The 120508-nt window shown below is 45.0% G+C and overlaps 4 protein-coding genes and 1 pseudogene across 8 annotated transcripts; 1 reads left to right on the forward strand and 4 right to left on the reverse strand.

Moving 5' to 3' along the window:
* Positions 1 to 1174: 1174 nt before the first annotated feature.
* Positions 1175 to 29155, reverse strand: ITGB1BP2 (integrin subunit beta 1 binding protein 2). Its single transcript, XM_089904402.1, has 11 exons — positions 28568 to 29155; positions 28269 to 28318; positions 28122 to 28178; positions 27899 to 28044; positions 26946 to 27040; positions 26781 to 26839; positions 26570 to 26640; positions 26351 to 26450; positions 25967 to 26080; positions 25656 to 25718; positions 1175 to 25288 (listed from the first exon to the last, which is right to left on the reverse strand). The coding sequence occupies exons 1-11, from the start codon at positions 28629 to 28631 to the stop codon at positions 25061 to 25063; spliced, it is 1047 nt and encodes a 348-aa protein (XP_089760528.1). The 5' UTR covers positions 28632 to 29155; the 3' UTR covers positions 1175 to 25060.
* Positions 29156 to 29265: 110 nt separating this feature from the next.
* NONO (non-POU domain containing octamer binding) lies at positions 29266 to 43034 on the reverse strand. Of its 4 annotated transcripts, XM_022561015.3 has the most exons (12): positions 42780 to 42899; positions 42042 to 42098; positions 37216 to 37375; positions 35886 to 36079; positions 34348 to 34649; positions 33359 to 33454; positions 32967 to 33163; positions 32539 to 32623; positions 32007 to 32109; positions 31385 to 31424; positions 31047 to 31156; positions 29266 to 30312 (listed from the first exon to the last, which is right to left on the reverse strand). In XM_022561015.3, exons 3-12 carry the CDS (start codon positions 37364 to 37366, stop codon positions 30178 to 30180), a joined length of 1413 nt encoding a protein of 470 aa, XP_022416723.1. In that variant the 5' UTR covers positions 37367 to 37375; positions 42042 to 42098; positions 42780 to 42899; the 3' UTR covers positions 29266 to 30177. The 4 variants fall into 4 exon arrangements, with proteins under 4 accessions (XP_022416723.1, XP_022416726.1, XP_022416725.1 ...); XM_022561018.3 differs by lacking the exons at positions 42042 to 42098; positions 42780 to 42899 and adding an exon at positions 42930 to 43034; XM_022561017.3 differs by lacking the exon at positions 42042 to 42098 and having other exon boundaries at positions 42780 to 42900.
* Positions 43035 to 54542: 11508 nt separating this feature from the next.
* ZMYM3 (zinc finger MYM-type containing 3) lies at positions 54543 to 69332 on the forward strand. 2 transcript variants are annotated; one of them, XM_022561012.3, is made up of 25 exons: positions 54543 to 55069; positions 55826 to 56511; positions 57494 to 57537; positions 57860 to 57932; positions 58361 to 58655; positions 58889 to 59066; positions 59420 to 59638; positions 59931 to 60081; positions 60321 to 60436; positions 60604 to 60690; positions 60818 to 60968; positions 61221 to 61393; positions 61596 to 61761; positions 62411 to 62508; positions 62591 to 62753; positions 63030 to 63142; positions 63283 to 63457; positions 63642 to 63788; positions 64237 to 64340; positions 64670 to 64838; positions 65124 to 65275; positions 65870 to 65984; positions 66572 to 66826; positions 67617 to 67734; positions 67848 to 69332. In XM_022561012.3, the coding sequence occupies exons 2-25, from the start codon at positions 55845 to 55847 to the stop codon at positions 68038 to 68040; spliced, it is 4122 nt and encodes a 1373-aa protein (XP_022416720.1). In that variant the 5' UTR covers positions 54543 to 55069; positions 55826 to 55844; the 3' UTR covers positions 68041 to 69332. The 2 variants fall into 2 exon arrangements, with proteins under 2 accessions (XP_022416720.1, XP_022416722.1); XM_022561014.3 differs by having other exon boundaries at positions 57866 to 57932.
* Positions 69333 to 70194: 862 nt separating this feature from the next.
* Positions 70195 to 70761, reverse strand: LOC111167813 (large ribosomal subunit protein eL33 pseudogene; annotated as a pseudogene).
* An 8587-nt stretch (positions 70762 to 79348) lies between these two features.
* GJB1 (gap junction protein beta 1) lies at positions 79349 to 80576 on the reverse strand. Its single transcript, XM_022561070.2, has one exon. The coding sequence runs from the start codon at positions 80265 to 80267 to the stop codon at positions 79413 to 79415; it is 855 nt and encodes a 284-aa protein (XP_022416778.1). The 5' UTR covers positions 80268 to 80576; the 3' UTR covers positions 79349 to 79412.
* Between the last annotated feature and the right edge of the window lie 39932 nt (positions 80577 to 120508).

Genomic DNA, 120508 nt, shown 5'->3' on the forward strand with positions numbered 1-120508 from the left:
AAGGAACAATATAAAACCCCAGAAGAAAAACTAAGTGAAATGGAGACAGGCAATCTACCCAATAAGGAGTTCAAGGTATTGATCGTAAAGATGATCAAAGAACTCAGGATAAGAATAGATGAAGAGAGTGAGAAGTTAGAAGTTTTTAACAAAGGGTTAGAAAATATAAAGAAGAACCAAACAGATGAAGAATACAATAAGTGAAATGAAAAATACACTAAAAGGAATTAACAGTAGACTAAATGATACAGATGAATGGATCAGCAAGCTGGAAGACAGAGTAGGGGAAATCACTGAAGCAGAACAGAAAAAAGAATAAAAAGAAATGAGGACAGTTTAAGAGACCTCTGAAACAACATCAAGCATACTAACATTCACATCACAGGGGTCCCAGGAGGAGAAGAGAGCGAGAAAGGGACACAGAACATATCTAGAAGACATAATAGCTGAAAACGTCCCTATCCAGGGAAAGGAAACAGATAGCCAGGTCCAGGAAGCACAGGGTCCTAAACAGGATCAACCCAAGGAGGACCACACCAAGACACATTGTAATTAAGATGGCAAAAATTAAAGATAAAGATAGAATATTAAAAGCAGCAAGGGAAAAGTAACAAACACCATACAAAGGAATTTCCATAAATCTATCAGCTAACTTTTCAGCAGAAACCTTTCAGGCAAGAAGGGAGCAGCACAATACATTTAAAGTGAAGAAAAGGAAAAACCTACAACCAAGACTACTCTACCCAGCAAGGCTTTCATTCAGATTTGATGGAGAGAGCAAAAGTTTTACATATAGGCAAAAGCTAAATGAATTCATCACTACCAAGCCAGCTTTACAAGAAATGTTAAAGGGACTTCTCTAAGTGAAAAAGAAAAGGCCACAGCTAGAAACATGAAAATTACTAAAGGGAAAAACTCACTGATAAAGACAAATATAGTAAAGGTAGTAAATCATCCATGTACAAAGCTGTAGGAAAGTTTTAAAATAAAAGTACTAAAGTAATCTATATCCACAGTAAGTCATTAAAGACTACACAAGACAAAAAGATGTAAAATACAATGTCAAAAAAGCAATAATAGGGAGAAGGGAGTAAAAATGCAGGGCTGTTAAAATGCATTTGAAATTAAGAGATAAGCAGCTTAAAGTAATCACATATATGTGTATGTACATGGATTTTATATATATATATATATATATATATATATATATATATACCTGATGGTAACCACAAACTGAAAATCTGTAATAGAGACACACACAAAAAGAGAAAGGAATCATCCAAACTAACACTAAAGATAGTCATCAAATTACAAGGGAAGAGAACCAAAGAAGAAGAAAGGATAAAAAAAATTACGAAAACAACGCCCAAATAATTAACAAAATAGAAATAGGTACATACCTATCAATAATTACTTTAAATGGAAATGGACTAAATGCTCCAATCAAAAGACACAGAGTGGGGACTTCCCTGGTGGTCCAGTGGTTAAGACTCTGCACACTCCCAATGCAAGGGGCTGGGTTTGGTTCCTGGTAAGGGAACTAGATCCTGCGTGCCACAACTAAGACCCAGCACAGCCAAATAAATAAATAAATATTTTTAAAAAATGACATAGCATGGCTGAATGGATACAAAGACAAGACCCATATATACACTGCCTATAAGAGACACACTTCAGATCTAAAGACACACACAGACTGAAAGTGAGGGGATGGAAAAAGGTATTCATGCAAATGGAAATCAAAAGAAAGCTGGGGTAGCAATACTTATGTCAGACAAAATAGACTTTAAAACAAAGACTGTACAAGAGACAAAGAAGGATGTTACATCATGATTAAGGGATCATTCCAAGAAGATACAACAACTGTAAATATATATGCACCAAACATAGGAGAACCTAAATACCTAAAGCAAATATTAACAGACATAAAGGGAGAGATTGACAGCAACACAGTACTAGGTGATTTTAACATTCCACTTACATCAATGGACAGATCATCTAGACAGAAAATCTGTAAGAAAATTCTGGCCTTAAATGAAACATTAGTCTAAATGGATTTAATAGATACATATAGTACATTCCATCCAAAAACAGCGGAATATACATTCTTTTCTAGTGCACATGGAACGTTCTCCAGAAGAGATCATATGCTAGGCCACAAAACAAGTTTCAATACATTTAAGAAAACTGAAATCATATCAAGTATCTTTTCCAACCACAACACTATGAGTCTAGAAATCAACTACAAGAAAAAAAAATTGCAAAAAAACACAAACACATGGAAACTAAACAATATGCTACTAAACAAACCAATGGATCACTGAAAAAATCAAGGAAGAAATTTTTAAAATATCAATACCTGGAGACAAATGAAAATGAAAACACAATGATCCAAAATCTATGGGACACAGCAAAAGTAGTTCTAAGAGGGAAGTTTATAGTGATACAAGCTTACCTCAGGAAATGAGAAAAATCTCAAATAAACAACCAAATCTTACACCTAAATGAACTAGAAAAATACGAACAAACAAAACCCAAATTTAGTAGAAGGAAAGAAATCATAAAGATTAGAGAGAAATAAATGAAATAGTGACTAAAAAAAACAATGGAAAAGATCAATGAAACTAAGAGTTAGTTCTTTGAATAAAAACAAAAATAAACAAACAGGACCTAATGAAACTTAAAAGCTTTTGCACAGCAAAGGAAACTATAAACAAGACAAAAAGACAACCCTCAGAATGGGAGAAAATATTTGCAAATGAATCAACGGACAAAGGATTAATCTCCAAAATATATAAACAGCTCATGCAGCTCAATATTTTAAAAAAACAAAAAACCTAATCAAAAAATGGGCATAAGACCTAAATAGACATCTCTCCAAAGAAGACACACAGATGGCCAAGAGGCACATGAAAAGATGCTCAACATCACTAATTATTAGAGAAATGCAAATCAAAACTACAATGAGGGACTTCCCTGGTGGCGCAGTGGTTAAGACTCCATGCTCACAATGCAGGGGGCCTGGCTTCGATCCCTGGTCAGGGAACTAGATCCCACATGCATGCTGCAACTAAGAGTTTGCATGCCACAACTAAAGGAGCACACGTGCCACAACTAAGGAGATGGTGCACCAAATAATAAATAAATAAATAAAAAACTACAATGAGGTATCACCTCACACCAGTTAGAATGCGCATTATCAGAAAATCTACAAACAACAGATGCTGGAGAGGGTGTGGAGAAAAGGGAACCCTCTTGCACTGTTGCTGGGAATGTAAATTGATACAGCCACTATGGAAAACAGTATGGAGGTTCCTTAAAAAACTAAAAATAGAATTACCATATAACCCAGCAATCCCACTCCTGGGCATATACCCAGAGAAAACCATAATTCAAAAAGACACATGCACTTCAATATTCATTGTAGCACTATTTACAATAGCCAGGTCATGGAAGCAACCTAAATGCCTGTCAACAGAAGAATGGATAAAGAAAATGTGGTACATATATATACAATGGAATATTACTCAGCCATAAAAAAGAACGAAATTGGGTAATTTGTAGAGATGTGGATGGACCTAGAGACTGTCATACAGAGTGAAGTAAGTCAGAAAGAGAAAAACAAATATCATATATTAATGCATATACATGGAACCTAGAAAAATGGTACAGATGAACCAGTTTGCAAGGCAGAAATAGAGACACAGATGTAGAGAACAAACATATGAACACAAAGGGAGGAAAGTGGGGGTGGGGTGGGATGAACTGGGAGATTGGGATTGAAATATATACACTAATATGTATAAAATAGATAACTAATAAGAACCTGCTGTATAAAAAAATAAAATTAAATTTAAAAAAAATTTTTAATTAAAAAAATAAAATTGTACCCTACAAACTTGCCATAAAAAAAGTTAGTTCTTTGAAAAGATAAATGAAATTGATAAACCTTTAGCCAGACTCATCAAGAAAAAAAAGGGTCCTGGGCATCCCTGATGGTGCAGTGGTTAAGAATCTGCCTGCCAATGTGAGGGACACCAGTTCAAGCCCTGGCCTGGGAAGATCCCACATGCCGTGGAACAGCTAAGCCCGTGTACCACAGCTACTGAGCCTGTGCTTAAGAGCCCGCAAGCCACAATGACTGAGCCCACGTGCCACAACTACTGAAGCCTACAGGCCTAGAGCCCATTCTCCGCAACAAGAGAAGCCACCACAATGAGAAGCCCGCGCACCACAACGAAGAGTAACCCCCGCTCACCGCAACTAGAGAAAGCCCGCGCACAGCAATGACGACCCAACATAGCCAAAAAAAACCAAAAAAACAACACCACAGGAACGAATAGTATCATAAGAGATTACTACAAACAACTATATGCCAATAAAATGGACAACCTAGAAGAAATGGACACATTCCTAGAAATGTACACTCTCCCAAAACTGAACCACGAAGAAATAGAAAATATGAACAGACCAATTGCCAGTAATGAAACTGAATCAGTAATAATAATTTAAAAATCTCCCAAAAAACAAAAGTCCAGGACCAGATGGCTTCACAGGTGAATTCTACCAAATATTTAAAGAAGAGTTAATACCTATCCTTCTCAAACTAGTCCAAAAAATTGCAGTGGAAGGAACACTTCTGAATTCATTCTACAAGGCCAGCATCACCCTGATACAAAAACAAGACAAGGATATCACAAAAAAAGAGAATTATAGGCCAATATCATTGATGAACTTAGATGTAAATATCCTCAACAAAATATTAGCCAACCAAATCCAACAATACATTAGAGGATCATACATCATGATCAAGTGGGATTTATTCCAGGTGTGTGAGGATGGTTCAATATCCACAAATCAACCAGTGTGATACACCACATTAACAAACTGAAGAATAAAAATCTTATAATCATCTCAAAAGATGCAGAAAAAGCTTTTGATAAAATTCCACATCCATTTATGATAAAAATAAACTCTCCACAAAAAGTGGGTATATAAAAAAAAGGGAAATTCCATGGCAATCCAGTGGTCAGGACTCTGCACTTTCACTGCCGAGGGCACAGGTTCAATCCCTGGTCGGGGAACTAAGATCCCACGAGCCATGCAGCACAGCCAAAAAAAAAAAAAATGTAGGTGTAGAGGGAACATACCTCAACATAATAAAGGCCATAAGCCCACAGCTAACATCGTACTGAATGGTGAAATGCAGAAAGCATTTCCTCTAAAATCAGGAATAAGACAAGGATTCCCACTCTTGCCACTTTTATCAGCACAGTATTAGAAGTCCTATCCACAGCAATCCGACAAGAAAAAGAAATAAAAGGCATCCAAATTGAAAAGGAAGGAAAATTGTCATTTTTTACAGATTGCATGATACAATACATAGAAAATCCTAAAGACACCACCAGAAAACTACTAGAGCTCATAAATGAATTTGGTAAAGTTGCAGGATACCAAATTAATATACAGAAATCTGTTGCATTTCTATACACTAACAACAAACTATCAGAAAGAGAAATTAAGGAAACAATACAATTTACAATTGCATCAAAAAGAAGAAAATACCTAGGAATAAATCTAACTAAGGAGGTAAAAGACCTGCACTCAGAAAACTATAAGACACTGATGAAATAAATTGAAGATGACATAAACAGATGGAAAGACATACTGTGTCAATGGATTGGAAGAATTAATAGTTAAAATGACCATACTACCCAAGATTATGTACAGATTCAGTGCAATCCCTAACAAAATACCCATGACATTTTTCACAGAACTAGAACACATAATTTTAAAATTTGTATGGAAAAACAAAACATCCCAAATAGCCAAAACAATTTTGAGAAAGAAGAAAAGAACTGGAAGAATCATGCTCCCTGACTTCAGACTACAAAGCTATAATAATCAAAACAGCATGGTAATGGCATGAAAAAGACAAATAAATCAATGGAACAGAATAGAGAGCCCATAAATAAACCCACGCACCTATGGTCAATTAATCTATGACAAAAGAGGCAAGAATATACAATGGAGAAAAGACAGTCCCTTCAATAAGTGGTGCTGGGAAAATTGGACAGCTACAAGTAAAAGAATGAAAGTAGAACATTCTCTAATACCATATACAAAAATAAACTCAAAATGGATTAAAGACTTAAATATAAGACCAGAAACCATAAAACTCCTGGAAGAGAGCATAGGCAGAACTCTCTTTGACATAAATTGTAGCAATATTCCTTTGGATCTGTCAACTAAGGCAAAGGAAACAAAAGCAAAAATAAATGGGACCTCATTAGACTTAAAAGCTTTTGCACAACAAAGAAACCATCGAGAAAACAAAAAGGCAGCCAACTGAATGGGAAAAAATATTTGCAAATGATATGACTGATTAGGCGTTAGTATCCCCAATATATAAATACCTCATACAGCTCAATACAAAAAAAACAAACAACATGATTAAAAAGTGGGCAGAAGACCTGAACAGATATTTTTCCAAAGAAGACATACAGAGGTTCAACAGATACTCAACACTGCTCGTCATCAAAGAAATGCAAAATCAAAACCACAATGAGATACCACCTGTCAGAATGGCTATCATCATAGAGACAACAAATAACAAGTGTTGGCGAGGATATGGAGAAAAGAGAACCCTAGTACACTGTTGGTGGGAATGTAAATTGGTGCAGCCACTGTGGAAAACAGTATGGAGATTCCTCAAAAAACTGAAAATAGAACTGCCATACAATCCAGCAATTCCACCCCTGGGCATATATCCAAAGAAAACGAAAACACTAATTTGAAAAGATACATGCACCCCAATGTTCATAGCAACATTATTTACAATAGCCATAATATAGAAGCAAGCTACGTGTCCATCAACAAATGAATGGATAAGGAAGATGTGTTAAACAATGAAATTTTGCCACTTCCAACAACATGGATGAACCTGGCGGGTATTATGCCTAATGAAATAAGTCAGACAGAGAAAGGTAAATACTGTATGTTATCACTTATATGTGGAATCTAAAACATCAAATAAATGAATGAATATGAGAAAACAGAAACAGACTCACAGATACAGAGACAAAACTAGTGGTTACTAGTGGGAAGAGGGAGGAGAAAGGGCAAAATAGGGGTAGGGGATTAAGAGGCACAAATTAATAAGTATAAAATAAATAAGCTACAGGGATATACTGTACAGCACAGGGAATACATCCAATATTTTATAATTTAAATGTGACAATCTATAAAAATTTTGAATCACTATTATATACCTGAAACTAATATAATATTATAAATCGACTATACCTCAATAAAAAAAAATTGTTAATAGTTGGCAAGGATGTTGGGAAACACATCCTTAAATATACTGTTGGTGGATTTATAAATTAGTACATCCTCTTTGGAAGGCAATTTGGCAAAATCTATTAAAATTAATAACGCACATAATATTTCACTTAGCACTTACACATCTAGGATTTTATCCTACTGATATACATATTGGCAAAGATGCATGAATAAACACATGCAGTGCAGTAGTATTTATAGTAACAAAAGACTGAAAACCATTTATATATCCATCAATAGAGGATTTGTTAACTACATTATGATATATCCATAAAATGGAAGTTCATTTTAAGAAAGCAGACTTCTACACAGCAATGAAAAAGAACATATATATATATATATATATATATATTTTTTTTTTTTTTTTTTTGGCCACGCTGCGTGGCTTGCAGGGATCTGAGTTCCCTGACCAGGAATTGAACCCAGGCCCCCGGCAGTGAAAGCCTGGAATCCTAACCGCTCGGCCGCCAGGGAATTCCTAAGAACAAACTACTGATATATTCAAAATAGATGAAGCTCACAGACGATGCTGAATGAAAGAAGCCAGATGCAAAAGAGTGCACACTCTGTATGATTCCACTTATATGGAACTCAAATACAAGCAAAACTAATCTATGACTATAGAAGCCAGAAAGTGGTTAATCTTGGGACTGAATAATGACTGAGAGAGTTCACAAGGAGCTAGTCTCTGTAGTGCTGGAAATGTTCTGCATTTTGACTTGGGGGAGGTTTCATAGATGTATACATACACAAAAACATATACTTCAGATTTGTACATTTTTCTATATGCAAGTTATACTTCAATCAATAAAAAGAAAGAAATGAGGGGACTTCCCTGGTGGTCTAGTGGTTAAGACTTCACCTTCCAATACAGGGGGTGTGGGTTCAGTCCCTGATCAGGGAGCTAAGATCCCACATGCCTCGTGGCCAAAAAACTAAAACAGAAGCAATATTGTAACAAATTCAATAAAGACTTTAAAAATGGTCCACATCAAAAAAAAATCTTAAAAAAAAATAAAGAAATGAGGTAAATTATATACTGATATGGAATGAATTTCAAGACATATTTTAAGTGTGTATGGAGATATATATCTCTGTCCATATACACATATATGGTGCACTGGCAGTAAAGCAGAGGAAACAATGAATAACTACAACTCTACTGGGTAATTGCTAGAGCAGACTTTTGCTCTGAAGTCATCTGATCCCTCGTGGCCTACGGCCTTAGTTTTAAAAACCCCATACTTACAGCTGATGTCTAATTGGAGTTCAGGCAAAGAAAGAGAAAACAGTGGAGCAGCAGTATTTGAAAAGAAATAGCTGAGAATTGATGAAAAATGCCAATCTTAAAACTCAGGAATCCCAAACAGGAAAAAGAAAACAAAGAAAGAAATCCCCACCCAGACACATTTTAATGAGACTTAAGAACATCAAAGAAATCTTAAAAGAAACAAGGGACTTTTAGAAGTATACTACGTATAGAAGTATACAATACTACCTAGGACATATTCTTGCCCCTCAATAGAGGAAAAAATAGAACCTAAATCTAAATCTAATCAAGCCTCTAGTTCTAATCAATATTCAGGAAATATAAGGAACAGGGAAACGTTACCACAGGGATGCAATTACTAAAATCCATTTTATGCAAAATGCTATAGGACAAACCACCCAGTTTCTTGAACTAATAAATCCCATGGGAGAAAAAAAAAGGGGGGGGGGAGAAGGAAGGGGCACCTATAGATTAAGAGATTTGAGAAACATATCAACCAATTGCAGTGTATAGCCTGTATTTGGATCCTGATTCAAACAAACTAAAAATAAACACACAAACATTTATAAGATAATCAGGAAAATTTGAACAATGACTGTACATTTGATGTCATTAAAGAATTGTTAAGTTTTTAGAGGTGGTGGTTTTGTTGTAATGTTTAAGAAAAGTCCTTATATTTTAGAGATACATACCAAAATATTTATGGATGAGATGAAATAATATGATGTGGGATATTTGCTTCAGAATAATCTTGTGTGGGTGGAGGAGCAGGGGTTAGTGAAATATAGATGAAACGAGATTGGCCATGAGTTAATAATTACTGAAGCTAGGTGACAGGTACATGGGAATTCAGTATACTATTTTCTTTACTCTTGTATGTTTGAAATTTTCTATAATGAAAGTAGGGAAAAAGAGCCAAAAAGAAAAGACAGATTGATTACCTACAAATAAATGACTGACAGCTGATTTATCAACAAAAAAAAAATCAGGGTTTAGAATAGTGTTTATAGTATGCCACTATTTGTGTAAAAAATAACATATTCACATATATGCTTATATTTGCATCAATTTATCTCTGGTAGTTCACCTAAAACTTGTTAATAGGAATTGCTTCTCGGTAAGGGAACTGGGAAACTAGGGAATACAAATGGGTAACTCTTCACATACCATTTTGTACCGTTTGAATTTTTTACCTTATGCTTGTAGTACCTTAAAAATATTTTCTCAGTAGGCTAGGGACAGGAGAATTTTATAACTTGATAAAGAATATAGAAAACAACTGCAATCATCATACTTAATAGTGAAATACTAGTGGCATTCACCTTAAAGTCAGAACAAAACCAAGAATATTCACCTGCTTTCACAACTATTACTGAACGTTGCTCTGCAGGTTCTAGTCAAAGCATTAAGACAAGAGAAGATAAGTTATAAATGTTGGGCTTCCCTGGTGGCGCAGTGGTTGAGAGTCTGCCTGCCGATGCAGGGGACACGGGTTCGTGTCCCGGTCCGGGAAGATCCCACATGCCGCGGAGCGGCTGGGCCCGTGAGCCATGGCCGCTGAGCCTGCGCGTCTGGAGCCTGTGCTCCGCAACGGGAGAGGCCGCAACAGTGAGAGGCCCCCGCACCGCGATGAAGAGTGGCCCCCGCTCGCCGCAACTGGAGAAAGCCCTCGCACAGAAGCGAAGACCCAACACGGCCCAAAATAAATAAAAAAAAAAAAGAATCCGCCTGCCTACTGAATAATATTCCACTGTCTAGATATATCACAGTTTATCCATTCACCTACTGAGGGACATCATAGTTGCTTCCAAGCTTTGTCAATTATGAATAAAGTTGCTATAAACATTTGCATGGAGGTTTTTGGGTCGCTGTAAGTTTTCAATTCATTTGGGTAAATACCAAAGGGTATGACTGCTGGACTGTATGGTAAGAATACGTTTAAAGTTGTAAAAAAGCCACCAAACTGTCTTCCAAACTGGCTGTGTTATTTTGTATTCCCACCAGCAATAAATGAGAGTTCCTGTTTCTCTTAAAAAAAACAGAAAAGAAAAGAATCCGTCTGCCAATGCAGGAGACATGGGTTTGATCCCTGGTCTGGGAAGATCCCACATGCTGTGGAGTAACTAAGCCTGTGTGCCACAACTACTGAGCCTGCGCTCTACAGCCTGCAAGCCATAACTACTGAGCTTGCGTGCCACAACTACTGAAGCCCACACGCCTAGAGCCTGTGCTCCGCAACAAGAGAAGCCACTGCAATGAGAAGCCCACGCACCGCAACAAAGAGTAGCCCCTGCTCACCACAAGTAAAGAAAGCCTGCGCACAGCAACGAAGACCCAACGCAGCCAAAAATAAATAAATAAATAAATTTAAAAAATGTTGTAAAGTAAGCGTCATAAAATGTCCTTGTTTATATATGATATATCGATAATCTAAGAGAATGAACTGATATACTATTAAAATTAAACAGAAATAGAGTTTAAGTTTTAAATCAATAACTTTTCTCTATAAGAACAATATCCAATTAGAAAATATAATGGGGGGAAAAAGATCCCATTCACAGCAGTGAAAAAAAAAATGATAGGAATAAACCTAACAAGAAACGTACAAAATAATGACATGAATAAAATTACAAAATATTACCGAAGGCTCTAAGTATGAATATTTGACAAATGGATAGATGTATAATATTCCTGAATGAGAAGTTTCATAATTTAAATTTTTTTTCAAAGAAGTATAAATTCCTATAACAATCTCTTTGGGATTTGAGAGGATAGGGTGGGAGTACTGAACAAGTTGGTTCTGAAGTTCATCTGGAAGAACACATAAAAAGAGCCAAGAAACTTTTAAAAGATAGAAATGAGGGAAGACTTACCTACTAGATATCAAATTATTATATAAAGCTGTGATATGGTTCAAGAATAGACAAATATATGAATGGAACTGAATAGAGAGGCGGTTACGTGTGAGAATTTAGTATACAACAAATATAGCATTCCAAATCCTGTCTGAGGCACCACTAAAAGTGTACCAAAATAATATATAAAATATGTACAAACCCAAAAGGACAAAAAGTTCTTGGGGTTTTCTAGATGCAAGAGAAATGGTAGCTGAAATAGTAGCTGGGAAGAAATTTTGGTCTAGTACAAAGGATACAGATAAGAAGAGGCCATTTTACCAGTAAAACTATGGAAAGATACAAGACACCAGGTACACCAGAGGATGGACATGACATATGGGGCTGAAAACAGAGTTTAATTGAAATTCTGTACATTAATACAGTAAACCCCCCTTATTTGCAGGGGATACTTTCCAAGACCCCCAGTTGATGCCTGAAACCACCACGGATAGTACCAAAACCTATATATACTATGTTTTTCCCCCTATACATACCTATGATAAAGTTTAATTTATAAATTAGGTACAGTAAGAGAATATCCGAATTGCCAGCATCTACTCTTGCACTTTGGGGCCATTATTAAGTAAAATAAGGGTTTATTGAATACAAGCACTGTGATACTGAGACCTCTGATAACCTCCAGGAGGTTACTAAGTGATTGATAAGAGGGTAGTGTATATAGCATGGATATGCTGGACAAAGGGATGATTTACATCTGGAGTGGGATGTCACAAGATTTCATCTTGCTATTCATAACTGTGTTCAATTTAAAACGTATAACCCAATCAAAAAATGGGTGGAAGACCTAAATAGACATTTCTCCAAAGAAGACATACAGATGGCCAATAGGCACATGAAAAGATGCTCATCATTGCTAATTATTAGAGAAATGCAAATCAAAACTACAATGAGGTACCACCTCACACCAGTCAGAATGGCCATCATTAAAAGTTCTACAGGGCTTCCCTGGTGGCGCAGTGGTTGAGAGTCCGCCTGCCGATGCAGGGGACGCGGGTTCGTGCCCCGGTCCGGGAAGATCCCACATGCCACGGAGCAGCTGGGCCTGTGAGCCACGGCCGCTGAGACTGCGCGTCCGGAGCCTGTGCTCCGCAATGGGAGAGGCCACAACAGTGAGAGGCCCGCATACCGCAAAAAAAAAAAAAAAGTTCTACAAACAATGAATGCTGGAGGGTGTGGAGAAAAGGCAACCCTCCTACAATGTTGGTGGGAATGTAAATTGGTACAGCCACTATGGAGAACTGTAGGGAGGTTCCTTAAAAAACTAAAAATAGACCTACCATATGGCCCTGCAATCCCAATCATGGGCATATACCCAAACAAAACTATAATTTGAAAAGATACATGCACCTTTATGTTCATAGCAGCACTATTTATAATAGCCAAGGCATGGAAACGACCTCAATGTCTATCGACAGATGAATGGATAAAGAAGTAACATGGATGGACCTAGAGATTATCATACTAAGCAAAGTAAGTCAGAAAGAGAAAGACCAATACCATATGATAAAACTTATATGTGGAATCTAAAATACTACACAAATGAACCTACCTACAAAATAAAAACGGACTTACAGATATTGAGAACAGACTTGTGGTTGCCAAGGGGGAGGGGGGTGGGGGAGGAAAGAACTGGGAGTTTGGGATTAGCAGATGTACACTATTATATATAGGATGGATAAACAATAAGGTCCTACTGTATAGCACAGAGAACTGTATTTAATATCCTGTGATAAACCATAATGGAAAAGAATATATATATATATATATGTATATATGTATAACTGAGTCACTTTGTTATACAGCGGAAATTAAACACAACATTGTAAATCAACTATACTTCAATAAAATTTTTTAAAAACTTATGAATTGCTTATTTCTGGAATTGTCCATTTAATATTTTCAGACAACATTTGACTGAGGGTAACTGAAACTGTGGAAAGTGAAACCATGGATAAGGGGGACTACTGTATTCAGTAAAAAATGCTTACCCTTTCCTGTAACCAGAGGAAGTGCAAAATAAAAATGAGATACCATTATTTGCATATCTGGTTGGTAAAAATATTTTTTAATGATAACATAAAGTATTGATGAGGGTATTAGGGAAAATGGTACCTCATACACTGTTGGGTGACCATATAAATTGAAACAGCCTTTGTGGAGGGAAATTGAGCAGTATCTATTAACACTTTAGATGTGTAAAGATGTATATACTTTCCTTCCAGCAATCCCACTTCTAGGAATCTATCCTCAAAAAATAGTAGCACAAATATTCAAAGATACATGCATAACGATTTTCATTGCTGCATAATTTGTAACAATAAAAAATTATAAACAACTTGTGTTCACCAATAGGGGAATAGTTAAATAAATCATGGCATATCCATACGATAAAGTACTATGCAACACAAAAAAGCATGTCAGAGATCTATATATATTGACATGGAAATATCTTAAAGTACAATAAAGTGATATGCTTAATGATTAAGTAAGTTACAGAAAAGTATTATAGAATGATTCCAAATTGGCCAAAAAGAAAAAACAAATTTCTCCATATAAATGCAGGTATCTGCTCAGATTTTTACTATGTCTGTACATGTTATATGCCAACATCTGTTTGTAAATATATAGAAAATATTTGTAATGATACACACCAAACTCCTAACAGTGACTTTCCCTGAGAACAATTTAAGTGTTCAAATATTGTATTTTCCATTTTTTTCACATCTGCGAGTTTTTTTGTTTTTTTAAAGATGAAGGCAGCTCATACAAAGTAAGTTGAATGTTAACGTGTCACATTGAGGCAGATGATACTCAAATCTATCTTCAGCGCTGACTTTTCTCATGAACTCTAATTTTGCATTTACAATTCACTGCCTGCTAGCATTTCCACTCTTATGCTTTGCCATCATTTCAAACTCGTACCTAAAATAAAATTCATTAGCGGATTATTCAAATAATATTAGTTCTAGTTCTCGGTTTTCCTGTTTCTGTTAAAAGTACTAGCCTTCTACCGTTACTTAAGTTTGAAGCCTTGGAGTAATTATTTTATACCCTTCCCTCCCGTATCAGAAAAAAAAATCAAGTCCAAGTTTTTTTCTTCCTCTTAAATAATAACTTTTGGGGAAAAACAAAAGACCCCAAATAGCCAAAGCAATCTTGAGAAAGAAAAATGGAGTTGGAGGAATCAGGCTCCCTGACTTCAAACTATACCACAAAGCTACAGTAATCAAGACAGTATGGTACTGGCACAAAAACAGAAATATAGACCAATGGTACAGGATAGAATGCCCAGAGATAAAAAACCCACACACATATGGTCACCTAATTTACGACAAAGGAGGCAAGAACATACAATGGAGAAAAGACAGCTTCTTCAATAAGTGGTGCTGGGAAAACTGGACAGCTGCATGTAAAAGAATGAAATTAGAACACTACCTAACACCATACACAAAAATAAACTCCAAATGGATTAAAGGCCTAAATGTAAGACCAGACATTATAAAACTCTTAGAGGAAAACATAGGAAAAACACTCTTTGACATAAACCACAGCAAGACCTTTTTTGACCCACCTTCTAGAGTAATGGAAATAAAAACAAAAATAAACAAATGGGGGGACTTCCCTGGTGGCACAGTGGTTAAGAATCCACCTGCCAGTGCAGGGGACATGGGTTCGAGCACTGGTCTGGGAAGATCCCACATGCCACGGAGCAACAATCCCGTGCACCACAACTACTGAGCCTGTGCTCTAGAGCCCATGAGCCACAACTATGGATCCTGCATGCCTAGAGTCTGTGCTCCACAACAAGAGAAGCCACTGCAATAAGAAGCCTGAGCACCACAATGAAGAGTAGCCCCCGCTCGCCACAACTAGAGAAAGCCCGTGCGCAGCAACGAAGACCCAATGCAGCCAAAAGTAAACACATAAAATAAATAAATTTATTTAAAAAAAACAAAAAAACAAATGGGACTTAATTAAACTTAAAAGCTTATGCACAGCAAAGGAAACCATAAACAAGACAAAAAGACAACCCTCAGAATGAGAGAAAATATTTGCAAATGAAACAACAAAGGATTAATCTCCAAAATATACAAACAGCTCATGGAGCTCAATATCAAAAAAAACAAATAATCCAATTAAAAAATGGGCAGAAGACCTAAATAAACATTTCTCCAAGGAAGACATACAGATGGCTAAGAGGCACATGAAAAGATGCTCAACATCACAAATTATTAGAGAAATGCAAATCAAAACGACAATGAGGTATCACCTCACGCCGGTCAGAATGGCCATTATCAAAAAATCTAGAAACAATAAATGCTGGAAAGGGTGTGGTGAAAAGGGAACCCTCCTGCACTGTTGGTGGGAATGTAAATTGATACAACCACTCTGGAAAACAGTATGGAGGTTCCTTAGAAAACTAAAAATAGAATAGAACTACTTTTTTTTTTTTAAATGATGTCTTTCTTGGTCAGGACATTTCAGCTGGCTGCTTTTTTTTTTTTTTAAGATGTTGGGGGTAGGAGTTTATTAATTAATTTATTTATTTTTGCTGTGTTGCATCTTCGTTTCTGTGCGAGGGCTTTCTCTAGTTGTGGCAAGCGGGGGCCACTCTTCATCGCGGTGCACGGGCCTCTCACTATCGCAGCCTCTCTTGTTGCGAAGCACAGGCTCCAGACGCGCAGGCTCAGTAATTGTGGCTCACAGGCCTAGTTGCTCCGTGGCATGTGGGATCCTCCCAGACCAGGGCTCGAAGCCGTGTCCCCTGCATTAGCAGGCAGATTCTCAACCACTGCGCCACCAGCAATCCTACTCCTGGGCATATACCCTGAGAAAACCATAATTCCAAAAGAGACATGTACCACAATGTTCATTGCAGCACTATTTACAATAGCCAGGACATGGAACCAACCTAAATGTCCATCGACAGATGAATGGATAAAGAAGATGTGGCACATATATACAATGGAATATTACTCAGCCATAAAAAGAAATGAAACTGAGTTATTTGTAGTGAGGTGGATGGACCTAGAGTTTGTCATACAGAGTGAAATTACTCAGAAAAACAAATACCAAATGCTAATGCGTATATATGGAATCCAAAAAAACGGCACTGATGAACCTAGTGGCAGGGCAGGACTAAAGATGTAGATATAGAGAATGGACTTGAGGACACGGGGTGGGAGGGGGAAGCTGGGGCGAAGTGAGAGTAGCATCGACATACATACACTACCGAATGTAAAATAGTTAGCTAGTGGGAAGCAGCAGCATAGCACAGGGAGATCAGCTCGGTGCTTTGCGATGACCCAGAGGAGTGGGATAGGGAGGATGGGAGGGAGGCTCAAGAGGGAGGGGATATGGGGACATATGTATGCATATGGCTGATTCACTTTAGTGTACAACAGAAACTAACACAGTATTGTGAAGCAATTATACTCCAATAAAGATCTATTAAAAAAATAATACCTTATATGTTTCCTTCATATCTTTCTTTGCCACCATAATTCAGGCCCTTCATTCAACAAACATTTATTAAGCACATATTATATATGTGCTGGGCAGTTTTAGGTGCTGGGTATAGTGAAGAAAGACATATGCTAGTCAAAGAGAGAAATAATGTATAAGCAAAAAAATAATTATGCAATAATATTGTTAGCATTTATAATGCTTATCCTGTACTAGGCACTGTGATAAGCTATGAGATAGATATGTTATCTCATTTAATATTCCTAATGACCCTATGATATAGGCACTGTTATTAATCCCATTTTATAGTTGGGGAAGCTGAGGTCCATAGCTCTTAAGTAGTTTAAGGTCACATAGCCAGTAAGTAGTCAAGATTTGAAACCAGGCAGCGTGATGTTATAGTTTGTCCTCTTAACTGTTATGCTATATTGCTTCTCATGTAAGGAAACCTCAGTTGATGATAAGGGATATGGGGAAAATAAAATAGGGTAGTGTGAGAGTAACTTGGAGAGTGGGTGCTTATTTAGAGAAGATGGTCAAGAAAGGCTCTACCTTTTTTTATGGAAGAACTCAAGTTTGACCTGTGAAACTTCTCACTCAGCAGTTTGCCAATTGCGTAGGCATCATGCAGTTACTATGTCTGTATTTCCTGCAAATTGGCAGCTGGATCCAAAGACTAGATCAAACTGAGGTTCCATCCCTTTCGTATGACTACAGGATAGACATAATGTCTGATGTCTTTTTATAATCTTAGAAGCTGCTGATGCTCACTATCTCTATTTATCAAGGATTGCAAAATGGTGATATTCTAAGTTCATTTCTTTTTATTAATTGGAATCGTTTTGGAAAACATGTCCTTTCATCTACTATTTTGTTACCCAGTTCATCTAGGAAAGGAAGGATAAATGCTTGATTCTCTCCCTTTATTGATTAAATTTTGAAATAATGAATTGTTTCTCTATCATGAGTGGTGATATTTGAGCTGAGACTTGTGAGTGACAAGAAAGAGCCAGCTATTCAAAGACCTGGAGGAAGATTATTCCAGGTAGGGGGAACAGATAGTACAGGGGCACTGAGGAAGGAGTGAGTTGCATAAGTTCAAGGAACACAGAAGACCAGCAATGGCCACATTACTTTCACTCCTACCTGTGTTATGGACTGAATGTTTGTGTCCCTCTAAAATTCATACATTGAAATCCTATCGCCCATTGTGATGGTACTAGGAGATGGGGCTTTGGGGAGGTAGTTAGGATTAGATGAGGTCATGAATGGGATTAGTGCCTTTGTAAGAGTCATGAGAGAGCTTGCTTCGTGTCTTTGCTCTCCACCTGGTAGATGTCCCTCACCAGAACTTGACCATACTGGCACCCTAATCTCAGACTTCCAGCCTCCAGAACTGTGATGAATAAATTTATGTTGTTTATAAGCCACCAAGTCTATGGTACTTTGTTATAGCAGCCTGAACTAAGACATATCTCTTAAATCCATTATTCTCTCCTCCATTCTTACTACCACACCCACTTAGTCTGAGGTCTCATCTTTCTCCCCTGCACCACTGTGATTATCTTCAACTGGTTTCACTGCCTCCAAGTATCTATCTCTTCCACCCTAGTCAATTAACTTCTTACCTACCAAAAGCTTTCAATTCAGTGTATAATTCTTTTTGGTGTGAACACATCTATAATTTTATTAACGGATGTCACTGGCAAAATAACAGTGATTTAATGGAAGGAGGTGTTTGCTGGAAAGTATGCTGGACACCAAAGAGCACAGGCTTTCTACTCAAACCTGGATTTGTGTCCCAGCTCTGACACTTGATAGCTATGTGACCTAGAGAAAATTACGTAACCCCCCTGAAGCTCAGTTTCCTCATCTATTAAAAAAATAATAATGCTTTTAATACATTGTTGTGAGAATTAAATGAGAATATAAAATCTCATTTGATATATATAATATAGAGAGATAACAGAAAAAATATGTATATATATACATATTTTATTACAGTGCTTAGATCATAGTAAAGAGTAGTGTTTTTTTTGTAATTACTCCTCCCACCATGTGTCTTGCAGAATTTCCAGCTTTAGTGATGAATTCCACCTGTTTAAACTTCAGTCATTGCTAAGAGCTGTCTGACAGCCATCTGAGAATATCCAAAAGCTAAGGACCCAACGGGGATCTTAGAAGAGGAGCTTGATATCCCATCCCTGTAGCCTAGCAGAGTCCCTTCGACAAGCCTATCTGGGAACCAGCGAGGCCCTTAGTTGATCAGTGATATCTCACACCGATATAACGCTTTCCCAACCACTTTTTGTCTCTGATCACCTCATCCCTAACCTAAGTGGGACCCCTGGGTACTTTACCTCTCACTTCATCCAGATCAGTAATTATCTCCCAGTTACATCAGATTTAGTGTTACTGACTCTGGGACCCCTGCTTCCACTGTCCTCTTTTTCCCTTTCTGCTCCCAAAGTCCAAAAACACTGCTAGAGGGAGAACCAAGCAGACCAATAGGAATTCATGCTGTCCAATTTCAACTTGGCCCTTGCAGCTGCTCAGCAACCCTTTTATTTGTCTCATACATTCCCTGGCACTCTCCCCACAGAGGCTGTTCCAGACCTTCCTCTTCTCATATTCCAGCTCCTCCTGTTCCACTCCTTCAGACTAGTACACAAACCTTCATCAGATGTTTGACAATTCAGTAACATTTTAAAAAGCTTTTTAATGGAGAATTTAAAATATGTAAAAAAGTAGACTGGATAGTATAATGAATCCCCATTTACCAAACACTCAGCTTCAACTAGTATCAACTCTTGGGCACTCTTGTTTCATCTATTTCTCTGTCCTGTAATATTTTGGAGCAGATCCCAGACATGACATCATTCCATACCTAAATATTTCAGTATGTATCTTTAAAAGTTAAGGATCCTTTTAAAAAAAATCATAATGGTAATATCATTAGCACACATAAAAAAAGCAATATTTCCTTAATATCATCAAATACCAAGTCAGCATTTAAATTTCCAATAGTTTCATAAATGTCAAAAGAATTTTTTATAGCTTTTTTGGTTTCAATTAGTATCCATATAAAGTCCACACATTGTGATTGGTGGATATGTATTATATGTCACTTTTAAACTGAAGGTTCCCCTTCATCTCTTTTTTTCCTTGCAATATTTTTGTTGAGGAAGTTGGACTGTTTTTCAGTAGTTTCACAGTCTGGGTTTTGCCAATTCCATCTCTGTTGTATAAATTAACATGTTTCCTTGACCTCCATTTGTTGTATATATTGGTAAGATCAGTAATGTCTGTACAATGCATATTCTATATTCATTGTCCTGCTTTCAATGGTGTGAGGAAATTGTCCATGTGACCAAAGAAATGGAAGGTGTCTGGCCCGGAGACTTACTTAGGAAGGAGCTAGGACCTCTTTAGCAGGACTGAAACAGATGGCTCGATAAATAGTAACGGAGGTCCAGGCAAGATAGAATGGGTGAGGGGCCATGTAGTGTCAGATTTCTACTCTGCTGGTATGTAGAGCAGGACAGTCAGGGAAGCAGATCATGCTGAAGTCAGAACTAGAAAAGGAGAGGTAGCACTTGAGGCAGCAGGTGGGATTATTTCTCAGGGGATTACTCTACTTGCTATACCCTGTTTTCTAAATATATTGTACTCATTTCCACCTCTGAGCCTTTGCCCCGGATGTTTCCTCTGCTTGGAATATCATCTCCTGTCTCTCCACCTATCCAAATCCTACTTATCTTTAACAACCAGTGCAAGTTCCCTCCTTTCCATATTTTTGCTTGTAGAGTCATAAAGTATCTCTGAAAGGATAAATAAGAGATCAAGAACATTGATTGCTTTCCCGGGAAGGAAACTGGATGGCTAGAGGACAGGGCTGGAAGGGAGAAAGATATTATTGATTTGCTGCAGGAGGGACAGTTAATCAGATGAAAGTATCTAATATGAAATCTGTGTAAGTAGAAGCAGGGAGATTGGAATTTGTAGTCTGAGGAGAAAGAAGAAGTTCTGGAACAGCCTCTGTGGGGAGAGTGCCAGGGAATGTATGAGACAAATAAAAGGGTTGCTGAGCAGCTGCAAGGGCCAAGTTGAAATTGGACAGCATGAATTCATATTGGTCTGCTTGGTTCTCCCTCTAGCAGTGTTCTTGGACTTTGGGAGCAGAAAGGGAAAAAGAGGACAGTGGAAGCAGGGGTCCCAGAGTCAGTAACACTAAATCTGGTGTAACTGGGAGATAATTACTGATCTGGATGAAGTGAGAGGTAAAGTACCCAGGGGTCCCACTTAGGTTAGGGATGAGGTGATCAGAGACAAAAAGTGGTTGGGAAAGCGTTATATCGGTGTGAGATATCACTGATCAACTAAGGGCCTCGCTGGTTCCCAGATAGGCTTGTCGAAGGGACTCTGCTAGGCTACAGGGATGCGATATCAAGCTCCTCTTCTAAGATCCCCGTTGGGTCCTTAGCTTTTGGACATTCTCAGATGGCTCTAGAACAATGACTGAGGTTTTAATCAGTAGCCATGTGACCTCAGGCTAGCTATGTCCTTCTCTGAGCTTTGGTTTCCTCATCTATAAAAATTGAGGATAATAATACCTACCCCACAGAGCAGATGTGAGGATTAAATAAAATAATGTGGGTAGAAGTGCCCCACACAGTGGCATTCTATACATGATACTTCCTCAGCAGGTGAATACAATCTTCCTTAATCCTAAAGTTGATGCAATGGTATGGTAAATATGTTATCACTTTATAGACTAGCAAAACCTGACTGTCAAGAAAAATCCTATTTTCAGGGAATTCCCTGGCGATCCAATGGTTAGGGCTCGGTGCTCTCTGCTGGGACCCAGCTTCGATCCCTAATAGGGAAATTAAGATCCCACAAGCCACGAGGCAGCTGAGGGAGTAAATTTGACTCAAGCGAGACTCAAAAAAGAGATATCAGTCCCCTAATTAAGAATCTACATTTAAGGGGATTCCCTGGTGGTTCCGTGATTAGAACTCGGCGCTTTCACTACCACGGGCCTGGGTTCAATCCCTGGTTGGGGATCTAAGATCCTCCAAGCCACGTGGCGCAGCCAAAAAGAAAAAAATCTACTTTTAAAAAGAAAAGGCCGGGCTTCCCTGGTCGCGCAGTGGTTAAGAATCCGCCTGCCAGGGCAGGGGAAACGGGTTCGAGCCCTGATCCGGGAAGATCCCACATGCCATGGAGCAACTAAGCCCGTGCGCCACATCTACTGAGCCTGTGCTCTAGAGCCCGCGAGCCACAACTACTGAGCCCGCATGCCTAGAGCCTGTGCTCCGCAACAAGAGAAGCCACCACAGTGAGAAGCCTGCACTGCAACGAAGAGTAGCGGCCACTCGCCGCAACTAGAGAAAGCCCGTGCACAGCAATAAAGACCCAACGCAGCCAAAAATCAATTAAAAGAAAAAAAGGGCCTATAATGCCTTTTTTTTTTTTTTTTTTGCGGTACGCAGGCCTCTCACTCTTGTGGCCTCTCCCGTTGCAGAGCACAGGCTCCGGACACACAGGCTCAGTGGCCGTGGCTCACGGGCCCAGCCGCTCCGCAGCATGTGGGATCTTCCCGGACCGGGGCACGAACCCGTGTCCCCTGCATCGGCAGGTGGACTCTCAACCACTGCGCCACCAGGGAAGCCCTATAATGCCTTTTTAACTCTCTTTTAAATCATGTTCAAAATCCTTGATCTAGCATTTTAGGCTCTTGCCAATCTAGCGACACTTCACTTGACTTTTTTGTTCCCTTGCTTAAACATACCCTTCTGAGGGAATTCCCTGGTGGCCCAGTGGTTAGGGCTCTGCGCTTCCACTGCAGGGGGTATGGGTTCAATCCCTGGTCCCGGGGACCAATACCCTCTGATATGTTAGCAGTGATTACAAACAGCGAAAGGACTAAGCTTGGAGAGAATCTGAAGAGGAGCATTTACTTCTTACTCCATATACTTCTGCATTGAGTCTTTTACAGTGACAATATGTATTGCTTTGGAATTTATAATAAAACACAAAAAGTAAAATAGAACAACTTCCTACCCAAGACTGGCTCTCCCTACTCTTCCATATCTATCCAAATTTCTCATTCTTCAAATTTCCATTCAAAATATATTTCTTAACCCTCACATTTATGGTTAAGTGGTTTTCAACTAGGGTGCTAGGACAATTCAATGGGGACAGAATAGTCTCTTCCACAAATGGTCCTGGGACAACTGGATATCCATATGCAAAAATGTAAAGTTGGACCCCTACCTCGTACCACATACAAAAACTAACTCGATAGATCAAAGACCTAAATGTAAGAGCTAAAACTATAAAACTCTCAGAAAACATAGGAGTAAATTTTCATGACCTTGGATTAGGCAATGGTTTCTAGGATATGACATCAAAAGCATAAGCAGCCAAAGGAAAAATGGATAAATTAGACTTCATAAAAATTAAAAACTTTTGTGTATCAAAGGACACCATCAAGGAAGTGTAAAGACAACACAGAGAATGGGAGAAAATATTTATAAGTCATATATCTGACAAGAGACTTGTCTCCAGAATATATTTTTAAAATACAACTCAATAAAAAGACAAACAACCCTATTAACAAATGGGCAAAGGATTTGTGTAGACATTTCTCCAAATAAGATACAAAAATGGCCAATAAGTACATGTAAAGATGCTCAGCATCATTAGCCATCAGGGAAAGTCAAAGTAAAACCACAATGAGATTCTACTTCACACCCACTAGGATGGCTGTAATAAAAAAAGACAAGTAACAAGAGTGTTATTGAGGATGTGGAGAAATTGGAACCCTCATACACTGCTGGTGGGAATGTAAAATGGTGCAGCCTCTTTGGAAAACAGTCTGGCAGTTCCTCAAAAGGTTAAAAGTTACCATTTGACCCAGAAATTACATTCCAATTACACTTGGTATATATGCAAGAGAAATGAAAACATATGTCCACATAAAAACTTGAACATGAATGCATGGGAGCATTATTATAGGAGCGTTATTCATAATAACCAAAAAGTGGGAACAACCCAAATATACCTCAACTGATGAAGAGATAAACACAAATGGTATATCCACACAGTGAAATATTATTTGGCCATTAAAAGGAATGAAGTACTGATACATGCTATAACATGGATGAACCTTGAAAACATTATCCTAAGTGAAAGAAGCCTGTCACAAACAACCACATATTGTATGATTCCATTCATATGAAATATCCAGCATAGGTAAATCCACAGAGGCAGAAAGTAGATAAGTGGTTGCCTAGGGCTATGAGTTTGGGGGGGACACTGGGAGTGACTGCTAATGGGTACAGAGTTTATTTTTGGAGTGATGAAAACATTGTAAAATTGATTGTGGTTGTACAACTCTGAGTACACTAAAAAAAAAACCCCTGAATTTTACACTTTGAACCGCCAAATTGTATGGGATGTGTATTGTATCTAATTAAAGCTGTAAAAAATGTACTTCTTCCATGGAGCTTTCCCTTTCTACTACAGTCCACATTAATCACTCCATTCTCTCAACTCCTACAGCTTTTCAAAACTGTACTGCACAATTTAGCACTCAGTTAAACTACCTGATAATGTTTATTATTATCTTATGTAGAGCCTTGACTTGTCAGCCTGACTACAATTTTCCTGAGAGGAATGAATGAGTCTTCTGTTTCTCAGATACCTCTAAACCACCTAACATATAACTGGGCACATAGTAAGTACTCAGTAAATACTTGGTGGTTGTGAAGAATTGATTACATGTGCTTTTTTTCACACACGTGTGTTGCACACACATGGAAGTTGGAGGGAACGAATACAATCTTAGATAGTGAGGTGAGAGAACGACACTATGTGAAACTGCAGAATACAAGATTTATTCAAGGGAAAAAAACAGAATGGTTGGGACACTTTTGTTCTCCCCTCCTTCTGCCTCCTGCTGCTCAATGACACCACATGGCCAACCATATCCTGGTCTCTGAGATCCTAAGGGAGTCACTGAGGTCCGATCTAGACACGTGACTGTCTGGTGTCACTACTCCCCCATCACTTCCTCCTCTTCCTCCTCCTCTGTCCAGCTCAGGTCATCATCTGAATCCTCAGATTCTTCCTCATCCATCTCTAACCCAACCCCTGCCTTAGCCTTCTCAGCCAGTGCATCGGGGTGCTCCAGCTGGGCCCAGGATCCTGGGTCAGCCTTGACCAGGGAGATTTCAACCCGAGATGGCATCAAGGAGACAGAGCTCTGCTCCACGTTTATGACCTGAGGAGGAGGGAAAGATAGTGGAACACAGAAGAGAAAATGAGGAAATCAAAGGGATTGGAGTCAGGGTAGGATGGTGATGAATGACAGGGAGAAAAATAAAAAATGCAAGGTGGGGAAAAACATAGGGAAGAAATAAGTAAGGGAGAGAGAGAAAGAGGAAAGAAAGGGGAGTTGGCGGGGGGGGGGGAGAGGGAGAAAAAGAGGGAGGAAGAGGGAGAGAGAGAGAATATCAAAGCAAATGAAGAGAAAACCTCCACTTTCCCACTACAACTCCTTCCCTCAAGACACCCTCTATTCATTCCAGCCTGGCCCTTCTTTTTACCCTATCTGCCTCCCCCTCCTGTGCCCCCTTATCTTCACTTACCCCCCAGAGCTTCATCTGTGCTTGGAACACACGGTTACCATCAAAGACAATGTGGACATGAAGCTGAGAGAAAAGAATTACAGGGGTAGTAACAATCCCAGAAGGTCAGAACAAGTAATTACGACAGAGAAGCAGGCCAGTGGTGTAATCCCTACATCCACGGGTCAGCCAGATAACCCTGACCTAACAGCTCTACCTTCCTCTCAGAGGACTATGGAGCCTACATGTTTACTGCCTACGACGACTCTGCCTGTAAGATTATAATATCACCCAATTCACTGGCTTCCCATCCAGCATCAGACATTCCTCACCTCAGTTTGACTGGCCTTCACCCAGTTGAACGCAGGAAGTGGAATCTGGCCGTACACAGTCACCACTACTAAGGAATCTGTCTGGTGCCAATCATGACGGCAAGACGCTGGCAGCTAAAAAGAAGACGTGAAAAGTGGGTGGTAAGAATGAACTCTTAACCCAAGGGGCGTTCTCATGGTATATGTGGAGAAGAGACAGAGAGTGTCAGAAAGATTAACACTACCTCATATTGCAAAACCACTGGGCTGGTAAAGGATAAGGAGCAGAATCTTATTTGGTCCATGCAAAAGGGAGAAGATACAGAGCTTGGCCATGAGGTACAGGGAGAAGAAATTATTTTGGAATTGGGTTCTAATCAAGAGTTCAGGAAAGTCGGGACTTACCTGCTTCCCCCAGTCATGTCTACCAACTCTGCACCCTGGCTGTGCCAGGAATGCCCCAAAATCCAGGGTCTGGATACCACAACAACTCCAAGATTTCATCCTGAGGTAGGAATAGAATTCAACTGACTCTCCTTTCCCCTCCCCACAAGCCCCCACTTCCATCTTAAGGTCAACATTGGGAGAAACCTGTCTCACAGCCCACCCAGTCCCCTCCATCACCCCTCATGGAATCGAGGTGCTCCTGGGTGGTAGGTACATGGAGTAGCATCACTCTCCGGGCCTTGGTAAACCTAAGACAGATAAAGGAGAATCAGGAAAAGAATTGGGTCACTTAAAAATGTACCCTATGCAGCCTCACATCTATACCCAGTCATCCCTCAGGCATGGCATCTCTCAACCACATGCTTGAGTCCTCCACAAACTCACTCACAGCATCACATCCTGGGTTCTGGCAGCTGGCACCAGTCTGGATCAGACTACTGTCAAGTCCTGGGCAAAGGAAACAGAGTCAGGAACCCTATTCATTTCCTCCACCCAACTGCCACTTTCACTAAATTCCTGCCTGTGAAGCCTGTCCTACTAAAGACCCACTTACCTGCTCCAGGTTCTTGGTCTAATTCCTTCTGTTCCAGTGCCATTCCCAGGGCTTGAGATATATTTAGCGGAAGCAGCTTTGGAGGCAACTCTGACCTAGGGAGTATGGGTGGGGTGATTTAGTCCTGACCCACTAACCGTGATCAACAGCGCCAACCTTCCCACCAGTAGTAATGGAATTAAAGAAGTCTGGTGAAAGTGGAGCAGAGTTAGAGAAGATGGGTAGCAACCCCATTGCCAATTTTCTTCTCTGTGGACATGCCAAATCCTTGAACCCTGGGGAATTCCCCAGGGCTCCTCTTGCCCATCTATTCAGTTGCTCTAAATCCAACCATATTTCTCTGCAGAACTGCATCATTCCCTCTTCTTCATCTAATTAGTCGTAGACCTAATATGACTTTCTTCTGTTGCTCATACTATTTCCACAAAATTAACTTATTCTTCTCTGCAGTCTCCTGGCTGCCAATACTACTACATCCTTTTCTTGATGCAAAACTTATTTTAAAGCTCTTTTCCAAAAAGAAAAAGTAATTCTCAACAATCCCCCTTGTATTATAACTAAGTATGTATTCACGAGAGGCTATTTACTCTATTGATTCAAAATACCTATCCCAGGACTTCCCTGGCGGTCCAGTGGTTAACTGTGCTTCCACTGCATGGGCACGGGTTCAATCCCTGGTCAGGGAACTAAGATCCCACATGCCAGACGGAGCGGCCAAAAAAACCCAAAAAAAACCCCCACAGAATACCTATCCCATCACCCCGTACCACTTTAGCACAAAGGACATTATTTCCGGACACAAATTTCACCTAAGGCACCAAAGATACACCAAGCCTTGACCCTTGGGTCTCCTCACATCTCTAGTGACTAGTCCCCAAACCTCAATGACCCATTAATCATCCCTAGTAAGCTCCGTTAATATAGGAAAAACCCAGGGACCTCCTCCTCTTTACTTGGGCCTCTCCCGGCGCAAAGTCTCTGCTGACTTTGGAATCGTATTCGGAGGTTTTTGCTCCTGAAGTGAACTGCTTGTGGCAGGGCCCTCAGGTTGAGGGGTCTCAGGGAGCTTCTCAGCACAGTGTGGTCCCACAGTACAGCCCTAGTACAGATAAGGAGAGAGGATTAGGGATAGAATCCTTCTGTTAGGGGCAGAATCCCAGGAAGTAAAGAATTTACCTTGATGTTTAAGAACTCAGAGAAATCTACAGTTCGCTTCCGGCAGCAGGACCAACCCTGATAACAAGAGATCCAGCTCAGCTTAGATTCCTGGCTATATTTCTTTTGCGAAATGCTCTTGCTATCCCCCCCTTGCCTATTCCTCACCTTAAGTGCATCATGGAAGATTGGGACCCCAGGGTGATGGCAACAGGAATCTGTGGATACCGGTAGAAGGATCAAAGGAAAGATACTATACCAAACATCACTTCTTACCTTTTTTCCAGGTTTATATGCTTACAGTCTTTCCATATGATGTAAAAAAAATCAGTAAAGACTGAAAATCACTCAGACCAATTAACTATGGCAGGTACACTACATTTTTCTTTTCTTTCTTCAACAGACTGCCCACAGCTGACAACTCCCCCAGCACTCACAGAGCTCCTGACAAGGTCAGGATTACTCACCAGGAAGGTTGGTTTGGGGGTCAAAGTGCTGCCCACAGCCTTTGTTACGGCAGAGTAGAGACATGGAGGCGTTGGTAGAATTATTGAAAGGGTGTTTCAAGGAGTCTGGCTGCCGAGTGGGGAACACCTCTTAGTCTGGAGGCTTTTAGCTGCCTGGAAGGGCCAGCTGTTTCTATCTTTAGTTCAGGAGGCGTACACCTCCTAACATGGGCAAGGGAACTTCAATTGGTCTGCCCAGCCAATAGGAAAGAGCTCAGGAACATTTTAGCTCTGAGGCTCAAGAAAAAAGGATCAAGCAGAGTAGGGCTTGGAACTTGGGTGAGGTCAGCTAACCACTGCTGAGACGGTTTTAGATTTACCATGCCAATTCCAAGCCTCTGACATACCAGCAGCTGCTCAGAAATGAATACCAATTTTGAGCCCCCTCCCAGCTTGAAGGTATCCCAATTCCTCCAGCCCATTTTCTCCCTTTCAGAGCAGCAGCTTTCCTCCCATCCTCATTACTTCTGTGTACCACCAATAGCCCCGGATCTTTGTCAACCACTTCAGTCATAGCATGCATCCAACCTCCCCATGTTTGCCTAGATGGGTGATTAATACTTTAAGCAAAAGGTCATAAAGGATTATTCTTATAGCCTTGTGCTCATCTGAGGCAGAACTCCCCTCCCTCCTTGCCCCTTCAAAAACAGCACAGAAAATTAAAAGGCTTAAAATGTATTTTAATAAGTTGATGTTGCATTACTGCATTTCTCAGAAAAACTCCAAAGGTATCAGGGACAAATCAATCATGGTACACCAATAAAAAATGCACAGCATAACTACCTAAGATAGGCAAAGCTAAGAGCTACTGCCTGACCTTCAGCATACAGCAACCCTATTCTCAAGATTGTACTAGGCCTATCAAGAAAAGCTGTGAACAGCAATATCATAGACACAAAAGGGCCATTTCTGAGTTGTCCTTACCCAAGAAAAAGATGGAGGCAAGTTTAACACAACAGTTTTTTTAAAGATAAACTAAATGAAAATCTCTAAGAGAAAATGTCTTCCTTAGGACACAAAGGCATAATATATGGGATATAACAGAACCGTATGTATGTTGCCTGTGACCTCTGTGGACATCTGCCTGAATTCCCACCTGGGAGTGAATGGAGCAATGGGGCCAAGGTCATTGGGGGATGTTTGGTTTTTGTGGTATATGTGGCAGTGTCTCTGGGATGGGGGGTGTAAGGACAAGAAAGCAAATAGAACAGGGTGGACAAAGAGTGGAATGATTAAGATTAATGGCCCTAACTGGATCCATTTTGTCATGGCTCCCCGCCCCTCAGGCTCTCAACAATCACATGAAACTTTAGGAATGCACCACACAGAACTGGTTAGTTAAAGGATATACCACACAGAACTGATTTGTTAAATATCGCCCCTCCCTTACCCTCTGCCTCCAGCATACTCCCTAGAGTACTACAGGCAGGGAAGACCTAACTATCGGGAGGAATCCCTAACACTTTTCCAGGGTAGAATTCACCTAGTACACTTTTCCAGGGTAGAATTCAACTAGTCCAAAAAGGGTCCTTCTTTTAAGGGTTTTGGGAAACTAGACACTGCAATTTTTATTAGTATCGGCGACGTTTGTTTGGAGCAAATTCAGCTCCAGGAGCTGCACGGTTGAATGCAGGAGGGGTTCCACCAATTGCCCCAATTCCTTCCATTGTAGCAGCTTGGCCAAAGCGTTCAGTTGTTGGTGGAGTCTTAAAGAGAAAGAGAGCAATGTTATAATAGAACCTATGCCCTAGCTTCCCACCCATCTGTAGTCCCTCCCCGGAGGCCATTTCCACCCAACTATTCAAGGCTCCTGATGGTAGGGTTGACCAAGCCTGTTTAGAACTCTAGTGGCTATCCCTAAAAGGAAAGTAGCCTGAAATACAGTCCTACCCAACCATCCTACCTTTAACTTTTTATTCGTATTTCTACATGCTAAGCAATATTACTTACTAAATTCCTAGGCTGGATAAGTGCTAGCCAAGTCCTTTTTCCTGAACCAGGTATATGGACGAGGGCAGGCCATCACTCTTCAGCAACCTTAAGCCTATCTAACTGAAACATTTTGACAGTAGAACTAAAACCACCTCAGGATTGTATGAGCCATAAAGCTTTTGGACTCACATCTATTTTATGTGATAATGCCTAGCCTTCGTTGCCTTCCCTCCAAAGAAGAACCTGTTCACCCAGGGTAGCAACTGAACAGTCAATCAAGACTACCCAGTCAGACAGTTATTTGCTTAACTCCTGGGTAAAATATAGTTTGAGACTGGGTTTGCACAAGACTCCAAACAAAGATCTTGAGGTAATATTTTATGGGTAACAGTGATCCTAAAAACTGTTATCTGTAGCAAAATTGTGGCAGGCCCAGGGATCACGAAGGCAAAGTCTTTCCTCCTCCTATTACCATTTAGAGTTACTATAAGGCCCTGCAGTTTATTACCAATCCCAAGGTTCCATCTGGCATCATAGTGGCAGGTCCTGGAGGAGCTGGGGTACCAGCTGGCACAGGAGCAGGGGGCATAGCGCCTCTGTTGTTTATGCCCATAGCACCTAAAGCAGAGCAGTGTGATCAGTATAGGAGACAGAGATTGCCAGTCTTTTTCTATGCCAAAGGAAATAATTCAAGATCTCTGGGCTAAGACATGTTACCCTCCCACCAAAATGATGCTCCCAGAAATGTCAAGCCTCTTAAATTTGGGCTAGGTAGGAGAAGCTACCTAGTTTACCAGAGACGAGACAAAAAAGGAAATCAGAGCCATTAACCCCTTAAGTCCTTACCTCCCATAGCCATCTGGCCCATTCGTATCTCCTGCTCTCTCTGAAAAACAAAAAATACTCAAGACAGTCCACGACAGCACTGCATTCATTCTACCACAATCCACTGAGGCCCACATACTAAGGGAAGTAGACAGTGATAACACATCCTAAGTGCACTGAGACCAAGCTGAGGAAGAACATCAACAACAGCTCCTTGAACTCATTACAGCTGTACAATGAATTCAAGATTAGAGCTACTAGGACACAAGTCAGGGTTTCCTATTAGGAACAGAAGGAAAGATGAAAGAAAAGGAGAGACATAGCTGATTTCTTCTAGGGCTCCAACCTGTACAACTGCCAAGGACATCAGAAGACCAGTCAAGGCTGCTACAGGACTGGGTCTATCTGATCCTGCAGTCACTGAGTTTAAACAGCATACAATGGCCTCCCAGCTTTTCATCCTAAATTGCCTGTGAGGCAAGAAGAGCTCCTCTTCAAACCTTACCTTTCCTTCCTATGAATGCTTCTTTCTATAAGGAGTGTCATAGAATGGAAAAATTGGTCATAGCCTAGTGTGTTTTAATAATCCTAATGGACAATTCATGATGAGTTTTTCATATCATGGGCACATGGGAGATAATACCGCATCAGGGAATGTTCCCTTGAATCCTTCCTGCTGTCGTCGCATCATTTCTTCTTGTTGCCGCCGCATCTCTTCCTCACGGCGCCTGCGCTCCTCTTCCTGCCTACAGAGAAGTCACCAAGATATTTAAGCAGAGGCATTCCAAAACTCGAACAGATTATATTAATAGGGGACTCAGCCAAGGAGATCAAGAACCAACTGAAAACTATCATAGCTCTCCAGGAAACTCACTGTTAAATGTGCCCAGCCCTAAAACAACCCAGATGTGTCCTTCAGGGAAAAAAGTTCTTTCCCAAAGGAGCCAGTCTCATAAGACCAGCACTCAGCTGCTTTCCTCTTTAGCGCAGTCCCAGGAACTCCTAGAACCATGGGTACCTGAAACATCTCCCATCTAAAGGGAGAACTTGAGAAGCAGCCAGGAAATATTTGCCAACATATTTACAAATGCATGAGGTAGCATGGTGGTAGGAAACAGGAGAGAGACATTACATTTTAAAGTTGTCAGATAAAAAGGGTTGGAGAAAAGAGTTACCTGAGCTCCAGCTGCTTTCGTTTTTGCACTTCTTGATTGTGCAGCTCTTCCATCCTCCTAAGTTCTTCTTGACGCCTCATCAAATCTATGAAAACAACAGACTGATTGAGAGTATTCTTCATGATCCTCATATAGGGCCAGTAATTTTCCATAAAGGTAGATCCAGAAAGCAAAGGGGATATTTAATCCCTGAGTGGCCATCCGAGGTATCCAGATTCCAAAAATGAAGTCAAACCTATTATTTCCTTCTCCACAGAATCCAGTATCCTCTGCCACATCTCCAAGCTCATTTGCCTACCAAGATCAACAAAATATTTCAGAGAATAAAAGTTGAAGTTTAGGCCTTTCTCTACTGATTGATAAAGAAACTCCTGAAAAAAGTTACTCTGTCCTCCTTCTAGTTATAAGACTTACAGGCCGATACTCACCCTGCCTCATTAGCATGACCTGGTGCTCATGGCGAGCAGCCTCCATCTCCATCTCCAGCTTCTCACGAGCTTCCTTAATGTTTCGGTCCACTTGGTCCTGCTGCTGCTTCTCCATCTCAATAAGTGCCTTCCAGCGCATGGCATACTCATACTCAAAGGAGCCAGGCTGTGCAAATCTGGGTGGCTGCTCTCGCTCCCTATGCACAAGGTTCCTAGGTTACTAAAACTTTTGTCCAAGATTTTCCCAACGAAACACTACATTCCTCCCGAGGGCCAAGACGATGGCTGCCAGTGAACACATACAGCAAAGATGTGCCTCTTTTACACATCTCTTTACAAGCTTCCTTAAGAACAGGCAAACACCTAACAGGGAATCTATCAGGACCACATACTTGTGAAATTGCTGGTTCTTTATAACCAGCTTCTCTGGGAGTCCCTCTTCATCATCTAACTGGTCCATGGGCTCCACAGTCACAGGTCGAGGAAATCTGGGAGAGAGACGCTCAGTGTTAATCAAATTATACCGGCACAGTGAACTAGTTAGGGGTCAGGACTGGACAATTAAACATACTTCTGAAGGGGTTTTTATACCCAGTCCTAAGTAACCATGCCCTTTTAATGGCATTATGTGGAATCTGGGGTTGACAGGATAGAGTCACGTTTCAGATCTCTGAATACAGTCTTTAAGTAGGTGGAGGACTTAAGTGCAGCCTTTATTTATTTATTTTTAAATTTTATTTATTTTTTTGGCTGCATTGGGTCTTTGCTGCTGCGCATAGGCTTTCTCTAGTTGCGGTGAGCAGGAGCTACTCTTCGTTGTGGTGTGGGGGCTTCTCATCATGGTGGCTTCTCTTGTTGAAGAGCACTGGCTCTAGGCACACGGGCTTCAGTCGTTGTGGTGTGTGGGCTCAGTATTGTGGCGCATGGGCTTAGTTGCTCCGTGGCACGTGGGATCTTCCCGGACCAGGGATCAAACCCACGTCCCCTGTATTGCCAGGCAGATTCTTAACCACTGGGCCATCAGGGACGTTCCAAGTGCAGCCTTTATATATGGTATCTACAGAACTCAAGGTAACGACTTGGGGTAAATACTAAGAGAGATGCTACATGCACAAAACAACTTTTTAGAGTTCTAAAACTTCACCATAAGGGGAGACTTAACACTGATTAAATGACAACCTACTGAAAGACTGCAAAGGTTTATTTTTTAATCCTCATACTATTTCCATTAATTTAAGAGTACACTGAAAACTCTACTAGAGCTGAATTATATCAAAAGTCTTTAAATGAACACAGGAACATGGTTCTTAAAGGCTAGCTCCCCAGACCACAGAAGGAAGTAGCATTTAAGGTATGTTTCTGAAAATGACCCTTCACTCACGTGGTTAGCAGGAAGGAGCCTTCACTGCATCTGTCCAGAGCTTTCCGAGCCGCTGGCTTCCCTGAGAATTCAACAATGCCTTTTCCTGAGGGCCTTCCTCGATCATCCACAATGACTACAGCCCTCTCCACCTGGCCGAACACAGAAAAGGCTTCCTCCAGCAGTTCATTGGACACATACTGAGGAAGGTTTCGGACTGTAAGGGATGCACTATGGCAGGCAAAGCGCACACGCAGCTGCTTTCCACGGAGCGGCATGTTGTCCAGTTCCACTTTGGCAATCTCTGCTAGGGTTCGTGTTTCCTAGGAAGCAGAGGAAAGTCAGAATAACTCAGTTGGACGAAGATCACCTACACAGCCATCAAGAGCCTCAAGAAGAATAGCTCAATGTCTCCAAAAAAACCCAAAAAACCCTTGGCAACAAGCATACAAAGAAACATGGATAGAACTGGAAGAATGGAGTCAGGTGTTTCAGATAACTCTTTGGTTAGCCTAATTTCTCTGATGGTCTTGCAATATATCAACTGGAAATTCTAGAGTTAATACCACTTACATGGTCACTGGTATCATAGGCTATTCTCTGAAGTGTTAACAGATCATCTGGACAAGAATGACCATCATAAAGCCTACCCTTAAAATACAGCAGCCAGAATTATTTTAATTTTTGCTAGCTACATACAAGTTTAACCAGAATCACTACGCCCTACAAGAGGCCTCTTTAGAACCACAGACCTTGATGGGACCCTCCACATTACTGAAGAGGAAGCTGAGCCCTAGAAAAAATGACTTGCCTATATAGTTAGTGGTAGATCTGGAATGAAGACTAGTTCTGACCGTAACATCCAGTGATCTTGCTAGCACATTATGTCCCTCATTTATGGAGCTAGATAATGCCCAGAAAGGTTTCCCCCATGCACTTAAACAAATTTCCTAAATCAAATCAGATTTTTTAAAAGATCTACACTTAAAATTTTTTAAAAAATAGATACAAATAAAACTGTTCCCTCAACGTTTTGACGAATCTTAAGTGAGATAACATATGTGTGTAAGGGCTTTGGAAATAAATTATATAAACCTTGATCATTACTAAAATAAAAACCTTTTTTCATTTTTTTTGGGATAAAGTCTAATTTATTAAAATATTTGTGGGGAGCAGTAAATAGAAGGGTAGAGATAAAACAAAATTAACTATGAGTTGATAGTTACTGAAGCTGGGTAACGAGTACATGCAGGTTCATTATACTATTCGCTCCACTTCTGTATGTTTAAAATTTCTGAATTAAAACAAAAAAAGTTCCAAAGGGCATACTTTATCCCCAGAGTCCTAGGCAAGTAAACCTATGTTGTCCTTGAAACAAAACAAAAACCTATGAGGAAAAATTAAAATAAAATCTGCATTTTTGTCCTGTTCCACCAACTATAACTATAAGCTTTTAATATCATCTGAGAATTATTTCTACTGCCTAACTTTCCATATCCATCATTGCCCAGCTTCCCCACCTTTTAGAGCACATGCTCTAAAAGCCCACAGTTGCTCACCAAGCGGATAAAGCCAAAGCCCTTGTCCTTATGAATGAAGACTTCGCCTGCCTTCCCATATTTCTCAAATAGTTTCCTCATTTCCTCCTCAGTGATGTCAGGAGGAAGATTGCCCACAAAGAGCCGGCTACGCTGGGTGAAGGTCTTCTCTCCTGGTTTCCTAAAATTCTTCAGGTCAATAGTCAAGCCTTCATCTGAGAGAAGACACACAGTCACATTCTCAAAGAGTTACAACTGCCGCTAGATGGGCAATATAATTGCTGTAGAGAAGTCAAACACCATTTCCCAATGGAATCTATCCACTAACCACTTATCGGTAAATTGCACCTTAGAATGTGAAAGCAGTAGGCAGAGATCTGGGGAGACTTCTCAACAACTCTACTATGGGCCAGGAGCCACCCCGGACTAACTCAGAGAGAGAAAGAGAAAATTAAGCAAGTCAAGGAGCCCTAGATCAGAAGGGATCAGATTTTTACATTTAAAACATAATTGTTCCATTTCCCAATCCCTCACTAATCTTCATAACCTTAACAGTTCCCATTCTTTCAGGCTTGGGGTAATAGAATGAAAAGAATGAGTTAGGGAAGAGTATTCTTTGTAGGAATCTCTGGAAATAAAAGAGGGTTGAGGTTGGTTGTAGTCTTAGAGGCACACAACAGGTGCTCAAAATTTGCTGAATGGATGGAAACATACCTTTAAAGACCTTTTACTCTGATTAAAAATGGGGTGGCACAGAGACTTCCCTGGTGGCACAGTGTACAGGACTCCGGGCTCCCAATGCAGGGGGCTCGGGTTTGATCCCTAGTCAGGGAACTAGATCCCACATGCATGCCAAGGCTGGGAGTTCGCATGCCACAACTGGGAAGCTTGCCTGCTGCAACTAAGACCCGGTGCAATCAAATAAATAAATAAATATTTTTTAAAAAAATGGGGTGGCACAGGCCCCAAGATAAAAATATAATACTTAATACCAGATTTCTTCTCCATTAAGTCTTAAAGACCTTTTCTATATTTTCTCTATGTACTAGTCATCTGATGATTACCTCTAAGAACCAAGCTCTGAGGTAAAGCATGCAGCCATCTGTTTATCAACAGAATGTGCCAATGCAGCAAAGCAACCTGTACTCAACTGCTATCCTACATGTCTGCTCCTTATTTCAGAGAATCAGCCTTTTTCTATCCTAAGTATTAAGAGGTAAATAGAGAAAAGAACAACAAAGGTGTGCTACAAAGGCCCATTACTTTATAATCCCAAGAATCTAATCTAAAAATCAAGAAACTATTCCCAAGAAGGGACCTATTTCTACCCCACTACCTAGCATGTACTCACTTTGGCTGCTGGCTTGTTGCCCATTTGCAGGTATTGGTGGAGGTGGTGGCTGCTGCTGTTGCTGCTGGTGGTGCTGCTGATGGTGATGCTGATGATGTTTCCTTGGAGTGTGGTTTTGTTTCTCCAAGTTAAAAGTTTTATTGCTCTGCATTTTTGCACCCTAAAAAGAAACGGTAGAAGGTCAAATACATTCAGTGCTAAGAGCACAATCAGCCATCTTCCTGATGACTTGTATGTCATTAATCACCTTTGGTATTATTTTTAACAAGTATGGCAAAGGAGTACAATTCAAAAATCTAAAAACCACCAGCACTAGCAGTTATGTTGTACATAGAAACTAGACAAGTACTAGATAAGAACAGCTTGCACTAGAATGACTTGAGGAAACTTCCAGTTCAGTAACTATATGGATTAATAGGAAACTACTTTCCCAAAAGAATCTACTCCCTAAAAATTGGCCTTATCATAATATTAAAGCACACTTTAAAACACAATGACTAAAACAGATTCTAGTTATCACAAGGACTAATAATAAGTCTTGTTCTTCTCTGGTACCTTGCAGTCCTAGCTTACAGTAGATACTGTGGAATGAACAGCAGGAAAAGTATGGGCTGTGGAGTTAGATATACTTAGATTTGAAGCATGGTCCTAATACTTACTTACTAGCCATGTACTACTTAGTAAATTACTTCTGCACCAGTTTCTTAAGTTGTTATAAAGGGAATAATAAAAATACCTACCTCTCAAAGTAGCTATAAAGATTAATGAGTATGTGAAAACACTAGTTCTGTACTGGCATATACTAAACACTTGGTAAATACTGCTATTAATCACAATGGAAAAATAAACGACTACCAAAGCAATAAAAGCAGCAAATACAAAATTATACAATCATAAAATCTTAAATTCTGTCATTTAAAAATCAACATAAGGGAGTTCCCTGGTGGCCTAGTGGTTAGGATTCTGGGCTTTCACTGCTGTGGCCTGAGTTAAATCCCTGGCTGGAGAACTGAGATCCCATAAGCCACACAGGTGTGGCCCAAAAAAAAAAAAAAAAAAAAGCAGCATAAGATTAAATGAAAACTCCTGGTATAATCCAGACTGAATACACAAGTTGATGGTTTTAAAATGGAAATTTCCTAATGGATCAGGTTAACAAAGTGAGGACCATCCTCCTCATCCAAAGGCAGTTCTCCAGTAAATTAAAGGGCAAAATCAATCCTGAATCTTTTCCCCTCAACACAGGACCCTCCAGTCAGATTTAACTGAAGGAAAGATGCAGAAAAGGACCTTTTCCCTGAATACTCTATTATTAACATCATGATTCCTTTAAAATAAATTATATTCCTCAGACAAAAAAAATGTGACAAAGGCTTAGTAACTGTTGATTTTGGATTATGGGTATATAAGAATACTTCTATGTGTATAAAAACTTTCTAATACATTTTATATCATATCCCACCAAAACTGAAAACATCAATGCAATTAAGTTCTGTATCCAAAAGTTGTTTCATAAGACAATAGATAACAAGAGCTATCAAGATGTTCCTATTCTTTTAACTCAGGAATTCTACTTCCAGTAATTTATCCTAAGAATATCATTTTAAAATTTAAAACTACATCCAAGAAATACTCACTGTTATGGGCTTTCTGGTAACAAAAATGATAAAAATGACTTAGGTACCCAAAATTAGGGGCAGTGTTTTTAATAAATTGTGGTACATCTATACAACGGAATGTTACATGGCATTAAAAATTATAAAGACCACGTAAACATTAAAAATGTTTGATGCTTTAAGAGGGGAAGTGTTTTTTTAAATGCATGAATGTAGATAAGAAACAGAAGGTGGGCAAAAATGAAATCTGTCCTGCTTGTAAATTGATAATTTTTTTTACTAATTTTTTAAACTAATTCATTCAACAAATATTCACTGAATGCTTACTATTTGCTAGGCACTATTCTAGGTGCTTGGGATGCCTCAATGAACAAAGCAGATTCTTGCCTTCAGCAGTGATAGCCTTCCAGTGAGAGAAAACAATATATATAATAATTAAATTACACAGTACTTAAGAAGAGGTTAAGTGTAGGGGAAAATAAAGAAAAGGGGGTGGAGGGGGGGAAAAAATGGACAGGGAGCAGAAGGGGGAAGATTGCAATTTTAAATAGGCCTGTGAGGTTAGCCTCACTAGAAACCTGACATTCAAGCCAAGACTTGAATTCTCATTTGTATCATTTCATCAATCTTTTGTTTCTCATTAATAAGGTACAAAATACATCTTTAACATAGAAAACGTAGAAATAAAAATAAAGAAAACCCCAAAGACCCACCACTACAAAAGTCACTGTTAACATTTTGGTATACCCTTTCAGTCACTGATTTATACATTTGTATGTATTCTAAATGGTATATTCCATGTCACTAAATCTTCTACATTTACTGTTAGCAGACAAAGTATTCAGCTGTCAACCAAGCCCCTATTGTGTTGGGACACTTGGGCTGTTTCTAACTTTTCACCATTATAAACAATGCTCACAGCTAAATCTTGGGGTACCTCCATGACTAAATATTCCTCCCACAATTTCCATTTTTGCTTATTTACATTCAAAACATACACTATCATTTCAAAACTGCAATCATAAATGCACTGTTGTATATTCACCCTTTCCCCATTTCTATAGTGTCAATTATACTTGTTAATGGCTACATAAAGTCCAATTGGATGTACACTAATTTACTAAACTACTCCCTATGAGACATTTAGGCTGTTTTCAGCTTTTTCCTATTACAATGCTGAAATAAATACCTTCTTGCTTATAGCTTTCTGTTTATTTCCTTAGGATAAATTCTTAAAAATAGAATAATTAAATGCCTTTGTGACTCTTGCCACATAGTGTAACAACTTTAAGCACCATGAATAAGTGTACCAGTTTCACAGCAAATGGGATACCTTAAAAAATGTTTTTAAAAACAAGATATAAAAGTAGGAAATTAAAACACAAAATTTAAAGTCTACTCCAGCTACAGGTGAGGATAGGTAAGTGGGCATTAGAACCAGATCTTTTCCTATTTGAATCCCATGAATCAAACACCTCCATTCCCCTGACCCCAAAGTGACCTACAGCAGAAACTTGAATTATCCACAGCCATTTCTCCAACTAGTTCTTACCTCTGGCTAGAATCCAAGGAGCCTCTTTTTTTTTCCTCCAGCCTTTAATATAAGAGTCAGTGGCCCCAGCCTCAATACCCTGCATCCCATTCAGGAACCCACAATGTATATGTTAACAGAAATCCTTATAGCGATCCACTCAAAACTGAAATATTAAAAACTCTATATTTACATCCTAACCACACCTCACCACTCCATTTCAAAAAAAGCCATTTTACAACTTAGTAGAAATGATCTTGAGCACTGGGATGTCCTAAACCATTTAGAATTACTTCAAGGGAGGTTATTTTTGGTTTTAGAAAGTGTAGCCTGGTAGTTAAGATGATAATACCAGATATTTATTGACCACTATATGTCAGGCACTGTGCTAAGTCCGTATTATCTCATTTAATGCTCATAACTATCATTCTTCTGAATAAGAAAACTGATGCACATCCAAGGTCACACAAAAATGTGATGGAGCATGGAGTAGAACTCAGGTCTGTTGAACTCTAAAGCTCATACTCATCCCTATGCTACAAACTGTGTAATCAAGCTCACCTTGATTTTAGAGTTCAGAATCCAAAAAACTTACTAAAATGTCACTTAACTTCTGAGCCTCAGTTTCCTCACCTGTAACATCTATCTCACAGGGCTGGTTATTTTGACTAAATGAGGTCACTTGTTCCTGCTGGCAACCACTACCCTTATTTCTACATATGGTGGGTGCTCCAGTTAGACAAATGTCATCAATTACATTCTTCCCCTGCTCTTCTGCATTCTAGCAAAAATATTTTTACAACCAAACTGCCTACCTTTTTGTGTTGAATAAATGTCTCCATACTGCCAATCTTTATAATCTTTCCTTTCAGTTTTTTATTTCCCAAGCAGGCATTCAACGGTGAACACTAAATATTGTATAAATCACCTAAAACAGTGCCCACAAAGTAGCAAGTAGTCAGTAAGTGTTGTCCCTATAATGTACTTCTGATGATGACCACCAATATAATTTGTAAGTATGTGCAGGTATCTTGGTAATAAATTCACTGCCCCCTAACCATGGGCCTCTGAGAAAAGAACAAAGCATAAAGATCATTACTAAGGATTTCTGTCTACTTATCTGCCCTTAAGTCTAACCCTGATGGACTTTCTTGAGAGAAAACACATATTTATGTTAGAAAAACTGGTGCTATTTGCAACACAACTGCACAAATGTTGTTCAGGTACAGACCAAACACTACATCACATATATCTGAAATCTAAATAAATGTCCCCTTAATTTTCAGGAAAAGGATCAACTTTTTAAGTGGAAACTGTGGGGGTATATCTAGTAAAAGTCTACCAGACGGAGATGGCTGCCTGGATGTGCACCAGCCTGAAAGCTGTAGGAGACACTGGCATGGTAAGGTCCTTTCCTAAGAGTCTCTTAACACCTTTAGTAATAAGAAGTCGGACAAAGAAACAATGTAAGTGCAACCAGCACCCTCCCATTAGAGTTGCCAGACGTATCAAATAAAAACACACTACAGTTAAATTTGAATTTCAAGTGTTAAAAAATGAATGATTTTTAGTATAAGTCCCATGCAACGTATACTAAAAAATAATCTGTTGCCTACATGAAATTCAAATCTAACGGGGTGTCCTGTATTTCATCTGGCAACTCTACCCCCTACACCTACCTCAACTTCCACCGAAGATAGCAAAGTGCCTCCCAGTCCTCTCTAACCTCGACTTCTCTGTTAAGAACACAAAGAAAAGCATCAACTTACGACAATAATTTTTCCAAATGTAAAATACCCGATAGAAAATCCATAACATTCATTTTCATTTTAAAAAGTGATGTCATAGATGGGTCGAGTAGCTAGGCAACAAGACCCAAAAAAAAAAAAAAGCCTCCAGGAACCTGCCTAGGAAAGCGGCGAGGTCTGGACTAGCAGATGAACTTCCCAGCTAAGAGTCTCTACAAAAAAATATCGCTGGGAGGGGGGGCGCTTTCTCCTCCGGAATTAATGGCCTCAAGAGGTCGAGAGGAGGAGCACCCGACAAAGCGCCTCCTCCTGCAGCCGCGACTTCAGGGCTCTCGGATAATAGACCCCACACCCTCAGGCCCAGGTCGGCTCAAGGGCCGGGGAACTTACTGACAGGGCTCAGATTCCAAGATGTGTCGCACAAAGAAAAGAGGCGGGAAGGGAAACGGGAACCAGGTTAAAGCCGAAGGCGAGGCGAGGGGAGAGCGATGGGCCTCCGCGGGTGGGCTGAGGAGGCCGTGTGGCGGCGGGGACAAGGCCTCAAGAGGCCTCGGAACGAACGGCCCAACTCCCTCCAAACCCAGCCTCGCTCTCGCCTCTATCTTCACCGACTGTCGCGAAAAATCCTACTCCCCTCTCGAACAAGAACTAAGTCGTCCCCAAACTCACCCTCTACCGACTGTTTTCTCTTCAGAGTAAAGGCGACGCTACACGGCCTCCACCGTCCCGAGAAAAGAGCGCGCGACCGCCGGAAACCAGACGACGGAGCTCTGTGGCTCCCAAGGGCTACAAAGTGGCGTTCTCTATTGGTTATCTTACCTGCCAATCAACGTTTATCTCCAGAGGCGGAATCGGTTTTCCACGATTTCTTCGATCTTATTGGCTACCGAATGCGAAAGACTTGAGTTCGTGTGAACGACAGTTGGGGACAAAGAGCGAGGCTTTGTACCGAGTGCGCATGCGCAAGTGCGTCCGCTAGAGGCGGAAAAGGAAGGGGGGAGGGGGATAAAGGGTTGGAAGGAGAGACATCAACGGACTGACTGAAAGACCGAAAGACCAAGTGATGGGAGGGGGAAAGGAGAGGGGAAAAAAGGGGGAGAGGAAAGTGGAGAGTGAAACAGAAGGGGAGAAAATGTGCGCGTAGGCGTGCTCTGAGAATTCCTGCACTGCGCCTGTACAAGAAGCTAGAGTAACAATGTCATTGTATTCAGTGTAGTAGATCTAGACTTTTCCTACTGAAAAAATGCCCCGCCATGTTTCTTTTTTCACACTTCCTCATTAGGGCTTGCACTCTGACACTCCTTACTTAATCTGATTTTCTAGTTGCTTCTCCTGCTGCCGGGTTTACTCCTAAAGCCCAGCTGAAATAGTCATCACTATGGCTATGGTTATAGAAAGGGATGGGGGAGGGGGGATCGATACTTTAGTCTCTGTGTGATTACAAAGAACTGTAACCAGTACCCTCATTTCCATGGTAACCAGGGAACCCAGCAGTCCAAACATCACTATTCTCATGATTTACAGAGAGACTCAACAGGTGTCATCATTGCCATGGATACATTGTAGGCCTCCAGATCAGACTGATTCTATATTCCAAAGGATGCCAATTAGGTAATCACCTTCATTTTTCAGTAACGCCTAACTAGCCCTGTGGTTAATCAAGGGCTACAACACTCAAGTGATAGGTGTTTGTAGTTAATTCCCACTAATTAACTAATTCACACTCAAGGTTTCAGGGTGTTCCGACTGTCTCCACCTTACGTGGGGACACAGTGATCTAGAGCCTGTCTAGAACCTTCTGCAATGACAGAAATGCTCTATATCTTCTCTGTTCAGTACAGTAGCTACCGGCCATACGTGGCCATTGAGGGCTTGAAATATGATGAGTGCAAGTGAGGAACTGAATTGTTAATTCCATTTCATTTTAATTAGCTAAAATTAAGTAGTCACATATGGCTAGTGGCTACCATATTGGACATATCTAGACCAATGGAATTGTTATTTTTGAGAATAAATAACACCTCTATTATGAAAAAAGAATTCCTCTATTCTGAAAAAGCCATTTTTTTCTTGCTTACAGAAAAAAAAATCAAACAATACCCAAGAGTAAAAAGAGAAAAGTCTCTCCCTCTATTCATCCCAGTGATTACAATTATGACATTATTGCTTTTCTATTTTCTATGTTTGTACTGTCCTGGTCAAAGGGAAAACTTCATACCTTTTTATACAGGTAGGATTAAGCTATACATATTTTTCTGAGCCATGACTTTCTCACTTAAAATACTTTAGCTATCTTTCCATATAAATGCATAAACATCTATGAGGACTTTTCATATCTAATATTTTAGAGACTCCAGCATGATGGTTTCTAGTATCTGTTAAGTGAAAAAATACATAGTTACAAAGAAGCTACTATGGGACTTCCCTGGTGGCACAGTGGTTAAGAATCTGCCTGCCAATGCAGGGGACACGGGTTTGTGCCCTGGTCCAGGAAGATCCCACATGCTGTGGAGCAACTAAGCCTGTATGCCACAACTACTGAGCCTGCATGCCACAACTACTGAAGCCCACACGCTACAACTACTGAAGCCTGCACGCATAGAGCCCATGCTCAGCAACAAGAGAAGCCACTGCAATGAGAAGCCTGCACACCACAACAAAGAGTAGACCCCGCTCGCTGCAACTAGAGAAAGCCCACGTGCAGCAACGGAGACCCAATGCAGCCATAAATAAATAAATAAATAAATAAAGCTACTATGGATTCAATACCATTTTAATGAACTTATACTTTGTTAATCACGACAGCTGTTTACACCATTGAAAAACTAAAATAACAAATGAAAAGAAAAATTGTTGTACTTTTGTGTAGCTCCTCAAGGCAATCACAACATAAGCAGAGAAATGTTAATGTAAACAAATAACTTCAATACTGTAGGCAAATAAAATAATAGTATCATATTAGAGGTAAAGGTAGCTCTGCTTGAGTGGATCAAGAATGCCTTCACAGAAAAGAGCACCTTTGAATTGGGTCTTAACTAAGAAGTTGAAGTCAGAGAGATCAGTGTGCAAAGGGTCAGAGACAGAATGACCTATGTTTTAGGTAATTTGTCATGGCTGAAGAGAAGTGGGGAGGCTGAGTGACAGGAAATTAGCCTAGAGAGATAGACATAGGCCAAACAATTAAGAGCCTGTGCCATGCTTAGAATTTTTTACTTTAATCTGTAGGTGATGGAGAGATATTGAAGGGTTTTGTAAAAATAATGGGTTTTTTTTCTGATTTTAAAAGTAATATATACTTATTGAAGGAAACATTCAAAAATACACAGAAGTATATTGGGCTTCCCTGGTGGCACAGTGGTTAAGAAAAAGAGATTAACTTCCGGGTTAAATTCCCTGAGAGCCTTGTCAACAAGGTGTTGAATTTTTTTTTAAACTAGTCCCTTATCAGCTCTGTAGATGTGGTCCATGAGTTTTGGTGGACGTGTTTTCATGCCTTCTTTTAAAAGCAAAATAAAGTTAGTCCCTTCTGGCCACTGTTAACTTCCACTGAGAGGCTATAAAAGTGCTAGCAACTACAGATACTTTTTTAATGTGCACTGACTGAAATCCCAAAGAATAGCAAGCCCTTATTTTATGAGGCTTTCACTGATGCTGGGTGTGCCCCCACCAAATGCACACTTTATGTTATGAACAAGATCCTTTGCCTGGTGTGGGTTCATTGCTAATCTATGCTAGGAAAAAAAGATACCACTGGAAAATGCATTGAGGAAGTCAGCTGAGAATAATATACTCATACTTATGGTTTTTCTTTTCATTACTACTCAGTACACTGAAGCATATTGTTCATGTTGAGGACGAGTAGATTGGTAAAGAGAATGAATTAAAAGACATTTATAGGTCTCATATTTTATCACTGGTAAATTATCTCCGTTTAAAATCATATGCTTTGTGGCCACCTTGAGGGGTGGGATAGGGAGGGTAGGAGGGAGACGCAAGAGGGAGGAGATATGGGGATATATGTATATGTATAGCCGATTCACTTTGTTATACAGCAGAAACTAACATACCATTATAAAGCAATTATACTCCAACAGAGATGTTAAAAAAAATCATATGATTTCATGAAACAGATTGCTTTTTTTTTTTTTTTTTTTGCTGTACGTGGGCCTCTCGCTGTTGTGGCCTCTCCTGTTGCGGAGCACAGGCTCCGGACACGCAGGCTCAGCGGCCATGGCTCACGGGCCTAGCCGCTCCGCGGCATGTGGGATCTTCCCGGACCAGGGCATCAACCCGTGTCCCCTGCATCAGCAGGCGGACTCTCAACCACTGTGCCACCAGGGAAGCCCCACAGATTGTTTTTTTTTGTCTTCTTTTTTAAGTTTTATTTTTTTATTTTTTAAAATAAATTTATTTATTTATTTTTGGCTGCCTTGGGTCTTCGTTGCTGCCTGTCGATTTTCTCTAGTTGTGGTGAGCGGAGGCTACTCTTCGTTGAGGAGCGGGGGCTTCTCATTGCGGTGGCTTCTCTTGTTGTGGAGCACGGGCTCTAGGCGCACAGGCTTCAGTAGTTGTGGCACATGGGCTCAGTAGTTGTGGCTCGTGGGCTCTAGAGCACAGGCACTGTAGTTGTGGCGCATGGGCTTAGTCGCTCCATGGCACGTGGGATCTTCCCGGACCAGGGATCGAATCCGTGTCCCCTGCATTGGCAGGCAGATTCTTAACCACTGTGCCACCAGGGAAGTCCTGCCTCTCTCTTATAACAACACTTGTCATTATATTTAGGGACCACCTGGAAAATCTCCGCATCTTAAGATCCTTAACCTGGGATTGCCCTGGTGGTCCACCAGTTAAGACTCCATGCTCAGTGCAGGGGACCCGAGTTCGATCCCTGGTCAGGGAAGTAGATCCTGCATGCCACAACTAACGATCCCGCACGTGGCAATGAAGAGCCCACATGCCACAACTAAGACCCGGTGTGGCCAAAAGATAAATATTAAAAAAAAAAGATCCTTAACTTAATCACATCTGCAAAGTCCTACTTTTTTTTGCCATATAAGGTAACATTCACAGGCTCTAGGAATTAGGACATGGATATCTTTTCTTTTTTTGGGGGGGGGCGAGTATTACTCAGCTTACCACAATCACCCTGGCAACAGTATGTAGAAAAGATTGGAGGAGATAAGCTAGAAGATAAGGACACCGGCTAGAATACAATCATAATAATTTCAGGTGAGGGACTTCCCTGGTGGCGCAGTGGTTAAGAATCAGCCTGCCAATGCAGGGGACATGGGTTCGAGCTGTGGTCCGGGAAGATCCCACATGCCACAGAGCAACTAAGCCCGTGTGCCACAACTACTGAGCCTGTGCTCTAGGGCCTGCGAGCCACAACTACTGAGCCCACGCGCCTAGAGCCCGTGCTCCGCAACCAGAGAAGCCACCACATTGAGAAGCCCATGCACCACAACAAAGAGTAGCCCCCACTCACCACAACTAGAGAAAGCCCGCGCACAGCAACGAAGGCCCAACGCAACCAAAACTAAAAACTAAATAAATTTATAATAAATAAATAAAATAAAATAATAATAATTTCAGGTGAAAGGTGGGGAAGGCCTGAACTAAGACAGTGGTTGTAGGGATAGAGAAGAGGAAACCAAATCTAAATAATTAGAAGGTAGGATCAAGGGGACTTAATCAATTAAATGTAGGAGGTAAGGAGCAGAAGACTAGAATGATTTGAAGGTTTCTGGTTTGGGTGCCTGGTTGTCTGGTTATAACCAGGATAGGAAATAGAGGCAGAGGGTAAGTCAATTAGTGCATTTTGGTTTAAGGTGAGAGGAGCCAGCCAAGCAACAGACGAAAAGGGTCAAAGCAAGGCTCTGAGAGGTCAATTTTTTTTCTAATTATCATTATCAATCACATAATACTTATTGAATATTTTCAAGATACTGAACATAATAATATGGGGTTTTTCAGTACTAAGGATGACTTCTGTCCTCAGTAAATTACCAAGTAACTAGATAAACAGGTAACATCAATCAAAAAAAAAACAAAACAAAAAGGGAATGGCCTAGTGTACAAGAACTATAAGTGGATACCACCTGTATTCAACATTGTACTAGAGGTTCTAGCCAGGGTAATTGGCAAGAGAAAGCAATAAAAGGTATCCAAAATGGAAAGGAAGAAGTAAAACTATCTCTACTTGTAGATGACATGATCTTGTATACAGAAAATCCTAAGGAATCCACTAAAAAAAGATTAGAACTAATAAATGAGTTCAGCAGGGTTTCAGGCTACAAGATCAATATACAAATGTCAATTGAATTCCTATTTACTTGCAATGAACAATTTGAAAATGAAATTAAGAAACAATTCTATTTACAATAACATGAAAAAGAATAAAATGCTTAGGGACAAACTTAACAAAAGAATGCAAAAATATACTCTGAAAACTATAAAACATTGTTGGAAGAAATTAAAGAAGAGCTAAATAAATGGACTTTGATTAATCAAATAAGTGTTAGCAAGGATGTGGAGAAACTGGAACTCTGCTGGTGGGAATATAAAATAGTGCAGCTACTTTGGAAGACAATTTGGCAGTTCCTCAAACAATTAAACATAAAGTTACCATTTGATCCAGAAATGCCACTCCCAGTTATCTTTTTTTTTTTTTTTTGGCTGCATTGGGTCTTCGTTGCTGCACGCGGGCCTTCTCTAGTTGCGATGAGTGGAGGCTACTCTTCGTTGAGGTGCGTGGGCTTCTCATTGCAGTGGCTTCTCTTGTTGCGGAGCATGGGCTCTAGGTGCGTGGGCTCCGTAGTCGCAGCGCGCAGGGCTCTAGGGTGCACGGGCTTAGTTGCGCCACGGCACGTAGGATCTTCCCAGACCAGGGCTCGAACCCATGTCCCCTGCATTGGCAGGCGGATTCTTAACCACTGCACCACCAGGGAAGTCCCAACTCCCAGTTACCTACCCAAGAGAACTGAAAATGTGTTCACATAAAAGCTTGTAAAAGTGAATGTTTATAGCAGCGTTATTCATAATAGCCAAAAGGTACATCAACTGATGAATGGTTAAGCAAATACGGTATATCTGTACAATGGGATATTATTCAGTCATAAAAAAGTAATGAAGTTCTGATACATGCTACAACATGGATGAATCTTGAAAACATGCTAAGTGGAAAAAGCCAGTCACAAAAGACCACATATTATATGATTCTATTTATATGAAATGTTCAGAATAGGGGAATCTATGGAGAAAAGAAGTAGAACAGTGCTTGCATAAGGCTTTGGGAGATGGAGAGATGGGGGAAGATAGCTAAAGGGTACAAGGTTTCTTTTTAAAATGATGAAAATGTAAAATCGACTGTGGTCATTAATGGTTGCACATATCTGTGAATATACTAAAATCCATTAAGTTGTATACTTTAAATGGGCAAATTGTATAGTATATGAACTCTATCTCAGTAAAGCTCTTATTAAAAAAAAAAGAAAGTATAAGTGGGACCTAAAGAAGTAATAATAACCTAAGTTGATTTCCCAAGGGACAGCACCATAGCAGAAAGTCCTGTAGAGATCCTGGAACCCATATAGACCCTAGGGTGTGTGTCTCATAAAGTCAGTTGACCTCCTGTGGAGTGAATTAGGATATGTTGCCTCCCAAATTGGGAGAGATGTTTGGACAGGAGAGAGTGAATGTTAAAGAGTGGCGTGTAGTCAGAATCACACTAAATCAGACTGCCACTGTTGGACTTGCTGATAAGGAGGAATAGGCGCGCTTTTACTACATTTCACTCACTTTTCTTCTTTTTTTTTAAAGTTTCAAATAATATTGTGTTTTAAAACTTTCTTAGCAATACAAAAAGAATTTTGCTCTCAATAGAATATTCGTTTGATAATTTTCACTGAAGCAGTGTTATTGACTCTCTGCTTAATTTTTTATTGAAGTATAGTTGATTTACAATGTTGTGTTGATTTCTGCTGTACAGCAAAGTGATGCAGTTATACATATATACACACTCTTTTTTATATTCTTTTTAAAATTATTTTTATTTATTTTTGGCTGCGTTGGGTCTTTGTTGCTGTGCGCGGGCTTTCTCTAGTTGCGGTGAGCGGGGGCTACTCTTTGCTGCGGTGCACAGGCTTCTCATTGCGGTGGCTTTTCTTGTTGTGGAGCATGGGCTCTAGGCACGCAGGCTTCAGTAATTGCAGCACACGGGCTCAGTAGTTGTGGCACGCAGGCCCTAGAGCACGTAGGTTTCAGTAGTTGTGGCTCGCGGGCTTAGTTGCTCCTAGGCATGGGGGATCTTCCCAGACCAGGGATGGAACCCATGTCCCCAGCATTGGCAGGTGGATTCTTAACCACTGTGCCACCAGAGAAGTCCCTATATTCTTTTCCATGATGGTTTATCACAAGATATTGAATACAATTCCCTGTGCTGTACAGTCAGGAGGGCCTTCTTTTTTATCTATTCTATATATAATAGTTTGCATCCACTGACCCCAAACTCCCACTCCTTCCCTCCCCCAACCCCCTCCCCCTTGGCAACCACAAGTCTGTTCTTTATGTCTGTGAGTCTGTTTCTGTTTCATAGATAGGTTTGTTTGCATTATATTTTAGATTCCACATATAAGTGATATCATGTGGTATTTGTCTTTCTCTTTCTGACTTACTTCACTTAGTATTATCATCTCTAGGTCCACCCATGTTGCTGCAAATGGCATTATTTCATTCTTTTTTATGGCTGAGTAGTAGTATTCTTTTTAAAGATAAAGATGAAGATTCCTTATCTTTGCCTGCCTGCCTTTGCTCCCCTCTTGCTTCACTCTTACCTCTTTCCTTATATTATAGAAATATTACTACAATTTGAGTTCATTGAGGCTTTTTTCCCCCTCTCTCTCCCTTATTCATTCATCCACCAATTCATCCAACAAACATATCAAGGACTATGCTAGATGCTGGAGACAGAGATGAGTAAGAACTGGTCCCTATTGTTGAGGAGCTCACAGTCTAGCATTTCCCCAAAGTCTCTCTAAATGGATATTTCCTTTTCTTCATTCCATGGTACTTTAGAATGGTATAAGACATTAAATAAGAATCCATATGTTTCCAGAGTCGGTTCTAAAGAGTGAACTTCACTCTAATCAAATGGCTGCCAAATAGAATAGATCCAATTGTTTGATCAAGTTACATGTAGCCTTGCCTGTCATAAAAAAATAATAAAAGTTTGACACCCAGCGTAGTTAAGTAAAGCATGGCACATGCAAATGATGGAATAATATACAGCCATTACAATTATGTTGTAGAACATATTGTACAAGATAATTCCAATTTTGCAAAAAAAAAAGTATGCAAAAAGAAAACAAAGGACTGGAAGGATATACATCAAAAAGAGTAGTGGTTATCTCCAGGTATGATGGATAGGATAAAAGTGATCATTGCTTTCTTCTTCAGACCTTCTATGCTTTCCAAAACTTTTACAGTGAACATTTATATTTTTGTAATCAGAAAAGTATATATATAATTAAAATGAAAGAACTCTCATGAAGACAGGGACTGAGTTTTTACCTGTCTTATAGTATTTACAGAGCTTTAGGAGTGCTTTATAAATGGTGAATAACAAGTAACAGAATTGAGTACTATGCCATAAATGTAACAAGGCTGAAAATGAGAGTGTTGAATTGCAGGCCATACTCTTACTCAACACCTTCCCTGTCATCCCCCATCAGCCCATTTATGTTAGAGCTTTTCATCTGTGGCTGATACATACTCAAACCTATCAACTATGGGCACTCTTGGCTTACTCAAAGAGAAAAAGTAGATATTTATTTTAAGGACATGAAGGTTCCTGGGTGTGAAGTCCCAAACCTTTCATAAGTCAGCTCTATTTCTCTTATAATAGTAACAAGTATCTATTAAACACCTGCTATATGTCAGGCAAGTGCACACCTCAATCTTAGTAGCATTGCTATGCGGTATCATTATCCCCAGTATTTCTTTCCAGTCTTTTTCTAAGTATACATGTATATAGAATTTCTCTACAAAGTTGGTATCATATTTTAACTCCTGTAAAAAATGTAACATTATATCTGGAGCGTTTTCATGTCTCATTTGCTTTTTTTTTTTTTTTTCTTGTTTTTTTTGCGGTACACGGGCCTCTCACTGCTGTGGCCTCTCCCGTTGCGGAGCACAGGCTCTGGACGCGCAGGCTCAGCGGCCATATAGCGCACGGGCCCAGCTGCTCTGCGGCATGTGGGATCTTCCCGGACCGGGGCACGAACCGGTGTCCCCTGCATCGGCAGGCGGACTCTCAACCACTGCGCCACCAGGGAAGCCCTCATTTGCTTTTTTAATAGACTTTATTTTTTGTTTTTTTTTTTTTAAAGAAGATGTTGGGGGGTAGGAGTTTATTAATTAATTAATTTATTTTTGCTGTGTTGGGTTTTCGTTTCTGTGCAAGGGCTTTCTCTAGTTGTGGCAAGCAGGGGCCACTCTTCATTGTGGTGCTCTCGCCTCTCACTATCACGGCCTCTCTTGTTGCAGAGCACAGGCTACAGGCGCGCAGGCTCAGTAGTTGTGGCTTACGGGCCTAGTTGCTCCATGGCATGTGGGATCCTCCCAGACCAGGGCTCGAACCCGTGTCCCCTGCGTTAGCAGGCAGATTCTCAACCACTGCGCCACCAGGGAAGCCCCTGCAGACTTTATCTTTTAGAGTAGTTTTATGTTTGCAGCAAAATAGTAATTTGTAGTAATGGTTGTTAATTACTACATCCATTGTATGAATATAACCAAAATTGGTTTGACCAGTTTTCTATTGTACATTTAGATGGTTTTCTTATCTCTGTTTTAAAGATGAGAAAAATAAGACCTGGTGACTTGACAAGAGACAAATCCAAAGTCAACTGGTTAAAAAGCAGGCAGAGTTGAGATTAGAATTCTGGTCTATCTGTCTCCAGAACTCACACACATTGCCTCTGAATACACCATCAGTCCCCTTTAGATTGTCTCCCCTCAGTTTGAAACCAGGCATTCTCCACAACCAGAGCAGTCAAGGATCCAAGCATGTGTTGAGAAGGGCAGGCAATACAAAAGAACGACGTGACCCAACTGAGATGGAACAAATTGAAAATGCAAAAGGAGGTACAGGGACACAGAAATAAGCAGAAGGTGTGAGATGGGTGCACAGTATACTGGTTAAGATAAAGAGAAAGCTGCGTTTGGGAAACCTAAAGGGGAAAACTCTTGCTTTTATCTCTGTATATAGGAGAGAGCAAAGATAACCTCAAGGCCATGAGGGGAGCCAGGAAGGATAAGGTTTCTGAGAAAGTGAATGAGATAAGGGAGGGTAAAACTCCGGAGGACTACAAGGCTAGCAGAGGCTTAGTGTGGGAAGGAAGAAAGGCCCAGGTCAAAGAGGCAGGCCAGAGCAGGCACTGGACACCAAACCTAAAAATGTGATGGGACTCCCTTCCAGCCTGAGCCTCTTCTAGTATCTCAGATACTAAATACCCTCCAGCATTTAGGGGTCGGAGTGGGAAAGTGGAGAGAGCGGGGATTGTAAAGTGCTCTAACTCTAATGGGGACTGAGAATGGATCCTGGCACACATTTTTTAAAGCCAGTAGGCCTAATGCTAATGCCTCCTCCCCCTACCCCACTTCCCTAGCTTCAACCCCAGCCACACCCACACGCTAAGGACCATCCAGGAGGGGGAGTGTGTGTGTGCGCGCGCGCGTGCGTGCTCTTGCCTAAGAGAGCCTGAGAGACAGAGACGAGACAAAAAGAGACCGGGAGAGAGAGAGAGTGCGCGCCAGAGTGGGGGGGGGGGGGAGAGAGGGACAAGGACAGAAAGAGGGAGGGAGGGAGACAGAGACAGAGAGACAGAGAAAGGAGGAAGGAGAGCTGTCGGCATCGGTGAGGAAAACTACTGAAGAGATAACGCTGGGGGCTCCTGCGCGAAGACTCAGGGAGAAGATCTCAGAACTTACCCTAAGACCGTGGAAGGAGTGGGGGAATGTCTTTGCAGGACCTGGTTTTGGGGTCATCAGGCAGTAACGGTTACTGCATAGGCGTTGTCACTGAGCCAGAGCCATTTAACTCGCCCTGGGTGGCTGGAGACCAGGCTTAAGACACCCCACAACTCTGAGTCTCAGAATGGTTAGGGGGGCCCGAGGCTGCAGACAAGGGGAGGAGGGGCACGTGAGGGTTGGGTCACTGCCTCCCCCCACCCTTCGCTGTCACTCATTACCCCAACAGTCGCCCAGGGGGCGGGCCCCGGAGAGGTGGGGTTGGGGGGGAGGGTAATCTTGGCAGGCGCCTGCGGCATGGCGTAGGTAGGGACTGTTGAGGGGGGCGGACGCCGGGGGGTTGAACACGAGTGGGAAGCGGAGAGAGACACGGGGAGGGGGAGGGGACCGGGAACCATTTGAATGAGAGGAGGGGATCACGGGTAGAGTGGGCTCCAGGAGGTAGGGCGGGCACGGGTGTTGACGGGGGCCAGACTCTCAAGCCAGGTAAGGGAAGCAGGTGCGTAGATCTGTTTTTTGTGGGTTAGTGTACTCGGCCCTTTGGTGGAGAGGGGGTGCCGCCTTCCCCGGGGGCGGGCTTCCAAGCTCCGGAGGCTAGCTTTTCCTCCTCAACTAACGGGGCCCCGGGCGGGGGCTCAAGCTCCATCTCCAGTGCCGACGTTCCACTCCACAATTTCCAGGCATCCACTGGGCTGGGAGTCTCGCGCCGGGGGCCGGCGCTGTCTCGCGAGCCCCCTCCTCGAGCCAGCCAATGGGGTTGGTTGCTGGCGCCGCCCGCCCGCCTGGTGCAGAGCGCTGGGCGCTGTGAGCGGCGCTGCCATTTAAAGGGGCCGCGACCCCTGTCCCGGCTGCTAGGGAGGGAGGTGGAGAAGGAGCGCGGGGCCGTCGCTGTCTGCAGTTCTAGGCTTGTAGCCTTTACACTAACCCTGCCGCAGGTAGGGGTCGAGCCTGATAAAGCCGAACCGAACCTGCAGGCGGGTTCTCGCAGTAGCCGGGAGGGGGGTCTAAGGAGAGATCGTAGCTTCAAAATGTCTTCCTGTAAATGCCTGAGGTGGGGGGTGGGCAACAGGAGAAGGAGGACTGGGGGAGCAATAGGAAAGGGGGACTGGGCTGAGGAAGTGGGCGACCCTGAAAGGTAACTGGGGGGGGAGGGGTTAGGAAGGGCAGTTTGTGGGGGCGAGGGAAGGGCTGAGGGAGGACCATGCAACGCGGGGAGGGGGGGTGGGGCCAGACAGGGTGGGTAAAGACTGGGGAACTGGGGGGCTCTAGGAGAGAGGGGAGGGGATAGAAACTGAGAACGCGGGGGCGGGAAAGGCTCCTGTTGGCAGCGGCCCTGGGAGACTCTAAGGGGGCGTTCAGCCCGCGTTGTGGGGGGGAGTGAAAGGTGAGGGGGGAGGGGAACTGGGAGTTGCAGTGGGGTGGCGGGGGCTAGGCGGGCGGGTGGAACGACGGACTGCCTGGCGAGTGGGGCACAGGGCCAGGGCGGGGAACGCCTCTCCCCACAGGGGGCGCTGTATGTTGGTGGGGGGAGTGGTCATTTGCACTAAAGCCTGTGGAAATGCTTGTCGGTTGTGGTGGGGGCGATTCAAGAGAAATCCAAGTGGATGATGGGGTGTGTCCCAGAGCCTATATAAGAAGGAATTCTGGCGAAGACCACCTCTTCTGTCCTCTTTTCTACCCCTAACCTACAGCCTATATCCAATCATCCTCATGGACCCCAGTGATTTCCCCAGTCCGTTTGACCCGTTGACCCTGCCAGAGAAGCCCCTGGCTGGAGACCTTCCAGTTGACATGGAATTTGGAGAGGATCTACTGGAATCCCAGACTGCCCCAACTCGAGGATGGGCCCCCCCTGGCCCTTCTCCATCCTCAGGAACCCTGGACCTGCTTGATACCCCTGCTGGCCTGGAAAAAGACCCTGGAGTCCTGGATGGAGCCACTGAGCTGCTGGGGCTGGGAGGGCTGCTCTATAAAGCCCCCTCCCCCCCAGAGGTGGACCATGGTCCTGAGGGGACCCTTGCATGGGATGCAGGAGATCAGACCCTAGAGCCTGGACCAGGGGGCCAGACCCCTGAGGTGGTGCCACCTGACCCAGGGGCTGGGGCAAATCCCTCTTCACCTGAGGGGCTACTAGAGCCTTTGGCTCCAGATTCTCCAATAACCTTGCAGTCCCCACATATTGAAGAGGAGGAGACCACTTCCATAGCTACAGGGCGAAGGGGCTCCCCTGGGCAGGAGGAGGAGCTTCCCCAAGGGCAGCCACAGAGCCCAAATGGCCCCCCCAGCCCTTCAGTGGGAGAGACTCTGGGGGATGGAATCAACAGTTCTCAGACTAAACCTGGGGGCCCTAGCCCCCCTGCACACCCTTCCTTGCCAGGTAGGTTGCCTGATCAGCTGGAAAATCAAGGATGGGGAGAGGGTGGGGGTAAGGAGGGTGGCTGTGTGTTTGGGGAAGAAGTTGTGGGAGGAGGGTGGAGAGATAAGCGTAGGGATGTGTATGGAGGAGTTGGGAGTTTGGAAGGAGGAGTGGGGGTGTGGTGAAGAAGGTTAAGGAAAGTAGGGGTAGGGGGAGCTCAGTGGCTGTGGAGGAGAAATAGGGGTGAGTTTCAGGGGGTGAGTTGAGAAGACTGGGTTCGGTGGCAGAGGTTCCCTTTTTCTTCCCCCAGTGGGCTTTTGGTACCAGGGTCCTCCTTCCTTCGGGATTTGGGGAGGACACCAGGCTTCTTGGTTCTAAGATCTTTCTAGCTGTTTTGTTCTAGATGAGACTGGGGTTTCTGGGTTTGATGAATGATAACTAGGCTCTGGAGCCACCAAGTGCATAGTGATTTCAGAGGAATGGTAGACATGCAGGGCCTAGGATTGTGTCTCTGATAGGGGAGGGCCAGCCTAGACTTGAGAGGCTCGCATTTCTCCCCAATTCTGCCTAGTGTTGTGCCTCTCCCAGGCTGTGACCAGGGTCTTAGGGCTTACATAACCACCTGAGTCCAGGGGAACCTCCCCATACATTAATGCTTCCTTTTTCCCTTGCTACCTTTGGGTGGTTGCATTTGTTTTTGTTGATAAACTATAAATGCTTGATGAAAGGTGTGTTACTTGTGTTTCCTTAACTCCCAATGATTGGGACAGAAAGCTGGTGGGAAGGTAGGATTTTTTTCATGGAGAATAGCTGCGCGCCACCCCCCCTCCTTAGTGCAGAGCTCAAGGTAACCCTGAGAGGGGCCCCAAGAAGCCACAGGCACTCGAGTTTTCCCTTTCAGTTTTGAGTAAGTTCTTCCCCAGGAATGGAGGTGGGGGTTGGGCCAGGGAGGGGGTGGTGAAGGCAGGCTCAAGATTTAGGTTGCTTTCTGCTTCCTTTGCAGGAGATGGCCTGACTGGGAAGGCAAGTGAGAAGCCGCCTGAGAGGGTGAGGGGGGGAGGGGATTGGAAGGAGTCTGGTTCCCCCTGTAGCTCTGGGAAGGACAGACCCTTCATTTTCCCTCCCAGATGTTGCTCTGTGGAGGGTGTGTGTGAGGAGAGTTAGGAGGAGGGAGGGAGTGCTTGTATCTATTGCTTCTTAAGGAGAAGGTCCAGCCTCCTTTTCTCCCCTCCTCCTAAGGGCAGGGCCAAGGGTCCCTACTCTCCCTTCCCCCTCCTATTTCTGTACCCCCCCCAAACCCTGTACTAGTGCAGCTGGCCCTTTAGCCTGCCCCTGGTGTCAGCTTTCCTCCCCTCCCCATGTTTCCAAGGTGCAGAAGAGAAGCGAACGCGTTAGAAGAGTAGAGCCTCCAAAACCTGAGGTTGTGGATTCCACTGAGAGCAGTGAGTAGGCCTTGAGGAAGTGTGACCCAGTGGGATGTGGCGGCCACGGATCTCAGGGCTCCTGTAGTGCCGCACTCTGCAGAGTGCAAAGCGCCTGTCTCTGCTCTGGGTTGGCATGGGAACCAGGGGCAGTGGGGGAAATTGAAAACAAGAGCAGTGAGAATGGAGTTTCCTGTTTCAGCTCTGCCATCCCTGTCCCTGAATCTTCTCACTTGGATCCCTTCCTTCCCCTCCCTGGGAGGTTACAGAGTAACTAAGGGAGAGTGACACCGGGTGGCTTGAGATTCCAATGTAATGGGGCGGGGTATAAAGCCAAGAACTGCAGGGATTGGGGATCCCAGGATCAGCTGAGCTACCTGTTGGTCAGGTGATGGCTGGAGGCCTGGTCCCTCAGCCTTTTCTCCCCGCCCCTCCCCCCTCTTCCTCAGTTCCAGTGTCAGATGAGGATTCTGATGCCATGGTAGATGACCCCAACGATGAGGACTTTGTGCCATTCCGGCCCCGGCGCTCTCCTCGCATGTCCCTACGCTCGAGCGTGGCACAGAGGACTGGGCGCTCAGCGGTAGGCACCAAGATGACTTGTGCCCACTGCCGGACACCACTGCAGAAGGGCCAGACGGCCTACCAGCGCAAGGGGCTGCCACAGCTCTTCTGCTCTTCATCCTGTCTCACCACCTTCTCCAAGAAGCCCTCCGGCAAAAAGACCTGTACCTTCTGCAAGAAGTACGTGAGGGTCCCGGGCTGTGGGGAGGGCAGGGATCGGGCTGGGAGTAAAGGGTGAGACAGAGACTATGTTAGCAAGAACCTAGCAAAGTGGAACTGGGAGAGAGGTGATTTAGGGAGGGGATCCGAGAGTATTTTGGTTCTGTGGTCATTGATCCCAGAGGAGGGGGGTGGAGGCTGATGAAATGAGAGGGTGGTACTGAGTGAATGTGCAAACCTGTCCCCACCTCCAGGGAGATCTGGAACACCAAGGACTCAGTTGTGGCGCAGACTGGTTCAGGAGGCTCCTTCCATGAGTTCTGCACGTCTGTCTGTCTCTCTCTGTATGAGGCCCAGCAGCAGCGCCCAATCCCCCAGTCTGGGGATCCCGCCGATGCCACTCGCTGCAGCATATGCCAGAAGACTGGAGAGGTGAGGAAGCTCGATGGGGGCTAATTTACAGAGCCTGGCCAGCCCTGAGCTGCCCCTGCAATCCTGGGGCTGCAGGGGCCAGGCCCTGTGGAAGAGGGGAGTGGGGAGGGGTAGCAGCCATCGTGAGGGAGCGTATTCAAGGATAGAGCTTCTCCAGGATGTGTGCAGCTGGCCTTCCTTGCCTCCCAGGACCTCACCATCAAGTCGGCAGCCCGATGTGCAGGTTGGGGGGTCCCTGGGCCCACTGTCTGCTGTGAAGGTCTAGGGTGAGGCGGGGCGGGCCGTCCTTGCACTAGGGTGGGTGGTGGTGGCCAGGCCCTAGCTCAGGGTATGTGTGTGTGTGTATGTGGCAGGTCCTGCACGAGGTCAGCAATGGCAGCGTGGTGCACCGGCTCTGCAGCGACTCTTGCTTCTCCAAATTCCGGGCCAACAAGGGACTGAAAACCAACTGTTGTGACCAGTGTGGGGCTTACATCTACACCAAGACCGGGAGCCCTGGCCCCGAGCTCCTCTTCCACGAGGGCCAACAAAAGCGGTTCTGCAACACAACCTGCTTGGGGGCGTACAAGAAGGTGGGGCCGAGGGAGTAGTGCATTAGAGGGCTGTGGAAGGGGGTGCGGTCCTTGGGTGAGAAATAAAGGTGCCTGATGGGTCGAGGGCTGGGAGAAATAAAACAAATAAAGGGGGTTTCAATTGTATCTGTTATGTTTTATTTTTGAAGCTGGCTGGTGGATACACAGGTCTTTGTTATCTCATCATCTATACTTTTTTTGTATGCCTGAAATATTTCATGTTTTAAAAATTTAAAAAAATAAAAGTGAAGGGACAAATCCAGCCTCAGCCTCTCCTTCCCCATCCTCACAGAAAAACACACGGGTGTACCCATGTGTCTGGTGCAAGACCCTGTGTAAGAACTTTGAGATGCTATCCCATGTGGACCGTAATGGCAAGACCAGCTTGTTCTGTTCCCTGTGCTGTACCACCTCTTACAAAGTGAAGCAGGCAGGGCTCACTGGTAGGTGCAAAGCCCTCTTCTCTGAGACCCCTGCTGGCCTTCCTTCCACCTCCCATACTCCCTTCTTCTAAAGTAACCCCTGCTGCCCGACTTCAGCCCCAACCACATCTTCCCGTGGATTTCCTGTTCCATCTCTGCACTGCCTTACACCTTCTGTGTGCTCTCTCTCTCTCTTTCTCTCTCTCTCTCTCTCTTTCTCTCTCTCTCTTTCTCTCTCTCCTTTTCTCTCTATGCCCCAGGCCCTCCCCGACCCTGCAGCTTCTGCCGCCGCAGCCTCTCTGACCCCTGTTACTACAACAAGGTTGATCGCACAGTCTACCAGTTCTGCAGCCCCAGCTGCTGGACCAAGTTCCAGGTACTCCAAACCCTGGACCAGGGATAAAGGGTGTGGCGACGTAGAGAGGGTATGAGATTTGGGGTAGGTAGGCCTGGGCAGAGCAAAGAACAAGCCTGACTTCCCCTACCCCTACCCGCCCGCCACACACATCTTGCCCCTCCCTTACTTGTCTTCCTTCCCTCCAGCGCACAAGCCCCGAGGGGGGCATTCACCTGAGCTGTCACTACTGCCACAGCCTCTTCAGTGGCAAGCCTGAGGTCTTGGACTGGCAGGTAAGATCCCCACCCCCACCCACATCTCGCTACACAGAGACATCTGTCTGAAGGGGTCCTTCCACTTGGCTCTCGCCAGGTCCAGATGTCATAGCCCTGTCCTCCCCGCCCTGTGCCCCTGTCCCAGGACCAGGTGTTCCAGTTCTGCTGTCGTGATTGCTGTGAGGACTTCAAGCGTCTTCGGGGTGTGGTGTCCCAGTGTGAGCACTGCCGGCAGGAGAAACTCCTGCATGAGAAGCTCCGATTCAGTGGGGTGGAGAAGAGCTTCTGCAGCGAAGGTAAGGAGATGGGGAAGGGGCAGAGGGCTCTGTACCTCACAGCTGGGGAGAATGGCAGATTAAGTAAGGAGGGCTTGCAGTGTGGTCCGCGGGGCCAGGGCCTTCTGCTCAGGATGCTCTACCCCGTCTGTCCCCAGGCTTTGGGCACGGGAGGTTGTTAGAGGTTTCAGGTGCACCGCCTTGAAAAGGTTGGGTCTCACAGCCATGGAGATTTCTGCGTCTCTGGACTCTTCCCTCTCGCCCCCTTTCCAGGCTGTGTGCTGCTGTACAAACAGGACTTCACTAAGAAGCTGGGATTGTGTTGTATCACTTGTACTTACTGCTCCCAGACCTGCCAGCGCGGAGTCACCGAGCAACTGGACGGCAGCACCTGGGACTTCTGCAGCGAGGACTGTAAGAGCAAGTACCTGCTGTGGTACTGCAAGGTAAGGGGGGCAGCACGTTACAAAGGAGGGAAAAGGTGGCAGGGAACATGGGCTCTTGTGCTGCCATCAGGGTGTGGGCTGATCTCCAGGGAGGGGGCTCCGGCTTACCCAGCCTCCAAGGGAAGCAGCACGGCTTATCCCAGGGCAGAGGGCCCAGCACATTTTAGGGAGGCAGGTCTGACCATCCTGTTGACACCCTCAGGCTGCCCGGTGCCATGCCTGTAAGCGCCAGGGGAAGCTGCTGGAGACCATCCACTGGCGTGGGCAGATCCGTCATTTCTGCAACCAACAATGTCTGCTGCGTTTCTACAGCCAGCAGAACCAACCCAACCTGGATACCCAGAGTGGGCCCGAGAGCCTCCTGAACAGTGAGTCCTGGGCAGGGGGCACAGTCTGTTAGAACTGGCCTGGACTCTTCTGGTCCTGGGCCTGGCCCCTTTCTTCTTCCTCTCCCGCTTTCACCTCATCCCTGGCCAGAGGTCCTAGTACTGCATTCTCTTTCAGCTTCCAGACTGTAGAGGTACTAGAGGAGTCTCGTTTCAAGGTTCTGAGAGTTAGATCCTACTGATTTTCTATAAGGGATTTATTGTAGGGAATGAGTACCTGCCCAGGTAGGGTGGGGCATATGGGGACTGTGGTTAGTTTTAAGAGAGAAGGAAGTGTTGGCATAAGCTCTGCCTTTAGTGAGAGTGAAGGCTGTTGTTTCTAGAATGTTACCCTGGCCCCTCCGCACTCCAGGGGTACTAAACTCCTGAGGGCCATCTAAATGGAAGGCCTTAAATTATGGGTCATTGGGGGGACACTATTTTTCATCCTTGGCATCCAGGAGCAAAGAATCTTTTTGGCCACTATTGCTGGGACCTAGAGAAGACTAGACCTGGGGGCGGGGGTGGAGGGAAAATTTGAGACTTCCCATTCGTATTTGGTGTTCTCTTAATGAAGCTCTCCTGGAGCAGGGGTGAGAAAAATGGAGAGCTAGTGCCTCAGATGAGAGCTTTCGTTTGCTTTGATCTACAGGTCAGTCTTCTGAGGCGAAGCCCCAGACACCCTCTCAGACCAAAGTGGAGAACAGCAACACTGTAAAGACCTCAGAGGAAAATGGGAATCTGGGCAAGGTCAGGGCAAAAGCCAGGGGGTAGGATGGTCTCAGAGGAGGGTACCGTAGTCAGCAGCACTAAAATTCCTTTGTCTTTGCAGATCCCTGTGAAGATCCGAACAGCCCCCGCTGCTCCCACCCCTCCTCCACCCCCACCGCCCCCAGCAACACCCCGCAAAAACAAAGCTGCCATGTGTAAACCACTGATGCAGAATCGGGGGGTCTCCTGCAAGGTGGAAATGAAGTCCAAAGGGAGTCAGACAGGTGAGTGAGGGTGCCGAGACGCCACAGGCTGTATTCCATGGTCTTGGGCCTCCAGCCCTGTGCCTGGGAGCTGGACAAGGGGGTTTCTTAGGTGGCCGAAGTGTCCTGCATATTGTCGTCCTAGAATCCCAGAGTTGTCTCTCAACATTTGGTTCAAGGGCAGTTTTGTGACACTGAGCACGTGTTAGAGCTTTGCGGGGGTAACAAGCACCAGGTCCTGGGTCAGATGTGACCCATCTGGCAGGCGCTCTGAGAAGACCCCTTTTTTGTCAGCAGAAGAGTGGAAGCCACAGGTGATCGTGCTGCCCATCCCAGTGCCCATCTTTGTGCCAGTGCCTATGCATCTGTACTGCCAGAAAGTCCCGGTGCCTTTCTCAATGCCTATCCCGGTAAGTTTTCCTGCCCTTCCTGGTGGGGGCCTCCTTTACCCTCCCAGGCTTGAGACCCACCCTGCCCCCTCCCTCTCACCAGCCGTTCCTCTCATCTGCTGGTATGGTTCTTGGCGTTTAGTTGGGATTCGTGCCTCCAGGTGCCTGTGCCCATGTTCCTGCCCACTACCTTGGAGAGCACAGACAAGATTGTGGAGACCATCGAGGAGCTGAAGGTGAAGATCCCTTCTAACCCCTTGGAGGCCGACATCCTGGCTATGGCAGAAATGATTGCAGAGGCCGAGGAGTTAGACAAGGCCTCATCTGACCTTTGTGGTATGCCATGGACAGCGGCGGTGAGGGAGACAGGGTGCTGCCAGTCTGTCTCTGCCTAAGGGGGCGGAGAGTGGTGATCTCGGTGCCTGGCGGGATGGGGGAATAGTTGGGATCAGCCCCTGAAAGCCAGTTGAGGGCGCCAAGTAGGAGCTGCAGGGACTAAGCCAACCTCTCTGCCTCCCAGATCTCGTGAGCAACCAGAGTGCAGAGGGACTTCTGGAAGACTGCGACCTGTTTGGGCCAGCTCGGGATGATGTCCTGGCCATGGCCGTCAAGATGGCCAATGTGTTGGATGAGCCTGGGCAAGACTTGGAGGCGGACTTCCCCAAGAGTGAGTAGGATTCGGGGCGTGCCCGCCGTGTACAGTAGCATTTGCGCTATCAGGAAAGGAGTGTTCCTTGTTACCCCGAGCATGACCCTAAACAGAAGACTGTCACAGGGAGTGGTGCCAGAGATACCGGGACAGGCAGACTATTCTATGCTTGAATCTTGTTGTTGTTGTTTTTTTAATTGTGGTAAAACACATAACATAAAATTTACCATCTTAACCATGTTTAAAAGTTTACAGTTCAGTAGTGCTAGGAACATTCCCATTGTTGTGAGTTTTTGTGTGTATGTGCCTCTGAGCACGTTCTCAGTATATAGCTTTGTCCTGGTGACCACGATGAAGCTGTCTGGGAGGCTCATCTCTAGTCAGGTGAACAAGTAGCAGGGGTGGGGTGGGAGGACTACAGGGTTGAGGTCTTAGAAAATTGATTTCTTCTTCCTTTCCCCTCTAGATCCTTTAGATATTAACCCCAGCGTAGATTTCCTGTTTGATTGTGGCCTGGTAGGGCCTGAGGACGTGTCTACTGAACAAGACCTTCCCCGAACCATGAGGAAGGTGAGGGCTGGGGCTGCTGTATCCACAAAAGAGGGATGGAGGCTCAAAGGGCGGGGTGGGGGGTGGCTTTCGTAGCCACGTCAGCAGCCTTAGTTTCGCCTTCCCTAGCCTCCTTTCTCCACCACTGTGAGTGCTAAGGTACAGCCAAACTCTGCTCTCTCCCCAGTTCATCAGAGGTTATAAGAGCTGTTCCTGGGGTTCTGCGCCGTGGAAGCTTGCTGTGTTCTTTCATCAGTCCCCACCTCCCCTGGTGGTGAACACTGTCCTGACTAGCTTCCATGGTGCCCTGGCCTTACCTCCACCACTCCCTCCTTTCTCTTCCCCTCCAGGGTCAAAAGCGGCTGGTGCTTTCAGAGAGCTGTTCCCGGGACTCCATGAGCAGCCAGCCTAGCTGTACTGGACTCAACTATTCATATGGTGTCAATGCTTGGAAGTGCTGGGTGCAGTCAAAATACGCCAATGGAGAAACCAGCAAGGGTGATGAGCTGCGCTTTGGCCGTAAGTACCCAGGCGGGGAGCAGGGGCAGAGCTGTGATTCAGCTGTAGATGTCTACAAGTGATAAGGCTGTGATCACTTAAGGGTATCCTGTGAAGATGGGGAGCAGTTGCAGAATAAGGGGAGATGCCATCTAGGTTTCAAGGCTGAGGGCTCTTTGTGTAATTGGTGGGTTTGTTCTGGAGCTGGACGTGACTAAGGGGTGAAGAGGTTAATGGTGGAGCTAAAGGAAATTCTTAATGTGCAGTTGTCTTAATGCCAGCCACCTCCACTGTGTATCACTGCAGCCAAACCTATGCGTATCAAAGAGGATATTCTGGCCTGCTCAGCTGCTGAGCTCAACTACGGTCTGGCCCAGTTTGTGAGAGAAATCACTCGACCCAACGGTGAACGATATGAACCTGACAGTATCTACTATCTGTGTCTTGGCATCCAACAGGTACCCCTTGCGCCCTGCCTCACTTGCTGTCACTTAACACAGCAGGCAGGGTCCCACCAGAAATGATCCTGTCCCACTCCCTGTTCCTCACCTTGTTTCCTGCCTTGAACAGGCAGCTTGCCTTTCATCTCCTACTCTAGACACGACAAGAAATGAGAATACTCTTCTAAAATCAAAGCTGTGTTCCAGGACTTTTGACCAAGGAGCAGTCTTCATTGCTCTGCGGGTCCCTTTGTCATCCTGAAACTCACTTTAGGAGGGGAGGGATGGGCAGAGCTGGGTTCCCTGAGTGGTGGGGTAATGTTTGGTTCCCACTGGGAGACGTCAGCCATGCCTCAGCTGACAAGGGGGTCTGGGCTTGTGAAGAAGCGGCTGTGACACATCTCTTCCAGACTTCCTCCTCTTCCAGCAAGGCCTCAGCTCCTCAGAGCTGTAGGTATACCTGGGGAAAACCACTCTGGATCGCTAAATCCAGCAGCTGTTTCCCATGGGCTCCTAACGGTCAAGGTCGCCACGCGTGGGGCCTTCGGTCTCATCGTCTTTCCTCTAGGGCCTAGAGTCTAGCTCTATGTGTGTCTGTTTTTCTTTTTCCAGTACTTGTTGGAAAATAACCGAATGGTGAACATTTTCACGGACCTTTACTACCTGACTTTTGTTCAAGAACTCAACAAGTCTCTGAGTACCTGGCAGCCCACACTCCTCCCCAACAGTAAGGGACAGGGACTTAGCAACCCCTCCGCCCTTTCCTCCTTTCTTCCAGTGCACCATTCTGAGTCCAGGGCTCTTGGGTCTGCCACTCTTCACAGAAGGGTCTGAGCACAGACGTGTGTAGTGGGGTCCCTCAGGGTTAAGAGCTAGAGGAGCCAGAGCCCCTGTCCTTGAACATAAGGAGGGGATCAAGACTTAGGTCTGAAGAGCTATCTCTGGGACCCAAAATGGTGACCAGGGTTTGAGTGGTAAGTGAAGGAAAAAAAGGAAGAAGTTGTGGGGCTCCTCAAGGTTTACGTCGACCTGCCTGTAACCTGAGGATGGTGAGCGAAGCTCTGAATGCAGGTGGAAACTGTTAAAAAATAATATCCCCCCCCAAAAACCCCCACCCAATACCGAACCAAAACAAACCCCAAAATCCAGCCCTCCTGTGCAGTATAGCGAGGCGTCAGGGTTTTACGTGCAATGGTCCCTCACCGAATGAGTCTGGCGTGCCCAGTGCTTGTGAGCCGGACATGTGGGAGCAGAAGTGGTTGGGTTTGTGTAGTCAATCCCTCCTGACCAGCCTCTCCCCCTTGCCCGTTGCAGATACGGTGTTCTCCCGAGTGGAGGAAGAGCACCTCTGGGAGTGTAAGCAGCTGGGGGTCTACTCGCCCTTTGTCCTTCTCAACACCCTCATGTTCTTCAACACTAAGTTTTTTGGGCTGCAGACGGCTGAGGAACACATGCAGCTCTCCTTCACCAACGTGGTGCGGCAGTCCCGCAAGTGTACCACCCCTCGGGGCACCACCAAGGTGGTGAGCATCCGCTACTACGCCCCTGTCCGCCAGAGGAAAGGGCGAGGTACGAAGCTGCCCCCTCCTTTGCTTTTCCCCCCTCTCTACTTTCCCCTTCCACGCCCCACCGTGCCACCGGGTGGGCCCTCTCCATTGCCCCCAGTTTCTCTATCCTTCCGTTCCTGGGTTTGCAGAAAAGATGAAAACAGCCAGTACTTCAATCCGATGGGCAGTGGCTATTGCATAAATAGGAGGTCACCAAGCTGTTTGTTTCCCACTTTTCCTCATTTCAGGGCAGTTTACTTTTGGGGCTGGGGGGGTGGGTGTTGGACAGGTGGGAAACTGTTAGGGGTGTTTGGCTGAGGGGAAGAGTTGACAAGAGTGAATGACAGCCTTTCCATCGCTCTTTGCTAGTGGGCATAACTGCCACAGCACCTTGGTTTCCATTCTGGCCCTGGAATCAGTTCCCAAGGTCCCTTCTGAACCTGAGCCTCTACCAGGACTAATGTGCCAGGGGCTGGCGCCATCACTGTTTATCCCAGAAGGCAACCCCAATCTTGCAGTAGGGTCTGTTTTGTCAGTTTTTCCGTGTAACTTCTGAGATCACCTCTTCAGGAAATCAACTTGGGGAAGATGATGGAGACTTTAGCAATGAAAACCAGGGTACACTGCAGAGCAACACCCTGCAGAGCGTTGGGTTGGTACAGAGAGACTGACAGACTCGTCTTCTGCCTTTATTTCTCCATGAGACTGTTTTGTGTCCTGAGGCCTTCCCCCTGTGCCCTAGACTGTGCTCTTGGAGGTGCCTCGTTGAGACTGCACTTTTAAGGAGTCTGGTTCATTCGTCTCCTCCACAGACACCGGTCCTGGGAAACGGAAGAGAGAAGACGAAGCCCCCATCTTAGAGCAGCGTGAGAACCGCATGAATCCCCTCCGCTGCCCTGTCAAGTTCTATGAATTCTATCTCTCAAAATGGTGAGTTGGCAGGTTCGCAGGAATGGCATTAGCGGGGGGGGGGGGGACCCACAGGCTCTACTTCGCCCAGGAACTGATCTCTGTCCTTCCGCCCCCCCCCCCCACCATTGCAGTCCCGAAAGCCTCCGGACTCGCAACGATGTGTTCTACCTGCAACCTGAGCGGTCCTGCATCGCCGAGTCACCTCTCTGGTATTCTGTGATCCCCATGGACCGCAGCATGTTGGAGAGCATGCTCAATCGTATTCTGGCTGTGCGTGAGATTTATGAGGAGCTGGGTCGTCCCGGGGAGGAAGACCTGGACTAAGTCCACGTGCTTCCCGGATCCATCTTTCACACCAATGTCTGTCCCGTGGCCACGTCCCACAGGGCGATTGGCCCAGGAACCAATGCTACTCATTCTGAAGGGCCCTGACTGCCCTTTTCTACTCATCCATTCCCTGCCTTCCCTAGGAGTCCCTGGCTTTTGTCTTCTCCCAAACCACTTGACAACCGCAGGGCCCCAGTTCTCTGTACTGAGGGACTGGTCTCCCAGTGATGGGCAAAAACCAGCTAGGCCATTTTCTTTATGTTTCAGAGTAAACCCCTTCTCCTGGGGCGAGACTCTGGGTGGAGTGTTAATGGCTCTGGTGATCCTGTTGGCTTTGGGTTTCCTGACCCATCCCACATAGGTAAAGGCCCTTGTTCCTAGGTTTGGCCAAGGGAAGAACCCAGCTGCCTTCTCTGCCCTGTGCCCACTCCCTTCTCTACTCTTCCCCGGTACCAAGCTAAAGGGTCTTGTATGAAAGATACGAGAGAAACCATGAAAGTAACGAGGGGACCATTTACCTAAAACACAGAGCTTAGGCACTCTTCCCCTCCCATGAGATAACTGGTGGTTGGAACCTCCTCGCCACCTTGTTGCCCCTCTCCACCCCTGCAAGCATCAACCCTTGGTGCTGCGATTAAAAAAAAATCTTCCAAATGCTTTCTTTCCCTCAAAGGCAGAGAATGACTCTTTAAGTATGGGGAGCAGACTCCTGTCCCCTTGGTTTATGTGTTTGTCTCTCTCTGCCATCTTAGGTTGGCATGAGCCATGGTGTCAACATGCTTAGCCCCCTTCTGTAACTGCTTCCCTTTAGTTCAGTGGACAGAGTTCCCAAGGCAAAAACTACCTTGTGACTTGGGTTGGGGCTGGGTTCCCCACTCTTGTTCTTCCCCCATCGTGAGAGCCAGGCCAAGCCTGTGGGGGCCCTGGGTCATGCAGGATGGGATCTGTAGTCAAAGGATAGGTGAGGAGCTGTGGGCGTGGGTCCTGCCCCCACTGCCTCCATCTCCTCTCTTCCCCATCTTGCCTCTGTAGTTCCAGAAAACTCTTAGCACCTGGCAAAGGGGGTACCCAGTTCTTTCCCTGTTGGCTTTGCTGTTCCCCCACCTCCTTTTTGTGTTTTTATAACTGTCACCAGTTTAGCCACTGTTTAAATTGTATATATTGTTCTGAGGCGCCTGGCCTGTCCCTTCAGTGAGCCATGCCCGCCCTTGTGTTGTAGTGAGAAGCTGTTGTCACGACTAACCTTCTGTCTCTGGAATTGTTTGTTTCAAATAAAGAGTTAAAATTGTCTTCTGCCTTCACTGGGGGAGGGAGAGCAGTGTATGGAGAGGTGAGGGATATAGAGGAGCCATGCTGGACCACTTCAGATCTCTCAAGGTATAAAGAAGTGAGGTGTCCCACCACAGGTTGAGAATCATTTTTACCCAGCTCACTGAACAGACCCACTAGGAGTATGGGCCTTGTTATAACAAATTTCCAAACACTTAAGGGAAAAATTTATTCAGCAGCTGTCTATTAAGGACCTACTATGTTTAAGGACCTAGATTCCATGTTTCAGAGAAGACAGAGATTAACTAGACCGGGATCCTATCCCCAGCAGGCTCCCGGGCTAGAGGGGAGACAGAACGGTGCACAGTTAGTTGCAAGACCGGCAGAATGAAATAAATACCTAGTGCTATGGGAGAGCAGAGGAATAAGGAACTCATTTCAAGTTTACGGGGGGGTTGCGTGCAAGTTCACGAAGGGAGGTGGCATTTGACCTGGGCCTCCAAGGGTAGGTAGGAGGGGTTGGGGGACCAGCACAATCAAAGGCTGCGATTTTCTAACCCGGGAGGGACAGGATCAGATCTGTTGCTTTAGGGAGGAGATCCCTAGGACAATATGAAGGATCGGAGGTGGGGCAGATCTGAGAGCCAGGACAGCAGTGAAAGGAGTGTAGCTAAGAGGTTCTGTGAGCCTCGCTGGGGATAGAGAAGCAAAAGAGAGGATGAATTCAAAATGAGTTTCAGACATTGTGAAGGTCAAGTCTGCAGGCTATGGAGGAGTGGGAGGAATCGAGCATGAAACCAAGGTTTCTAGCCTTGATGATTGGGAAAGTTAGATACTTTTTTTTTTTTTAACAAGAAAACAAATCCACACTTTATTTACTTTTCAATAAGTTAAAATCCTCGAAGGGTACAGCGTCACAAGGATTCTGTGTCCGATGGCCTTAGCACGAAGGTTCCTTCGGAATTTGGCACGAACCATGCCACTGATTCCATGAGTGCAAGTTACCTTTCCCCAGATTACTCTGGTTTTGTTAGGTTTTCCACCAGGAGTTACTGTGTTGTTCTTTGCTTTGTACACCTAAGCACATCTCTTGCCTAGATAGAATTCAGTTTCATCTCGAGCATAAACACCTTCAATTTTAAGAAGAGCTGTAGGCTCCCTCTGGTTCTGGAGACACCGCTTATAGTCAGCAAAAGTGGCCTTGGGCCACAACCTTCGAGACGTATTTGTCGTTTTAGAAGTCCTTTTCCCAGCAGGCCCCCACAGGCTCCAAGATGCCTGAAACAGCGAAGGTGAGACACCTTTAACCGAGTTGGGAAACAGAGGCAGGGTTTTGTTGTTTTGTTTTTTGGGTCTGTTTGTTTTTTCAGGGGAGTAGGGGTAGGAGGAGGTTGGTAACAAGTTGAGGTTTTGATCACGTTGGGTTTGAGACTCCATTGAAACATCCATGTGGTGGGCTGTGCCACATGGCATAACAGAAAGAACACCCAAACTTGAGTTTTTAATCATAGCTCTGCCACTAAAACTTGGGCAAGCCTACCTTTCTGTGTCTCCCCTAAAAAATACATTCATATTCTGCCCTGACTTTCTCACAGAACTGTTGCAAGGGTCAGATGAGAAAATGGATATGAAAGCAATATTGATGCTAGATATTACCATATAAACTAGGCAGTTGGAAATGTGGGTCTGAGGCTTAAAGGAGAGATGAGTTGTCTGTTTTTTTCCAGCTTTATTGAGATGTAATTGGCATATAGCATTGTATAAGTTTGAGGTGTACAGTGTGTTGATTTGATGCACTTATATATTGCAAAATGATTACCACCATAGTGTTAGCCAACACCTCCATCCTGTCATATAATTACTGTTTCTTTTTTGCGATAAGAACTTTTAAGATCTCTCATAGCATCTTTCAAGTATATGATACAGTGTTGTTAACTATAGTTACCATGCTGTACCTTAGATCCCCAGAACTTATTCATATTAGAACTGGAAGTGTATACCCTTTGACCAACATCTCCCCATTTCCCCCACCCCCTGGCCCCTGCAAACCACCGTTTTACTCTCTGTTTCTATGAGTTCGGCTTTTTTGGATTCCACATATAAGTGATATCACACAGTATTTATCTTCCTCTATCTCAACTTGTTTCGCTCAGCATAATGCATGAGGTGTCAATTTAGAAGTCATCTACAAAGGGCTCCTAGCTGAAGCTCTGGGAGTGGACAGGATCATTCAGAGGAAAATAAGGAGAGAAAAGGACAAAAAAAAATGGTACCTTGGAGAATATCTCCGGTTAACCAGCGAAAGGAACTGAGAGGGAGAGACCAGAGAAGTAGGAAGAGCCACAGATCTGCCAGGTGCCAAGGGTAAAAGCACCTGATGAAAAGCTATCCTCATACCCCAGGCCAGGATGGAGTCTGTTAATTTGCTTTCACCTTCTTCCATCCTCAGCAGGGCCCAAAGCCATCTGGCTCTCCTACCTCCTTCCCCTACTGGAACGGAGAAGGGTTTGATGTCATTTGTGCAGCTAGATTGCCGCTCTGTGCCCACCCTTGTGCTAATCACTAGGGATACGAAGATGAGTAAGAACTTGGAGTCTGTTCTTGAGGACTCCCCAGTCTGATAGGACCAAGGCTGGGACTAAGGTGAGGCAATTAAGGTACTTAGGGTGCAAAGTTTAAGGAGGCACTCACTGCTGGGGTCAGGCGAGTATAGGGTTGGCATTTGAGCAACCCCGAGAGCGAATGCCTCTTTAGATCTTGCACCCCAGGTGCCTTGATTGCCTCACCCTAGTGTGACCCTGGGGAAGACTCACATGTCAATAAAATGGTCAAGGTAGAAGGTAATTGTTATTCATTCCGTCCCAGGGAATCAAGAAAGACCACAGAGGTGCTGTGGGAGCTGGGTTCTCATGAAGAGTGGATAGTTTATCAGGCAGCATAGAGGTACAGTGTGCACAAAGGCATGGAGGTAAAAAAGATCTCGGAGTGTCTTCAGGGAAGGATGGTTGGGCTGCAGAGGACGTGGAGAGGGCACAGTAAAAGGGGTGAGGAATGGTGGGAGCTGTTGCTGGGGAAGAAGGGATCGGGTTGTGAAAGGCATCCAATGCCACGCCCTGCTAGGGTGACCAACCATCTCAGTTTGCCCAGGACCTTCCCAGTTTTAGCCATGAAAGCCCAGCAACCCGGGAACTCCCCCGGTCCTGGCAAACTGAAACAGTCATACCTTATCCTCAAAACAGTGGAAAGCCATTAAAGGACTTTCACAAAGAACTGGCAGGGTAGGCTTCATGTTTTAAGGTAACTCTAGCATGTCTGGGTGGGTGGAGGAGAACTGGGTGCTGAAGAAACCTGGGAGGCCAGATATAGGGAGCCAGTGGCACAGAAATGGGTACGTGCTTTGCCTATGGCCTCTGGCAGACATGAGTTCCAGATCCCCGGCTCAGCCCTTTCTTTCCTAGCTGTTTGGTCTGACCAAGTTACTACGTGGCCTGTTTCCTCATCTGTAAATCGGGGCAGTAATGGTGCTTACCTCCATGAATAGTGAGGATTAAGGGAGATACGGTTTAGCACAGTGCCCAGCACACAGCAAGCACTTAATAAACATTAGGTTTTTTTAAATTAATTAATTTATTGATTGATTTTGGTTGCGTTGGGTCTTCGTTGCTGCCCGCGGGCTTTCTCTAGTTGTGGCGAGCGGGTGCTACTCTTCATTGTGGAGCATGGGCTTCTCATTGTGGTGGCCTCTCTTGTTGCGGAGCACAGGCTCTAGGCGTGCGGGCTTCAGTAGTTGTGGCACACGGGCTCAGTAGTTGTGGCTCATGGGCTCTAGAGCGCAGGCTCAGTAGTTGTGGTGCACGGGCTTAGTTGCTCCGTGGCATGTGGGATCTTCCCGGACCAGGGCTCAAACCCGTGTCCCCTGCATTGGCAGGTGGATTCTTAACCACTGGGCCACTAGGGGAGCCCCCTAAACGTTAGTTTTTATTGTCCACATTATCAGTCAGGAGATAATTTCAAGGCCTGAAGGAAGGCAGCAGCACGATGGGACTGCTGAGGAGGAAAGGGACTTGAGAAAGATTTGGGAGGCTGACTTACCAGACTTTCTTCGTTGGTGAATTGATTATATTTTAGCATGAATGATTTTTTGTTGGCATTAATCCCCCAAAGTATCTGCTTTTTAAGACTTTTATCTCTAATTGTGGAATGAAAGGCTTTGTCACCTTGAAGGGAAGGCGGAGGGGAAAGAGAAAGGGGCAAGGGAACTGCTGGAAAACCAAGCATGTGTTTGAGATCCCTAAGGTTAAGGGAAAGAAATGGTGGAATTTTCAAAAGCTTATCTTGATTTAGGGGGTTGAAAGGTAGGGGTTCTGAATAACTCTCTTGCCCCATCTTGCCTATACTCCCCACATTGCCTTGCTTCCCAGGGATGGACAGTTTCTGCATCCTGCTCCAGGCAGAGATCTCAGAAGACGTCCTCTCCCTCCAGACTGCCCTTCCCTGTCTGAGCACAGGACAGCCCCTTCCTCAGCTTTCACCGTTTCTCTCTCTTAACCTTAGGGCCCCCACAGAGCACATCTTGTTTTCCAGCAGTTTAATATTTTCATATCGTACTGAGCTTCCCCCACCTCACCCCTCCATCATGAAACCCTTCCTGAGGGGGCGTAGAGTGGTTACCTTGGTGTAGAGGAGATAGCACAGATTTTGGGTTAGAATAGGCCTAAGTGTTCATTCTAGCGCTGCAGTTTTCAGCTGGACATATTACTTAACCTCTCTGACCCTCCATTTCCTCACCTACAAGCATGGGTATAGTAATAGCTATGTTGCCATTACTGAGATGATGTATGTAAGTGCTTAATTTGGCACCAAATCTGGTCCATACTGGGTGCTCCATAAGGAGCCTCCTTTCCTTTCATCCGCCTAAGTTGTTTGTAAGTCTGGGAATAAAGTTTCAGACTTTATTATGATTGAGACACATGCTTTTCATTAAAACTACATTAAGAATTAAGACCGCCACCCCCTGACAGCCATCCTTCCACTTATATCTGAATGTGGCCATATGTACCGCTACGTGTGTGCAAACATGCTGACTTGCGTACTTCGGCACACACACGGCAATTGACAACTAGACAGTCAAGAAAGCACCGTCAGGTGAGACAAAGAGTTTAGTTCAGTGTTTCAAAGAGCTGGTGAATTGTTGGAGGGTGGCAAAGATGGTGAGAGGAAATAGAAATACACACCTGTATAGAGCTTACTATCAACTAGGCACTATTCTAAGTGCTTTTTATGTAATGAATGCATTTGATCCTCACTACAGCCCTGTGACATATGTACTATTATTATCTCTATTTTACAGAAGAGGAAACCAGGCATAGAGTGGCCAAGCGACTTGGCGAAGGTCACTATGCCGTACCAACTTTTCACAGGGGCTTTAGTTGACATGGAAGACATCCGGTCACCGTCCTGAGTAAATTACCCTTTCTCTCTGAAGTCCATTGAAGTCCACTGTCAAATCGCTCTGCCATTTCTTCCACAGTTCACCGTCAACCTTAATGCATCGATCTTGGATCTCCTCAAGATCTCCACAGTCTGCCTACCATGATGAGTACAGAATTGCCTACAAGTCTAGTAGGGGCCTAACTTTTAAAAAAAAGAAGGGTCCTGCCTGCGACAGCTGAGAATTCAAATTCCTGTGTAAGTGTCTCCACACAGCTTATGAGACCCTTCATGACCTGGCCCCAACCTACTTTGCCAGTCTCACCTCCTACGACGCCCCCCACCCCCCATCCCCGGCATTCTTTGCTCTAGAACACACTCTACTCCTTCAAGACTCTGAGCCTTTGCACATGCCTCTATCCTCTTCCCTGCTGCCCTTAATTCAACAGGCTAAGCACCTACTGTGTGCTAAGGTTGTGAAAGTAATTACCACACAGCTTGACAAGCACTCTAATCAACCGCACTGCTACAACGTCCTGTGGGGATTCAGAATGGGGGGAGGACTCCTTCTCCCTGAGGGACTTGGGGGGAGGGGGCGAGGAGAAGAGAGTTGAGGGCTTCACATAGGAAATGACTTTTGAGCTGAGCCTTGAATGATTAGGAGTCTGCCAGTCAAGGAAGGGGAAGGAAACCGCTAAATTATCTCTGGCTCCTCCATCTCCCCACACTCAGACATCAAGTCCTGCTGTCAATTCTACATCCGAAGTGTCTCTTACGTTGGTCTCCTCTTACTCCTCCTGCCACTGTATGAGTCCCACAGGCCCCACTTGGGCTATTGCCCCAGTTCCATAGCTGGTCATTCTGCCTCTCGTTTTTCCAACCCCCAATCCACTGTCTGTAGCTGCCAGAGTGAGCTCCCCAACCGCAAATCTGAAGGTGGCACTCCCCTACTCAAAACCCTTAATGGTTTCCGCCAGCCATAGGACAGTCTTAACCCCTTATAGTGACGTACAAGGCCCATCATACGATGGTCATAGTTTATCTGTCCTACCTCCCCTCTAGCCATTCCCCTCCTCAAATCCCGCGCAGCAGATTATTTGTCTAAGTCTGAAGACAATACCATACACTTTCAGACATCTGTGTGGTTTCTGCCTGCTTTATTCCCCCTCCCTAGAGTGCCCCAATCCTTTCCCCACCTGACAGGTTCAGACTGGCCTAGTCCAGGGATCAAAGAGAGCCCAGCTTGGTGGGCTTTTATAGCACCTTCTCTCCCACAGGTCAGGTCTGGCATTTAAGTACTGTGGAATCAGTAAATGGAGCAAGCAGTCCCTTCTAGCCACCACTGTGTGCACCCAGGCTGTCTGATTGGGCATCTGAATCAGTTCATGGTTGCCATGCCAATTCTCTATGGAGACTGCAGCCTGCTTTGAAATCCCAACTCAGTTGGCTGGGGCCTTGACTACTCTCCTAGTTCGGCCAGTCCCTTCATCCAGGAGCTGACTCTGTTCCTTTGTCCTCAGCTCCTGGTATCTCTGCACACAGATGCCTTTAAAAGACCATAAATGTCCCTAGAAGCACCAGTGCCATGAGAGAGAGTGCAAGAAGCTCCTATTACCAGGCCTTTTCTACCTCCAGATCAGACCCCTTGAATAGTGACCCTTAAATGGATCATGCTCAAGAGAAGTTTGCGACATCTCCTGGACTTTGCTGTTTGGACTGCTGTCCATTCCCTCGGGGAGCCAACCCTACTGTTGCCAAGTTCCTTCCACTATCTCCAGCCTAGCTGAACCGGCCTCACTCCTTTCTGGCTCTTTGTGAGTTCTAGCATGCCCTAAGGCTGTGGCCTCAGTGCTTGTGATACTATCATTCCTTACTTTACAGTGTGTAACCGGCTTTTGAACACATCTTGTTTGATTCTCACAAAAGCTCTGTGAAAGAGGTAGAGAGGTTATCATCAATCCTATATTGCAGGTGAGGAAGCTGAGACTCAGAAAGGGTAAGTATGATGTGTCCAAGGGGCTAGAGCTAATAAATGGAGCGCCAGGTTTCCGAATTCCATCGCCGTCTTCACTACCCTGGTCACTCTTCCAAGTGTCTACTGTGTGGCAAGTACTAAGCCCCGCTTGCCTCCTGTTTCTCCCTTACACGATTGTGACAGAACAAATACAAAAGTCAGTCCTGGGGTTAGCCCGCCACACCCTCCTTGCTATCTTGTGTACACCAGCTCCCCTCAAGCTTCCTTTGGCCTGCTCCCACCTGCTTCACAGCAAACAAGAGTGAGAGTCCTCCTTTTGGCTGGAACACCCAGCCCGGTAGCTTTATTGTCCCACCACTGCCCCCTGGAGAGGAAAGCCTGGATCTGGAGATGGAACCTCTTTCCAAGGGGGATTCGTAGAATCTTCTGAAGAGAAACTAGATGTCTGAGGTGAGGGATTTAACATTTCTCAATGTGAGAAGGGCATGAAGTTCCTTTGTTGAACCAGGATGGATTTTTAAAAAGAAAAGCTTTCTCTCAATGGCCTTTTGGACAGAGAGGAGATGCTGTTGTTTGTGTTGTGTTGTGGGTGGGTGGATTTCAATAAGAAAAGAAATCTCCCTACCATGAGGGGGTGGGGACCTCTCCTCTGACAGAGTATGCTGTCTGTTTCTAAGGAGGAAGGAAATTTCTTGCAGGAAAGGAATGTCTCTCTTTTAAGAGAGCGGGAAGCTCTCTCTCAGGATTGCTGAGTGTGTGGGAAAGGAATACTTACTCTCCTTTCTTTTCTAAAGGAGAAACCTCCTTGAATGAGGAGCCCTTCCAGGCTTTCTGTCTGAAGGGAAAAGACTGTTTCTGGAGAACAATTCTGATAAGATTATGCCTGATTTTCTCTTCCTTTCTGATATACTTCCCGCAGGGAGTCAGCATTCTCTGAGAGGGAGTGTCAAATTTTTTCTATTAAGAGGTAGGGAAGCTGAGGGGAGAAACTTACTGTGGGGAAAACTCTTACTCCGAGGGGCCATTGGTGAGGGCAGTGACTCTGTGATGGGGAACCCTCATGAAACTGGGGGAGTCCTTTGGGAATCCGAGGAACCCAGAGTGTTAACGGGAGCTTAGAGAGGTGCTAGGCCAGCCCTTGTCTGCTCACAAGGAAGCTGAAGCTTGGGGAAGGGAATGCCTTGCTACTAAGTGACAGAACCAGGAGTTGAACCCAGCTTTATCAAGGGCCAGCCTGGACCTCTTCCTACCACAGCTGACCGAGGGAGAGGGAGCTACCTGCTTCTTGGGCGAGTGATGCTGGCGAGGAAACTGCTGCTGCTGCTGTGAAATCTTTGACCTGTGTTAGAGGCATCTCTGGGGTGGGAGGCATTGATTCCTGAGGGAAGGGAACTGGGGAGGAGGGTAGAATCTGGGGCTATGTCGGAGGAAAGGGGTCAAAGTCACTGTGCAATCCAATGGGTGGCTTGGGGGCATCAGTCAGCAGTGAACGCTGAGTTTCGAGGAAGAACAGGGTATATTTCTCCCAGGAGGGCAGGGGACGTGTGGATGGAGCCACGGGGATGCCGGCTACCCTCTCCGACTTGCGAACTTTCTCTATCATTTCCTGTCTCTCCAGGAGGAGTTGTCGTTTTAATCTTTTTAAAATCAGAGGAAGGGGCCCAAGGAAACTTTCTGAGGGAATGTAGATGTTTTATAATAGATCGTGGTCATGTTTACGAAACTGCCCACAATTACCAAAACTCAATAAACTGTATACTTAAAATGGATGAAAAAAATCACATCAGAGGAAGGGGTAAGTGAATTAAAGCCCAATAAAGCTGTTATTAAAAAATGGGAGGGGGGGGAACCCCAAACCAAAACAACAAAAAACAGGAGAGAATGGCCCTGGTTTTGCCCGGCCTGGGGGATGGCGATCCCTCCTTGGCAGTCTCAGCTACTCAAGTCACTAACTCTTTTGCCCATTCCTTTCTTGATCAGCAAAAAGCCAAGGCCAGCTCATCCAGGGGGAGGTCAGAGGTTGCAGGAGAAAGAACTTCACAAACACACAAGCCACCTCTTCGTTTACTGTAAAATCCTGTTTAATGTGTAACATTTCAGGCAGAGAGAGGCCTTAGGGACTAGAGGCAAAGGCAGTCCTGACCAACCCCCACTCCAGCTTATCTGCCTGCTTCTCGCCCCCTACCTCCTCCACCCCAGACATGTCCTCCTTTTCCTCGGGCCCGGCAAGCACTCTTCCTCCTTTTCTTGTGTTTGCTACCCTCCCTTCTCCACCCACACGTCCACAGCACCCTCCCTCCACTCCACTTGCCCACATCCCTCCCTACTGATGTGACTCCAGAAATAGGGTATCTGACAGCACGGGGTTAAGATTAGTTTCATAATTGGAGACGTTGTCAGAGCATCCTACCTCTGGTCCCCAGTGGTCCCAGGGAGAGAGTGAAGTGGAAGGGGTGCGGGCAACGAGCGCGGCCCACACGCCCAGTAGCCTTGAGTGCTGGCGTGGGTGGCCTCCAGCTCCCCACCCCTTCAGCCCCTGAGGCAGAAGGCCCTGGGAGGAAGGGAAGTTGGGAGGGAAGGAAGGTTTTGATGGAGCAATCCCTAGCAGTCCGAGGCCTGTGCACCGGCAGGGGAGAAGGAGGGGCAGGCCGGTGCAGGGTGGGGGACGGGATGGGAGGTTGCCTGGTCTGTGGCATCAGCAGGCTGAGCAGCGGTCGCTCTTCTCGGCCAGCCCGGCCCCGGTGCCGGGGCTGCGGCGCAGTATGTCTTTCAGGGAGCCGTCCTGCTCGCTGAGCAGCTTGTTGATCTCGTTCTGCTTGTACTCAGGTGAGAGGCGGTGGCCGAAGCCCCCGGAGCCCTTGCGGGAGGGCGGATTGGAGCGGCGCTGGGCTCGGCGGGCGCAGGCCCGGAAGATGAGGTACACCACCTCGGCCACGTTGAGGATGATACAGATGCCGGAGGCGGCCAGCATGAAGACAGTGAAGACGGTTTTCTCCGTGGGGCGGGACACGAAGCAGTCCACTGTGTTGGGGCAGGGGTAGGCCTCACATTTGACCAGCCTCACCATGGCATAGCCAGGGTAGAGCAGATAAAAGACGTACATGAAGGCGGCCTCGAACAGCAGCCGGAAGACCACGCTGATGACATAGGTCCACCACAGTGTCCCTGAGATGTGGACCTTGTGCCTCTTCACCTCCTCCAGGTGTAGGGGGTCCCCGTGGCCCTCAAGTCGCAGCATTTTCTTTTCTATGTGCTGCTGGTGAGCCACGTGCATGGCCACGAGGAGAGCTGGGGTGGAAACCAAGATGAGCTGCAGAGACCACAGACGCACATGGGAAATGGGGAAAAAGTGGTCGTAGCAGACGCTGTTGCAGCCAGGCTGGAGGGTGTTACAGATGAAGGAAGACTTCTCGTCACCCCACACGCTCTCGGCAGCCACCACCAGCACCATGATTCTGAAGATAAAGATGACCGAGAGCCACACTCGGCCAATGGCAGTAGAATGCCGGTTCACACCACTGAGCAAGGTGTACAAACCCGTCCAATTCATCCTGCCTCATTCACACCTGCAAAACATGAGCCACAGAGCAAGCTGTCAGGAAGCTGGGGCCGAAAGCCAGGCACCATAACACTGCCTGACGCTCCCTTACCCCTTCCAAGAGCCAGTGACAAGGAAGGAAGAAGGAGAGTCATAGCTTTCCTCACCACCCCCTCTCCCGTGCTAGCCTCTCCTTCTCTTTCTCTTCCTCCTCCTTCTCCTCCCTCATTCACTTGATGACTTGACCTCCCTGAGCCCCATCTCCCTTCTTCGCCTTCATCCAACATTCTTTCCTCTCCTGCCCTTTGTTGCCAGGCCCATCTTGTTCTGCTGTCGGCCCATCCTCTTTAGCTCCCCCTCCCCCAGCTCCTTAAGTCTGGACCTGGGGCAAACCCAACAAAGCCTCATTACCTTGGGGAGCGCCTATCCCTGAGGCCACCCAGACAGGTCCCCTATGGTCTCATGTCTGTGCAGGGGGAGTGGTCCCTGGGTCCGCGCCTGCGTCCCAATTCATCGCCGCCCGGTGCTGGGGAGTCATATGCTGCTTTATACCCAGTGTCTGCACAATGGGACCTTTGTGGGGCTCTGAACAACGCCCTTTAGAATTCAGATCAAACGCCCTGACTTCCGCCCACCCTACACACAGAGCACTTGTGTCCCAGCGCCGGACACCCAGCCTGCACCCACCTGTTCTGTGCCCGCCCGGTCCATCGCCGCACCCGCCCCATAGCCCCACCAGAAGAATGGCCACAGCGGGGCGGGCGGGGGGAAGATGGAACAAAGACAGGTGCATGTAAGAGGGGACCCGGGGGAACCAGGAGGCTCTGGGCTGAGGCCCTCTCCGGTGACTCTACTAGAAACTTAGATTCAGCAGGATTTTTCCTAGGCTTAGATCCCCTCCAGGGAACGGGTGAGCTTGAGCTTAGGAAAGGGAGCTCACATTTATCAAGCCAGGAACTGTGCTAAGCGTTTTCCCATACGTTCTTTCTTTTGACCCATTTAGCAAGCGTCTAAGGACTGTTACCCCAGTCTTTCCAGCTGAGGAAGCTGAAGCTCAGATAAGTTAAGTAACTCACTCAAGATCACACAGCTGAAGTGTTTGAGTAAGATGAAACACAAAGGTATCCGCAGCAGAAGTCTAGGCTCTTTCCACGGTATAATCCTTGTGCTTTTGCTGATGGTGTCCACAAAAGCGAAGCCTAGCCGTTAATGACAACAACAGCAGCAGCAGCAGCAACAAAAGCAAAGGCTAATGCTAGCCATAAAAGCACAAGAAACAAGGAAGCTGCTGACCAGTGCGTACAGTCCAACTCCAGTGTCATGGAGCAAACCCTGACCATCCCTCCTTGAGCCCATATCGAGGGTGGCCAGGTGAGGACAAGCCAGGAGGAGAAAGCAAACGTTAAGCAAGCAAACAGAAAGTCAGAAGACGGAATAGGTAAGAGTTTGGGTGTGAATCCTGGTTCTTCACTGGCTACGACTTTGGGCTGGGTTACCGAACCTCTGAGTCTGCCGTGTTCATCTATAAATGGGGCTAATACCCAGGGTTATGGTGAGGTTCAAAGAAGCAACCTGCAAAAGTTCTTAGCCCAGCTCCAATATCGTAGTTGGTGATCAAGGGAAGTAAAAACCTTATCAGGAAGAGAATACAATGTGGCTTCGGAGGAACTAAGTGATCTGCCAAACCCAATATCCCTCTTTTTTCCTTCCCAATGCTGTTGTTGACCTATAGTGTCTCTCTGAGACAGAACAGACTGTTCCATTGCTGCCCTGCCCCCAAGTCAAGCATACATGGTAACTCCTGGTTTCCTGAGCTTGCCGGTTGCTCTAGGGAAGAAATTCCCCTCTGTCCCTTAGGCAGGCAAAGAAGGCCTCCTTCTACCTCCCACCACTTCTGCCATTAAGTTGCAAGGAGATCATGCTGGAAGCCGGGAACTGGCTGTGAGAACACGCAGGCCTGGATGCAGGGGCAGTGGTTGTTGTAGGGGAAAGGGTAGGGTATTAGCAGCTGGAAAAGCTGTGGGGAACGGAACGGAATGACAGGAACTAGGGGACGAAGGGACGGCCCATGGGAGATAGATTACTTCCCTGAACAAGGCTCCTTCATTTAGCTTAACAAAAAAACCTCAGCCAGTTCATGCTGTGGGCCTAAACCAGTATGGAAAAAGCAGGGACGCAGGTGCCCTTTCTCCCAAGCCTGGGATTCTGAAGGCAGAGCTGCTACAGGAGGTACCCCGGGAAGAAACGCTTCATCCAGTGAGACATGTTAGAGTCAAAAACAGGTGGTCGAGGAGCATTATTAAGAATAACCATTTCCTGAGCCCCTGTTATGTGCCAGGCCCTTGCACGCACACGATCTCATGTGAATCTCAGAACAACCCCGTGACGGAGGTGTTATTTGTAATCCTCATGTCACAGACGAGGAAACTGAGGCAAAGGAAGGTGAAGGGACTTATCCCAGTGTCACAAGGGTCATGCAGTGAGTACGTGCCAGAGCTGGGATTTGAGCCAGGTCAAGCTGACTCCAGAGCCCATACCCTTTCCCATAAGGTTTTACTGCCTCAGTAAATCATTTTTCCTTCTATGAGTGTGTTTCAGAAACAGAGAGATCGAAGACTGGTCTGGCTTTTATTCTCCTCTAGCCCTTCTCCCCTTTCCTATAACTGACAGCTGTTTTCCTCTCCTCCCTTCCCAGGGCTTTTGGGGGCCTCCTGATTTGTTCTGTTTCCCCTTCCTTACCTTTCTCCAGCTGCTTCCTCAAACCCCAAAGCAAACTTCATGTGTTCTCTTCTCTCTGTCCCTCAGCGGTGCCCCACAGACAGCCTGGCCACCCCTGAGTTTCTAGGTTCTTGTAGCTCTCCGCCTCCCATCTTCTTGAGCCCTCTGGGACATATCCAGGAGCTCCCTTTGGGGCCCCTAAGGACCCTTGTGCAGGCACCGGGATCTCAATTTTTGCTCTCCCTTTGGAAGGAGAGCTGATCCCTATGTCAACATCAATACCTCAAGGGTTTCATTTCAAAAACATCCAGGGGACTTACCTGATTTTGAAATCCAAACTGTTTTTGTGACTTTGGGTTAAAGTCCAGGTATTGATATGCTCTGTGTTGCTCCAGGAGTGTTTTGCTCTCATGTTTAATTGGGCAAGACTTCTCTGACCATGTCAGCCTCTGGCCTTGTCCTCATATTCAGGTTTGCCCAAGCACTCGAGCACAGTTCCAAATCAGGAGATCGTCCTTAGTGCCTCCAACTAATATTATACCCACTTCTCAGACAAGGCAGTCGAGGCTCAGGGAGGTTAAATAACTTACCTCAATGACAACTGCACTGCTGCTAAATGGTAGAGTCAAATTTCAAATCTGTTCTCCTCTGACCCTAAAGCCTTTGTACACTGGCAGCCTCTCTTCCTTAAAGGACAATGCATTCTGAGACCAGGCCCATAACTCAAAAACGTATACTCCTTTCCACATGTGCCAGCATGCGTGGGTATGCGTGCACACACGCACACTTTCATCAAGTCTGTCTCTCTCTTTCTGCTCCCACCTCTTCCCTGTACCTCCTTCCAACTCCTTGTGTCTTTCTGGTTTGGGGAAGAGAGGCCCGGCTGGGCTGGCTGAGCTTACACTCAGCTTCAGACTCCACACTCCCTCCCCTGTTTCACAGGCAGCCTCTGGCCAGGAAAGGACAGGGACCTTTCTTTGAGATTTTCTTCTGAATTCTGGGCTGCCTTCATCAGTTTGGCGTGGCTAAGACCAAACTCCTCCAGCCCTCTGCCTCTTCACCTGCTTCTCTTGCCTGCCTACCCGCTGTGGTTCCACAGCACCTCAGTCGCTGCACTGTTCCCTCTACGCTGCCATACGTATCCTGTGGCCGGGCTTGGGTCAGGGCCAATCTAGCTCATTCCAGTTTTCTTCTTCTCTCACTCTGCCATGGTCTTTCCACAGAACTCCTGCTGATATTAGCTCCCTTCGTCACTGTTTGGACTATGCCCTCTTACGGCTCCATCGGCTATCTGACTTCCTGTTGCTCTCTACTTGGGCTTATTATAGCAGCCACCATTTATGAAATACCTACTGTGTGCTAGAAGTGGTCTGTTCCTTAACTCTTATCCTCACTACAACCCTGTGAGCTGTGGGTTATTGTCTGCAATTCACAGAGGAGGAGATGGAGGCTCAAAGAAGCTGAGTAACTTATCACACAGCTGGTAAGCCAGTCCTGGAGCTCAGATTAGGATTCGTGTTGGCCCCTCACCAAAGCCTGGGTCCCTTCCCCATTGCTCTGCTGCATCCTCATATATACTTCTCTCCATTCAAACCCCTCTTGTCTCTATTCTCCTCTCCCCATCTCATTTTCTAAAAGTCCATGCATTCTGAAGTGCCATTCCCAACAGCTGGAACAACTTTTAAACAGCTGGGGCGGGGGGAGCCACCCGTCTTTTAGATCTCCCAGTCATCAGTTACTCCAAGCTCAGCTTGAGTCTCCCTGTCTCCCTCAAGAAGATGGAAACACATGCTCCCAAATCTTGGGCCCGTTGGCTGGTCCTCTGGGCCCGCTGAGTGCACTGTATACATCCGCTGACAGCCCCCATGTTGGTTCCATGCCTGGTTTACCTTCTAATCAGGGAAGGAAGACAGCACCTGGCAGTGCCCAGAAGCCCCCACCGAACCCTAACCCTGTGTGGCAGGAAATGTCTTAAAGAGATAAACTTGGCCACCCTGAGCTTGGTGGGGGCCCCTCAAGTCTTTCTGGGGATTTGACCCTGTGGAGATGAGGGGGATTCTTGTCTGGGAAAAAAAGAGTGAGAGCAGAAGCAACACGGAGCCTGGAAAGAGGATGAGTTGGGGGTTACAGAGAGAAACTAAGCAAGCCTGGCGGGAGGGGCCTCAGCCCAGCTCAGAGGGAAGCAGAGAAGGGATCTAAGTGGCTGAATGCTGAGCCCAAGAGAAGGCAAAACCCCGGGCCTCTCCCCAGCCCCCGCTTCTGCCCTCCTGGGCCACACCAGCCCCCGGGGCCCACCTCCCTCAGCCCCCAGCTTCCTCACCTGGCTGCTGCTGCCCTTTCCCAGGGAATGTCTGCAGGCGTGTCTGCACTATGTCACTAGGTACTGTCAGCCCAGTCCAGGGGAGGGACAAAGAGCCCAGGGCTGGAGCCAGATATGGCCCACAGCCCAAGAGGAACCAGACAAACATTAACCAGCCCTACTTCCTCCCACACACAATCATTAAATAAGATTGATCCCCTGAGCTCCCAGTGGCTTTGGAGACACAAATCACATAGCCTGAAGTTACTGCCCTGTCCCAGAGGAAGCGAGGCATCATCGTCGCCCATGTATGCATATTTAGCCCAGTCTGGGGGGCTGAACTGGACCTGGGCTCATTAACAGCCCTCAGCCTTCCCCCACCCCTGGCCATAGGTAGATCCAATGTGTGCCATCCCTTCCATCCCTTCCAGCTCCCAGTCTTTAAAATGATATGACTATGGGGAGGAAAAAAAAAAGCCATGGGCAATGCTTACTGGCCCCTTGAGGCTGAGGTGAGAGATAGCAGTGCTTCCCCCACATGGCAATACCAGGGTGCTCTGTGGCCCTCTGTTTATTGCCCATGCCCTGAGTGGCTAGGGATGGACCAAAGTATTTCCAATCCCATCCCAGAAACCCAAAACCTCTTCAGAATTGCCTTCTACCCTCGGGGCCAAGGCAGTTGAACCACAAAATGTATCGTGTGCAGCAACAGATCTTGGCAATCATTAAGGTAAACAGAGAATGTCAACCATTAACTGAGGGATCAGTCCAGTTTGAAGGAAGGTTTACCTGAAGATCCTGCTAATTCTGTGACCTGAGGGGCAGTGAAGAAATAAGTGAAGTCAGCAGAAACTGGTCCCCTGCCTTCTCTTCACCCCAGCCCAAGCTCACTGCCAGAAAGAGAGCCAGAGCTCCGGCTTCCCTTGGCCATACCCGGGCATATGGGTACATCAATTGATAAGTCTTCACTGGACACCTGTTGGGTACCCAGTACTGGTTACATGCCAGGGACAGATGGCAGGAGAGGGGAAAACATCCTAACTGTTCTTAAGGAATTTATCAACTTCCGGAGGAGACAAGACCAAGACTCAAAAGTTGCCACGAGGGATTTCCCTGGTGGCGCAGTGGTTGGGAATCTGCCTGCCAATGAAGGGGACATGGGTTCGAACCCTGGTCCGGAAAGATCCCACATGCCGCATAGCAACTAAACCCGTGTGCCACAACTACTGAGCCTGCGCTCTGGAGCCCGTGAGCCACAACTACTGAAGCCCACATGCCTAGAGCCTATGCTCCACAACAAGAGAGGCCACGGCAATGAGAAGCCTGTGCACCGCAATGAAGAGTAGCCCCCGCTCACCAAAGCTAGAGAAGAGCCCACCCGCAACAATGAAGACCCAACGCAGCCAAAAATAAACAAACAAACAAACAAAAGTTGCCATGAAAAATATTAGTGTATGTTCAGTTATGTGGCTCTGACTTGGACTGCTGAGGGAGTTCGAAGAAGGGGAAGATGAGGGTAAATTGAGGCAACCAGGGAAGGCTTCCTAGAGGAGGTGAGGTTTGAGTGGAAAAGTCAAGGATGGGGGGGCTTCCCTGGGGGTGCAGTGGTTAAGACTCCACCTGCCAAGGCAGGGGACATGGGTTCGAGCCCTGGTCCAGGAAGATCCCACGTGCCGCAGAGCAATTAAGCCCGTGCACCACAACTACTGAGCCTACGTGCCACAACTACTGAAGCCCACGTGCCTAGAGCCTGTGCTCTGCAACAAGAGAAGCCACCGCAATGAGAAGCCCTCGCACCCCAACGAAGAGTAGCCCCCACTCGCCGCAACTAAAGAAAGCCCGCGGGCAGCAACAAAGACCCAAAGCAGCCAAAAATAAATAAATAAATAAATAAATAAATTGTGTGTGTGTGTGTGTGTGTGTGTGTGTATACATACATAATAAGAGTAAAGTATGGGTGGGAGTTGGAAAGGTGAAGGGTAGGGCTAGCATTCCGGGGAGGAAGAACACTGTGAGTAAAGGCACAAAGGTAGGAATGAGTGGGGCATGTCTGGGAGACAGAAAGGAGACAAGACTGTGTTGGGTGGCTGTGGACAATACCATCAGTCAGCTAAGGGGCTCAGAGCAGGAAGGATATTTAAAGTCAGGTAGGGAATTCCTTCAGTGAGTGTCTGGTAAACTTGGTATAAGGCAAAACTGAGCTAGACACCATGGGGGACAGGCTGAATGCCATTCTTTGGCGCTTGGCAGTTCCTGCTGAGAGTACAGGTTGGAGTAGATAAAGAGGACTAGCTTTTCTTGAGTACTTAATGGGTGAAAGGCAACGTTCAAAGTGCTTTGCAAGTATCACTTTGATTCTCAGAATAGCCCTCTGTGGGCTTCCCTGGTGGCGCAGTGGTTAAGAATCCGCCTGCCAGTGCAGGAGACACGGGTCCAAGCCCTGGTCTGGGAAGATCCCACATGCCGCGGAGCAACTAAGCCCGTGTGCCACAACTACTGAAGCACGCGGGCCTAGAGCCCGTGCTCCGCATCAAGAGAAGCCACCACAATGAGAAGCCCGCGGACCGCAACGAAGAGCACCCCCTTGCTGCAACTAGAGAAAGCCCGCACACAGTAGCAAAGACCCAACGCAGCTAAAAGTAAATAAAATAAAAAATAAATTTATTAAAAAAAATAGCCCTCTGCGGTATATGTTATTAATATTCCCATGTTACAGGGGAATTAAGGCACACAGAGGATAAGTGACATAACTGAGATCACCCAGCTAGCAAGTGACAAAGCAAGATTTGAACCCAGGGAGTCTGGCACCAGAGCTTGTTAGTTTAACCATGACATCACAGCTGATGAGCTCTATAGGTCCCATGGAGTATCTGAGTGAGAACTGGTCCTTGACTCTAGAAGGGTCTAAGCTAGCAGGAGAGATGAGAGGTATACCCGAGTACCTACAACAAGGGAGTATGTCCTAAACGACATACGTAGATATGAGGGGCCAGAAGGCGTTCAGATATAGGAGTATTAAGGTAGGTTTTATTGGAAGAGGCAGAGTGGGACATGGGTCATAAAAGAGATAGAGACGCCAGGCATTCCAGGTGACAGGAAGCTGTGAGATGTTTAGGGAATGGTGGGCAGACCTGTTTGACCGGAAGAGAAAGCTCCTATAACAGAGCTCCTAGGAAGGGAAAATACAGGTCAATATCAGTGTGTACTCATTGTTTCTTAGAGTTCGGGCATGGTTTCTCTAGGGTGCTTGCAGTTCTAGGCTACAGGAAGTCTTTTAGAGTAGTTTGTAGCTGTATAAAAAATACTATTGTTAGAAGCCACTTGTCCTCTGCCTGTTTATCGCTGCTTGAATACATCTTCTGGATGGGGTGCTGCTGCAAGAGAGAGGAAAGGCGAGGGGAGAGAAGGGAGAGCAAGGGAGAGGGAAAGAGGGGAGGAAAACGGAGAGGAGAGGAGGAAAACTGTACTGCAGGGAGCAGTGCAAATCCATTTGCTTCCGGTAAGCAGCTAAAATCAGCGTCTGCCTTGAATCCTAAGTAGACCTTCTTCTTGCAGTGGACGTTTTGGGGGAATATTAAAATTTTTTTTACATCAGACTGCTTATTTCCTCAGATTCACTCAGGGAGATCTTCATTAGATCTGGAAACATACAAGATAAGAGGCCCTAAACATAAGCCTGCTGTCTCCGGCGTGGCTCAGACATTAGCCCAAACAAGGGCTTTCCCCATTCTGTTCCACCCAGGACCAGGACAGTTGCTGGAAAAAACTGATCACTTTATTTCAGAGCACATTTCACCAGCAACATGGTCATAGTTCAGAGGTTCTGAACTCATCAACAGAATCAGCAGGCCGGTGGGAGCTCTGCTCATCACACCCCAGAGCAGTGCCGGCTGCCTCAGCACAGCGATCTTGAGGCTTCCCGGGATGGCCTGCAGCAGTACTGAATTGCATGTGGAGTCCATCATCCAGTCCGTCCCTGGGCCTCATTACTGAACAAAATGTGGCATTTTGTATGGCTTTGATCAATGAGACAGCATTGCTGTATGGCTCAGCAATCAAAGGGGACAGCTTCCCATATAAATGTTGCTTAAGACACACAGGCCAAAAAGATCTTCCCAAATGGGTCCATAAGATTAAGGAAATGGCTAGCCCTGAAAATCTGCAGAACATTTCAAAAGTCCCCACCCCAGCTCAGGCTGTGGAAGGTTATGCAAACTGTTTCCATAAGGGCTGCTAGGGAAAAATGGAAGTTTTCCTGTATTCATAATTGGTTTTCGTTGTCCCAAATCCTTTTTAAAGGACACATATTATATGAATGAGTTTGTGTCTCAGGAACTCATATTCTTAGAAGAGGTCAAGAAGGGGGAGTTATTGGGCTTCCGTGGTGGCGCAGTGGTTGAGAGTCCGCCTGCCGATGCAGGGGACACGTGTTCGTGACCCAGGTCTGGGAAGATCCCACGTGCCGCGGAGCGGCTGGGCCCGTGAGCCATGGCCGCTGAGCTTGCGCGTCCGGAGCCTGTGCTCCGCAATGCGAGAGGCCACAACAGTGAGAGGCCCGCGTACCGAAAAAAAAAAAAAAAAAAAAGGGGGAGTTATCAATATTTTTTCAAGAGAGTTTCTGAACAACTGGACACAGTGTACCAATTCACTTGACATTAAGCATGTACCTTTTGCTCTCAGGACAGTTTGGAGCAGGGAACAAAGCAAAGTTGCTTCAGCCCTCCCCTCAAAAAACCTAAGAGTGTAAAATATCCTGAAACCAGCCCCACATGGTCAGGATAGTGCACTCATTCTACCAACAGTAAAGCTTATTGATTTCTTGGGAGTAAGAGCATTAAGCAGCACCATATCCGCTCCCTGCAGTTTGAAATTCACTTTGCCTCCATTTTTGTATTTTATCAAGACCCGAATTCCTGGGGTTTGAGGAATGGTACTGTATTTCACTGGCGTCTGATCACTGCACCAAAAGAGGGTACGCTTGCAAAAGATTCCAGAAAATTCCACATCATTTCAGGTAGCCAAGTGAAACAAGGGTAATGGGAAATTGGAACTTTTGGGCTCCCATCTTAATGCTACAGCTTGATGTCCATTTCCTGATCTTTCTGCTTTGGGGTACAGTGTGCTGTAGGACCCAGGGAGCGGTGCAGGGGAAGAAAATTCCTAGGTGGCATCCAATCCCAAGGGGTCTGGACGTAGCATGATAGCAGTGAGGAATCAGAGAGCAGTCCAGGTTATAGCCAGAAAAATGGGGCCAAGAGTCAAGTTTGAAGGGTGAAGCAAAAAGGACACAGAAGAATTTAGCTTGTTCTGCTAATTGTCCAAGTTTGCTAATTGTCCAACCTGATGAGCTGACTCCCTGCCCATTAAGCTGCTAATAGTTTAGTACTTTCTTTCCAGTTTCCTTTCTTTTTCTTTTCTTTTCTTTTTTTTTTTGGTCGCGCCCCACAGCTTGTGGGATCCTAGTTCCCCGACCAGGGATCGAACTCGGGCTCTCAGCAGTGAAAACTGCAGAGTCCTAAGCACTGGACCACCAGGGAATTCCCACCAGTTTCCTTTCTTTACATATACACTGATCACTGAAATCATACTGTATATAAAGGGGATTTCTTTTTCATAGGATCCTTTTCCAGGACTTCCAAGTAGAAATGTGTTGGTTCATCACCCACCCCCTCAAACTGATAATCCAATAAAACATGTAAATCAGGCCCTAAATAGAAGTCCCGAGGCTCATCATTTCCGTCTAATCTTTGGACTTCTCTGCTCTTCCCTCTGTCACCCAAGTTTGTCAACAATAACACCACGAACGCCTCATCCAGAATCCCTCTGCCTCAGCAATCAGAGCCACTGCCCCTCTTATTTCTCTGAACCACCCAGTGCTCTTATGTCAATATCTAGGGGAGTGCCAGGCTGCTGATGACACCCTGAAGGCCAAGGCTTTTGTTGACAAGCATTGCTCATAGGAGGGATGGTAGGCTGCCTAGGTAGGAAACCCAGTCACTTTTCCCCCAATTCCACCTGCCCCAGTCAACTCTGCTGCCAATTAAAGGACTGATTCCTAGGCCCATTCAGATCCCTGAAATCATGAACCCCATTGCCTTCTGCCTAAAGCTGCCCCTGTTCCTGTTCACGTACATCCACCCACCCTACCAGGGATAGGGAGTCAGCATGTGTGTTACAGGGATTCCTGGATAGCCCCACCAACCTGGATTCCAGGGAGAGAACTGTGGGTCAGAGGGGTACCCCTAAGAGCTTGAGTCCAACCTTAACTCTCATCCATAATGCTTTGAGCCAACTCACTTCCAGCCCCAGCCAATACAGTGGTGTGTGTGTGTGTGTGTGTGTGTGCGCGTGTGTGTGCGTGTCACAAGGAGAAAATAGGATCTACTCCTATATATCTTCTTTAAACTGCCAAATCAGTCCCTGCAACAGGCTCTGAGCACTGTATAAAAGAGGGAGCTCTCATACCTCTTCATCCTTTACAGCCTTCATTCTAACTTGCCTACTTTCCTTAATTTGTTCCTTGCACCTGAATAGGACAATCCTGCTCCCAAGCCTCTCAGACAAAGATTTTGTCTCCCTTCTGTTTCCATCCTCATCTTGCCTTTTGTTTAAAGATTATGGTTCTCCTCTATGGCTTTGCTGCTCTGGGCCTCCTCATGTGAAAACCTCTTCTATTTGGATGCCCCTAGGATCCTTCTCCCTCTGCTCGCCCCAGAAGCAGACACATCCTGAATCAGGATTCCATAATCTATGGGGCCTCTGCCTCAGATAAAAAAGTAAGAGCTTCAGATTCTCTGAAGAGGCCTCCATTTTGGTTGATTTTTCCTCCTACAAAAGACAAGGGTGATTGAGCTACTTCATTGTCTCCTAGGCAATGGGTGTTCAGTGGCATTGGATTTGCCAGCATGAGGGCGCTTTTCAGAATGTCAAGTGGTTATTGATTGCTGGATCTGTGTTGGTGCTTTAATAAACATAAACTGCTCTTTCTCACTGTTGACATTTCACTTCACAGTGTTGGGGATGGGTTGAGCTGTAGCATGCACTGAGGTTTGGCATTATTCCTAGAGAACAACATTGTCTACAAAACTGAGTTACACACCTTGATAAAGAAGCCCTGACTGTTATCACATGAGTCACAAGAACTTCCACAATGATTTCATACTTATCACAAGCTTTTGGGGAGGGCTCTTTCCCAAGTATTAACCCACACTTTAAATTAGGTAGCCACGTACGTAGCATTGGAGTGTTTCACTCAGTTCTAATGATCGTGAGTTTGTCTCTGAGCCCAGAAGAGCAATTTCTGACGTTGATTCCTTGAGCTGGCTGTTGCTTCCAGTTCCACACTATGCTGTACCCCTTACGCTGAAAATCTGAGTGTCAGAAGACCTTCATAACCTACCCCTCTTCAGGGTGCTTAAAGCCACCACACATAGTGTGGGAGTCTTAAGCTGGATGATATCTGAAAGTGGGCTTCTGCCCTATGTCTTTTCCTTCTTAACCACATTTTAAAAAATTAATTTATTAATTTATTTTTATTTTTGGCTGTGTTGGGTCTTCTTTGCTGCACACAGGCTTTCTCTCGTTGCGGCGAGCGGGGGCTACTCTTTGTTGCGGTGCCGCAGGCTTCTCACTGCGGTGACTTCTCTTGTTGCTGAGCACAGGCTCTAGGCATGCAGGCTTCAGTAGCTGTAGCACATGGGCACAGTAGTAGGGGCTCACAGGCTCTAAAGTGCAGGCTCAGTTGTTGTGGTGCACAAGCTTAGTTGCTCCGTGGCATGTGGGATCTTCCCAGACCAGGGCTCGAACCCATGTCTCCTGCATTGGCAGACAGATTCTTAACCACTGTGCAACCAGGGAAGCCCTTAACCACATTTTTTGAATGACATGTCTATACTTGCCGTCTACACTTCTTCATCTCCCGTTAACTCTTCCATTCCTCTCCAGTCCGACTTCTGCCCCTGCTCCCTACTCCATTGAAATAGTTTTCACCAGGGTCACTTTGTTGCTAAATCCAATGGACATCCCTCAGAACTAGTCTTACTGACTCTGAGGTGTTGGATTCAGCTGACCACTCCCACCTTCTCTAAAGTTCCTTCTTTGATTTTTTCCCTTTTATATTAATTTTTTTTTTTTTTGCAGTACATGGGCCTCTCACTGTTGTGGCCTCACGCGTTGTGGAGCACAGGCTCCGGACGCGCAGGCTCAGCGGCCATGGCTCACGGGCCCAGCCGCTCCGCGGCATGTGGGATCTTCCCGGACCGGGCCACGAACCCGCGTCCCCTGCATCGGCAGGCGGACTCTCAACCACTGCGCCACCAGGGAAGCCCTATATATTAATCTTTTTATGTTTGCTGTTGTTACACAAGTAATGCATGTTCCTTATGGAAAACTGGAAAATACCAAAACAAATCATAAAAATAGTCTGTAACAGGAGCCTGCGAGCCACAAATACTGAGCCCACATGCTGCAACTACTGAAGCCCACGCACCTAGAGCCCATGCTCCACAAGAGAAGCCACCGCAATGAGAAGCCCGTGCATCACAACCAAGAGTAGCCCCCGCTCACCGCAACTAGGGAGAAGCCCGCGCGCAGCAACGAAGACCCAACGCATCCAAAAATAAATAAATAAAATAAATAAATTTATATTTTAAAAAAGTGTTATTCTAGGGACTTCCCTGGTGGCGCAGTGGTTAAGAATCTGCCTGCCAATGCAGGGGACACGGATTCGAGCCCTGGTCCGGGAAGATCCCACGTGCCACGGAACAACTAAGCCCGTGCACCACAGCTACTGAACCCACGTCCCTAGAGCCCATGCTCTGCATCAAGAGAAGCCACTGAAATGAGAAGCCCGTGCACCGCAACGAAGAGTAGCCCCTGCTCGCCACAACTAGAGAAAGCCCGCACGCAGCAATGAAGACCCAACGCAACCAATAAATAAATAAAAAAGAAAAAAAAATAGTCTGTAACATCACCACCCAGAGATAACCATTACTGCAAGGTGTGAAACCTTAGTCATTTTTCAATGAAAATATATACATATACTTTTAAAATAAAATTGTCATTATAGAATGCATATTATTTTTATGAGGTATAATTGACATGTAACATTATATTAATTTTAGGTGTACAACATAATGATTCAATATTTGTATGCACTGTGAAATGATCACCACAGTAACTCTAGTTACCACACATAGGTACAGAATTTTTTGTGTGTGATGAGAACTTTTAACATCTACTCTCTTAACAACTTTCAAATATGCAATACAGTATCATTTACTACAGTTACCATGCTGTTCATTACATCCCCATGACTTTTTTTTGTAAGTGCAAGTGTGTACCTTTTGACTCCCTTCATGCTTTTGCCCACCTTCCACCCCCCACCTCTGGCAATCACCAATCTGTTCTCTGCAATATGTATTATTTTATATCCTCTTTCACTTGCCATTATATCATGACCATTTAAAAAATGTCATTAAATATTTTTCTAAAACATATTTTTTAACAGCCTCTTCCAATCCATTCTCCAAACTTTATTCAGAGTGATCTTTCTAAAATATATATCTGATCATATCCTTCCCCTGTTTCAAATGCCCCATTGGCTCCTCACTGCCTTTAGGATAAAATCTGCCTATAACACCTCTTCCCCATTTCTTTGCCAACTCTTCATTCTTTGAAACTCAGCTCAGATAGTCTGCCCTTCACATACAAAGGTTGAGGAGAGGTGAGAGGTAGCCAGTGGCCATTTATGCTAAATTCAGGAGTTTAGGTTTGGTTCCGTCCCCTTTCTCTATCCCTCAATTCCTCCTCTGTGCTGTATATCTCTGTGATAGCACATATCGTAGTCCACCACATTGTCTGTTTACTTGTGTGTCTCCTCTATTAGAATAATACTTTTCTTTATTAATTAATTAATTTTATTATTTATTTTTGGCTGCGTTGGGTCTTTGATGCTGCACATGGGCTTTCTCTAGTTGTGGCGAGCAGGGGCTACTCTTCGTTGCGGTGTGTGGGCTTCTCATTGCAGTGGCTTCTCTTGTTGCGGAGCACGGGCTCTAGGGATGCGGGTTCAGTAGCTGTGGCGCACGGGCTTAGTTGCTCCGTGGCACGTGGGATCTTCCCAGACCAGGGCTTGAACCCGTGTCCCCTGCATTGGCAGGCAGATTCGTAACCACTGCGCCACCAGGGAAGTCCCTAGAATAACACGTTTTTATATATAAATTTATTTATTTATTTTTGGATGCGTTGGGTCTTCTTTGCTGCGCGCGGGCTTCTCCCTAGTTGCGGTGAGAGGGGGCTACTCTTGGTTGTGGTGCACGGGCTTCTCATTGCAGTGGCTTCTCTTGTTGCGGAGCACGGGCTCTAGGTGTGTGGGCTTCAGTAGTTGCAGCACGTGGGCTCAGTAGTTGTGGCACACCGGTTTAGCTGCTCCGTGGCATGTGGGATCCTCCCGGACCAGAGCTCGAACCCGTGTCCCCTGCATTGGCAGGTGGATTCTTAACCACTGCGCCACCAGGGAAGCCCCTAAAATAATACTTTTTTTAAAATAATTAATTAATTTATTTATTTATTTTTGGCTGCGTGGGGTCTTTGTTGCTGTGCGTGGGCTTTTCTCTAGTTGCGGCGAATGGGGGCCACCCTCCATTGTAGTGCATGTGCCGCTCATTGCAGTGGTTCTCTTGCTGTAGAGCACAGGCTCCAGGCGCGCAGGCTCAGTAGTTGTGGTGCATGGGCTTCGTTGCTCCGCGGCACGTGGGATCTTCCCAGACCAGGGCTCGAACCCATGTCCCCTGCATTGGCAGGCAGGCTCTCAACCACTGCACTACCAGGGAAGTCCCTAGAATAATACTTTTTAAAGGCAGAGACCATTCATCTCTGTATCAGTACTATGGCACATAGTAGGTGTTTAGAAAAATTTTAATGAATGACAATTGAATTAATGATGGAGGTGGCCAACAAAGAAATGAAATTGAGGTTTTCAACCTGTCATTAAACTGTCAACATGAGAATGCAGGGAATTCCCTGGCAGTTCAGTGGTTAGGACTCTGCTCTCTCACTGCCTAGGGCCCGGGTTCAGTCCCTGGTCTGGGAACTAAGATCCCACAAGCCGTGTGGTGCGGCCAAAAACATGAGAATGCAAATCGTCTTTTATCTAGGCATTACTCCAGGCATCACTTCCAGAATTGGGATGATCTGCAGAGTGGCCTTAGCTAAAAGCTCCATCCAGTATGTCCTGGAACAGATCCTGCTACTGAGAGACCATAAAGGAGTGTCACACATGCCAACCTACTCGGCCTGCATCACCCATCACAGTTACCCACTCTTCCAAGGGAAGTGATCCAGGGAGCTCAGTCAAGAATCCTTTTCCATACTACTCAGCCATAAAAAAGTACAAAATAATGCCATTTGCAGCAACAAGGCTGCAAGTAGAGATTATCATACTAAGTGAAGTTAGTCAGAAACAGAAAGATAAATACCATATGATATTACTTATATGTGGAATCTAAAATATGACACAAATGAACCTATCTATGAAACAGAAACAGACTCACAGACATAGAGAACAGACTTGTGGTTGCCAAGGGGGTGGAGGTTAGGGGAGGCATGGAGTGGGAGGCTGGGGTTAGCAGATGTGAGCTTTTATATTTAGAATGGATACACAACAAGGTCCTACTGTATGGCACAGGGAACTATATTCAATATCCTATGATAAACCATAATGGAAAAGGATATAAAATGTATATATATATATATATATATATATATATATATAAGTATGTATAACAGAATCACTTTTCTGTATGGCAGTAATTAACACAACACTGTAAATCAACTACACTTCAATTTAAAAAAAAAAAGAATCCTTTTTCAGGGAAAGATTAATTTCTGGATCATGATAGCCTCCCTTTGCTAAAGGCTCCAAAGAGGTTCTGCTTCCACCTCCTCCCCTCTTCAGCACCAGTCTCTGCTCTCTCCAGCTATTTGTAAACCCGCTGGCTGGGGACAATGGACCTGCATTGACCTCAGCTTATTTTAAATAAGGTGTGGATAAGAACTTTATCTGAGTTGTGTCACGTCTCCTACCTTATCACCCTCAAGCAAACTGTCAGGTTGAACCAAGGCTTCTCCGAAGCACACTGTTGAAGATTTTCCAACGAGGTTTCCCAGATTTTTCTTCTCTCAACATGTCACTCCATGTTCAGCAACAGGAGTTGGCCTTGCTGAATTACTAATGAGGTGATGTCTCAAGACTTGGCTCCAAAGTTTTCCTCTCCTTTTCATTCCTTTCAATAAATATTCGTTAAGTACCTATTGTGTGCCAGGAACTCTGTTAGGGGCTGTGGGGGATGCAAAGATGAATGAGACAAGTCTCATTAGTTGTTTAAATAACCAGTGTGGGGCTTCCCTGGTGGCGCAGTGGTTGAGAGTCTGCCGGCCGATGCAGGGGACACGGGTTCGTGCCCCGGTCCGGGAAGATCCCACATGCCGCGGAGCGGCTGGGCCCGTGAGCCATGGCCGCTGAGCCTGCGCATCCGAGCCTGTGCTCCACAACGGGTGAGGCCACAACAGTGAGAGGTCCGCGTACCGCAAAAAAAACAAAAAAAAAACGGTGTGAATAAGTGAAAAGTGTTAAACAGAAGTATAGGCAATATGTTGTGGGAACACAGGTGAAAAAAAGGGGGACAGGAACTCTCTAAACACTTATCTATGTTGTCAACTACTATCACATATGTTATCATAGAGATTAATTCTGACTGGGTAAATCTGAAAAGTATTCATGCACTAGGACATTTAGTTGGGCCTTGAAAAATGAATAAGAATTTGACAAGAGGAAATCAAAGTAAGACACTCAAAATTGAAAGAACATTATGTAAAAAGGCAACAGGGCATGAAAGTGCATGAGCTGTTCAAAGAACACAGAGTTTTGGGCATGGCTGGGTCATGAAGTATAAAAGGGTAGTGTGGGTAATGAAGCATGGAAAGGTGGGCTGGCAGCAGACTTTGGAGGAGTTTTGATGCCTAGCTTGGCCATTTGAATTTTATTTAGGAGGCAGTGAGGAACCACTAAAAGCTTTTCGATGAGGGGAATGACAAGATGGAAATGAAGCTTTAGGGAGATTAATGTGGCAGAATGAACTGGGGATGGGTAAAAAAGAGGTTGCAAGAGTAGGTAGAAGGTTGTGTCAATAATCCAGGCACAAAGTTACAAATATTCAGTCTTGGGAGGTGGCAGTGGTGACAGATCCAATAAGATTGCGAGAGGCAATATGGCGCAGGACAAAGCCCATGAACTGGGGACTCCAATAGCCCTGGGTTCCAGTCCTGACTCCTATTTACAGTCAATGGGGATTTACCTTTCACGGATTCAGGTTTCTTTTCTGGAAAAGATGAAGCTTAGAGAAATAATTATCTTCAAGTTCTCTTCCAGCTCTAATGGCCTGTGGTTCAGACTAAGTCACTTGTCCAATATCACAGAGCCAGGATTTGCTCCCAGGCAGTCTTGTGTCTAGGGGCAGTGTGCTTAACTCCTATACGACTAATCGACCAGATTTGGTAAGGGATTAGCTGTCTCGGAGAATGAAGGTGCCATTGATATGACGATGGAGTCAAAGAAGGAAGCTAGCCTTGTGCGGAAAGATGATGTTTCAGGCATGCTGAGTATGAGGTGTTGGTGGAACATCTGACTAACTGTTGAAAGGGTGGGAGAGCAGCTCTGGAGAGATGCAAGGGTGGGAGATTTCAAGTTGGTGATCAAAAAACCTAAAGGCAATCCTAGAAGCTGTGCAAACCGATGAGTTTATAGAAAGAGGAAGTGAGCATAGGAGAGCAAAGAGCAAAGAACTATGGGAAGTGAGAAAAGGGGAAAAAAAGGCAAGGAAGGAACAACTGACTGTGAACCCTGAACCAGCTACTTCCATTTTCTGGCTCTTCTGTCTCCTCATTTGTAAAATGAGGGGGTTGGCACAAGTAAGCGATAAGGCTGAGACATCCTGTGCATAACCAGAGAAGACAGAAGAGAAGAGAATGCCATGGAAACTGAAGAAGAGAGTTTCTAAAAGAAGGTTTGAGGAGGTCACTTGCATCCAGTGGTGCAGAGGTGTCAGGAATTGAGGACTTAGATGAAGCCACTGCATTTAGCAGTTTAAGGAGATCCTCTCCATGGACTTCCCTGGCGGTCCAGTGGTTAAGACTCCATGCTCCTAACACAGGGGGTGCAGGTTCGATCCCTGGTTGGGGAACTAAGATCCCACATGCCACGCGGTGCGGCCAAAAGGTTTAAAAATAAATAAATAAATAAAAAGATCCTCTCCAAGGTAAGGACTTCTCTCTCTCTCTCACACCACTAATTTCCTGTGCAATATTCCGCAAAATTCCATTCTCTGCTCTTCACAGTGGCTCAGCCAGTCTCCGAGATTATAAGGTGACTCAAAAATCTCTGGTGTGTGGGACTTCCCTGGTGGTCCAGTGGTTAAGAGTCCGCCTTCCAATGCAGGGGATGCTGGTTCGATTGCTGATCGGGGAACTAAGATCCCACATGCCGCAACTACAGAGCCCACGCTCTCTGGAGTCCACGTGCCACAACTAGAGAGAAGCCCCCGCACGACGCAACGAAGAGCCCATGCACCACAAAGAAAAATCCCACATGCCGCAACTAAGACCCGACATGGCCAAAAATAAATACATAAATTAAAAAAAATCTCTGGTGTGAATCAAAAATCTTTGGTCCAGGGACTTCCCTGGTGGTGCAGTGGTTAAGAATTCGCCTGCCAATGCAGGGGGCACGGTTTGAGTCCTGGTCCGGGAAGATCCCACATGCCGCGGAGCAAATAAGCCTGTGCGCCACAACTACTGAGCCTGTGCTCTAGAGCCCGCAAGCCACAACTACTGAGCCCATGTGCTGCAACTACTGAAGGCTGCGTGCCTAGAGCCCGTGCTCCACAACAAGGGAAGCCACCACAATGAGAAGCCCGCGCACTGCAATGAAGAGCAGCCCCCACTCGCCGCAACTAGAGAAAGCCCGTGCGCAGCAACAAAGACCCAACACAGCCAAAAATAAATACATAAATAAATTTATTTTAAAAAAATCTCTGGGGCTTCCCTGATGGCGCAGTGGTTGAGAGTCCGCCTGCCAATGCAGGGGACACGGGTTCGTGCCCCGGTCTGGGAAGATCCCACATGCCGCGGAGTGGCTGGGCCCGTGAGCCATGGCCGTTGAGCCTGCGCGTCCGGAGCCTGTGCTCCGCAAAGGGAGAGGCCACAACAGTGAGAGGCCCGCGTACCACACACACAAAAAAATCTCTGGTCCATACCTTCCTTTTGCACTTCAGTTCACATTTCTAACTGCCTATTAGGCATTTCCATCAGTCACTGAAATTTAGCTGGCAGTAAAAATAATAATATTAAACATAATAGCTAACATTTATTGAGTACTTACTCTATTTTGTCCCATATGGTAGGCATTTTATTATCCCCACTATGCAATGAGGAAACAGACTCAGAGATGTTAAATAACGTGTCTAAGATCACACAAACGGAATGTTGCAGAACCAGGATTCTTCCTGATTCCAGAGCTCGAGAGCTTAATAATTCACTGTGATCAATCAATCACAAAGTCATCATCTTTATTTTCTAAATCAGCTCAACTGCGTTACTTTGCTATTTGTTTCATTCTCCTTCAACATCTTGCCACTCTCTTAGAACAGGTTCTCAGCCCCTCGTGATCAGAGAGTTATGAAAGTCTCTCAAGTCCACTTGCAGTTTGACCCTTCCAATTCTGGACATGTGACTAATCTAGCTTTAAAAAACTCTGGAAGCTTCCCATTACCTCCATTAAAGTCCAAACTCACTAACAGATTCCTTACTTCCCACCATAATTCAATCCCTGCACTCTGGCCTCTGCCCCAACCACCAGCTTTCATTATGCTCGTAAGTGGCTTCCATATTGGAAAAGCCACAGACATACTTCAGAGGGAACTTCTCAGCAGTATTTGATACTAAGAACAAATCTCGTTTCTAGAAAGTTGCTCCTCCTTTGACTTCCGTAATATCATGCTCATGATTTTACTCTGCATTGTCCTCCTCTGGCTTCTCCGTCTCTGTAGATGTTGCCCAGAATTCTAGCCTCAGTGTCTTCTTACTCCAAGACTCTTGCTGAGTGATTTACTTGACTCTCTTGCTTTCAAGTACCATCTGTTTGTTGATGACTCCTAGAGCTCTATTTCAGGTTTTGATGGTTCCTTTCCACCTCCACCCCTCCAGCTCATTCCAGCTATTCCCAGTGTGAACATCCATTTCTCTGCAAACTCGCATACTCCTCTTCTGGAATCTATGCAAGGTCAATAGATGAATATATCTTCATATATAGTCTTCACCTCACATCTGGGAAGGTTTTTTTTTTTTTTTTCCTTTCTTTCTTTTGGCTAAGCTGGGTCTTTCTTGATGCACAGGGGCTTTCTCTAGTTGTGGAGAGCGGGGGCTACTCTTTGTTGCGGTGTGCGGGCTTCTCACTGTAGTGGCTTCTCTTGTTGCGGAGCATGGGATCCAGGCGAGTGGGCTTCAGCAGTTGTGGCATGTGGGCTCAGTAGTTGTGGCTCACGGGCTAAGTTGTTCAGCGGCATGTGGGATCTTCCCGGACCAGGGATTGAACCTGTGTCCCCTGCATTGGCAGGTGGACTCTTAACCACTGTGCCACCAGGGAAGTCCCTGGGAAGGTTTTTAATCCATTTATATGCTATGGTGAAGGGCAAAGTTGCTGGGCACTCCTGTGAGTGTGTCAGACAGTGATTATTTGTGGATATAGTGGTGTCCATCATAAGCACATTAAACTGAAATGAATGAATTCACCTAACGATTTAGAGAGAGAGAGAAAACTATTTAAATAGTCCAGATCCCACCTTTGCCACCCCCTGCCACTATTCCAAATCAACCCTGTAGTGAGGTACTATAGGAAATGTGGATCTAACGTTTTCTCCAAATTGCTCTCCAGCCCCATAGGAATCTCATGACACCAAGTGGGGTTTGAATTTACAGATTTCCCAACAACATGGCTCCTAACTGCATGTGTACAACTTCATCAATGGCTCAGCTCAAGGAACAGCAATCTGTCGCAAGCTCTGTTGAATTTCTTGAGATAAAGTATGTTGGTCTCCAGCGTGATATCTTCCTCATGGGTTTTTAAAGGGCGGGTTTAACTACTGTTGCTTGGGAAGAAGAAAAAGGGAGGAGGAGTTGATATAAAGGCAACTGAAAGAAACATGTTAAGTAAATAATAGTACAAGTGGTCACGTGGATCTGTCAAAAATTGTGAAGGTTAGGCTTCCCTGGTGGCGCAGTGGTTGAGAGTCCGCCTGCCGATGTAGGGGACGTGGGTTCTTGCCCCGGTACGGGAGAATCCCACATGCCGCGGAGCGGCTGGGCCCGTGAGCCATGGCCGCTGGGCCTGCACGTCCGGACCCTGTGCTCTGCAATGGGAGAGGCCACAGCAGTGAGAGGCCCACGTACCGAAAAAAAAAAAATTGTGAAGGTTATTCTTGAATGACTAAAGCTTGGGAAATATTGCCAGGGTACTCAGGTGAGAACTGGGCTAAACTGTCCTGGGAGAGTCTTGCAAGACACTCTTGCACTGAGTTGCAAAAAAGATTAAATTACAATCCAAAGGGTTTGTGGAGGACGGATTCCTGATCCTGACTTGCTGGTATCTAGGAGAGGGCTAAGGGAGGCTATCCAAGAATGCAAGTGTATGGGCAGGCCCTTCAGGAAGAGCTGGGCCAGGGCAAGGACCGAGGCAAGGGTAGAGAAGCCCTGACCTTCCTAGCTCTAGACCTGTGTTTCCAACGGCCTTCTAAATATCTCCTAGATGTTCCTCAGGCACCTCTATTGGTATGCTGGAGTCAGCCTGTACTGGCAGTCAGTTGTTAATTTTTTAAAAAGACAATTTTTTTTAGAGCAGTTTTAGTTTCATAGCAAAACTGAGAAGAAGGTACAGCGATTTCCCATATATTCCCTGCCCTGACACATGATAGCCTACTTCACTATCAACATCTCTCACTAGAGTGGTACATTCAAAGTCCATAGTTTACCTTAGGATTCACTCTTGTTGTTGTACATTGTATGCGTTTGGGCAAATGTATAATGACATATATCCACCATTATAGTATCATACAGAGTAGTTTCACTGCTGTAAAAATCCTCTGTGCTCTGCCTATTCATTCCTCCCCCAACTCCAGCCCCTGGCAAGCACTAATTTTTTCACTGTCTCCAAAGTTTTGTCTTTCCCAGGATGTTATATATTGAAATCATAGTTATGTAGCCCTTTCCAATTGGCTTCTTTCACTTAGTAAGGTGCATTTGAGGTTCTTCCTTGTCTTTTTATGGCTTGATCACTCATCTCTTTTTATGAAAAATACTCCATTGTTTGGGTGTACCACATTTTATTTATCCATTCACCTAATAAAGGACATCTTGGTTGCTTCCAAGTTGTGGCAATTATGAATAAAGCTGTAATAAACATCTCAGTGCAGGTTTTTGAGTGGACATAACTTTTCAACTCCTTTGGGTAAATACCAAGGAGTGTGATTGCTGGGTTGTATGGTAAGAGTATGTTTAGTTTTGTAAGAAACCACCAAACTGTCTTCCATTTTGCACACCCACCAGCAATGAATGAGAGTTCCTGCTGCTCCATATCCTCACCAGCATTTGGTATTGTCAGTGTTCTGGATTTGGAGGATTCTAATAAGTGTGTAGTGGTATCTCATTGTTGTTTTAATTTGCATTTCCCTGATGGCATACAATGTAGAGAATATTTTTGTATGCTTATTTGCCACTTGGTTATCTTCTTTGATGAGGTGTCTGTTAAGGTCTTTGGCCCATTTTTAAATTGGGTTGTTTTCTCATCATGGAGTTTTAAGAGTTCTTTGTATATTTTGAATAACAGTCTTTTATCAGATGTGTCATTGGCAAATATTTTCTCTTAGTCTGTAGCTTGTATTCTCATTCTCTTGACATTCTTCACGGAGCAGAAGTTTTTCATTTTAATTTTAAGCTTATTAATTCTTTCTTTCATGTGCCTTTGGTGTTGTATCTAAAAAGTCATTGCCATACCCAAAGTCATCTAGGATTTTGCCTATGCTGTCTCCTAGGAGTTTTATTTTTATTTACTTTTATTTTTTGGCCACACCACGTGGCATGCGGGATCTTAGTTCTCTGGCCAGGGATCAAACCTGTGCCCTCTGCAATGGAAGTGTGGAGTCTTAACCACTGGACCACGAGGAAAGTCCCTAGATCCATTTTTTGGATGTAGATGTCCAGTTGTTCCAGCCCTTGATGAAAAGGCTGTCTTTGCTCCATTGTATTGCCTTTGCTCCTTTGTCAAAGATCAGTTGGCTATATTTATGTGGATCTATTTCTGGGTTTATATCCTTTTCCGTTGATCTTTTTGTCTATTCTTGCACCAATACCACAATGTCTTGATTACTGTAGCTTTATAGTAAGTCTTGACGTTGGGTAGTGTCAGTCCTCCAATTTTGTTCTTCTCCTTCAGTATTGTGTTGGCTATTCTGGGTCAATTGCCCAGAATAAATTTGCTGATATCCACAAAATAACTTGCTTGGATTTTGATTGTGGTTTCTTTGAATATATATATCAAGTTGGGAAGAACTGACATCTTGACAATATTGAGTCTTCCGGTCCATGAACATGGAGGATCTCTCCATTTATATAGTTCTTTTTCACTTTTGTTCATAAGAGTTTTGTAGTTTTCCTCATATATTGTATGTACATATTTTGTTAGATTTATATCTAAGTATTTGATTTTGGAGGGTGCTAATGTAAATGGTATTGTGTCTTCAGTTTCAAATTTCACGTGTTCATTACTGGTATTTAGGAAAGTGACTGACTTTTGTATATTAACCTTGCTATAATTGCTTATTAGTTCCAGGAGTTTTTTGTCATTGTTGATTCTTTTGTATTTTCTACATATCATGCCATTTGCAGACAAAGATATTTTATTTCTTTCTTCCCAATCTGTATAAATTTTCTTCTCTTTTCTTGTCTTATTGCATTAGCTAGAACTGCCAGTACAATGTTGAAAAGGAGTGGTGAGAGGGGACATCCTTGCCTTGTTCCTAATCTTGGTGGGAAACTTCAAGTTTCTTACCATTAAGTATGATGTTAGCTGTAGGGTTTTTGGTAGATACTATTTATCAAGTGGAGGAAGTTTGCATCTATTCCTAGTTTACTGAGATTTTTTTTTTTATCATGAATCAGTGTTGGATTTTATCAAATGCTTTTTCTGCATCTACTGATATGGTCATGTGATTTTTCTTCTTTAACTTATTGATGTGATAGACTACCTTAATTGATTTTAGAATGTTGTACCAGTCTTGCATACCTGGGATAAATCCTAATTGATCATGGTGTATAATTCTTTTTATACATTGTTGAAGTTGGTTTGCTAATATTTCATTGAGGATTTTTGCATCTGTGTTCATGAGAGCTATTTGTCTGTAGTTTTCTTTTCTTGTAATATCTTTTTCTGGTTTTAATATTAGGGTAATGCTGGCTTCGTAGAATGAGTTAGGAAGTGTTCCTTTTCATTCTATCCTCTAAAAGAGATTGTAAAGAATTGGTATAATTTCTTCCTTAAATGTTTGGGTGAATTCACCAGTGAACTCATCTGGATCTGGTGTTTTCTGTTTTTGGAGGGTTATTGATTCAATTTCATTAATAATTAGGCCTATTCGGATTGTCTATTTCTCCTTGTGTGAGTTTTGGCTGCTCGTGTCTTTCAAGGAATTGGTCCATTTCATCTAGGTAGCCAAATTTGTGGGCATAGAGTTGTTTGTGGTATTCCTTTATTATCCTTTTATTGTTCATGGATCTGTAATAATGACCCCTCTTTCGTTTCTGATGTTAGTAATTTGTGTTCTCCCTCTTTTTTCTTAGTTAGCCTGGCCAGAGGCTTATCAATTTTTTTGGGGGGGCTTATCAGTTTTATTGATTTTTTTCAAAGACTCAGCTTGTTTTTGTTGATTTTTCTCTATTGATTTCCTGTTTTCAATTTCACTGATTTCTGCTCTACTTCTTCTTTTTTTCTTCTTCTGCTTATTTTAGATTTAATTTGCTCTTTTCTTTTTTCCTGTTTCCTATGGTGGAAACTTAGATGATTGATTTTAGATCTTTATTCTTTTTGAATACAAGGATTCAATGCTATAAATTTCCCTCTAAGCACTGCTTTTGCTGCATTCCACACATTTTTGATAAGTTGTGTATTCATTTTCGTTTAGTTCCAAATATTTTAAAATTTGTCTTGAGATTTCTTCTTTGACTTTTGTGTTATTTAGAAGTGTGTTGTTTAATCTCCACGTATTTTGGGGTTTTTCCAGTTAACTTTCTATTATTGATTTCTATTTTGATTCCACTGTGGCCTGAGAGCAGACATTTCTCTCTACAGCCACCCCACCTTTTTGATTCTTGTTTACAAAATACATCTCATCTCATTAGATTTGGCCTGATTATTTTTTTTTGTTTGTTTGTTTTTGTTTTGTTTTGTTTTGTTTTGTGGTACGCGGGCCTCTCACTGTTGTGGCCTCTTCTGTTGCGGACAGAGCACAGGCTCCGGACACGCAGGCTCAGCGGCCATGGCTCACGGGCCTAACCGCTCCGCGGCATGTGGGACCTTCCCAGACCAGGGCACGAACTCGTGTCCCCTGCATCAGCAGGCAGACTCTCAACCACTGCGCCACCAGGGAAGCCCTGGCCTGATTATTTACCTAAATGCAGCAAAAAAATGGTAATTGACCACATAGGCCTTTTAAAGTTTGCTTTGCTGGAACTGTTCATGAAGAATCTCATGTTAGACTTTCAAAAGCCTTCTGGAAGCCAAGCTGAGAACTTGCCATCAGATTTCACTCGCAGTACCTATAGATGTGGGTGAATTCCTCTTTTCTTGAGGTCTCCAAAATATCTCAAGATTCCTGGGCCTTCCTTGCAAGAAGTGACCTTCTTTACTCACCTGTAAGTCTGGGAATCCTGTAAGCCAGGTACCAGGCCAGTTTTCTCAAGAGGACTTTGTAAGTATTGGCTCCATAAAGTCAACCTTAGTTCCTTAAAGCTGTCTGGTCATATCTGATTCTGTGCATATCATTTTCAAATATGACATTCCAATCAACGTCTTGGTTATATATGCAATGTTTCTAATTATGTCCTGTTACAAGGAGGACAGATCCCTATTGAACATATGCAAATAATTATATTGCCATGGAAATAAGAATACTCAATAAGGGTTTTCAAATTCTGGAGAGAGGACTTCCCTGATGGCAGAATGGTTAAGAATCTGCCCGCCAATGCAGGGCACAGGGTTCGAGCCCTGGTCTGGAAAGATCCCACCTGCCATGGAGCAACCAAGCCCGTGCGCCACAACTACTGAGCCTGCGCTTTAGAGCCTGCAAGCCCCAACTACTGAAGCCCATGCACCTAGAGCCCATGCTCCGCAACAAGAGAAGCCACCGCAATGAGAAGCCCATGCACCACAATGAAGAGTAGCCCCTGCTTGCCGCAACCAGAGAAAGCCCACGCGCAGCAACGAAGACCCAATGCAGCCAAAAATAAATAATATAAATTAAAAAAAATTCTGGAGAGATCAGTTAGGGAGAAAATATAAAAGTTTCATTTCTGTTTACAAAAGTACAATATACTAGTTGTCATGAGTATAGTTAACTAAAGAGAAAAGAGAAAGGGGTTCCTTGAACCCAGCAGCGATATTCCAAACAAAAGCTATAATCATCCTTCATCAGTTCATTCAGTGCCATATAATTCATTCTTGTTCTTCTTGATCTTGGGTTAGCAGTTTAATGAACCCATTAGTTTCTCCACTGGAGTTCTGACAATCCTAAGTCCACTGGTATGGTCTCAAAATTATTTCAGTAACGCCATCAGAAGCCTGTGCCCCAGATTACCTGGCACAGTCCTTTCTGGGGCTCTGAGACTGATTGTTAAATTTTCAGGAATTTTGTGAGTGGGTTGACGTCACATTGGTAGCTTGAAGTTGGCTACAGGGGGTGTATTTACACCACAGAAATCAGTAAGTTAAGGATCCCCCACCCCCACCCCCCGCCGCTCCAGAGCTGGTAGTTAAGCATTTACCAGCACAACACTAGGCACCTCCAACTCAGCATATCCCAAGCTGAACTCCTTATCTCCTCCCATAAAACCCACTCCTCACCCTATATTCCCAATCTTTATGTGAATGATGTCACCACAGATCCAGTTGTCAAGCAAGAAATCTTTGGCATTGTCCATGACTCCTTTTTCCCCATCACTCACCACATTAGTCACGGAGACTTGTCAGCTCTCCCTCAGAAATATTTTCCTGAACTAATCCTCTCTGTCACTATCTTAATTCAAGCTCCTATCATTTTTTACCTGCACAATTGCAATAACCTCCTGAGTGATCTGCCTGCCTCCAGTACATCTGGGCACTATTTCCCATGCAGTCTTCCCGAAATACCTCAGCGCAATCCCATCACTTGTCAACATAAAGACCGCAGCTGGGTCTCCTTTACCTGTGGGAGAATGTCCAAGATTGTCAGCAGCACCCACAAAAGCCTTCATAATCTCACCTCAGGTCTTCTTCAGCTTCATATTCCCCACCCCTCCCTACTGTATACCCCATGATCTGGTATGAATTGCTTATTGTTCCCCAAATGTGGCCTATTCTCTCAAAACTTTAAGCCTTGGCCCGTGGTATTCCCTCTGCCTGAAATCCTCTCTACCACTCAGAGCCTGGGAAATTTCCCCTCTTCTTTGAAGACCTGGCTCAGAGTTAATATTCTCTGTGAACTCCCCAAGGAAAGTTAGTCTCCTCCCTCCTCCACACACAGAGTCTGTTTGTTCCTCTAATATAGAACTAATCACCGTTTTGTAGCTATCCGTTTTATAGGTCTGTCTCCCCCAACTAGACTGTGTCTTACCCCAGAGCCTAGCACAGCGCTTACAACCTAGTGAGAGCTCAAAAAATGTTGTTGAAAGAAGAGATGGGAGGATGAATGAATGGAGTTGATTCCTAGCTCTAATAACTGGGCTGTTTCCTGGTTTGTTGTATAGAAGCCCATACTTTAAGCCCCATTCAGGTGCTCCCAGCTCCTTAGTCCTACCTCGGTGCCCTGTCTGGCACCTTAGTCTTTGCTAGAATAGTGCTTCATCTGGCTCTTGCCAGACCTTTTGACATCTGGCATCCTGCTCTGGAAGCCCAGGCCCCATGGCAGAGCCTCTGTCACTGGCTGCCAGAAACTCTGGCTGCCAACCACCTGCCTATCTGGGCTTCCTCCTAGTGTCTGCTGTATCCTGGTTACCCTGATGCTTGCTCTACCTGCCTGTCTAAATAGCTGACTGGGGACTCTGCTGCTGCTTCTGGGATCTTCTGCTTTACCTGGTCTACTTTCAGAGTCCTGGCCCTCCCTGTTTTGCTTCCCCTGCCATCAAAGGAGTTCCATTTCTATCATTGTCCAACTAGAAGATTAGGTAAAGCATACTGATTAAATTCATGGGCTCTAGACTCTAACTGCCTAGATTCAAATCTCACCTCTTCCACTTACAGCCAGCTGTGTGATCTTGGGGCAAGTCACTTCACCTCTTTGAACCACAGTTTTCTCATCTACAACATGGACATAATAATGATACCTACATCATAAGGCCAATGTGAGATGTAAATAAGATAATGTACTTAACACAGTACCCGGCACACAGTACGTACTCAATAACTATTTGCTATCATTCTTGTTTTTATGTTCCCAGTATCTAAGACAGAGTTGGCATTCAACAAGTGTGTGTTGAGAAGGGAGGAGGGAAAGGAATAACAATCAGTGGTTATTAAAGCTTTCCTGATCAAAGTCTACTCCATCTGCAAATTCCACTCCCACCTCAGGATGTAAATCCCTTGTGGCCATTTGGTTCTGTCACTCAGCTATTTCTGAAATCGCAACTCCTCTAGGAACCCCTTACAATTAAGAGCCAATAGCTTTGCTTGTCCCAATCTACCTAGATCTAAAACTCTCACAACTGCCCACCCCCACTTTCATCACCATTACATGCATTTATCCTGATTCCTTAGCCACAAACGGCATTGATCCCCAGATGTGTCACTGGCATGAACATCTCTGGAATCCACATTTTACCACATTAGCCCACTTCTCCCCTCCCATCTCCATGTGTTAGTGTTTTATGCATTTTCCGTGTCATTCACTCCTTGTTGCCTTCGATGGTCAGGGCAAGGACTGTGTGCAAACTAATGAGGATAGACAGAGCTTTGGACAGAGGAACACTTCCGAATTGTTTTTTGATGAAGATGAAGGAGAGAAGGTGCATGCAGAAGCTGAGAAAGGGACAGGATTTGTGTCCCCACTTACTCTTCACCCCAGCAGGGGCAGAAAGCATGCTGCCTCTTTCTTGTTCATTGGCCACATTCCTCTCAGAGGCCAGAGGGGCAAGACTGGACAATGCAAATGAGCTGTGTGGATGGGACTTAGCCAAGGGGCCTCCAAAGGGAGAGCAGCGGGGCTGCCGAGGAGGGAACAGAAAAGGAAGGTGCCTTACATATTTCTCAGCACCTTCTTTTCCCCAAGCAACAAACTACTCTCTTCTCCCAGAGACACAATACCAAAGTGCATAAGCTCCCTCTGAATAGATGCCCGAGCCTGAGGGCATTTTGCAAACTGGGTGGTCCCTGAGTCTCTAGGCTTTGGTATGATACTCAGACTCCAGGGAATTTGTTGTGCACCCACTCTGCACAAAGCCCTATACAGGCAGTGTTAAACCTAGGCAAACCGAAGCTTTCAATAACAGGCTTTAGCTGTGGCATAAGAGACAGAGAGAAGTGGTGATGAGCATGTGAGCATGAAAGAGCAACTGAGCCTACAAGTGCCCAAAGGGGACAAATTCAGCCAGTTCCTTGCCAATTTCCTACTATCGATTTTCTGCTGGCGTCACTTCACCCTATCCGGGAAAGCATGCTGTGAGGACACTTGCGCAGGTGAAACTCCATTCATTCACTTATTTAAATGGACGGGGTCAAGGACAGCTTCTAAGTTCAGTCCCAGCCCCCTACTTGTTTTGCTCACCGCCCCCCACCCCCAACCGCCCACTTCCCTCTCCACACCATTAACGACTCCAAGTCTGTTTCCCCTTTAGGGCCGTAGTCCCCAGCACAGCTGTCGTATGTGCCTGATGCAGATGCCCAAGAGACCCACAGAAATGTTTGAAAACTTCCAACCCTAATCGCGCCTCCCCTTGAGTCCTCCCTCTGCGAGGCCAGCCGCTGAAGCAGGGCTACTTGACCTTTGCTAGGAACTCAGAGCTGCCTGGGGTTTGGAATTGAACTGGAAACAGAGGCAGAAGGCAGCCCCCATCACCCCATCATCATTTCTCACGAGAAAGAGAAAGCTCAAAGAACAGTGACGGGTTAAGCTCCTTATGAGGAAACGAACCTTCCCGTTCCTGCGCGGAAATTGTTTTTTGCTTCTGTATCTTTCGAGTACACTGTAAAAACTACACTTGATAGGATTCACAAAAACCATTCCCCCAAGGGTGGGGGACAGCTAGGAGCCAAGAGAGATAGGACGGGCGGGGCGGGTATAAGGAAGGAGCGTCAGCGAAGAATTTAAGGGATGAGTCATCAAAAAGAAGCTGGGAAAGAGAGCGGAACAAGTAATCTGAGCTGGGAAGGAGGCGAGCATTCATTAGGCACAGACCGTGTCAATCACGTCTGCTCCACAAATGACCTGAGAGCCTCCCAGGCTTCTCAGACCGGAAGAAGGGTCTCAGTGGGCGGTCGTAAAGCTTTGAAATCGGAAAAGACAGAGCGCGAGCAGCAGTCGGAGGAGTCTGATGCAGCGCCGGCAGGCTGCTTGGGAAGATGGCGATTGCCATCAAGGTCGCATGGCCACTTTAGGGGACTAAGAGAAATACTAGTGAGAATGATAGGACCAGCCAACTAAGGATTCAGATTTTCAGAAGCAGTCTCGAATCCAAATATTTTTTTGCCAGTTAAACTCATAAGCACACTTAGGTTTGTCAGAACGTAGGTCCTAAAAAACATAAAAACGATATGGGAAGGGGTGGAGTTTCGCCGGGGCTCTTCTCTCTCAGGGAGCAGGAAAGTGTGGGAGATCCCAGGGCTCAGGGTGACTGCACAACCAGAAGGCAGCTGGGTGCCTGCCAGAAGGCAAGGTGGGAGGCCGATTCTGCCTGGGACTGCCAATCTCACCAGATCTATGTCAAGCTAAAGTCTAGGCAGCTTGGTCTAACTTCTGGCCTCTCACCTGTTTTGCAAGGTTGCCCTGACACAAAAGGACTTGGTTGGGTTCCCTGTACATTGCACCAGGTAAGTTCACCTACAGTTAGACTTCAGCTGATCCAGGATAGGATAAGGAATGTTAGTTAACCCCTAAACCCATTTGTTTGTATGTTCTTTTGTTAGTCTTCGTATCTGTTTCCTAGCAGATGTTACTTAAAAAAAATTGGCAACCCGGTTGTAGCTAAACTACAGGATAAAAAGGGATTTGTTAACTTCTTGGCCAGTCCCGTTTGGGGGCCTCCACTCATGCCACCCTGTATTGTAGGGACCAGGGAAGAGCTGGGACATGTAAAAGTAGTGATCTGAGAATGAAAGCATTCTAATCTAGCTGATTCCTTCCATTTGCACTTCAGCCATTTTCAGTCTCCCACCCACAATCCATAATCCAAACTGAGAGCTACCCAGGATTCCCAGCACTCAGAGGAACCTGCAAAAGCTGTGCCTGAGAGGATGGGGGCACAACAGAAAAGCAGACTTCAAGGGTACCTGAGAATGCAGGCAGTGGCAGAGGGATTCACCTCTTCACTAGCTCAGTCTTGTCCTTACTCAGCTCCGGCCATCCCAATTCAAGCGACCCCCTCAATCTACCCTCTACGATTACCCCATTGTGAGGCATCATCAGACCAATTCGGTTTTAGTTTTATCGATCGTTTTGAATCTATTCAGGAATGGGGTTTGAGGGCAAAAGGGGCTACCGTCTGTTCTACTCTCTGAGGCCCCACCATTCTCCCTCGCCTAACCTAACTGTGGGAAGCCTAAGTATAGCCTCCGGGAACAGATTTCTCTTGGAAGAGTTTGGGCTCAGTCATTCTAGAACAGTATACCTCACACGGGAGGAAACAGAGGTGAGCTCATGGGGGAACCAGACCTTTTTACTGTTCCTCCCTTGGCCGCCCTAGAGGCTGACAACAATGTCTCTTGGTCAGATCTGAAAGAGAGATCTTGTAGCATCTGTTACGGATATTCAAGCCATCGTAAGAAAGTGTGTGTGAGTGGGGTTGGGTGGAGGAAGGGGGACACAGCAAACATAACCCTGTAGTACTTGGGTAAGCACACATCTCCAGGGGTACTCTGGGGGAAACTGGAGCTTTAATGACAGAGGAAAGGATGGCCACGAGGCCTGCCTGGAGCAGCATTTTCCCTTTCTCCCTCTTCTTTTCTGTTACCCAGACCCCAGAGTGACTCTACCCTACTGGAAGGAAGCTTGCCTCATCCTAGATGCTGGGCGGCGGTCCAGTGCTCTCAACTTAGGAAGGAGGCTGCTACATTCCATCTCGGACACCAGGTGGCACCAAAGTATAACCATAACTCCAAAGAAACCGGCAGGAAATGGACCTTGAGAGTCCTTGAACTATTTTCCTCTCCCTCCCCGCTCCCCACGTGGAATTGAAAAATAAGAAGCCTTTCAGATATGGTGGATAACTCTCATTCAATAAAAACGCTTGAATCTTTAATCTTCCAGCTGAAGATTCCAAGGATTTAAATGCAGCCTCAGTCCTCACCCTTCCCGGAGACCTATTTCTCAGCGGCAGATAAGGAAAATGGGACTTTCCTGGAATCATTTCAGATGCCTCCACCCTCCAGAAGAGTTGTTTTTCTTCAAGGTGGTCAGCTGAGGAGTAGCAGACATCAAACCTCAGCGGCTCTGCTCAAATCCTGGGCCCCCTTCTGAAGGGCTGAGTGCTCTGTCATGGGCATGCTAGGAATGACCATGTCTAAACAAGTTGTGATGTGGCCAACCAGCCTCATGGCCTCTTACAGTCAAACAGGACTGCTTCCAGCCCCTCAGACACGCTCCATAAATCCCCATTCCCAGGCTCCTCCACCTGGAATTCTGTCCACTCTCAGCTGTTTCTATCTGTCAGATCCAAGGCACTTGTTGAGGTGCAGATAGAGCCCCATGAAGCCTTCCTTCACTTCCCCCAGTCTGAAGGGACCTCCACTTTTCTAAATTACCATAACAACTTGTGCCATTTGCCCTATTCTTCTACTTTATGTTATAGTTGTTTTTGAACATGTCTCCCCTACAAAATTATGAGCTCCCCAAGGGCAAGGACCATATTTTATGTATCTTTTGTATACCCTGTACTGATGAACACAGTAGGCACTCAATAAATAATAATAGTATCTTACATTTGTATGGTGCTTACAGTTTACAAAGCACATTCACATCCATTTTCCCATTTAATCCTCACAACAACCCTGTGAGGTAGGTGTTATCATCCCTGTTTTACAGATGAGCAAACAGACTCAGAGAAGTTAAAGAACTTGCCCATGGTCATACAGCTGGGAAGAGGCGGAGATGGGTCTGAATGCAGTTTTCCTGACCCTAAATTCAGTTCTTTCAACTTTCTCTACCTGAGCTGGTGGCTGGAAATTCCTTCCTGGAGACTGAGGTCATGGAACTCATCATGGGACTGGGGAAAAGGGAGGGGAAGATCTAAAGGTCAAACTCCTTTCATCTCTGCTCCATTTGCTCCCCCCTCCCTTGTTTCCAAAGAGGATTTCAGAATGCAATCTTACTTTGTTTAAGAATGTCCTGGTGTGAGATGTCCTTGTGGATAAGAAGAAAAAATGTGGGGTGAAGATAGGACAGTAAAGGTGTATTCACAGCCGGTGACTAGTGGATCTTTGGAGGCCTGAAGGGAGGTCCCTGGCCTGTTCAATAATTTAATTAACAACTTGGATCAGGACATTGATGGCATGCTGGTCAAATTTGTAAATGATGCTGGTTTCAGGAAGATCCCAAGAGGCCATAATGAACCAGGAAAATGAAATGTAAAGTTTCATAATCTAGTTCATCAAAACCAAATGCTTCAGTGCAAGGGAGGAGAGACGTGACTCTGTGTGAAAGGGTTTCAGGTGTTTGAGGTGCCTGTAGGCTCATTATTTTTGACATTAGCTGCCTGCGATGCTAATGAATTCAGGGCTAGGATGTGGGAGATTACAGTTGTGCTTTCTTCTCTGCTCACTAGACCACAGTGGAGGACTGTCTTTAGCCTTGGACACCACACAAGAACAGGGGCATTAGCAACCTGGAGCATGCACAAACGACGGAGACCAGGAGTGTGAGGGGATTTTAGAATCATCGTCTGTGAACCTGGAGCAGGGATCAAAAAGGGGATGGTGGTGGATCCAGATCAAGTTTTCAAATATTGGAAGCTTCATCATATAGAAAAAGGAGTCATCTTGTTTTGCTCGATAAGAGGGACAAAGGGCATGTGCTCTGGGAAAACATATTTTGACTCAACCTAAGGAAGAACTTTATGATGGTTCAAGATGACCAAATATTATGCAATGGTCGGCTTTGAAAGGACAAGATATTCCCATCACTGGAGGTATTTAAACAGAGAGAGGCAAGATAACTATTGGCAAAGAGGTTGCAGAGGGGATCAAGCATCAGATCATAAGGGTGAGGAATTAGGCAACCATTAAGTCAGCTTCTGACACTGTAATTTGGGGATTCAAGTCAGGGGTAGGGGTGGGGGCCAGAGGTGAAAATCGTTGTGGCCCTCAAAGTAGGTACCTCCCAACCAGTTACTATCTGTGCTTCCAGCCTGCCCTGCACAGAGACTCCAGTAATATTTTTCTGAATACTTTATCATGAGACTTTCCAGCTCACGTATCATAGAATCCCAGTAACTCTAGAGGTCATCCGGCACAGTCCTTTATCAGATGCTTTCTTTGCCTTTGAATCACCCACGTGGAGTGATTGTCCAGTCACTGTTTGAATATCTCTGGTGATGGTGAGCTGCCTACCGTTTGGGGTAGTCTATTCTAATTTCAGAGACTATTACTAATCATTAGAAAGTTCTTCCTAAACACAGCGAAATGCTTATATCAGGCTGTTGAGATTAGGAAATTTTTTCTTCTCTGTTTTTGAAACTGTCGGTAATAAATTTTAAAAGGACTTCAAGAGGCTGGAATCATGAGCCAAAATTTTTATTATCATTTTTTTCATTATAAAAAAGAAAGAAAAAAAGCCTCTTCCTCTGTTGAACCAAAATCTGCTTTCCTGTAACTTCCACCCATTAGATCTCAGAGCCCTTGGAGTCACACACAGAATAAATCTACAGCTTCCTCTTCACCAGGAGCCCAGTAATGATTTGCTGACAGTAGACAAATTTCTCTGGGGATTTGCTAGTCCCCTCACTATTCTCACCACTCCTTCTCTGGCTGTACTTTTGTTGACATGTCCTTTGAAGTATGATGCCTCCATTGAACGGAGGACCTCAGGTGTGGTCTGACCAGTGCAAAGTAGCACAAGATGATCACCTCCTTTATTCTGGACGTTATACTCTTATTAATACAGCCCAAGGTCACAATACTTTTTGTAACAACCAAACCGTGCTTTTGACTCATGGATCGTGAAGAGTTTTCATTTATTCTAAAACCCTCTAAGCAACGTCTCTCACTTCCTACGGTTGTACTGTTACATTTTGGAATTCAAATAGGTGACTTCATATTTGTCCCTGTAAACTTTGATTTTGCTATAGTGAGTCCAGCCTCATGACTGGTATATATCATTCCAGCCTCTTGACAGCTCTACGAATTCTTTTTCTGTCATCTCACATTTTGGCTCTCTCTCCCAGCTATGCGTAATTTTCAAATTTGATCTAGTGACGTTAAGACAGAAAGAACCCTTTTGTGTGTGGTCGTTCAACTGGTTAAGAATCACTTAGAATCCCCACATTTCTTTATATTGTCCCAAGAGTATAGTGAGAGAACGTTTTATTGAACTCCAAATACATTGTAGGGGTAGCATTCTCCTCATCTGCCCATCGAGTCACCCTATCAAAGGAAATGAGCTTGAGTGGGGAATGACTTGCTTTTCCTGAATCCATGCAGGGGCTGAGTGATCTTCTCTTCCTTTTGTAAGTGCTCACCAATCCTCCTTTTAATCATTTGTTCTCGAATCTTGCCTTCAATCAATATTTAACTCTTCGATCTCAGTGACACCACGGCAGTGTGCATCCCTTTCACCCTCCATGGGGTTTTCAAAGACATCACCAGTTGTCCTGCAACTTGAGCTGCAGGTCATCATAATGCCCTGGGCTGTTATTGACCTAAACTATGAGATGGAGTTGCTCAGAGCAGCTAAAGCCTCTCTGGGACTAGACTGCCTTGAGGAGCCTCTCTCTGGGGCTCACTTTGTCCCTTTGACTCTGAAAGTCCTTCTCTTTGCAGAAGAGAAGGAACACAAGGGTTGCCTAGGAGGTTTTGATTCCTCTCTGTAAAACCATTAGCAAATGAAGAAGGGCGCCCCATCACTCATCTGGTAACACCCAAACTCCTCAGCTGTTATGAAGACCTCCACAACCTACCTTTCCAATCTGATTTCCCACCGTTTAACTTGAACCCTCTACTTCGGTCAAGTCAGTTCCCTCACTGCTCCTCAAGCACATCTAGACCTTATCTCCATGCTCTGGCTGAGGACTTTCTCCCAATTTGGAATGCCCACTATCCCACCCATCTACCCAGATCTCGTCATAGCCTTTCTTGCAATTTCTGTAACTCCTTTAACCTTTATCATACAATTGAAGTCACAGAGATTATGCATGTCACTCATTTGATCATAGTTCAGTTTTGTCTTCCTGACAGTATGCACACCAAAAGGGGTATGTTTTATCCCTCATGGTATATAAACCAGCACAGGGCCTGGCCTACAGTCCTGATAACCATCTTCACTTCCTACAGAGATTTTCCACAGTGACCAACCTCTGGCCCTTCACACATACCACAAGTTCAGATCCCAAGATAGCTGTGTCCAGCTCCTCAAAGGACTAATACAGAAACTAGATAAATCTAGGGATGCAGGCTGGACCTGGTCTAGGCACTAATGATTTTTGCAGTGTGAAATCAAACCTAACTATACCCTCAGCCCTTTAAACAAGAACCTGGGCTTTCTTAGCTGGGCTCAGGGCTGGCGGTCAACAAGGGGGCCAAGAACACTCAAGGCACCCCAGGACAGCACTGACTGTCAATTAGACTGAAACCCTGCCTGCCTTGGAGGTCACTCAGACCTTTTGAAGGTGTGAAGACCAACTGTAATCTCTCACTGATGGGTCCCAAATAGGATTGGAGCTGGGTTTGCTATGGCACCTTGAGTTCTTAGAGGAGAAGCAATGTCTAAATCTTCCCAACTAGAAAGCCTCCTAATTTGGAGGTACACACACCCCCCCCATAAGAGGAGGCCCAATTTGGTAATATCTGACATGGAGCAATGAAAGGATCATGACAACAAAGACTCTGAATTGATCTAAAATGGTCACGTAACCCAGCCCTCTCCGCCTTCAGGAAGGTGAGCACCATGGCTTCTCTTAGTCGTTCACTCAATTTGGCAACTATTATTGAGGACTTACTACGTGCCATGATCAGCTCCTATCTACAGCAAAGTTTTGCCTTGTGTTTAACAATCTTTTCCCCTCTATCTGTCTCAGAAGAAATGGAGAACAGATCACCAGCTCTGTCCTTATTTAGGAGTTACATTTCTGAAGATGGTATAGCACACTTGTCATATAGTAGGTGCTCTACAATTATTGAATGTTACTTCATCAGCTTCTTCCTTTCTAAATTAAAAAAAAAAAAACAAACCCTAGTCCTTTGGCGCATTGTTTTTGCTCTTCTCCAGACCCTCTGCAGCTTTTCCACATATGCTGAAAATGTGTTGACCAAGGGCAGACCCACGACTGTTTTCAAAGGCCTAACCAATACTAGGTAGAGTGGAGAAAGTTGAGGAGCATGAGAAAGGTCATATGTTACTGGACTGCATTCTAGATCTGTTTCTAACACTGTGACATTGTGCTTTTCTGAGCCCATTTACCCAATTATAAAATAAGTGGGTTGGACTACATGACTCTGAGGTTACTTCTAATTCTAAAAATTCGGATTCTGATTACTTCCCAGGGATTCCATCCTAAATTTTTGTTATGACATGCTAGTATTTATTTATTTATTTTGCAGTACGCGGGCCTCTCACTGTTGTGGCCTCTCCCGTTGCGGAGCACAGGCTCCGGACGCGCAGGCTCAGCGGCCATGGCTCACGGGCCCAGCCGCTCCGCTGGCATGTGGGATCTTCCCGGACCGGGGCACGAACCCGTGTCCCCTGCATCGGCAGGCGGACTCTCAACCACTGCGCCACCAGGGAAGCCCCAATGATATGCTAGTATTTGAGTTAGTTTTGGAAAGAAGGAAGGAAGGGAGGGAGGGAGGGAGGAAGAGAAAGAAGAGGGTGGGAGGGAGCAGGGAGGGAAGAGAAAACCAGTTCTACACTACGGACTCAGACTCATTCAACTCGTGACCCACCCTGCCAGCCTCCCCCCAGTTCTTTTTTTCTTTTTTAACTAACCTGGGTCAAGTCAATCATTGCCCATCTCTCTTGTCCCCACGTACCATATTAGTATACTAGTCCTCGATTTTGGTCTTTGTACTGTTGTGTTGGTTCATCTCCCTCATTTTGTCAGGGTCACTTTGAAGAATTCTATTCCTGGTTTCTGAGGTGTCAGCAACCCCACCCAACTGTCACACTTGATGAGCAGACTCCTGGTTCAGTCCTTCAAGTCACTGAGAATAATACGATACCATAATGCTAACTCTGTGGAGCCCATTGAATCTGTCCCCCAGGGTTGACAGGGAGCCACTGATCACCATCCTGGAGAGGAATGCTCCAAGAGCCCCAGTGACTTCTCCAATTTTAATTCATAGACCAGGAAACCAGTATCTCTGGGGAGGAGAGGGCCCCTGCTCTGTCAGTCACCCAAGGCCAGGGAGTCCACATATCTGATGCTGCACTGGATTCGGACACGAAAAAGAATTTCAGCACGTTAGAGGGCAGACCTCCTCCCAGCCCCCAGTCCAGGACGAGGGCAGGGTGGTGGCAATGGTGGC

This window comes from Delphinapterus leucas, chromosome X (genome assembly GCF_059928025.1).
Source record: "Delphinapterus leucas isolate spDelLeu-1000000601 "Yukka" chromosome X, BTC_Dleu_Yukka2, whole genome shotgun sequence".
NCBI lineage: Eukaryota > Metazoa > Chordata > Mammalia > Artiodactyla > Monodontidae > Delphinapterus > Delphinapterus leucas.

What these genes read in the sequence shown, in the direction of transcription:
- GJB1 (XM_022561070.2), bottom strand. Translation starts at nt 80,267, where the DNA reads ATGAATTGGACGGGTTTGTACACCTTGCTCAGTGGTGTGAACCGGCAT.
- ITGB1BP2 (XM_089904402.1), bottom strand. Translation starts at nt 28,631, where the DNA reads ATGTCTCTACTCTGCCGTAACAAAGGCTGTGGGCAGCACTTTGACCCC. An exon ending in AGAACCCAGGATGTGATGCT is followed by an intron (nt 26,641 to 26,780) that starts GTGAGTGAGTTT and finishes TATCTGTCTTAG; the next exon opens with GTTTACCAAGGCCCGGAGAG. An exon ending in GCACCTCGATTCCATGAGGG is followed by an intron (nt 26,451 to 26,569) that starts GTGATGGAGGGG and finishes TTCCTACCTCAG; the next exon opens with GATGAAATCTTGGAGTTGTT.
- ZMYM3 (XM_022561012.3), top strand. Translation starts at nt 55,845, where the DNA reads ATGGACCCCAGTGATTTCCCCAGTCCGTTTGACCCGTTGACCCTGCCA. An exon ending in GGCCTCATCTGACCTTTGTG is followed by an intron (nt 63,458 to 63,641) that starts GTATGCCATGGA and finishes TCTGCCTCCCAG; the next exon opens with ATCTCGTGAGCAACCAGAGT. An exon ending in GAATTCTATCTCTCAAAATG is followed by an intron (nt 67,735 to 67,847) that starts GTGAGTTGGCAG and finishes CCACCATTGCAG; the next exon opens with TCCCGAAAGCCTCCGGACTC.
- NONO (XM_022561018.3), bottom strand. Translation starts at nt 37,366, where the DNA reads ATGCAGAGCAATAAAACTTTTAACTTGGAGAAACAAAACCACACTCCA. An exon ending in GGTCATGCTAATGAGGCAGG is followed by an intron (nt 32,624 to 32,966) that starts GTGAGTATCGGC and finishes TTGTTTTCATAG; the next exon opens with ATTTGATGAGGCGTCAAGAA. An exon ending in CGAAAGCAGCTGGAGCTCAG is followed by an intron (nt 32,110 to 32,538) that starts GTAACTCTTTTC and finishes ACTTCTCTGTAG; the next exon opens with GCAGGAAGAGGAGCGCAGGC.